The sequence below is a fragment of the Schistocerca cancellata genome, chromosome 9, assembly GCF_023864275.1.
Source record: "Schistocerca cancellata isolate TAMUIC-IGC-003103 chromosome 9, iqSchCanc2.1, whole genome shotgun sequence".
NCBI classification, from domain to species: Eukaryota; Metazoa; Arthropoda; class Insecta; order Orthoptera; family Acrididae; genus Schistocerca; species Schistocerca cancellata.
In genome coordinates this window covers 344,961,787-345,092,935 of record NC_064634.1, presented here as the reverse complement: position 1 = coordinate 345,092,935, position 131,149 = coordinate 344,961,787, and the positions used below count along the sequence as shown (strand labels likewise).

General features: G+C 40.0%; 2 protein-coding genes across 7 annotated transcripts; one reads left to right on the top strand and one right to left on the bottom strand.

Moving 5' to 3' along the window:
• Positions 1 to 32,794: 32,794 nt before the first annotated feature.
• LOC126101052 (all trans-polyprenyl-diphosphate synthase PDSS2) lies at positions 32,795 to 56,588 on the bottom strand. The gene is made up of 6 exons (XM_049911719.1): positions 56,242 to 56,588; positions 56,044 to 56,172; positions 55,567 to 55,768; positions 41,266 to 41,532; positions 35,013 to 35,171; positions 32,795 to 32,992 (listed from the first exon to the last, which is right to left on the bottom strand). Exons 1-6 carry the CDS (start codon positions 56,574 to 56,576, stop codon positions 32,837 to 32,839), a joined length of 1,248 nt encoding a protein of 415 aa, XP_049767676.1. The 5' UTR covers positions 56,577 to 56,588; the 3' UTR covers positions 32,795 to 32,836.
• Positions 56,589 to 56,960: 372 nt separating this feature from the next.
• LOC126101050 (DNA-(apurinic or apyrimidinic site) endonuclease) lies at positions 56,961 to 124,958 on the top strand. 6 transcript variants are annotated; one of them, XM_049911713.1, is made up of 8 exons: positions 57,508 to 57,619; positions 57,714 to 57,750; positions 64,320 to 64,850; positions 79,742 to 79,868; positions 94,971 to 95,114; positions 95,571 to 95,714; positions 118,481 to 118,661; positions 124,155 to 124,958. In XM_049911713.1, exons 2-8 carry the CDS (start codon positions 57,715 to 57,717, stop codon positions 124,276 to 124,278), a joined length of 1,287 nt encoding a protein of 428 aa, XP_049767670.1. In that variant the 5' UTR covers positions 57,508 to 57,619; position 57,714; the 3' UTR covers positions 124,279 to 124,958. The 6 variants fall into 6 exon arrangements, with proteins under 6 accessions (XP_049767675.1, XP_049767672.1, XP_049767670.1 ...); XM_049911718.1 differs by lacking the exons at positions 57,508 to 57,619; positions 57,714 to 57,750 and adding an exon at positions 56,961 to 57,097; XM_049911715.1 differs by lacking the exon at positions 57,714 to 57,750 and having other exon boundaries at positions 57,470 to 57,619.
• The last annotated feature ends 6,191 nt before the right edge of the window (positions 124,959 to 131,149 follow it).

Below are 131,149 nucleotides of genomic sequence, written 5' to 3'. Positions count from 1 at the left end.
ACATGGATTTCATAGTAGAGCAGCTGCTCACAAGCCACACGTCATGCTGGTAAATGCCAAATGATGTCTCGCTTGGTGTAAGGAGCATAAACATTAGATGATTGAACAGTGGAAAAACATTGTGTTGAGTGACAAATAATGGTACACAATGTGGCAATTCGATGGCAGAGTGTGGGTATGGTGAATGCCTGGTGAACGTCATCTGCCAGCATGTGTAGTGCCAGTCGTAAAATTCGGAGGCAGTGGTGTTATGGTGTGGTCATGTTTTTCATGGAGGGAGCTTGCACCCTTTGTTGTTTTGCATGGCACTATCACAGCACATGCCTACATTGATGTTTTAAGCACCTTCTTGCTTCCCACTGTTGGGAGGGCACCATGAACTTGTAAGTCATTTTCAGCCAGGTGTCCGGATATTTTTGGTCACATTCTATACCTAGAACCATCGATGCGGTCATTTTGACCACTATATGAAAATTATTATTTTCTTTCTCATTTTTTCTTTCTCATTATCATTGTTTCAAATGTGTATTTTTGGTTTATAAAGCTAAAATTAGAAGAATTATGTAATTCTTTTCAAACTTAATATTTTTTCCATTTATTACAAGCAAGAATGAATTTTTAGAAACGTTTTATCTACTTAACAAACACAGTTTTTGTTTCAAATTCTTTTAGTAAAGAAGCTGATGTATTTATTGTCTACTCATTAGTATAAAATTAATTAATGTTATATTTTATATAGTGCACTTATTGTCATGAAATCTGTTTGCCAAATTCGTGTACCACAACATATTTGTAAAACACTGCCTGACTTTTTCTTCAGTGATGTGAATTACGTATCTTTAATAGCAGGAACTACGTACCACGTCCTTAGATACGCCGTTTGAACGAGAGCCACACACTCGCTGTCTGCCCTTTTTGCAGATATAACTTGTCTTATTCCTACACTTCTTCATTTGACATTGTCTTCTCATTTTATTTCCTTCCACAGAGTTTCCAGATTCAGCTTCTGTTTCCACCAAGTTACTTTAAGAGTCCACATACCCCAAAATGAAGCTCCTGTGCTAGCTTCAGGATTTAATTTTGATGAGTGATTTTCATCCCTGTTACTGTCTTGAAAATGATCCAGGAATTGATAGCTGCCAAGTAAAGAATATTATAGACTACATGAACTGGCCATCTATGAGTAACGACTCAGAACAGTGTATTTTCTCACCATTTGATCCACCACATCAACACCATATTTTGTATTGCTGTAGAAATCTATTTTTTCCCCCTCCCCCGGACCAGTTTGAAGTTCAACTTTTGAATGCAAAGTGCTATACAAAAGCACATTCTTGTTTTGCTTGTTTCGTTTGTCTTGATATACAGTAAGGTTACCACTGGAATGTTTGAAGAGATCTGAATGATAAAGATTAGCCTTCATTGCCTTCACAGCTTTAGAGATTTCTCTTCTTGATTGTCTAATTGTTCCAACAATGCTAGTACGATTAGTTCTCAACTTCTTACCCAGTTTCACTGTTGTAAAAAAATTGTCCATAGTCATGTTTCGCCCTTTCTTTGGAAACGGCTCCATCAACTTCATTACTACACTTTCAGGAAGAGTCCGGCCACATGATCTGTGGTTGGCTTTTCCTAAGTAAGGGAACCGATTGCACAGAAACTTTTGAGTCAATGTCAACAAGAAGCCAAAATTTTATACCAAATTTATCTGGTTTGTTTGGCATATAATGTAAGAACAAACACCTTGTTTTGCTTGGAAAAAACTGCTCATCAGCTGTCAGATTTCACCTGGAACATAGATCAAACAGCAATTTTCAATGAATGTGTTCCAAACTTTTGGTACTAAAGAGAATTTATCTGTCTTCAAACGATCTGATCTTGTGTTTCTAATGTTGAAGCACAAAAATCTTAGGATTCCTCGAAAGCAATTTCTCACCATAGTATCTCTGAAGATCGATTGGCCGTGCGGTCTAACGCATGACCTTCTGGGCGGGAAGGAGCGCCTCGTCCCTGGCATGAATCTGCCTGGCGGATTTGTGTCACAGTCCGGTGAACTGGCCTGTCTGTGGATTGTTTTAGGTGGTTTTCCATCTGCCTCGGCGAATGTGGACTGGTTCCCCTTATTCCGCCTCAGTTACACTATGTCGGCGATTGCTGTGCAAACAAGTTCTCCACATGCGTACATCACCATTACTCTACCACACAAACATAGGGGTTACACTCGTCTGGTGTGAGATGTTCCCTGGGGGGTCCACCGGAGGCCAAACCGCACAATAACCCTGGGTTCGATGTGGGGCAGTGGAGGGGTGAAGTGGACTGGGATTGTGGACCACTGCAGCTGTGGCGGGGACGGAGCCTCTCCGTTGTTTCTAGGTCCCCGGTTAACATACAATACAATACAATCTCTGAAGATAGGTGGGCCCCACTTTTTAGACCACAGTTCATCAAGTTCAGTACTGTTGGCTCCAAGAACACCACAAGCATACAATCAAGCAATAAAAGCCTCCAATTTCTCCAAATTTACACTCCACAACTCATTTCCTAGAAAATGTTTTGCCTGCGTTTCCATACAGTGTTTTATGTCTTCCAGTATTGAGTCATTAATAAACAGACGCCATACACACACTACACTGATGTCAGGAATATACCACTTTGAATATGGTGTAGGTCTTGGATTTTCTCTCACGATGTTATGACTCGCCATTCTGCCAGATGTCATCTTTCCAAACTCTGCTACAGTCCACTCTGCGATACCATCTGTACCCAGCAACATACTACGTGGTCCTGAGAGGCATGTGTTGGTCTGTCCCTTCTGATATCTTCTTTTATGTGATACATTTTCTCCTGCTGTAATTGAACTACAGAAAACTTCAAATTAGAAGTGTCCGCTCAGAGTCATCATCATCTAAATCCTGAATTTTACGTGAAAATTGGTTTTTGACATGTAAATAACGCATTTCATTAGGCTATTACAAACCTGGTTGAACAACGTTGTCAACATAATGTGAGTCACTGCTTCCAGAGTGATCGTTTGGTTGACAGTGATCTTTGTCCACATCTTCTCTTAGGTCTTCTGCATCTAGGTCACATTCTGCGTCAGACTTATCATCTGGAATACCATGTAAGAGTGAACAATTCTGTGTCGGTAAGCGAAGGAGATCTTTGAGACCATGATTACTACATTGCTAAGAACTAACGAATGACAATATGACTGGTGACACAGAGACAGACAATGGACATAAGTAAATTAAAAGAGTTTCATTACTGTTTGTATTATTGCTGTTTAGAGACTGACTGTTAACAGATTTGATCTCAACCAGAGGAAGGAGGACATGTTGTAAGACATTTTATTACAATAATCAATGCAGCGGTCAAAATGACTGCTCTTGCAGTTCTAGGTGTAGTTGTTAACAGCGCCGTAACCATTTTTCAAAAAATACATATATTTATATTCTGACCTTTAACCTGGAAATGTCACTGAAGCTCACTGCAAACAAAAGGACCCGAATCAGCTCTGGGAACAGTGCTGCAAACTGTGAGATCTGCTTGCACCTATTGCATGATGCCAGCCACCTGTATGAACTGAGGCTGGCTTTAGAACCCGTGCGACAGGTGTCACTCGTGCCAATGTGAGGCACAACTTGCAAATGGCAGACAAACCAAGTGAACATTGGTTTTCTTCCAAGCCATTAGGGGCTCTCAGTAACTTGCAACCCACTGCCCATACATGCGTGCTCGGATCCTGCTGAAGTAGGTGACGCCAGATGGCCAGTCTCCACACTGGCCCTCTATCTCGAGCAACATGAACACATTACCAGGTGCCACTCAGCATGCTGTGAGGAAAGTTCCCCTGCTTCGGATGCACTAGGAGATGACTCAGCAGTAGAGCCCATAGAGGTGTCCCATGCAATACCCAAGACTATCTGCCACCGCAACACCCTGAGACAACAGCATGAAGCTGGCTGATCATAGCCAAAAATGCATTCAACTGTTGGCAAACTGCGGCCAGCCCCTCCTGCATCTGCACACATCATACCCAACCTAGCAAGACTAACTGATGAAGTAAACTGTAAAACCTAGATGAAGAACTTGTTATCCACGTGGCATATCACCTTTGGATGCTGATGTCTTAATGAGCTGTGTAGCTGGATGTTCAGAAGAAATGAAAACTGTGCTGCAGACAGCAGTATTTATACTTAACAGTTAAAAACGTGAGATGAAACCTCTTAAATAGAGAAACATGCACAAAATTTAAGAAATTTGCTGCTAAAAAACCACAGGAAAGCTAAATACGTAACTAACCACTGTGGATATGTGAACAGGTGGTAACTGAAGGCCTGACTGTAAAGCTGCAAGGTTGGCTCATGAGTCATGCTCGTGTAGTTCAGTTCCTAAAACTGACAAAGATTCATAATTCTGTCCTCGCCGTCCAAATATCACAACTGCTATTCAGTCTCTCAGTCTCTTAAGCGTTTATTAACCCATCATTGAACAGTTGTCTTGACCAGTTCTCTTAACCCTGTCTGATTTACATTGGTCACTTTGATTGCTCAGTGGATTATTACACGTATGCTTCAGGTGACTTTGCTGTGCTCTAGATGCATTCTGGTTATTCATTCACTTCATGAAATCCACTATCATTTGCCTCTGTAACAGTCTGTTTCATTCTGCCAGTCTCTCCATTGCCATCAGTGTGAGTTGTTATAAACTGTGTAGTGCCTACACAGAGTAGGAGAGAAAACTTCCATTCTATGGTGAATGGTTAGCTTACTCCGACCATTTGTATTGCAGCTAGATTGCCAGTACCTCACTCATTAGACCAACTGTGTAACGCCATAAACATGTCAGTTTTGCAATAGACAAGTTTTTGGTTTGCTATAAATCTGGAACACAATCATTACTGCCACATCAATAATATTAATACTTTCCATTTAAACACTGAAAATAATAAAAGTGTAATAAAAATGGCAGACTGTAATTAAAATGGGTTAAAATGAACTGAATTGGAAAAATAAATCCTCATTTGTAAGTAACTGACAAAAAATAATTTCACGTAATGCTCAAGAGCCTTATCAATAACATTTTTATGTAGAGTGGCGACATAGTGTAATGGGTAAAGTACATTCCTGACGTTCAGAAGGTAGAGGACTCAAATCCTGTCAAACGCTTCTGAACTTTCTATTTTTAAATCTTTATTGAAATGTAAGAAGACTGATAGGAGAGAAAAAATGAGAGCAAGTGAAAAGTTAATATGATGATTAAAATGACACAACAAAGATTTAGAAATAAAGAAGTAAATTTAAACCAATTAATTGGATAAAAATAATGATTGAAGTCATTTTTATAAAGAGTGAAAAATAAGAAATATCAAAACACCCAACAGGAATCTAACCCCCAACCTGTTGCATGTCAAGGATGTAACCACTACGCTATGCTGCTGTTCTGCATTATAGACTTGTTTTTAAGGGTCTAGAGTATCATGTGAAATTATTTTTTGTTGATTACCCACAAACAGGGGCCCACTTTGATGAATGGCTGCAGGATGTGCCTTCTGGGACCCTAACCTAAACAGCCATGTAGATAGTTTCAAAACATTGATCCCATCTCTGAGGACCTCTCCTTGCTAGTGCTGCACTCACAAACCTGCTCAGCTGCTGTACCTTCCACTTTATCAAAATGAAAAATTGTGAATTCTGACAGTACATAAATTACTTAGCCTTTTTTTTTTTTGGTGGGGGAAACAAGCAAGTAACCATGAATTCTTGTGAGACAAAATATTAGGGCACTGCTGCTATGTTGGAGAGACACTGCTCCTGACATATAGGTGAAAGGAATAATTTATCAACAATATAGGGAAAGACAGATTGCAACTTACCATAAAGGATACACATTAAGTTGCAGACAGTTACAATGAGAAGACACATACATAAAGCTTTTGGCCACAGCCTTCATCAGCAAAAGAGAAACACACACCATTCATACCCACAAGCAAGCACACTTGACCACCAACTCCAGCACTCGGGCCAACATTCTGGCCTGAGATGCTAGAGTTGGCAGTTGTGTGCATGAGGTGTGTGCTTGCTTGTGTGTATGAATGGTGTGTGTTTCTCTTTTGCTGATGAAGGCTGTGGCCAAAAGCTTTATGTATGTGTCTTTTCATTGTGCCTGTTTGCAACTTAAGGTGTCTCTTTTCTTACATTGTTGACATTCCTACCTGGAGTTTCCAGTGTTTGATTTTGCCGGAATAATTTAGCATGCTTTGTGACAGTGATGTAACCTGTCCTTTAATATCATTGCATTTCATTTTTGGAAGATCACTGGCACCTTATATGTTATGACCCATCATCTCCAAAATTGTGCATGCATTGGGTCTTTCAAGTATCACCAGGTCAGAAGTGTATCATGAGTACCTCAGTATGAGAAAGCTGCCACCAAAATAAATGCCATTAGCAACGTCTTGATGCAGGGGTGGCCATTGACTTCCCTGGACAGTAACTGTGAACAGCAGCAAATCTCTCTCCAGTTAAATGCCAGCCAGAAACTTTTATACATTCATAACATACAATGCCACCTCATTCAAAATGTAGAGCCTCTGTCTCACCTCTCTCTTTGTTTACAGCATGTCAGAAGACACAGAGATTATTGTGGTGGCAGGATCAGTGCAATTAGACACTCAAAGCATGTTAGGAATGTTATCTTGACTGACAAGTCCTGGTGCACGCTGTTGGCAGGGTATGTCTGCCAACATGTAAATTCCAGCAGATGGTGGTGGCTGATTACATGGAAACGGAACTGGCCCCTGATACATCTGCAAACAGTACCAAAATCTAAACCTACTGTACAGTCATATATGTCCATTAGTTCGTGTACTTTGCTCAAGCCATGAAATGTTCACTGTCAGAGGGGTGAGGAGCAAGGTGAGAGGAAATGGACATGCCGATACATGCAACATGAGTAACATCAGGTAACAGCTGTCTCATTTTTGGCGTTGGAAGTGGGCCGGTGTTGGTAGCTCACACTGTAGCTACAGCATAAACTGATATGCCTACAAGCTGCTGTGGCGTCTCCTTGTGTGGGATTACTACTGCAGCTCCTCACAGGAAACCTTTACCGTAAGCAAGATAGTGCACCCCTTTATTGCGCCCTAGGCTTGTTTGAGGAACAACCCATCAAAGTGAAGGTGCTTGTATGGTGTCCAATATAATGTGATATCAGTTATCATTGAGTGAGATAAACATGCTTTGGGGAAAGGTATGATGAGTTTCCATGAGTTGCAAGCACCAGTTGAGAGGTCATGAATCAGAATGCGTGGAAACACTGTCTTGTGGGATGCATGTCACGAAGAAAATCGACAGACAAGGATGAAAGGTAATGCTACACAGTAAAAGGTAAGTGTCATAAATTCAATTCTTTGTGGATAACTATTGTACTTCAGCTTTATCCCTGTACTAAATTCTGGCAAATGTGAAGAAATATCACTGCTTTGTGCTTGCAACACCCCCTTTTTTCTGTTGTAAGAGCAACTGTTTTTCAGCCTTGTCTTTCCTTTCTGTAGAGATTTTGTATTCAACACTGTCTCTCACAACAAAGCCCATTTGTGTCATCCTGAAATCTGATCTGGGAGTTCCACATGTTGTTGTTGTTGTTGTTGTCAGTGATGCAGCTCTCCATGCTATTCTGTCCAGTGTGAGCCTCTTCATCTTTGAATAACTACTGCAACCTACATCCTTCTGAATCTGCTTACTGTATTCATCTCTTGACCTCCCTCTATGGTTTTTAACCCCCTCCCCCCCTCCCCTCCCACACACACACACACACACACACACACACACACATACACACACACTCTTTCTTCCAATATTTGATAAATATCCTTGATGTCACCGAATATGTTCTATCTACCGTTCCCTTCTTTTGGACAAGTTGTCCCACAAATTTCTTTTCTTGCTGATTCTATTCAGTATCACTATGTTGGTTTCATGATCTACCCCTAGTTTTGTCTAAACAGTTTATTGTCCATATTTCACTCCCATACATGGCTACACTCCAGACAGAAACCTTCAGAGAAAACTTCCTAATACTTAAATCTATATTTGATGTTAACAAATTTCTCAGAAATGCTTTTCTTGCCATTGCCAGTCTACATTTTATATCCTCTCTATTTCGGCCATCATTAGTTATTTTGCTGCCCAAATAGCATAACTCATCTACTTCTTTCAGAGTCTCATTTCCTAATCTAATTCCCTTAGCATCATCTAATTTGACTGCATTCACACCATCACCCATTCCGTTCAACTGCTCTTCCAAGTCCTTAGCTGTCTTTGATAGAATTACAGTGTCATTGTCGAATCTTGGAGTTTTTTCCTTCTCCCTTAACTTTAATTCCTACTCCAAACTTTTTGTTTTGTTTCCTTAACTGTTTATTCAATGTGCAGATTGAATAACATTGGGGTTAGGCTACAAACCTGTCTCACTCCCTTCTCAGTCAGTGCTTCCCTTACATGCCCCATGACTCTTTATCACTGCCATCTGGTTTCTGTGCAAGCTGTAAATAGCCTTTCGCTCCCTGTATTTTTGGTTTCTGTACAAACTGTAAATAGCCTTTCGCTCCCTATATTTTACCGCTGCTACCTTCAGAATTTCAAAGAGAGTATTCCAGTCAACAATTTCAAAAGCTTACTCTAAGTCTACAAGTGCCACACACGTAGGTTTGTCTTTTCTTAACCTGTCTTCTAAGATAAGTCATTGCGTCAATATTGCCTCACGTGTTTCTATATTTATCTAGAATCTAAACTGATCTTCCTTGAGGTTGGCTTCCACCAGTTTTTTCTTTCTTTAGTAATGAATTCATGTTAGTATTTTGCGACCATGACTTTTTAAACGGTGAGTCTTTTCTTCTCATCCCATCTGGTAAATCTCTCTGACTTGTGGTTATGGATGACTCCCAAAATCCGCCCCTTTTCCTAGACCCCTTCAGTCCTTTTCCTTCACCCTTCATCCTTTCCCTTCAACACTTCTGCCTGAAGAAGGAGCCACTGACTCCAAAAGCTTGCCTAATTATGATCTTTTTATGTGTGTGTTCTGCCACTTGGTGAGTAGATTTGTTTTCTATCCCATTATTGCTCAGTAATTTTCACACCTGTCAGCAACTGCTTTCTTTGGAATTGAAATTATTACATTCTTCTTGAAGTCTGAGGGTATTTCACCTGTCTCATACATCTTGCACAGAAGATGGAAGAGTTTTGTCATGACTGGCTCTGCCAAGGCTATCAGTAGCTCTGATGGAATATCCTCTACCTCTGGGGTCTTGTTTCGACTTAGATCATTCAGAGCTCTGTCAAATTCATCTTGCAGTATGTTATCTCACACCTCATCTTCAGCTACATCCACTTCTGCTTCTATAATATTGCCTTCAAGTTCATCTCCCCTTGTATAGACCCTCTGTATACTCCTTCAATCTTTCAGCTTCCCCTTTTATCTTAGGACTGGTTTTCCATTTGAGCCCTGGATATTCATACAGCTGCTTCTCTTTTCCCCAATGGCCTCTTTAAACTTCCTGTAGGTGGTATCTATTTTTCTCTTATGAAATGTGCTTCTAAATCCTTATGTTTGTCCTTTAGCCATTCCTGCTTAGCCATTTTGCACTTTCTGTCAATCTGATTTTTTAATCGTTCATATTTCGACTGCTTCATTTGCTGCGTTTTTAAATTTTTTCCTTTCATCATTTAAATTCAATATCTCTTGTGTTATACAAGGATAAGGATTTCTAGCAGACATTGTCTTTTTACCAATTTGATCCTCTGTTGCATTCACCTCTTAAAGCTACCCGTTTGTCTTCCACTGTATTCCTTTCCCCCTATTCTCGTCAGTTGTTGCCTAATGTTCCCTCCAAAACTCTCAACAACCTATTGTTCTTTCCACTTATGAAGGTCCCATCTCCTTAATTTTCTGCCTTTTTACAATTTCTTCAGTCTTAATCTACAGTTAATAACCAATAAATTGTGGTCAGAGTCCACATCTGCTCCAGGAAATGTGTTTTTCAATGTAAAATCTGGTTCTGAAATCTCTGTCTTACTGTTATATAACCAATCTGACACCTTCCAGTGTCTCCAGGTATCTTCCACGTGTACAACCTTCCTTTATGATTCTTAAATCAAGTGTTAGATATGATTAAAATATGGTTTGTGCAAAATTCTTCCAGAAGGATTCCTCTTTCATTCCCCCAGTCCACATTTACCTGCAATTTTTACTTCACTTCCTGCTATTGAATTCCAATCCCCCTTCACAATTAAATTTTCATCTCCTTTAACTATCTGAATAATTTCTTTTATCTCATTGTACATTTCTTCAGCCTCTTCATCATCTGTAGAGCTAATTGGCATATAAACTTGTGCTTCTATGGTAGCCATGGGATTCGTGTCTGTCTTGACTATGGCAATAAATTCACTATGCTGCTCATAGTAGCTTACCCACATTCTTATTTTCATATGCATTATTAAGCGCATTCCTGCCTTACCCCTATCTGACTTCATATTTATAACCCTGTATTAACCTGATCAGAAGTCCTGTTTCTCCTGTCACCAAACTTTTCTAATTCTCACTATATCTAACTTCAACCGAACCATTTCCCTTTTTAAATTTTCTAACCTACCTGCCTGATTAAGGGGTCCCGCATTCCACGCTACAATCTGTAGAATACCAGTTTTGTTTCTCCTGATGGCGACATCCTCACGAGTAGTCCCCACCCATAAATCTGAATGGGAGACTATTTTACCTCCAGAATATTTTACCCCAGAGAATGCTGTCATATTTTAACCATACTATAGAGCTGTATGCGCTTAGGAAAAACTACGGCAGGTCGCAGTGCAGTTATTACTAAGCTTTTAGTGTACACAACATTCGGAGTTGTTAGTATTGACCAAAACAAGAAAAAAGGTCTAGTAAACATGGGCTCTAAAATGCATATGAGAGCTATAAGCATTTTTTCGTATGTGACACTGTGAAACATATCTTTTCTACAGCAAATTCTTTAGTCACCATATTTTTGGAGGAGGTAGTATGGACCAAAATTTGGAAAAAGTCTAGTAAATAGGGGCTCTAAAATGCATACCTGACCGGCTGTGGGCACTTTCTCAGTAGAGGGGATGAGTTTCACAGTAGTGAAGATGAAAAAAAAGGGCTCCTGGCTATTAGGGTATGAATTTTTTTAGTCCCTATTTACTGGATAACCCCCCACCATGAACCATGGACTTTGTTGTTGGTGTGTGAGGGGGAGGAGGGGGGGGGTTGCAGGCCTCAGCAATACAGATAGCCGTGCCATGGGTGCAACCACAATGGAGAGGTATCTGCTGAGAGGCCAGACAAATGTGTGGTACCTAAAGAGCAGCAGCAGCCATTTCAATAGTCTGGATGATTGACGGATATGGCCTTGTAACATTAACCAAAACGGCCTTGCTGTGCTGGTACTGCTAAGGCAGAAAGCAAGGGGAAACTACAGGCATAATTTCTCCCGAGGGCACGCAGCTTTACTGTACGGTTAAATGATGATGGATTCCTCTTGCGTAAAATATTCCGGAGGTAAAATAGTCCCTCGTTGGTGTCTCCTGGCAGGGACTACTCAGGAGGACATCATTGTCAGGAGAAACAATACTGGTGTTCTACGGATCAGAGCGTGGAATGTCAGATGCCTTAATCGAGCAGGTAGTTTAGAAAATTTAAAAAGGGAAATATATAGGTTAAAGTTAGATATAGTGGGAATTAGTGAACTTCAGTGGCAGGAGGAACAAGACTTCTGGTCAGGTGAATACAGGGTTATAAATACACAATCAAATAGGTGTAATGGAGCAGTAGGTTTAATAATGAATAAAAGAAATAAGAGCACGGGTAAGCTGCTATGAACAGCATAGTGAACGCATTATTGTAGCAAAGATAGACACGAAGCCCACGCCTGCCACAGTAGTACAAGTTTATATGCCAACTAGTTCCACAGATGACAAAGACATTGAAGAAATATATGGTGAGATAAAAGAAATTATTCAGATAGTGCAGGGAGATGAAAATTTAGTAGTCATGGGGCACTGGAAATTGATAGTTGGAAAAGGAAGAGAAGTACGAGCGTGGTTTGAAAATTTCTCGGAATCACCAAGAGAGGTCAGTGCTAGCGCAATGATTTGTGCACATGATATTCATTGGACTGTTGCCCGAAAACACGTGCCACGTCAAAGCTCTTCGAAGAGAGCTGTGGCGGTGACATGGCTCTGTTGTTGTTCCTGCATGGTGATGTGCGAAGATGGAAAAAATTGAGATTCGAGCAGTGATTAAGTACTTTGTAAAGAAAGGTATGAAACCAAAGGACATTCATGCCGATTTACAGGATACACTGGGTGACTCTGCTCCTTCATATTCAACTGTTGCCAAGTGGACAATGAATTTAAATTTGGACAGGAGAGCTTAGATGATGATCCGCGCAGTGGTTGGCTAAGATGTGTCACTACTCCAGAAATCATTGCAAAAGTGCTTAAAATGGTCATGTAGGATCACCGATTGAGAGTGTGTGAAATTGCTCACCCTTGTCAGATGTCATCTGAAAGGGTATATCGCATTTTAAGTGAAGAATCAGATATGAAAAAATTGCAGTCACCATGGCAAAATTACATGAACTAAGGTATGAATTGTTGCCATACCTGCCTTATTCACCTAACTTCGTTCCGTCAGACTCTACCGTATCTTTCTTCGCCGTCGGCGTTGTCGTTGTTACCATGAGACACCGTTATACCAAGAGGAAAGGCGCGTCGATCTTAGAGCATGAGATATGATGACCTTAAGCCATTGACAACACACAACGGTCACGGTAGCACCTGATTCCAGAATAGCAGCAGTAGTTAAGATCTACGAACTATCCCCTGTTGACCAGGTCCCCAAAACTTAACTCGTAACGAGATCCCTTCAAAGCAAATTGTCATAACGATCGTCTATAAAGGCTTCGTACAACGAGAAGAAATGTTACGGTTGATGGAATAATAACAGATACGACCAAACTGTCTTGTCTCTTCTGCTTTATTTAACATAACTTCGTTCACAGTTTCATTTCGCATTCACCACTCATTCACCGAAACCCTTTGATGAACAGTTTTGGTTGCTTAACACCAACAGTCAATAGAATGAGATTTTCACTCTGCAGCGGAGTGTGCGCTGATATGAAACTTCCTGGCAGATTAAAACTGTGTGCCCGACCGAGACTCGAACTCGGGACCTTTGCCTTTCGCGGGCAAGTGCTCTACCAACTGAGCTACCGAAGCACGACTCACGACCGGTACCCACAGCTTTACTTCTGCCAGTACCTCGTCTCCTACCTTCCAAACTTTACAGAAGCTCTCCTGCGAACCTTGCAGAACTAGCACTCCTGAAAGAAAGGATATTGCGGAGACATGGCTTAGCCACAGCCTGGGGGATGTTTCCAGAATGAGATTTTCACTCTGCAGCGGAGTGTGCGCTGATATGAAACTTCCTGGCAGATTAAAACTGTGTGCCCGACCGAGACTCGAACTCGGGACCTTTGCCTTTCGCAGGCAAGTGCTCTACCAACTGAGCTACCGAAGCACGACTCACGACCGGTACACACAGCTTTACTTCTGCCAGTACCTCGTCTCCTACCTTCCAAACTTTACAGAAGCTCTCCTGCGAACCTTGCAGAACTAGCACTCCTGAAAGAAAGGATATTGCGGAGACATGGCTTAGCCACAGCCTGGGGGATGTTTCCAGAATGAGATTTTCACTCTGCAGCGGAGCCATGTCTCCGCAATATCCTTTCTTTCAGGAGTGCTAGTTCTGCAAGGTTCGCAGGAGAGCTTCTGTAAAGTTTGGAAGGTAGGAGACGAGGTACTGGCAGAAGTAAAGCTGTGGGTACCGGTTGTGAGTCGTGCTTCGGTAGCTCAGTTGGTAGAGCACTTGCCCGCGAAAGGCAAAGGTCCCGAGTTTGAGTCTCGGTCGGGCACACAGTTTTAATCTGCCAGGAAGTTTCACCAACAGTCAATGATAATGATACAACTTTTCTCCTTTTTATAAATTGAAGCCCGCTCTCCGCGATATAATAAGAAAAAAACCGGTCTCAATACCGCGTCCCTCGTGAGATGCGAATAGACTTATCCCGGAATTGACCGCCCTGTAGGTGTACTCAATTTAATGACCACACTTCGCTGTCTGCTATTTCGCGTAACTGAATGTCCATTTGTTAGTCTGATTATACACTGTAGCTATTTAAAATTCGCCCCTATATTTTTCACAACGCACAATTAGCACTTCGTTACTTGTTTGTTTTTTTTTTCTAAGAGTAAACGAAAAAAAAGACCCCGTATAATAGGCTTAGTCGACATAAAGCAAAACACCTTAATATGCCCAATTTCACCTCTTCTTATAGGATCGGCTACCTTACTCATTAATTTACTACATATTGTTTCCAATAACACTAAACAGGGATCGCCGTAATATTTTAATTGTATTCAAAAGCATGTTACTACTATTATGACCAACCAAATCGTCACAAATCGCGCGGCGTACGTTTTTAATGATAACTTTACGCTATTCAATTAAATCGCGCGGCGTGCATTTTTAATGATAACTTTACGCTATTCAATTTCCGTTACAGCTATCTTGACTCGTAATGTTACAAGACTTCCATCTCTTCCCAAAACTGAAAATTTCTCTTGGTGGACAAAGCTTCATGTCAAACGAAGAATCAATAGTCGGATTTGAGAACAATTTTACAGGCCTGGAGGAAAATCATTTTCGAGATGGGATCAAGGCGTTGGAACGTCATTGGACCAAGTGCATTAATCTACAAGGAGACAATGTTGAAAAATAAAAAAAGTTTCAGTGATGATAGTACTTTTTTCCTACTCCGTTCTGAGAAATTTTTAAACCAACCTCATAATAGGTGAATATGAAATGGGCATAAAGTATGAAAGAGGAAGCTGCCTGGTAAAATTTTGTACAGAGCATAACTTAATCATAGCTAACACTTAATTTAAGAAACATGAAGGAGGATGTATATGTGGAAGAGGCCTGGAGACACTGGAAGGTTTCAGATAGATTATATAATGGTAAGACAGAGATTTAGGAAGCAGGTTTAAAATTGTAAGATATTTCCAGGGAGAGACGTAGACTCTGACCACAATCTATTGGTTATCAACTGTAGATTAAAACTGAAGAAACTGCAAAAAGGTGGGAATTTAAGGAGATGGGACCTTGACAAATTGAAAAAACCAGAGGTTGTAGAGAGTTTCAGAGAGAACATTAAGGAACGATTGGAAAGAATGGGTAGCTTTGAGAGATGAAATAGTGAAAGCAGCAGAGGACCAAGTAGGTAAAAAGACAAGGGCTAGTAGAAATCCTTGGATAACAGAAGAGATAGTGAATTTAATTGATGAAAGGAGTAAATATAAAAATGCAGTGAATGAAGCAGGCAAAAAGGAATACAAATGTATCAAAAATGAGATCAACAGGAAGTGCAAAATGGCTAAGCAGGGATGGCTAGAGGACAAATGTAAGGATGTGGAGGCGTATATCACTTGGGGTAAGATAGATGCTCCCTACAGGAAAATTAAGGAGACCTTTGGAGAAAAGAGAACCACCTGTATGAAGGAATATATAGAAGGTTTATACAAGAGCAATGTATTTGAGGGAAATATTATGGAAATGTGAGAGGACATAGATGAAGATGAAATGGGACATATGATACTGCGTGAAGAGTTTGACAGAGCACTGAAAGACCTAATTCGAAACAAGGCCCCAGGAGTACACAACATTCCATTAGAACTACTGATACCTTTGGGAGAGCCAGCTATGACAAAACCCTACCATCTGGTGAGCAACATGTATGAGAAGTGAAATTCCCTCAGGCTTCAAGAAGAATCTAATAATTCCAATCCCAAAGAAAGCAGGTGTTGATGAGTGTGAAAATACCCGACTATCAATTTAATAAGCCATGGCTGCAAAATACTAACACGAATCTTTTACAGACGAATGGAAAAACTGGTAGAAGCCGACCTCAGGAAGGTCAGTTTGGATTCTGTAGAAGTGGTGGAACACGTGAGGCAATACTGACTCTACGACTATCTTAGAAAATAGATTAAGGAAAGGCAAACCTATGTTTTTGCCATTTGTCGACTTAGATAAAGCTTTTGACAATGTTGACTGGAATATTCCCTTTCAAATTTTGAAGGTGGCAGGGGTCAAATGCAGGGAAAGGCTATTTACAATTTGTAGAGAAACCAGATGGCAGTTATAAGAGTCAAGGGGCATGTGACAGTGGTTGGGAAGGGAGTGAGACAGGGTTGTAGCCTACCCCCATGTTATTCAATCTATATATTGAACAAGCTGTAAAGGAAAGAATAGAAAAATTTGGAGTAGGAATTAAAATTCATAGAGAAGAAATGAAAACTTTGAGGTTTGCTGATGACATTGTAATTTTGTCAGAAACAGTAAAGGACCTGGAAGAGAAGTTGAATGGAATTGACAGTGTCTTGAAACGAGGTTCTAAGATGAACATCAATAAAAGCAAACAAGGGTAATTGAATGTAGCCACGCCGGCCGCGGTGGTCTAGCGGTTCTGGCGCTGCAGTCCGGAACCGCGGGACTGCTACGGTCGCAGGTTCGAATCCTGCCTCGGGCATGGGTGTGTGTGATGTCCTTAGGTTAGTTAGGTTTAAGTAGTTCTAAGTTCTAGGGGACTTATGACCCAAGATGTTGAGTCCCATAGTGCTCAGAGCCATTTGAACCATTTTTGAATGTAGCCACATTAAATCAGGTGATGCTGAGGGAATTAGATTAGGAAATGGCACACTTAAAGTAGTAGATGAGTTTTGCTATTCTGGGGCAAAGTAACTGATGATGGTCAAAATAGAGAGGATATAAAATGTAGACTGGCAGTGGCAAGGAAAGCATTTCTGAAGAAGAGAAATTTGTTGACATTAAGTATAGATATGTGTCAGGAAGTCTTTTCTGAAAGTATTTGTATGGATTGTAGCCATGTATGGAAGTGAAACTGGACAATAAACAGTTTAGGCAAGAAGAAATAGAAGCTTTCGAAATGTGGTGGTACAGAAGAATGCTGAAGATTAGATCATGTAAAATGAGGAGCTACTGAACAGACTTGGGGAGAAGAGGAATTTGTGGCACAACTGGACTAGAAGAAGGGATTGGTTAGTAGAACATGCTCTGAAGGATCAAGGGATCATTCATTTAGTAGGGCAGCGTGGAGGGTAGAATTCATAGAGGGAGACCAAGAGATGAATACACTAAGCAAATTCAGGAAGATATAGGTTGCAGTAGGTACTTGGAGATGAAGCTTGCACAGGATAGAGTAACATGGGAAGCTACATCAAACCAGTCTGTGGACTGAAGACCACAACAACAACAACATTTACTGGACCTTTTTTTTATTCTTTTGGTCCATACCACCATTTCTGAAAGTTGCCTACCTTATAGCAACAACACTGCTGATATGCATGTATTCCACTGTCAGAGGTATCAGAACAATTTTTGCCTATAACTTTCAACTCATTCACTCTGGACTAGAGTCTCTTACCTCAAATTGGTACATTTACCCTTCTCCATCATCTCTGGACGTTTGTAACATGATCACAGAATCACACTGTATGTAAATATGTGTTCATTAGGAGGGAAGCAAGATATGATTAAAACAGTGTAAAACTATGTTTAGTGGTGGCAACATGTTTTCTTATTAAAATGTCGTCACAAATATGAAGCAGTACAATAAATTGTCAATGTTGCAAAATAATGAAAAAAGCAGAACTATTTCCAGTGAAGTTGAGCTATTTGTCAAAGAAAGAAGCACTGTGAATATATTTTGTGAAGTGGACAACTTATGGTCAGTATAGATGTCTGGTTCCTGAGAGGAAACTGGCCACATAATCTGTGAATTTAATTTATGGGTGGTTTGTAGCAAACTAGTATATTAAACAAGTTTTCTAATTCCAGAAGTACTAAACCAATTTATCTTAACTAAAGAGCAGTTAAAGCAGTACTTCTGCCAAATACATACCAGTAATATAATGTGCATCAGATGAATGCTGAAAGAAGTAAGCATAAGCTTCCAGTTTTTAATACATTCATAAAATTTAATTTTTCTGTGGCATTTTCAAATTTCTGTTTACAAAACATGTAGGAGCTACTAAATTCTTAATTTAGAATGTTCATTTTCCAATCTTGCACAATATTCAAGTACTATTTTTTGGTCCATTGCCTAGGCTGATAAATTTGAGATTTAAAGTAAAATACTATAACTTAAAATGACAAGAAAGGTCTCCTGCATAAACACTATTTCAACTGGGCAGTGTAAAGTTTTATTGCATAATTCAATATATTTCACCTTGATATGTAAATGAGAAAAGTATGACATTCATCATGTTCGCTGTAAATTAGTTTTCTGAACATTCACTAAGATTGATAGATTACTTAATTATGGAAAATACATGCACACTAACATGTAATAATACATGGTTATATCAGTCATTAGTAACTGGTTAGCTTTAACACATCCCATGAATGTATGAATTTCACCACAAAGAATAAAAATGGATGCAGCTGCTGTCCTGAATAGTGATTTGTGGCATCCTTGAACAGATAGAACAGCCTCTTCTGAGACATATTTTACACTGCATCAAAGAGGGTGCAGGGTAACCAGCAGAATTGATGTTTTTGATGTGTTTACAGTGTATGGTTTGAAGGAAGTAGAGCAGCTCCAAGATGAGGTTGAGGATAAGTCTTTCGATATATTATGGCAATATTAGATTCTCCAACTATTCCTTGGCACCTTACTGCTCCCCTCAAATATTGATTTAGTATTGAAAGCATAGTAAATAATCATTTTCCTTCTTAGTTTTTTACATCATTCATTACTTCATCCAAATAGTGAAAGTGATTACACTGTTAAATTACAAATTACAAGTCCTTTCATGATAAATACATACTCACTGAGTGACCTATTTACACTTCCAGAGTGACACACACACACACACACACACACACACACACACACACACACACTCTTTACTATCGTGGAGTTCACATTGTCCATTCATTTCAGCTACATGGTTTATTAGACTGCAGCTGCAGACCATTTTTAACATCTGTTTCTCCCATTTCAATGCCTTCTGGTACACTAATTTTTTGCGTTGTGCTATTAGTCAACCAAAAATCTATAAAGTGTTGTACTCAAGATATTTTATGTTTATGCCAACACTCAAGTCTTGGAAATTAATTTATTAAAACCACCAATATCATAATTTGCAGAACAAACATTTTCACCTGTATATCCCAGTAGCCATATGCTTTTACTATAGCAGTCTTACTCATTAGTCTTATTGAAAAATGACAGTGTGGGATTTTTGGCACAATTTAAAACCAACCAACAGAATCTGGAAATAGTCTGTCAGGGAAATTATTTCTTTGAAGTGTCAGAAATGGGAAAACACTCACATGAAAGGAGCAAAGCACTCCAGATATGGTAGAGTAGTGCAGCAGATAATTAATTATTGTATAATGATTGCTTACTGGAGATCAGTTTTGATTTTGGTTCAGAAAATAAACCGAGCTCACAAACTTGCTACGTTGATAATATTAAATTTGGACTGACTGAATGAAGTTCAGTGTTGATCTAAATTAACATGAAAGATGCTTGGCAACACGTGGATAAAAGAGGAGTAGCAACTACACACAAAAATGTGAGTTTCATTGAGGTCCTGCAGCGCCATGACCAGCCCTGGGTTAATACTGCTGTGAGCCATGTTAACTCTGAGTTGAGCAGGTTACTGCTGACTAAAATGAATTCTCGTATGAGTGCAGTGCCCATTGCTACAATTGGGAGATGAGGTTATAATAGACATGGCCTGCACCTGAGTAGGAGAGGGAAAGATAGGTTGCTGAACTTCTTTCAGGAAATGTAAGGGGGGGGGGGGGGGGGGGGGGGGCACCACCACACAGTGCAAGATCCCTGTGGTTACCGGTGTCAGAGGGGCAACTTCTTTAAGTTAGAATCAAGTTTCAGGCACCCTGTTTTGATAGAAGTCACTATTATAGAAGAGCCCCACAAGAATGCCAGAAAAGTAAGGTTAGCTTATTCCACCAAAATATTAGAAGATTGAGTAATAAGGTGGAAGAGCTTCTTGCCTGCTTGCAAAATTGAGAGGAAAAGATAGACATCCTGTGCCTGTCTCAGCACCACATAATCACAGGGTTACATAAGTAACATATAAAAGATTACAGTCTAGCAGCTTACTCGTGCAGAACTAATATGGGAAGGGAACGAGTTGTTGCATTTATTAAAGACAGAACATAAGTTCAAAAGCATTGACACAAGTAGACATTGTAGTGATCAGCACATAGAAGTGTGTGCTTGTGAATTAATGCTTAAAAACAATTCATTTTTAATTGTAACAGTATATAGATCCCCACTGGGAAATTTTGAATTATTTATGGGGAACTTGGATTCCTTGTTGCGCTGTCTGTCAGACATCAGCAAGCAGTTAATAGCCTGCGGTGACTTCAATGTACAAGGCTGGTTTGAAAAGCTCTTGGAATCAACACGGGAGGTCAGAGCTAGCGCAACGAGTTGTGCATGTGATATTCATTGGACTGTTGCCTGTAAACACATGCCACATCAGTGATCTTGGAAGAGAGCTGTGGCGGTGATGTGGCTCTGTTGTTGTTCCCGAGTAGTGATTTGCGAAGATGGAAAAAATTGAGATTCGAGCATGATTAAGTACTTAGTAAAAAAAGGTATGAAAGCAAAGGATATTGATGTTGATTTCCAGAATACACTAGGGGACTCTGCTTCTTCATATTCAACTGTTGCCAAGTGGACAAATGAAGTTAAATTTGGTATGGAGAGCTTATATGATGATCCTGATCAGTGGTCGATCAAGATATGTCATTAATAAATCACTGCAAAAGTGCACAAAATGATAATGGAGGATCACCAGTTGAAAGTGTGTGAAATTGCTCACCCTTGGCAGATATCATCTGAAAGGGTATGTCACATTTTAATTGAAAAATTATCTGCAAGATGAGTGCCTCGACTCTTGATGCTGGATCAAAAATGCATGAGAATGGACTTCTTCGAACAATGTTTGGCCCGCTTTAGGAGAAACGAACAAGATTTTTTTGCACCGGTTTGTGAGCACGGGTGCAACTTGGGTACCCCAGAGACAAAACAAGTCAAAGCTGTGAAAACATGCAGAATCTAAAGAAAGCAAAGACAATTCCGTTGGTAGGAAAGGTCATGGTATTAGTGTTGTGGGATGTGAAGGGATTCTGTTTGTACATTATCTTCCCACTGGGCAAACAATTACTGGAGTATACTATGCTAACCTCCTGAACAAATGGCAACAAAAGATATGCAAAAAAGGCCAGGTTTAGCAAGGAAGAAAGTCTTCTTCCATCAAGACAGTATGTGCCCACACACGTGCTGTCGCCATAGCAAAATCACACAAACTAAGGTATGAATTGTTGCCACATCCACCTTACTCACCTGATATGGTTCTGTCAGACTTCCATCTCTTCCCAAATCTAAACATTTTTCTTTGTGGACAAAGATTCACTTCAAACAAAGAATTGATAGCCGGAGTTGACACTATTTTGCAGGCCTGGAGGAAACTCATTTTCGAGGTGGGATCAAGGCGCGGTAACATCGTTGGACCAACTGCATTAATCTACAAGGAGGCTACATTGAAAAATAAAAAAGTTTCAGTAATGTAAGTACTTTTTTTCTATTCCATCCCAAGAACTTTTCGCACCACCGTCATAGATTTTCTAAAGGATTCTGATAAAAAAAATTATCTGGAACACTTATTTGGGTCCTACAATTTGCTCTCAGGGCTGGTCCCTAGTTGATAATGTTTTCTTTGATGAGGCACAAAGCAACAAAATAACTGTTTACTACATAACAAATGCTTTCTCTGATCATGATGCACAGTTAGTCAGGATAAATGACATGGTGCCTTACAGTGGAAGTCAGTCAGAATCATTAATGACTACAGGGCAAATGTTTTGAAAGAGTAGGTTACAAGAAACAGCCTGAGATGAAATTTATAAAGAACCAAATGCCAATACAAAATTTAATCTATTCCATGATAAATTCATATCATTATTTGAAAATAGCTTTCTGCGTAAGCTAATCAGAAGGGATATTAAACAGCCATGTAAAAAACCATGGATCACTAAGGAGATTAAAGTATCTTGTGAAAGGAAAAGGGAAATGTATCTTTTGGCAAGAATAAGTAGAGACCTTGCAGTATTTGCGCACTACAAAAACTACTGAAAATGACTAAGAAATATTATTAACAAATCAAGAAACATGCACATAATGTTAGAAATCAGTACGTCTGACAACAGAGCCAAGACAATATGGAAAAGAGTGAAGCAAGAGACAGGACAACAACCAACCACAGAAGAGGATAACATTACTATTGAACTGAATGGAAGAGTTATAAATGACAAATCACAAGTAGCAAATGTATTTAATAATCTTTTCTTAAACATAGTAGAAAACATAGGGGCCAACTGTTCAAGAGAAAGATGACAGCAATATGTTGAAGAAGTAACTCTCATAAAATTACATCATATGAATGTACCACCAACTTTTGCGAAATTAAGATGGTCATACATTTTCTTAAAAATAAAAGCTCTTCTGGTTTTGATGGTGTTTCCAATAGAGCACTAAAGATTGGTCCCCACATAATAACTCCAGCATTGTCCGAAATACGCAATGCATCACTAACTCAAGGCGTTTTTCCAGAGAGACTAAAATATGTCGTCGTTAAACCCCTCTTTAAGAAATGTGATAAGAGAAATGTCAGTAACTACCGACCTGCTGACATCATTTTTCAAAATTTTTGAGAAGGTGATGTATTCTAGAACAGTATCTCTCCTTGGCAACAATAGTATTCTCAGTAAATCATAGTTTGGGTTTCAGAAGGGTTGCTCTACTGAGAATGCCATTTACATGTTCACACACCAGATAGTACAAGTATTAAATAACAAAATAGCACTGGCAGGTATTTTCTGTGCCCCATCCAAGGCATATTGAAGTTTTATGGGATTGATTCGTATAGCCATCCAATGGATCATGTCATATCTAACCCAAAGAATGCAGAAAGTTGTACTTAGTACAAATTCAACCAACAGAATCCAGGGACATAATTCTGACTGGGGAGAAATCACATATGGAGTTCCTCAAGGCTCAGTCTTAGATCCACTACTGTTTCTCATATATGTAAATTATCTACCGTCTCATGTACAACAAGGAGAATTAGTTCATTTTGCAGATGACACCAGTATTGCAATCACTTCCAGTATACACACAGAAATAAAAGAAATGGTGAACAAAGTTCTCAAAAGTATCATTGGCTGATTTTCTGCAAGTGGTCTCACCCTGAATTTCACAAAGACACATCATACTCAGTTCTGCACTTCAAGGGGTACTGAACCAGTGCTAAGTGTAACACATGGTGATAAAATAATACATAGAGTGGAAAATTCAAAATTCTTCGGTATCCATATTGATGAGAATTTAAATTGGAAAAAAAACACATTTTGGAATTCCTAAAACAACTTAGTTCAGCCAAATTTGCAATTAGAATCACATCAAATTTTGGGGAGAGAGAAATCAGAAAGTTGACATCTACGGTACATCTACATGATTACTCTGCAATTCACATTTAAGTGCTTGACAGAGGGTTCATCGAACAACAATCATACTATCTCTCTACCATTCCACTCCCGAACAGCGCGCGGGAAAAACGAACACCTAAACCTTTCTGTTTGAGCTCTGATTTCTCTTATTTTATTTTGATGATCATTCCTACCTATGTAGGTTGGGCTCAACAAAATATTTTCGCATTCGGAAGAGAAAGTTGGTGACTCAAATTTCGTAAATAGATCTTGCCGCGACGAAAAACGTCTTTGCTTTAATGACTTCCATCCCAACTCGCGTATCATATCTGCCACACTCTCTCCCCTATTCCGTGATAATACAAAACGAGCTGCCCTTTTTTGCACCCTTTCGATGTCCTCTGTCAATCCCACCAGGTAAGGATCCCACACCGCGCAGCAATATTCTAACAGAGGACGAACGAGTGTAGTATAAGCTGTCTCTTTAGTGGACTTGTTGGATCTTCTAAGTGTCCTGCCAATGAAATGCAACCTTTGGTTCGCCTTCCCCACAATATTATCTATGTGGTCTTTCCAACTGAAGATGTTTGTAATTTTAACACCCAGGTACTTAGTTGAATTGACAGCCTTGAGAATTGTACTGTTTATCGAGTAATCGAATTTCGACGGATTTCTTTTGGACCTCATGTGGATCACCTCACACTTTTCGTTATTTAGCGTCAACTGCCACCTGCCACACCATACAGCAATCTTTTCTAAATCGCTTTGCGACTGATACTGGTCTTCAGATGACCTTACTAGACGGTAAATTACAGCATTATCTGTGAACAACCTAAGAGATATACTCAGATTGTCACCCAGGTCATTTATATAGATCAGGAACAGCAGAGGTCCCAGGACGCTTCCCTGGGAAACACCTGATAGCACTTCAGTTTTACTCGATGATTTGCTGTCTATTACTACGAACTGCGACCTTCTTGACAGGAAATCACGAATCCAGTCGCACAACTGAGACGATACCCCACAGGCCCGCAGCTTGATTAGAAGTCGCTTGTGAGGAACGGTGTCAAAAGCTTTCCAGAAATCTAGAAATACGGAATCAACTTGAGATCCCCTGTCGATAGCGGCCATTACTTCATGCGAATATAGAGCTAGCTGCGTTGCACAAGAATGATGTTTTCTGAAACCATGCTGATTACGTATCAAGAGATCGTTCCCTTCGAGGTGATTCATAATGTTTGAATACAGTATATGCTCCAAAACCCTACTGCAAACCGACGTCAATGATGTAGGTCTGTAGTTTGATGGATTACTCCTACTACCGTTCTTAAATACTGGTGCGACCTGCGCAATTTTCCAATCTGTAGGTACAGATCTATCAGTGAGCGAGTGGTTGTATGTGATTGCTTAGTAGGGAGCTATTGCATCAGCGTAATCTGAAAGGAACCTAATCGGTATACAATCTGGACCTGAAGACTTGCCCGTATCAAGCGATTTGAGTTGCTTCGCAACCCCTAAGGTATCTACTTCTAAGAAACTCATGCTAGCAGCTGTTTGTGTTTCAAATTCTGGAATATTCCACTCGTCTTCCCTGGTGAAGGAATTTCGGAAAACTGCGTTCAATAACTCCGCTTAGCGGCACAGTCGTCGGTAACAGTACCATCGGCACTGTGCAGCGAAGGCATTGACTGCGTATTGCCGCTTGTGTACTTTACATACGACCAGAATTTCTTCAGATTTTCTACCAAATTTTGAGACAATGTTTCGTTGTGAAACCTATTAAAGGCATCTCGCATTGAAGTCCGTGCCAAATTTCGCGCGTCTGTAAATTTTAGCCAATCCTCTGAACTTCGCATGCTTTTTCTGTTGCCTCTGCAACAGCGTTCGGACCTGTTTGGTGTACCATGGGGGATCATTTCCATCTCTAACCAATTTATGAGGTATGAATCTCTCAATTGCTGTTGCTACTATAGCTTTGAATTTGAGCCACATCTCATCTACATTTGCATAGTCAGTTCGGAAGGAATGGAGATTGTCTCTTAGGAAGGCTTCTAGTGACACTTTATCTGCTTTTTTAAATAAAATTATTTTGCATTTGTTTCGGGTGGATTCGGAAGAAACAGTATTGAGCCTACCTACAATTACCTTGTGATCACTAATCCCTGTATCAGTCATGATGCTCTCTATTAGCTCTGGATTGTTTGTGGCTAAGAGGTCAAGTGTGTTTTCGCAACCATTTACAATTTGCGTGGGTTCGTGGACTAACTCCTCGAAATAATTTTCGGAGAAAGCATTTAGGACAATCTCGGAAGATGTTTTCTGCCTACCACCGGTTTTGAACAAATATTTTTGCCAACATATCGAGGGAAGGTTGAAGTCCCCACCAACTATAACCGTATGAGTGGGGTATTTATTTGTCACGAGACTCAAATTTTCTCTGAACTGTTCAGCAACTATATCATCGGAATCTGGGGGTCGGTAGAAAGAGCCAATTATTAATTTAGTTCAGCTGTTAGTATAACCACCACCTGTACCAATTCGCACGTCATATCTACTTCGCCTTCACTACAAGATAAACCTCTACTGACAGACACAAACACTCCACCACCAATTCTGCCTAATCTATCTATCACCGTCTGAGACTTCGTAAAAATTTCTGCAGAACTTATTTCAGGCTTTAGCCAGCTTTCTGTACCTATAATGATTTCAGCTTCAGTGCTTTCTATTAGTGCTTGAAGCTCAGGGACTTTTCCCAGCACAACTACAACAATTTACAACTACAATTCCGACTGTTCCTTGATCCAAGCACGTCCTGTATTTGCCATGCACCCTTTGAGATTGCAGCCCACCCCGTACTTTCCCAAGGCCATCCAGTCCATGCCACACAGCCTCCACTACCCATGTAGCCGCCAGCTGAGTGTAGTGAACTCCTGACCTATTCAGCGGAATTCGAAACCCCACCACCCTATGGCACAAGTCAAGGAATCTGCAGCCAACACGGTCGCAAAACCGTCTGAGCCTCTGATTCAGACCCTCCACCCGGCTCTGCACCAAAGGCCCGCAGTGGGTTCTGTCAACGATGCTGCAGATGGTGAGCTCTGCCTTCATCTCGTAAGCAAGACCGGCAGCCTTCACCAAATCAGATAGCCGCTGGAATCCAGAGAGAATTTCCTCAGATCCAAAGCGACACACGTCATTAGTGCCAACATGTGCCACCTCCTGCAGCTGGCTGCACCCTGTGCTCTTCATGGCATCTGGAAGGACCCTTTCCACATCAGGAATGACTCCACCCGGAATGCACACAGAGTGCACACTGGATTTCATCCCCTCCTTAGCTGCCATATCCCTAAGAAGTCCCATTACACGCCTCACATTGGAGCATATTTTCATTCAGTAATGTCATACGGAATAATGTTCTGGGGTAACTCATCTTTAAGAAAGAAGGTCTTCATTGCCCAAACGTGCTGTAAGAAAATATGTGGTGCTCACCTGCGATCATCATATAGACATTTGTTTAAGGAGTTGAGCATTCTGACTACTGCTTTACAGCATATTTATCCCCTCATGAAGTTTTCTTCAAAGCTAAGTTGTACAGAATACTAGTAAATAATCCTTTCTACACAGTAGACGAATTTTTTGAAACTGAAAATACTGTCTTTCAACAATGTATCTAGCGGATGGCCTTATGTAATCCAAACTAAATTGTATTTAGTAATTAACGTTAAAAATGTAATTTATCTTGATGTTGTCTATTGCTTTATGAGCTGAACGACAATAAAATTTGATTGATTGATTGATTTGTTGTAAATAATCCACTACAGTTTAAATGAACAATGAGGTACATAATTACAGCACTAGAAGAAAAAATGACATTCATTACTCAACATTAAGGTTGCCTTTAGCACAGAAAAGGGTGTACAATGCTGCAACAAAAAATTTTGACCACTTACCCAGTGATATAAAATATCTAACAGACAGCAAGGTAAAATTTGAAAATTGAAAAAGTTTTTCCTTGACAACTCCTTGTACTCCATAGAAGAATTTCTATGTTTGTAATGTATAAAAGGTGGTGGGTAGGAATTACTAACTCGATCTTTATATCTTGTTTTTATTTCGGGAAAGGGGGGGGGGGGGGGCAGTTGAATGTAAAATGACTCGTTCCACATCGTGACGATTTATCATTCAAAATGACCTATGGAACATGAAAGTAACTAGCTTACTAGCTAAATCAGGTATCACTTCGATTACAGATATCAAGTGTACAATCTGTATTACTGAAGGTTTAGTGGAGGAAAATAAGCAGAAGAAACTTCTTAAAGGAACTTCTCCACATCCAGAAAACAATGAAAGCCAGATATCCATAAATAAATGAAAATGGAAAAAAACAATATAACTCTCAGCACTTAATGCTGCTTAGTCTAGGAGCCCAAAACGTTTAGGAAAGCAGCATGTGGCATATTCATGTGGTGTGGTATTAAAACAGATTGCTGTCATAATTTTCATTATAACCATAACATAGAGAATACATCATTTGGCAGTTGATAATTCTCAGCCACCTAACTGGGATGGCTGATTTGACTGCAAACATAAACTGAGTTGAGTGTGATGAAAAGATACACAATGCAGAACATTGACCACGAGATTGGATGGTTTTCTACATGGAGGACATGGAGGAAAGTTTCAATAACTCATTGGTTTTAAGGCTATTTGCATTGCCTGCTTAGATAGTGCTGTCAACAATGTAATGATTGATTAGACTACCACAATACTGTACTGGGCGTGTTCATTTCGGAAGTGGTTGAAACTACCCCCTTTGGTATGCCTTAAATGTGCCTATGACTGCTTCCTAAGATTGGAAGGATTTATATTTAACAATACATTTGAAATGATAAAAGTCACTATCAAAATGTAGTTCATTAATTCATGGGACAAGCAAATGGCCCCTAATCCAACTCATATGCAGATTCACAGCACTCACTCCATCATCAAAATTATGTTCTGAAGAGTTACACTGACTAACTGACTGATACTTAGTCTTCCAATATCTGATAATATCAACGGTCACTTTGTTAAAAATATAAATGTGACATAAAGTCGTGCAGGAGACAGGCGACCATTATTATAATAATCAGTAGTTCTGCATTCAGGCTGACAGGGTCTTAATGGTACAAGTCAAACATCAGCCATAGAATGATTTAATCGCTCATACGATGCGTTTTGGTATTTATCCATCATCAGATATCCAGGAGCGATTTCTGCATGTAGGTTTCATGGTGTTTCAAGTTGTATGTGAAACAAACGTTCGCTACATTGTTAATGTTTGAACACTCATGTGGCCCTAACGGTGGCAACAGACGTAATATCCCGAGATCTTATTCCCGTTATAACTTCCAATTTCTTACAAATATATTGACAAAACTTTTTCCACAATTATAGAAGCACTTCCTCCATATCCCAAATTAGCATAACCATTCTGTTACTGAGGCCACACGCCAACCATCATCATTGGCTGCTCGTATCAGACTGAGCCGCTTCTTCCACTTCTGCCCAAATGCACGCCATTAATGGGGGGAACTTCCCACTTGTGAGTGTGAACCGTTCCATACAGGAACCACCCAGAAGGCCAGCAATATATCTACCACATGTAGGTGTTTGTAATCAATTAGTTGGTAAGGGTATTGGCAGAGGTACCCTTACAGAGTTTACCATTGCTTTCTTCTTACCTACAGACAGTCTTACTCAACCTGTTTAGTGTGGTCTCTGAACCATGATGCAGCTTGCCACTTGGTCCTTTCACAAACCTTGTCAGATGCAAAATAAGTGGTAAGTTATAAAAAAAAAAGTCTTGGCATCAACCTGAAATCAAATCCTGGCCGTTTGAAATGATTGTCCAGCATGTAACCGATGAGCCTTCAAGATACAATTTTAGTTAGGAAATAGCCAATAAATGTGACGCTGCTCATGAGTTGTACATGATTATTATTTCTGCTCATCAATGCATGTGCAGTTGTCATAGCAATTTGTAACACATGTTGAGCAGTTAAAAATTTAATACCAGTAGTGTAGCAACTGCTGTTGAAGTCTAAAGAGCATTTTTATCAGAGATCTTCAATTATTATTGGCTGCTGTCTAGCTCCATACTCACTGCTCACTGTAAATTGTTTGAATTTCCATTTCTTACCCTGCTGCTATGTGTGTATGAAATTTAAGGTTGGCGCATAAGTTCGTAGCATTTTTGTTTGGCATGTTGGTATTCCAGTTGCTATGGGTTTATTTATTTATTGTCATTTTTTATTTGTAGTTCAGTGTTGCTATTTGAGTTTACGAGTTTACATATTGTCATTTGGAGATAGTGAATGGAGCTGTGGACGCTAGAAATGGAGCACCAAATGGAGAAATTAGAACATTTCTGATGTATTCTTAGGGTTGAGTTCAGTAGAGGGGTGACAGTAGCAGAAACAGTCAGAAACATTTGCACTGTGTTTGGGGATAATGTCATTGAACAAAGCACAGCAAGAAAATGGTTTTCTCGTTTTAAGGACAGCATTTTGACATTAGTGACTCTCCATTTTCAGGAAGACCTTCAGGATTTGATGAAGACTGTTTAAACGTAATGATCCATGTCAAAGTACTCGAGAACTAGCAATTTGATAACATTTTATCATTCCACCATTGTGTGACGTTTGTGTACCAAGGTTCAAAAATCAGGTGTATGGGCATCGCATGCTCTAAGTCAAAATCTCAAAAATTAGCTGGTGCCCATATGGGCACCTCTCCTTGCCCATTGTCAATTTTCTCATGAACAACATTGACCATTCCTATCCTATATTGTTACTGTTGGTGTGAAATGTTGTCTTTACACTAACATAAGGAAAAGAATGGAATGGTTGAGCCCAAACAAAGCATCAACTCCCTGTAAAAAAATCTGCGTGCATTCATAAAAGATAAAATGCATCTGGTGGAACAGTGACGGCAAAGAAATTCGTACTACAACACACAGAATTGTTATCACCACTGCTGACATGTATTGTCAACAACTCAGACATCTTGCATATGCAATCCAAGAACAACATCCACCAGGAAGACTGCGTGAAGTGATACTACTCGAGAGTAATGGCTACCCACATATTGCTATACTGACAAAAAACATTAGGCCTATACAGGAGTTGGGTTGGGAAGTCATTCCACACCCACCTTATTCACCTGATCTTGCACTTCCAAATTTTCACCTTTTCTGCTCTCTATTGAACAACCTTCAAGGAACTCCCTTTCCAGATGAAAATGGACTCCAAACATGGCTCAACAAGTTCTTCACCTCAAAACCAAGTGATTTCTACAGCAACGGAATCAAAACGTTGGCAGAGTGTCATAAATAATGGAGGAGGAATGGTGATAAAGGTCTCTTTTATGAGTATCTGTTGTGTTTATTAAACTTACGAAAAAATGCTACAAACTTATGCACAAACCTAATACTTTTAAACTTTATTACATTGATTACAATTGGCCCCCATGAATTCATATAGGAGCAGTTACTGTATGCACTGGTTACTAACTGCACTAATATTCTTTCAAACTAATCTTACAAATTGAAAAAAATATACTGAACTGTTAACTACTATAGTCAAGTTGGTAAGTTGAGCCCTGACAGCCAACAATGCTGTTGCCAGCTTCCAACTACAAAGTGGCAATAGCTGCAGGTGAAAGCAATAGCAGTCTATAGTGCTCCAACAACACTGAGGCATTGCTATAGAGACGTTTACAAAATTGCGTAACATGCCTGGTTGCAGCAGACGTCCGAAGCTGCTGCGCCCAGCCCACTGCAACTGTCAAGGAACTCATTACTGCAAATTGACTATGCTTGAAGATTAACATTTACACAAGGAAAATTTCTGAGTTGATTTTCGTGCTAATCTAAGATCACTTGATGTATGCAACCAGTTCTAAGAGGACAGTGGGGATGTAGTGAGAAACATTTGAAGGCTTCATTAAGAAGCTGAGTTTAACTTACAGGATCAGTAGAAAACTGAATTAGTAGAATAATTTGTGACTTTTAAGTAATTGTTGAACAAGTGACAATGAACACTTTTCTTATCAACATAGAGGTGTTTTATAACAACAATAGTGATCCATTAGATTTTGGAGGTGCAGCCAAAAAAAAATATATTTCTGTTATTTTGACCTTTCAGCATTTTCATCTGTTCTTTTTAAATACAGGGCCTTATCAATGTGTATGTGGTCATAGATACACAGAGGGCAGAGGATGTTCAGTGGGAAAGAAATGAGTATGCAGAAGCCCTTTCCTTAGTATTCTCTCTAGTGAGAACAGTGAAGCAAGTAATACTTAACTCCAATCGCAAAGTGTTGTCAGTATCGCCAGAAGTGGAAATCTTCACTACACCCATCCAGTTGCAATACTGAAATTTCTGCCTCTCATTCCTATTCTTCTCATTTACTTAACTACTAGTAGACATGAAAGGGCACACTCATGACGACTCTTTCAGAGAAGTTCGAACACACACACACACACACACACATTACATTACATTGAAGTGCAGCTAGTCCCATCAATTCACTATGACCAATAAAGTAAAAAAATGGATAATTTTGTGGTAAGTGTATACACAAAAAGTATATATATTAAAGAAACAACTGTTTTTAATATATATATAATTTTTTTTATTGCTGTAAAACAGGTTCCTCATACTGACTCACGTAATTGAGCACTGTATGTGTAAGTCTCTTAGTATTGCAGAATTTAAGTACTTTCATCTTCAAGTTTTCACAATGGAGGTGAGCCACCAACAACTGACTGACATACTTCACATTACAGGAATTATTTTCATAATTTACACTGTCAGTTTTCAGTTACCTCTTCACTTTAAATTGAAATAATATATGTTAAAATCTGATCTATTATTATTTGTGTCTTACATATTTTATCAGGTTTTTTGCCTTATTTGCATGAAGATAGATAATACACATGTAGGGGTGCCTAACACATTTGAAAAAAAATCACAAACCGCAAGGCTCCATGAAGAAGTACTCCTCCAGGAATAACACAAGAACAGACCCAATTTTGCCTCTTAACATTAATGAGTCTCCATCCTGATTTTTCCACTGATTTACTTTTTTTCCACAGTACATACACTTACAGTTCACCCATAGCAACTATAATGTTTGACAGTGCAGTACGAGCATCACTTTCATCAAACACTTTTAGAACTTCCATTGCTTTCTGGGAGTGCTTTTTTTGAAGTTGTTTTGTACGTTTGATTCCAGGGCCTTTTTGGACAATGCTGTGTACCTGCAAGATAAAATAAACACACAAATTTAAATAAAAAAGCTTTGGAAGACCAAGAATTAATACTTGTGGAGCCTTTATAATAAACTGCTTGTTTTGGAGAGTGCAGTATGTTCAGCTGACGGATGACAAGGAGAGAGGTGAAGCTTGGTTTAATGATGGCTATCAATATCTGATTCAGGAATATAAGGAACTTAATTGAGTGATGCATGAAATGTATCTGCAATTTGTGAATATGAGTATACATCAGCTGTACCTTTTTATAGAAACACATGAAAATTTGTGCCAATTCGGGACTGAAACCTGGATTTCCTATTTATTGCGAGCAGTTGCCATAACCAGCATATCTGAGCATGCCGCCAGGACTGATCCAGACTCCCTTATGTCCTGTTGTCTCGTTCCATACTGCTTGTATATTATATGATTCCCGCATAGGGAGAAACAATGTTTTGCTCATCAGTTTGCATTTGCTTTGGCATCAAATACAGTTATTGCAGTGTCTGTACTACTTTGTGCCTGTGTAGTTTGATTCAAATGTCCTTCAGATAAGTTTGAAGGATCAGATACTGCTGCCTATTTGCAGTCATATTAAAAACATAAAATTTGCAAATACAATTATACAACAGGTGTACCATTTACTAGAAACACAATGAAACTTGTGCTGAACCGTGACTTGAACCCGGGTTTCAATATTGACAGCTGGATTATGTTCCTGACTGCAGAATTTCTAACAGTATTTGGGAAAGTCTGAGGTCCTCTGCATATTTTCATGTATCTGGTTACTCCGTAATCATCTAATATCAATATGGTTCATTAGACAAAACTTTTTTTTTGATTATCTTTCCCTTTTATAATGGCTCTTCTCAGAATGTGTACTTTAAAAGATAGCATGTAAGTTGTGATTGTGTAACTTTTTCAATGAAAAATATGAATGTTAATTTTTCATTTATGATAAAATTAATTGCACTGAGGAAAAAACATTTCAGAGGGTAATAACCTTATCTTTTTTCAAATATAATACTCCATCTCTGTATCAGGTTGTTGGGAAACCTTGTTTCCCTCAACTGCAAATATGAGTTTACAAAAGGCAGCTAGATATCTATTAGCCATACCCAGCTGGGATCAGGTCATTTTAAGAACACAAAACTTAAGTTCAAACAATGGAAATTATAGGTTAGAGTATCAACAACGTAAGGAAAAGATAGATTGCTACTTACCATGAAGATATGTTCTGTTGCAGACAGGCACCACTAAAAGACACTTACACATTAGCTTTCGACCACAGCCTTCTTCAGAAAAAGAAACCAGATGTTCATTCATACAAGCAAGCATACTTCATACACACATGACTGCCATCTTCAGCAGCTCGGACCAGAATGCAACTGTCACATAGGATGGAAGCAGCAATCTGGACGAGGCAGAGGCAGGGAAGGGGAATGTACAGGTGAATGGAGAGAAAACTGGTCAGGGACTGGATTGCCAACAGATGCAGCTTTGGGAGACTGTGGGGCAGGGAGGTGGGGTGGAGGGGAAGGGGGAGCAGGAAATGAGAAAGTAAAGGAGCAGGAAAGATTGGTGGGCGCACTGACAGAGGATGGCATACAAACAGGGTGGGAGATGAGAATGGGGAGGAGGTGATAGGACAGAGGGTGTGGTAACTGTATGTTACAGTAGGTTGAGGCTGAGAGATGAGGGTCATGTATGCGTGAGGTGCACTTGCTTGTGTGAATGAATGTATGTTTTCTGTTTCTGATGAAGGCTGTGGTCAAAAGCTATTGTTCAAGTGTCTTTTAGTTGTGCCTATCTGCAGCATAACATGTCATCTTTACAGTAAGCACAAAACTTAAGTTCAAGTCATGAATTTACAGAGCATAATCTCAAGAAATTGAAACAAAGGTGAATGGTATGTCACATAATTGTCCATCACTCATTTCCAGTATATGTACTTTTAATGTGTTGAATGTTTGGCTGTACATTTGTAATTCAGCCATACTCTAATAATTTTCTCATTCTCCAGACTTACCTTGGTGTAATCAACATTCAGCACCGATTCATGCCCTTTCTCTATTTCCTTGTAAAGTGTCGCATCATGTTCTAAATGAAACAATATAGGTGCTGATGTCAAGTTAAAGGGCGAATCTGGTGTATAATGTGATGCAAAAGGTTCAAGATCAAGGCATGCCTGCATAAAACAAAAAAATATGAATAAATTACATCAAATTGCTTCTGCAGTATTGGTTTGCAATGTACTGCACACAAGTAGAAGAAACTTTTAGTGACATTCTGCTAAATACATTAATGCTGCACCAGATTCCATTATTTCATGAGGTGATGTAAATTTAAATATCATTTTGTATCAATATGAGACTGGAAATTCCTGGGTGGAATACAAATGAGGAACGTTCTAAAAAAACTCAACAAACACCTTTTTTTTCCCCCCAGAATGCGTTTGACGGATTCTGGTTCTTTAATAAGAGCATCGCTTAATGGGTAAAAGAAAATATGACAAAACTGAATATCTGCAATTGTAAAGGGAACCTGATTATAGCAAGTTACCACAAAACTGGACATGTCCGTTTCTTAAGATTCCACAAAACTCAGCTAATCCTTCTTTTGTACTGCATGGTTCAAACTAAGAAATGAAATTTAAAAGTTAAATTTAAAAACCTTTAAACTCACGCTTACTGTCAGGCAATCGCACAATATTCTACAAGATACACCAATTCTTTGCTAAGCACTTGTTGGGCAACAAAGCAATCGATCTTTAAAGACCAGTAATTTTTACCTATTTGGCAGGAGAGTGAATTATGCACAAGTTGCAATGCCTATAACTCAGAAATGGCTACTCCAAATGAAAAGTGTCATACAAAAACTTATAGACTATAAATTTTTGTGTAAAAAGAGCTTGTACATTTTAAAATTCACTAACTCCTTTGGAAATCTGCAAATAAAAATATGAAAGAATTCATAGCACTGAAGGAGAAACACAGATGAAATTGTGGATATATTGAGTTTTGTACAAATGTGTAATTTCTAAGATTTTTTTTCTCAATAAAGGAGCTCAGTGATGAACTTCAGTTATTTCTTCATCAATTCACAGCTACATGGATGTCCAGAATTATACTTTTGAAATTTTTTGAATCAACGATATTGAGTACAACTAAAAAATACCTATCCAGTAATGTTCTGTAAATGGTATTTGTTGAGCTTTGTTAAAATGGTCCTCAAATAGTGCAAGGGTTAAAGCTAACCATTCACCACACAGCTGAGGTATTGATCATTCAACAGGTGTATAAAGTAGGTTGAAAATGTTGCTGATCTTTTGACAATGTCCTTTGAAGCTAACAGGTACGAGGATATTGCCCATAAGGGCAATATTGTTTTCAATCTTATTTCTGTTGATCACACATCATCTCACCTACATGGCTGGCTATTAAAATAGCAACTCATGAAAGCGGCATGCAGCAAAAATCAAATTGCAAGTATGCTTGGATATTCAGATGATTAGCATTTTAGTGTTAACTGCACAAATTACATAGGGATAATGCCATCTACTTTCTGTATATAAAAGAAGATTATACAGCTAGTTTCTCATTCAGAAATCACTGCTGAAATTTAGTTGTCTGTCAGATAATGTGTTATTCCTCATGTACATAGCCTATTGAGGCTGCAGTTTATCATTCTGTGATATTGCTGCTTGCTTTAATCAGGATCCCATGATTCATGAGAATATGGAATCAACGGCTTCAGGAAGGACACACACACTTTTGCTTGGCCACGCAGGATCATACATCCGTGTCGTGCATTGGATCAGAAAATGGGCTTATTTGTAGAAATACAGGTATCCACATGGACAGTGTGATGATGTTCAGAGCACCACAGACTCTCAGCATAGCAGTCATTGTGGCAGCAGTATAGAGAGGTGGACACAATAGTGGTGTACCCAATTACAAAACTGAACACAAGAATGGCACCATATCATCTTTTCAGATGAATCCCATTTCCGTGTACAGCATCACACCAGACTTATCCACGTGTGGAGGTTCCGAGGAAAATGAATGTTACCAGGTCATTTCTCTGGCAGAACCAATCTCTGTGAATTTGTCAATGGAAAAATTGACAAGTTCAGGAAAACCCTTGCAGATAGAGATTGGTTCTGCCAGAGAAATGATGGTAATCTATATGAATCAAATAATGAGACAGCCAAGATGAATTCTGAATGTTTCTTTAACACATTTCTGCAAATATTTAACGAAAGTATTCCCGTTAGGATATGTAAAGTAACAGACAGAGGTTGTAAAAAGAAGGTGTCAAAAAAGAAAAATTCTTGGTACACTGAAACGCTGTCTGATATTAAGGATCATGTAATGATGCTGTTAGATATATACAATAATACTGAGTTTGAAAATGCAAAATCTCTGTCTGTAAGATGGAGAAATGGTTATAAAAAAGCAGTTCTTGAAGCTAAAAATTGGCACAGTGTCTAGTAAATTGTGACTTCTAACAATAAATGCAGAGCTAATTGGAATCTCATAAATATTGTTGCCAAAGAATCACATAAGGTCAAAATCAATATCTCTCCACAAGCATTTAATGATTATTTTGTTAAATCTATCGAGGAAGTTAGCAATGGCATCAGTAAGCCTGATGCAAGTCCATCAGAACTCTTAGAAAAAAATCATTATGGGATGCCCTACAGTAATATTCTCACTTTCTCTGAGGTAACGCCTTGTACTGTATTAAGAATAGTAAGGAACACTAAGTCATCAGATAGTATTGATATTTATGAGATGTCTTGCAATATGCTGAAAAAAGTCATTGATTCCATTGTTTATCCATTGACTCATTGCATAAATAAATGTTTGCCAGAGAAGCTGAAATTATCTAGTGTGGATCCTGTGTATGAAAAGGGTGACAAAGACAACCATGCGAATTTTAGACCAATATCAATAGCTCCAGTTGTGACCAAATTAGTAGAATACATCATTTACCATCAGCTGCCTGCTCATTTCAAAAAACTTGGAATATTTAATGTAGCACAATATGGAATTAGAAAAAAATAAACAATAGGTGCAATAGACTCTGTAATTAAATATGTTCTTAAAGTGTTTGAGGAGAAGGGATTTGTTCATGCCACATTCTCTGACCTGAGTAAAGCATTTGACAGTGTAGGATGTGACACACAGAAGCTCCAGTTTTATGGCATCAGGGAGAACAGCCTAAAAATACTTAAGTCTCATTTCCAAACTGTAGGCAAGTTGTTGTACTGGCACAGAAACGTCTACCAAGAAACAAACTAAGGTGGGAGTTCCGCAAAGATCTGTATTGGGACCATTTTTGTTTTTGGTGTTGATCAAAGACCTACCCTGCTTTATAAGTTCCAAAATAGTGCTATTTGCAGATGACACTACCTTCCTAAAGTACAACCATGATCTAAATAAGTCAAAAGATTCTGCTGACAATACACTCGCCCAAGTGTCATACTGGTTCATGTCAAATGGGTTTATCCTGAATGAGAACAAAACACAAGAAATGGTATTTACTCTAAAGGACAAAAGTCCTTTTAGTGATCCCTGTTATATAAAATTCTTGGGGGTACACTTAGATGACAAATTGTCCTGGGAGCAACACATAAAATACATTAGTGTTAAAATATTCAGAGTAATTTACTTATTAAGATGTCTTATGAAATGTTAAAACATATTATTTTGCACTTTTTCAAAGTACTTTGTCATATAGACTTATTCTCTGGGGAAACTCAAGCCATGTTCAAAACATATTACTTCTGCACAAGAAAGCAATCAAGAGGCATTACATGTTCTCAGCATAGAGCGTATTGTTAGCTCGTATTCTCTGAATGTAAAATAGCGACTGTTACAGATCTGTATATATACCAAGTGCTAACCTGTAAAAAAAAAAAAGAATCTATATGAAGTAAAATGAAAAATAATATTCATGGTCACAACACAACAACTAATAAGTCTGTACATAAGTCATACCATAGATTATCAAAGTCAATCAATAGCTATGAGCTAGTGGGCCACAAACTATTTAATAAGCTACCACAAAGACCTTCCAGAGTGTGAATTTAGGAAAGCGTTAAATAAGTGGCTTCTTGCCAACCCCTTCTATAAATTAAAAGAATTTTTTGACTGCAACATGGAATTGTAAGATAACAACTGACATGGTCAAACAGTTTTATTTGCTAATGTAATGGTTATGTTATATGTATAAAAAAAAATTGTCTATTGCTGTAAATGACTTTAGCATAAAGTTCGAGCAGTGCGGAATGACATATCTGTCATTCAACCTCAGTTAGACTCAATGCCTAGAAAATAGAGCCACTGTCATTTGCCAGAGAGGTTCCAAGCTTCTCTTTATTTTTGTGTGGCCTTCCTCGTAAACTTTGTCAAGTGTTGTGTCAACTGACAATCATAAATGAGTGAGGACAGACCCAAAGCTCTTCACTCTTTTAGGGGATTCTCTCTCCTTAATAATATGTTGCTCACTATGACAATGAGTAAAATAGTGTAGATTTTTGGAATAATCAGTATTTCTGTAAACATGTGTCTTGCAATTTAGCTAGCAATTCAAGAAAATAACTGACTGGACTGGAAACCTTTTTAGCTGAAAAGCAAGTCTAGCAGATTGTGACTGGGACATTCAGGATGCACTGTGAATCTTACCAACTAGCCACTTCACACAGATTAGGGAAGACTGACTATGCTATTGGCCCTCATTAGCAAACAAAAGGGAGCTTGTGGAAACTCCACCAGACACATACTCTCACCTTGCTGACATACCATATTGTAAAGTGCAGCTGTATATTTGTTGTGATTCAACCCCTCCAAGCACTCATCCCTAAAGGCTTGGAAATTACAGGAGTGATCTCCGTGGTAGACCCCTGCTACTGTACAGGAAGAAGTGGTCACCCCATACCAGAGGAAAATATGTGGCTATTATGAGAAGGAAAATATGTGGCTATTGCGAGAAATGTTCACCCAAAGCTCAGAAGACTAAACACATCAGGCAGCCCATGAAAATTGCCTAATGCACTACACAATATAAATTCGTGGAAGCCACATTACTACCAGGAACTGTGTGCAGAATCTGTGATCATCGGACGGAGCAAAGAGAAATTGTAGTATGCTAGTTCATACACTTCCCCGACTTGTTTTTAAATATAAGCTGGAATGATTAAGCTGTGTTTCTTATGGGATGATTTGTAAACTGCCACACTTTCCATTACTGGATAAGAGATTCTCCATATGTAACTGATGCAGAAATGCAACATCACACCAAGATAATGATGTCGTGCTGTATAATATCGAAACAACTAGTTAGCCATTCCTTCTTTGCAACACAATGAACTCTGACCATGCTGAAAATTCACGTATGGCCATTTTGTCCACAAATGACAAAATCAAGAATCTCTTATTTATGCAAGATGGTGTTCTGCTACATTTTGCAATTAGTCTAAACACCCAGCATTTTCTCTCTAATGCACTGCAAGTGTTCCTGTTGAACTTGGTTAAGAACATTTGTAAACACTTGGAGACACTGGTAGAAAAAACTAGTGCCTATGTAGAATTCACATTATAAAAACAATCTGCAATATTCTGCTGATCTTAATAAATCTTTTTTCAATAAAGTAGAGCAGTTATTTTGGGAAATATTAGTTACATCCAGTAGGCACTTGCTTTCTGCCCACACTGCAGATGTGGCATTAAAGCAGTTGACAGGAATAGAGAGGAGCTTGAAATCATCATTAAGCTTTTCAACAATGTCTTACTTTTGAGGTAAAAATTCATGGGGAAGGATAGAGAGTGAATATGAATGAAGAGTGTAACAATAGACAGAAATGCATGAGTGTAGATTGATGGAGAGAAATGGGAGGCACTGGGTGGAGGTGGAAAGCCTTGTGTAAATTGAGGCCAGAAAGATTGAAGGATGTGTTGTAAAGACAATTACCTATTCTGTAAGTCAGTGAAGCTAGTCTTCTGTGAGGGGTTCCAGATGGCCCAGCTTATGAAGCAGCCATTGCACTGGAGCATTTTGTATTCACTGGGTGATCAGCTTTGCTCTTCAAATCCCCCTAAGGTACGCTATGCCTGTGATGAAACTGAAAGATGATGTACTGGATGGGAGTACAGGAAACGTGACCCATTTGGCAAGGGACTGCAGAAAATCCTTATGTCACACACATTTCAAACTATTACCTAATAAGTTTTAAATAACCTCCTTCAGATATTTGTGAAGTTTTCTCTATAACATACCTGCCAAGCAAGGGCAAGGTGTTTGCCAAAGAGGTACCCTTGTTGCTGCAGTTGCGGTCCATGCCCCGCAAGTTTGAGTGTTCCTTGACATGATTTGCCAAGCAAGCTACCAGCAGAAAGCACATTACGTATTGTCCAGTCTTCTTCAGCATCACGATAACCTGGAGTACCTGGAGGCCAAGGTAATGGATTGTTCTGCTTGTCTCGCCTTCCCACAAATTCAGCTTCAGCTAAATCTCTCACAGCACTGCTCATCAACTCAACCAGCTGTCAGAATAAAAGGAATCATTTGCATTACTGTGCTATAAAATGTGCATCAAGAATCCAGTACTTTTAATAATGCAGCATAGCAGACTATTATGTGTGAGTCCAGTAAAGTGACAGCTTAAACTAGAGTTGCTTTCCAGCTTAGACAAATGATGATTAAAGGGCTATTAGCAAAGTCACTTCAGTGATATGACTGAACAACTACAAAAACAACCCAAGAGTTTGTATTCAGCAAGGCTGATTTATCACTGCATAGCTTATTAATTCTGTAATTGAACAAATAAAAAAAAATAATAATAAAATAGAAAAACTGTTGCAAACTAATTAAAATGGGAAAATTTTACTGGTGTAAATTGTAAAACTGCTGTTGTGTTGCTTAACCCTAGATTACTGAACCCACATAAAATTTATGATTGCAGTAGGGTATAAAACAGAATATTTCATGCATAATTCGGTATGTAACATAACACTGGAGATCGAATAATTGTAATTAACTAATGCATAACCTATAAATTATGACTTCCTTTGAATACATCTGAAGTGGTAGAATTTATGATACTTCAATAGCAATGTATTGTTTTCAGCACTTTAGTGTTCTACAGTTAAATAAGATTGCAGACACAAATGTTTGCCTAACAAGAGGGGGAGTACTTTATGGTAAGTCAGTTACATGACACAAACAGTCTGTAGATTAACACTTATGAAAAATGCAAAGCTAAAAATACTACATGTGACAGAGATGACCTTTATTTCACAAATTAGGTACATGGCAGTCCACATATGTTTAGCATTACATAACTGTACCCGATATCTAGCTCAATGTAATTCAGAGCTGTGTGAGAACACCTTGCACCATATTCAGAGCCTCTACATACCATGGCACAACAGTCACTGCTGATGCTGCGAACTCTCATACAGACTGTACAAAAGGGGTTGTTCAGAAACATATCAATGCTCTCTTCGATTTAGCACCACTGTTTTGGAATTCCAGTTAAACTACAGTTGCTCCTATAATCAGCTGAGTGAATCAGCTCAAAGGCTGGAGGAAAACATGAGCAGACCATCTACAGTAGGACCATGGTTAGTAAAGCAGTGTGTTGTTTGACACAGCTTTACTGTAAAAAAATTTAAGAAGATGTGGATTAAAGGAAGGGCGAACATACAAAGAGCAAGCAAGGACCTCTCCTGCGCCCCCCCCCCCCCCCAGTCTCCTCCCTGCCAGCTCTAAGGGCAAGGAAAAAAATATAGTGTAGTCAGGTGTTGTTCTATCAAGAAAATGACTGAAAAGTCAGTATTATGCAGGTATTTAGCAAGGTCCAAAATGAATCTTTTTAATGGCTGCTTACAAGTCACCATTCATCTTCCAAAATATTAAAAATATTCCATGCTCTCAAGTCTTGCCCCCCACTCCTCCCCCACAAACTGTCGTATGGGAGTCCTTGTCCGGATATGTTCCTGAGCAATCTTCTTATACACCGTCTGTATGAGAGTCCAAAGAGTATCAAGAATGACTGTTGCACCATGGCACTTGGAGACACCAAATGCCACATCGTTCCGTAAGATCATACTCAAGTGTGGTTTCAGTTATCTGAGACTGCAGATGTGTGTGCAAGTTGCGTTTCCGCGCGCACGTGTGTGTGTGTGTTACTTACAAAGGACTTAATGGCCGAAAGTTATAATTGTGTGAATCTTTTTGTTGTGCCTATCGTGGCTCAGCATCTCCGCTTTTTGCTGAGTAGCAACTTTCCTTCTCTAATATTGTTACATTCCATCTTGGATTTTCCATTGTTTGATTTTTGCCTAATTTAATTCGACTCCATTCCACTGCCCTTGTTTTGATTTTCTTAATGTTCATCTTGTATCCTTCTTTCAAGACACTATCCGTTCTGTTCAACTGCACTTTCAAGACCTTTGTCTCTGACAGAAGTACAATGCCGTCAGAAAATACAATTTTTTTTTATCTCTTCTCCCTGAACTTTAATTCCTTCTTCAGATCCTTCTTTGGCTTCCTTTGCTGTTTGCTCAAAGTACAGCCCTGTGAGAGCAGCCCTGACTCTCACCCTTCTCAACCACTGCTTCCCTTCTATACCCTTTGGCTCTCATAACTGCTGTCTGGTTTCTTTATAAGTTGTATACAGGGTGTCCCAGGAGGAATGGTGGATGTTCAGGTATATGGCAGGAATGATCTTTCAAAACAATAAAGTGCAGTAAAGATGGGCTCTAAAATGCTTACCTTAATAGCTATGAGCATTTGTTCATTGTCATTAATGAGAAACATGGCTTTCCTAACTGAACACATGCTCATAGCTCATACGATATGCATTTTAGAGCCCATGTTTACAAGACTTTTGCTTCTAATGATCGTTCGTGTCATAGCCATGAATACTGACAATTCCTCCTCAGATATTCTGTATAACCTTTCAATATCTTCAGAATTTCAAAGAGTGTATTCCAGTCACTATATAAAAATATTTTAGCAAAGTCTACACAAGCTATAAATGTAGGTTTGCCGTTCTTTAAACTATCTTCTAAGTTAGGACATAAAGTCAGTATCATCTCACATGTTCCAACATTTGTCTGGGACCCAAACAGATCTTCCTCGAGGTAGGCTTCTATTAATTTTTCCACTCTTTTATAAATAATTTGTGTCAATATTTTGCAACCATGATTAGCTAAACTGATGGTTTGGTAGAATTCATATCTCTCAGTCCCTGTCTTCTTTGGGATTGAAATTATTACACTCTTGCTGCATGTCTGCAGGTATTTTGCCTGCCTCATATATCTTGCACACCAGATCGAATAACTGTCATGGCTGACTCTCCCAAGGATATCACTAATTCTGAAAGAATATCATCTATTCCATGGGCCTTGTTACAATTAGGTCTTTCAGTTCTCTGTCAAATTCCTCTTGCAGTATCATACGTCCCATCTCAGCTTCATCTACATCCTCTTCTCTTTCTGTAATATTGCCTTAAAGATAATTTTCCTTGTACAGTTCCTCTGTATAGCCCTTTCACTTTTCAACTTTCCCTTCTTTGCTTAGGACTGGTTTTCCATCTAAGCTCTTGATATTCATACAGTTGGTCCTCTTTTCTCCACAAGCCTCTTTAATTTTGCCATAGGTGATATGTACGTGGGCTGCCCATAAAGTAAAAAACATTTTGGTCTAACTAAATAAAAATGAAAGATATTAACACACAACTTTATTTACAAAGTTACAGTAACCTAATATGTTTTCCAGTGAAGTCACCATAACTATCAAGGCACTTATTATAACATGGGAACAATTTTCAATTCCCGTGTTGTACTGCTCTACCCAAAGATTTGAGCCAGGATGTGACTGCTTGTTTGAGGTCTGCATCATTTGGAAACTGTCTTCCACCAAAAAATTTCTTTAGTTTCAGTAGCAAGTGAAAATCACTTGAGCAAAGTCAGGGCTGTAAGGGGGGTGACCAAAAATTTCTTCATTCTTGAGCTATTTGTGCTGATGCATGAGGCTGCATATTGCCATAAATCAGAAACTCATTTGCCGACAGCAATCTGCATCTCATTTAGGATGGTATGCAAAAATCATCAGTGTATTTCACAATAGGCCTCTGAACTGATCGTTTCTCCTCTTGGTATGAATTCCACATGGATCAAACCCTTTAAACCCCAAAAAACTGTCATCCCTTTTCTGATGTTGAGATTTTATTTTATTTCTTTTTTTTCAGGATTTTGTGGGAGAGTTTGAGCGATGCCGCTCCATAGACTGACATTTGTTCTCTTCTGTCGTATTCAGGTAAAAATTCATGGAGTGCCCCCATCCATTTCATCTTTTGGACATCTGTAAAATTCTTAGGTACCCACTGAGTGCGCATTTTTTGTAGCCAAGATACTATATCGCTATTTCATATGGGACTGATCATGAAATTTGAGGAAAAGAGTTGTGTAACGTGCATAAAGTGAAAATTGGAGTTTTCCTGAATTTTGTCTTCAACTTTTGCCTTCAAGCCTATAATAACTGATGATCTTTGTCATGCACACTAGTTCTTCCTTGGTTAAACATAGTGCACAATTTCCTCTCTGAATACTCATTTGTTGCACTGTCACCATAAACATTCTTTATTCACCTATAAATTTCAGACCTTTTGTGCATTCAGAAACTGAATCACATTGTACACTTTGCATTTGGCAGGACTTCTGATGGGTCCCACCATTTCAAAAAGTTACATGACAAAGAGGCATTTCGTTTAGCAACAAACCTCAGCTTACACTGAGACGGGAGGGGAGGGGGCGATGCATGTCACTGGCATGCTTACAATCGTGGTGTTGCGGGATCAGCACCAAGTGTTGTACAAAAATTTTCTTTACTTTCTGGGCAACCCTCATATCTTCCTCCTAGTTATACAAATTCCATAGATTTACAATTGTTCAATAACCATTCTTGTATTGCCATATTGTCCTTTCTGTCAATCTCAGTTTTTAGACATTCTTATTCTGTTTCACCTATATTTTCTCCTTCCATCAATTAAATTCAATCTCTCGTGTGATATCTGAGGATTTCTACCTGGCCTTGTCCTTTTTGCCTATTTGATCCTCTGCTGCTGATTTCACTATTTTACCTCTCCAAGCTACCCATTCATCTTCTGCCATATTCCTCTGCCCTTTTTCACTCAATTGTTCCCTACTGCTCTTTTTGGAATCTCAACAACCCTTGGTTCTTTCAACCTATCCAGGTCCCATCTGCTTCATTTTCTACTTTTTGGAAATTTTTCAGTTTTAATCAACAGTTCATAGTCAATAAATTATGGTTATAGTCCATATCTGCCCCTGGAAATGACTTACAGTTTAAACTTGGTTCCGAAATCTATGTCTTAATAATCAATCTGAAACCTACCAGTGTCTCCTGGTGTTTTCCATGTATACGACCTTCTTAGTGGTGATTAAATGACAATGTGTGCAAAATTCTATCAAGTGTCTTCCTCTTTCATTCCTTTCCCCCAGTCCATATCATCCTATTTTTCCTTCTGTTCCTCTTCTTACTACTGAATTCCAGTCACCCATCACAATTAAATTTTCCTCTGCCTTCACTATCTGAAATAATTTCTTTTATCTTATCACACTTTCTTTCAATCTCTTCATTATCTGTGAATCTAGTTGGCATATAAACTTGTAGTACTATTGTGGGTGTTGATTTTGTGTCTATTTTGGCCCATGATAATGCATTCACTATGCTACTCATAGTAGCTTCTTATTTTATTGTTCATTATTAGATCTCTGAGTTTGTATTTATAACCCTGTGCCCATCTGGCCCTCCTGTGACCAAACGTCGCTAATTCCCCACTATATCTAACTTCAACCTATCCATTTCCCTTTTTTTAATTTGAATTAATAGCATTATTTATGAAACAAAACCACACCAATATTTACCTCATCCAAATTACTACATGTAAACACTTTTAAATTTCCACATTTAATGATTTGGTTTCCTTGTATAAATGTGCATTATATAGAATACAATGTGTAAGAATGCTAGGTTCAAAAAGAATGTCATGCAATTAAATAGTTACTAGATAAAATGACTTGCTTGAACAAAGAGATAAGAGAATATTTTTATTATAGTGCAGCCATGATCAATGTCAGGTACATACATTTCATTTTGTTGTCGTGGCCGTAAGTCCGATGCAACTCTCTCGTAAGTCCGATGCAACTCTCTCGTTTAGTCTATCCTCTGCTCCTCGATAGCTACACAATTGTTATCTTCAGGATTCGTCTATAACCTGCATTTCAAAAGCTTTTATTCTTCGTCTTGTCTGAACTCCATATTGTCCACATTTTACCTCATTACAATGCAACAGTCCAGATAAATAACTTACGACTTCCTAACATGTAAACTGATATTATATGTCAACAAATTTATCTTTTTCAGAAATGATTTTCTCGCCATTGCCAGCCTGCATTTTATACCCTCTCTACTTCGGCCAATATCAGTTATTTTACTGCCCAAATAGCAAAACTTTTCTACCACTTTTAGTGTCTTGTTTCCTAATCTAATTCCTTCAGCATCATCTAATATAATTTGACTAAATTCCCTCGCCCTTGTTTTGCTTTTATTGATGTTCATCTTATAATTCCTTTTCAAGACACTATCTATTCTGTTAAACTCTTCTTCGTAATCCTTTGCCATCTCTGACACAATTATAATGTCAATGGCAACCACAGTGTTTTTATTTCTACTGCCTGATTCTCTTTCTGAATTTCTCCTTGGTTTCCTGCACTGTTTGATGGCTTCCCTTTCATGTCCTTTGAATCTTCTAACCACTGTCTGGTTTCAGTATAAGTTAAATGTAACCACTTACTGCCTACATTTTATTGCTGCTACCTTCAGAATTTCAGCTCTATTCCAGACAGCGTTGTCAATAGCTTTCTCTAAATCTACAAATCCTATAAAGATAGCTTTCTCTTTCTGCAGCCTATCTTCTAGGATAAATGGTAGGGTCAATATTGCCTCGTCTGTCGCTACGTTTCTCCAGAACCCAAACTGACTTCCCTAAGGTCGCCTTCTGCCAAATTTTCCATTCTTCTGTAAATAATTTCTATCCACATTTTGCAACCATGATGTTGACGATGTGGCAGTATTCACACATGTCAACACCTTATTTGGAATTGAAATTATTACATACTTCCTTAAGTCTGATGGTAATTCACCTCTCTCTTATATTTTGCACTCCAGGCATATAATTTTGTCATGATTGGCTCTCTCAAGGGTCTCTGTAATTCTAAAGAAATATCATATATATATATATATATATATATATATATATATATATATATATATATATATATATATATATATATATATATATATATATATATATATATATATATATATATATATATATATATATAATAGAGGGAAACATTCCACGTGGGAAAAATATATTTAAAAAGAAAGATGATGAGACTTACCAAACAAAAGCGCTGGCAGGTCGATAGACACACAAACAAACACAAACATACACACAAAATCTAGCTTTCGCAACCAACGGTTGCCTCGTCAGGAAAGAGGGAAGGAGAAGGAAAGACAAAAGGATATGGGTTTTAAGGGAGAGGGTAAGGAGTCATTCCAATCCCGGGAGCGGAAAGACTTACCTTAGGGGGAAAAAAGGACAGGTATACACTCGCACACACACACATATCCATCCATACATACAAGACACAAGCAGACATTTGTAAAGGCAAAGAGTTTTGCCTTTACAAATGTCTGCTTGTGTCTTGTATGTATGGATGGATATGTGTGTGTGTGCGAGTGTATACCTGTCCTTTTTTCCCCCTAAGGTAAGTCTTTCCGCTCCCGGGATTGGAATGACTCCTTACCCTCTCCCTTAAAACCCATATCCTTTTGTCTTTCCTTCTCCTTCCCTCTTTCCTGACGAGGCAACCGTTGGTTGCGAAAGCTAGATTTTGTGTGTATGTTTGTGTTTGTTTGTGTGTCTATCGACCTGCCAGCGCTTTTGTTTGGTAAGTCTCATCATCTTTCTTTTTATATATATATATATATATATATATATATATATATATATATATATATCCTTGTTACAATATAGGTCTTTCAGTGCTGTGTCAAACTCCTCTCACAGTATCATATCTCCAATCTCATCTTCACCTACTTCCTCCTCTCTTTGTATAACATTGTCCTCGTTCATTTTCCTCATATAGATCCTCTGTATATCCCCCTTTTTTGCTAAGTACTCGGATGCCTTCTGAGCTCTTGATATTCATAAAGTTGCTTATTTTTTCTACAAAGGTCTCTCAATTTTCCTATAGTCAGCATCTATCTTTGCCCTAGTTGCACTGCTTTTACAGCCTTGAATTTGCCTTTTAACCATTTCCGCTTAGCTATTCTGCACTTTGTGACAATCTCATTTTTTGGACATGTGTATTCCCTCTTGTCTGCTTCATTTTTATATATTTTTTTTTTTTTTTTTTTTTTTTTTTTTTTTTTTGTCACTTAAGATCATTTTCTCCAAAGTTATCCAGGTATTTCTACTAGGTCTTGTCTTCTTACCCATGCGATCCTCCACAGCAGTATCATTGTACCTCTCAAAGCTACCCATTCATCTTCTGTTGTATTCCTTTTGCTCATTTCAGTCCAACATTTCCTAATGCTCCCTCTGCAACTTTGAACAACCTCTGTTCCTTTTGGTTTACCAGGCCCCACCTCCTTAATTTCCTACCTTTTTCCAAATGTACCGAGCGAGGTGGCTATGCCAGTCTTAAAATATTGGATTCGCATTTGGAAGGTCCATGATTTACTTCCTGTCCGCCATCCTGACTTGGGTTTTCTATAGTTTTTCCAAGTTGCTAAAGTGAATGCTGGGTTAGTTCCTTTGATTAGGCCATGGCTGTCTTCCTGCCCTATCCTATCCCACTTAATTAATGTTTTATATGTGTATATATTATTTCTGTAATGAATGTGTCATGCCCAATACTACTGTACTAAATGGTCTGTGGAAAATAAAATAAAATAAATTCTTCAGTTTTAATCTACTGTTCATATCCAATAGGAGATACAAAATTAGGCAACCACGTTAAACACTAACTGCACACTATAAAGAGGCCCTTATGTGGAGAATGCTGAGGGAGACCATTATGTGGGGAATGGAGAGGCCCTTATGTGGAGAATGCTGAGGGTAAAATATTGTAATCAGCTTGTAGTTCATCGGCTGCTGGGATAAGCCCTACCACCTCCTCCCAGGGCAGCAACCAGCTCATAGTACATAAAAGAAACCACTTAACAGGTTTACAGAAGTGGCACAAAGGTTGATGGGAGAGGCAATACAAAGCCCAGGAACAGCTCTTCGCTCATTTCCTGAATAGATTTATTGTTTATTTATTTGTCAATAGGCCATTTAGTACAATATTATTAGACGTGTCAGAAGCAACAGAAATAATATATACACATAAAACATTGGCAAAATAGGACAGGATAAGGTGAGGATGGGGCGGGCAGGAAAGAAATAGTAGTAGTAGTAGTAGTAGTAGTAGTAGTAATAATAATAATAATAATAATAACTACACGCAACACATGCGAATCAGCATCATTTTCATAATTGGTACTTTATTGCAATGGTATATAAAATTGTTATGTAGCTAAAGTTGAAAACAAGCATAACCATTCTGCAGCTGTCTGAAGGTAGTTGAATTTCACTGACAAAAGAATGTGTTATCACTCAAGCAATAATTATTACTAAGAGGACATACAGCTGTAAACACACAGAAGAGAAAGGATCAATATAAATTTGTGGTATCCAAGAATTAAGTGCTAAGAGCATAGTCATATCAATTCACGCAGGCTAGGATGTTATTGAATTTAGCATATGTTAAAATGAAGAACTAAGTAAGGAACATGTATTTTTTTGTTTTCTCCAAAATATTTTCTGCTCCAAGATACAGTCCTCCAAAGATAACACTGCGCATACCATTTCGAAGATACGAATTTTGGAAAAAATTTTAAAATGCTGTATCTCTGGAACAGTTCTAGATATTTTGCTGGGGTATTTCTTTTATTTGAAAGATAATTGTTTTATGTTTACAAAGATATCCTCTATTTGGACTTACATGTCAAAGTTCTTTTACTATAGTGTTCTGAACTTTTTTTTATAATTCATGGATTTTTTTTCCATAAAATTTTGATTTTTTTCTATTGTTTAGTACCATATAGTTCTACATTTCCTGAAAATAAGAGCTTCCACTTTTTGATTGAACATTTTTTATAAACAACTGAAATTTTTGGCATACATAAACCCGTTTTATTATCACATAACAGGCTCATAAAAATCAAAACCTAGCCTTATTTAACATAATTTTAGTTTTGAAATATGAGTAAGAGACTCATTATTCAAGCATTTTAAATGATTCCGAAATGTATGTGAAAAGTCCAAAGACTTAAAGGTTTCAATTTATACAACTTCTGCGCCCTCTGTTTTGTACTGAAATCAGGCAGTCAATGAACTACAAATGGGTTCCATTGCTTCAGTATCTTCCTTTGGTATAGAGTGATGCCTTCCTGTTGAACCAATAGGTACTGGAGCACTTAACAATCTTCAAAACATTTGAACAGGAATTCAGCAGTGATGGCACTGTTGCTGTCCTTCAGCTAGAAACCTATATCCAACACCTGGTCCATGTGGTAGCATAATGTTCACTACAGTTTTGTTGAACTCATAACTGGTGTCTATAATCCATCAGTCACAGTCATACTCACACGCCACAAACACCCTCCTTCTCAGGTTGTGAATCTGAATAATATCCTGTCGTTTCTGAGGTGTTGGCCAAATGAATGAAATTTCTTCCTTCTTGCTCTTTAAAGTGTGTGCACTATGAGTGCATCCATCACACTGAGTCCAAAAATGAGTCTTCTGAATTCCTTTCCCAGGAATAGTTTGTTTGGACCATTCTTCTTTTTTCTGGTCACGGAATTCTTCGATTTCCTCTTTGGACAAAAGAATGAGGGCTGTGGATGCACAAGATTTCATGACTTGTGAAATACTCAGCATTCTGAATCTGAATTGCAGCTGTATTTGGTATGGAGAGATTGTGTTTTGTAGCATGGTCCTTCAGCTGGCCTCTTACACCATCACAAGGCCCCTTCCCATGACCAGTAGCATCGTATACCCAGTCAGTTGGCACAAGCCTCAGTTCAAATAGCTGGTAACAATTTTTAAGGTGACTAGGAACAATGATGAGCTTTGCTGCCCCTGTTTGCAGTTGAAGTATATTGTGTGCTGCTAACAAAGTGTGCGCTGAGTCTGTCCTGTGTCATCACTTACAGCTGCAGCACTTTTGTCTTGTTTTGAAAATATGTCACTCCTGCAAAAGTTGAAACCTGGTCAATACTCCAATGATACCCTTGTACTTCTTGTGAGATAATTACACATCAGTTCTCAGCAAAACCACAGTGAAGCTCTAAACATAGTTCTTCTGTCTGTACACACCCTTTCACTTCTGCAATGTGTTGTTGCAATTTATTCAGAGCCGGCCGAAGTGGCCGTGCGGTTAAAGGCGCTGCAGTCTGGAACCGCAAGACCGCTACGGTCGCAGGTTCGAATCCTGCCTCGGGCATGGATGTTTGTGATGTCCTTAGGTTAGTTAGGTTTAACTACTTCTAAGTTCTAGGGGACTAATGACCTCAGCAGTTTGAGTCCCATAGTGCTCAGAGCCATTTGAACCATTTTTATTCAGATGCTGTTGTGTTACCGCTTTCACTAACCATTTACCAAGTTCATCAATGAAACTGTCAAGGCAACAGTTTTCTTAATTAGTCTATTTCCCTCCCATGTCGCATATGTAATTTCTGCAGAGAGGTGTCTGCTACGTCTTCCAGGCCAAGCATCTGTAAAGACAGTCTTCCCATTCCAGGGCAGTCACAACATTCTTGAAATAACAAGCCTTTCGCTTTACGCCACAGACTACTAATGACTTCACATGACTTCACCAAGGTGTCATATGTCACATACTCCAGTAGTTTCTTCAGAGTTACCACACAAAGGTCAAAATTCGCACAGTACATACATAAACAGACATCTCTAGGTGGGTGTGGAACAATCCACTTAGGTCGCAGTGCATAAAATTTTGGTCTTCCAATATATGAAGTTTTATAGTTGCTCTCATCAATTGCAAAAGTTTCTTTAATGCTGTGAGTCATGTACCTCTTCACTTTCACAACTTTTTGACCTCCAGCTGTTACAGTTATAGTGTCTTTTCTGTTGGCAGTCTGGTGAGAACAGTCCCATTTATCTTCCAGATAAAATGACTGCACTATTTGAACTTGAGCTACATCTACAGGATGACCATAATAGGGACCTGGTCTTCCAAAGACTCCTTTTACAGACCTCACATTTCTTGATTTGTCTACCACGTACTTTGATACTGATGGAACATGGTTCAAAATTGTTTTCTTTGATATGTCTTTTCACTGTAGAATGCACAATATTCAACAGCTGAATTGATATTTGTGAAAAATTCCTGGCAAGAGGTGCAAGTGTGCTTTGGTTCATTTTCTTCTGAAGATGGAGTTTCTACTTTGAAGAGTGTGGTCAGTTTTGCTGTAGTGTATTCATCCATAGCTTTAATAATTTCTCTGCACTTTCTTGATGCATAGAGCTTATAACTCGACTTCACTGACCACGGCTTCTCAACAGCACTAACACCACCTGCCTCTGTAAGTTGACTAATTCAGGGTATTTAATTCTTCCTCTATTGATGAAAAATCTGCATCGTTCAGATATTATCATTGTTGTTATATTATGTCAAAACATTTAGAACACAAAGAGTCGTCACTGGAAACATGTTCACTTTGAAACATATTATTCAAATGTGAACACTTATTCCCAACCTGGACAAAGTCTTATATATCACTCTTTTATGGGTATGCAAATAGTCAGCACACTTCACTCTCCTGTGATCCCAGTCAGAAGACGTTTCAAACATTCCTTTTCACAAAACACACTGCAACTGTGTCAATTGGCAAATTCGTCACAAAAACACAGAACCCAGTGGATGGTCTCTGATTTCTTAGAAGCCTCCTCAGTAAACAAATTAGCACTGAACAACTACAATACATAAACCTGCAATGAACAATCACGACAAAGAAACTGACAAGAAACTACAACAAAGTATAAAAAAAATGTGCAACAATGAAAGTGAAAAGAAATAACTACAACAAAGAAAGGGATAAAAAATAACTGCAATAAAGCTTAACATTTTTACAAATAAATTAGTAAGAAACAACTTCAGTGAAGACATACATTACCCCTGAAAGTTAAAATGTTTTTTTAAAATAAAACCTGTCCAACTAAAAAGTGGAAGCTCTCCTTTACAGACAATATAGTACTACATGGTACTAATCAACATAAAAAAATCTAACTTTTCTGAATACGCATTTTTGAAAAAAAAATTTTTTCTGTATAAAAAAAATTCAAAATGCGACAGTAAAAGAACTTTGAAGTTATGTCCACACAGAGGATACCATTGTAATCATAAAGCAATTATCTTTCAAATAAAAAAAAACTCTAACAAAATCTCTATAACTGTTACAGAGATACAGCATTTTAAATTTTTTTCCAAAATTCGCATCTTTAAAATGGTGTTTGCGGTGTCATCTTTGGAGGCCTGTATCGCGGGGCAGGAATTTGGGGAAAAAAAAGTGTGTTTCTTATTTACTACTGAATTTAACATATGCTAAATTTAGTAACATCTGAGGCTATGAAGGTAACACCCCCTCCCCCCTGCCTGAAGTGATACTGATTATTCCTAATATTGGTGTTCTGTTGTTGCAGAGAAAAATAGGTCTCCAAGATAGAAGAAAAGTTAGTGTATCCTTAAGCATAGGCATCTACAGAATTACCCATGACAGGGTTGGGGCGGGGGAGAGGGAGGGGCACAAGACTCACTGTGAGAACCAAAAACTGAAAGGCATCCATCAACAAAGCCACAGTATTGTCTAACTATGATCAGTCATGTAGTGCTATAATGAGCTAAATATGAGGTTTATCAGAGAATTACAGGAAATACTTCTAGGATTATATGAGAAGTGTGTAATGAATAAAAACTCTGTACTCCAAATTCCAGGAAAGAGAGAGAGAGAGAGAGAGAGAGAGAGAGAGAGAGAGAGTGAGTGAGTGTGTGTTTGTTTTCTGCACTGGAGTGTCAATAAATGAGAAAAGTCTTAGGTTGTGTTCTTGTTTTCTTCATTTTTTGGTCGTATTTTGCTAAACCATGGTTTAAGACTAACATAATATACAGTGGTCTTAAAATGATGTGAATTTCACCTATGGCTGCAGTAGAATCATTCAACAAATTCATGCAGACAAGCATCCTGGCAGAAAAGCAGTCATGACATTTCATTACTGAATCTCCTACAAGACAGAATTAGCCAAACATTAAGAAGAAACTTAGGTAAAAAGCACATAATTCATTATTTTCCCTATCCCTTTTGTTGAGCACACCACTGTAGTCATGCAAGGTTCTTTTACATCATACTACACTTACATCTTGATTTCGCAGAGATGCCAGCTCCATACAAGAATTAGCCAGCAAGTAATCACCACTTAGCAAAGCAATCTTGTTGCCAAAAGTCATATCACCCAGATCAGCAGCTTCAGGGTAAAGGCCAGGATATATATTAACCATGCCTTTATGGACCAGGTGACTTGTGCGGATCATTTCTGTAACTTCTGCTAAGGCTCGCTGACTGTAAGAGTATCATTTATCATTCTCAGGCAGCGTAAAATAAAGCTGTTCTACAAATCCCATCTATGCAGCTGAATACACATAAAGGAATATATATTGCATAACATGTATCCAAGTGTTGTTAGTAAATACAGTGACAGCTAAAGCTATGGGTAGTTACTTTGCCAAACACAAGCGAGCCAGTTTTGTAGTTTATGACATTTGCCTAAGCAAATGTCATAAACTACATGACATTTAGATAAAATCATCTATAGGAAATACAGACTCTCTCTCTACCTGTGTAGAACCCCTGCTGCTTTATCTTCCTCCATTTCTTCCACATTCAAATGTCCTGCAGCTTTGGAAATTAGCAGTACAATTAGTCCCCAGGCTTGCATGTTATTGCGACCATTGTATAACAAACCCCTGTAAACAATGCAATATGGTTACCTTCGTACTACAATAGACAATCATACACATTTAAAGATAACTCACTTAGCAGTTTTCAGCAGAGGGTGGTTTGAACCCACTAATTTCCTGAGGTGGAGAGCAACGTTCGCAATTTCGTCGCTTAAAAGCCACCGTAAACTGAGAAATGAGGTAGGGTATCCAACTATTTTTTCTGCTTCGGAGACAGCTTTGTTCCAGTCTGGTTTCTGATTGTGTGTCAGTTTAACTGCACCAAGTCGTCCACTGCTTACATGATATGTTTTATCGAACAGAAGTCTTTGTAGAACAACGGGCGCTAGCTGATCAGCTGTTCCATTCTTGTGCGTCAAGAGTACTCCACATTTCCGAAACAATCCACATTTAATCGACTGCACAAACATTTTAGACACAGCGATTCGTCTCTGTGCTTGCTGTCAACGGTGAAAGCAAGGAGAGAATCACATTACTGTTCGGTATGCCGTGTAGGAAAGGGTCTCGTGAATCTGTGTCATAACCTGTTTGTCGCAGTGAAAGCGCTTCCTACATAAACCATCTCCCTCTCTTTCTTCAGAATTTTTTTTCCATTGTGCACATATTTTTTCTGTGCCCTTTAGAATCCTTCAAAATTACTACAAAAGAAATTAAGCTGATAAATTGTTTTCGTGAAATGTTGACGCATAATTACTGGTAGCTTTGACAGTTCAGCCCTTTGCTAGATACTACTTAGTACTTAGCCTTGTATACCGTAAACTATCGTCGGTACTTATCATATGAAATCATTTTTTAATAAACGAAGGAGAGAATATGGATCTGCATAGTAGCCACTAAACGGCCGGGACACAACTAAGACTGCTTGGGTTTCGACCCTACGGCATCATACCGCAGTTGTGGTAGTACACCGGGTACCTGTCAGAGGCTGCAAGTATGGTTTAAACGTTTTTCTCATGATTTTTTAGTTTAATTTCTTCTTTGTCTAAGTCTGTTTTGTTTTCTGTACGTTGTAGGTTTCTAGCCGCGAGAACTTTGCCGCAAGTTTAAAAATGAGATGTATCTTAGTCAGTGATCATAGCGAGTGGTGTGACTAGTCACCCGTTTAAAGAAACAATACTTCACCGCTAATACGCAATACAATATTTTCTTCAATTATCCAACAATCCTATAAGTTTTTAAAACGAATATTTTGGGGCACTCTTGCAAAAATACAGACACTTGATGGTATATGATTGGATTCGCGCTACTGGTTATTACAAACATATTAATTAAATTCCACCAAAAATCTATGCGGAAAACATATATTACAGCATTGCTTGTTGCTTCCCATATATGGCGGTTGTCCGTGCTTTATTGACAAAGTTGAGCAGCAGTTGTTTGTGTTATCCGTGTTTAAGCGGCTCTTTAATTCCGTATTTTCGAAGAATATATTCCACACTTGAGGCTGCACATGGTAGATATTCTTTAGTATATTGTACGCTGAATAACTATAGTGCTTTATATTTTCCCATAAAATTTAATTTTAGTCATTTGAATTTTCTTGCGAGGATGCCGCCTAAAGCTAAGAAAACAGTGATCGCCAAGGTAAGTTGTTCACGGTCGTTTCCAGTCAACTGGAGGTACAGTTTAAAATAAGACCGGTGTTCGTTAAACTTAAAATTTAGAGTACTTATTACTACATACGTAACAAGGTTTCACTTATTTCTTAACACTTTTACTTTTAAACGCGTGATACGAAGGAAATATGGCCGGCATGCGTTATTGGCGCTAAAAATATTGTTTGAATGGAATAACGTAGATCGTGAGAAATTATATAATTTAAGTTTATTCAGATTTAAAGACTGGTATGCTCTGATAAATCCGTAATTTTGTTGTATTTTGTAAAAATATTTCGTTGTTACCATAAATTTTATTTCACTCGACGAAAAATTCATTATTTTGTACATAGTGTTTGAACTTAAGCTTGTGCGCCAAATCGTTGTCTACGTTTAATACTAGTAAGTACCGGGTAATCATAGCTTAATATATTTAGAAATTATATGAATTATTGTTATTTGAACAAATTGTGTAGTAAATAGCGTTTCACTTGCACGAGTTCCAAAATTAGATTGAAATCGCCAGAAATTTTAAAATCGTTCTTGACTCTCTTTAGTAAGCTGTCTCATGTTATTCGCGGCGACGTGTAGGTATTGCTTAGAAGTAGGTGCTAGGGGGAACAGATACATCTTTTGAGGAATGCATTTTGACACATTTTATTACATTTGTTCAGCGGAGACAATTCTGGAAACGTTGTTGGATACAAATATGTTCAGGAACACCAATCCGTAGACCCTTAAAATAACAAGTTGCTCCTACGAAGGTAGGACAACGCCAAGTCTCTAGTGTTTTTAGCTGTTTACAAAGCTATTAGTATCTAATGAACACGAACATTTTTGTGACTGCAGCGTGTAACTTTTAATTTTCTTCCTGTAAGATAAATCCTAGTTTTTTTAGTCCAAATTGGGGTGAGTGTAGCCACAAAATGTTTTATAACAAGAAAATTACGTGTTTGACAGTAATAATTTAGAAAATATAATAAAAGGTAAACAGGTATCCCACATTTTAATAAAAGATAAATGTGTGTCCCACATTTGTAGCTCATATTAATTAAAATATTGGCGAGCCAACAGGTTGCCCTGATCACCCAAATCCATGTGAGGCTCAATTTAACTGTCCACAATCTAAACGTTACTTTGGGAACCTACTGTACAGTGCTACAGATTAAGAATTCCAGTAGTAATATGTTGTTTTATCATTTTCTTATTTAGCAATTAATTTTATTATTACAGTGTTTGTGAACATGTTAGCAAGGGTCTGTATGTGACTACTAAACATGAACTGAATTTTACATTAATATCTTTTGTAAGATTTTATTGTCAAGACATAGAAAATGGTGACAACCCAAAGAATTATTATTTTTTTCTTTCCGCAAAAATTCATGTGTTGGATTGCGAGCTTCATAGTATTTGAGTTAATTATTGCAATACATACCTTCACTTCAACATCAGACATCTGTTGGATTGCAAATTAGTATTAATTTTTCTGTAATGTTCTGAACCTACTGATTGTAATGGTGGTGTAGTTGAGCACACATCACTGACAGATGATGGTTTTTGTTTCTAGATATAATGACAAGCACACTGGTTTTGTGACTTTCTAGTAACAGGAATGGCGGAATACACTTACATTCAGGTAGGCTACCTAGCTGAACAGTAACAGGATATAGGGTAGCTTATTTTTTTCATGGTATTCTTAGTGACTATTATCGCCAAAACTGGCAGAATGAAAGAATAGAGAACTTATAATAAAGTCTGTGTACTGTGTTTCCAGTAAAGTTTTTACTTTGCTAGAATATATTTCAAAGCATTGCCTCAACAGGGCTTCAGTTAGTGCTCAAAGCACTTTCTTTGTGAAGTCACAAGTGTCTTATAAAACCATATACTTATGTAATAATTCAAAGAAAATTTGGAAGTTACTTCATTGTGATGTCAGGTTTTTGTTGTTGTTGTTGTTGTCGTCTTCAGTCCAGAGACTGGTTTGATGCAGCTCTTCATGCTAATTATCCTGTGCAAGCCTCTGTGTCTCGGAGTAACTAGTGCTACCTACGACCTTCTAAAACTGCTTAGTGTATTCATCTCTGTCTCCCTCTATGACCTTTCCCCTCTGCACTTCCCTCCAATACTAAATTAGTGCTCCCTTGATGCCTCAGAATGTGTCCTACCAACCTCTCTCTTCTACTCAAGTTGTGCCACAAATTCTTGTGCGCAATTCTATTCAGTACCTACCCATCTAATCTTCAGCTTACTTCTGTAGCACCTCTCTCTTCTTACCTAAACAGTTTATTGTTCATGTTTCACTTATATACATGACTACACTCAATACAAATATTTTCAGAAAAGACTTCTCAATATTTAAATCAATATTCAATGTTAGCAATTTCCCTTCTTCAGAAAAGCTTTCCTTGCCACTGCCAGTATACCTTTTACATCCTCTCTACTTCGGCCACTTGACCGAGCGAGGTGGCGCAGTGGTTAGCACAATAGACGTGCATTCTGGAGGACGATGGTTTATCCTGATTTAGGTTTTTCGTGATTTCCCTAAATCGCTTCAGGCAAATGATGGGATGGTTCCTTTGAAAGGGCACGGCTGACTTCCTTCCCCATCCTTCCCTAATCAAATGAAACAGGTGACCTTGCAGTTTGGTCTCCACCCCCCACATCAATCCAATCCTTCGGACACCATCAGTTATTTTGCTGCCTCAGTAGCAAAACTCGTGTACTACTTTCAGAGTCTTGTTTCCTGCTCTAATTCTATCAGCATCGCCTATTTAGTTAGACTACATTACATTAAGCTTTTTTGAGTTTTATTGACATTCACCTTATATTCTCATTTCAAGACACTTAATTCCGCTCAACTGCTCCTCGAAGTCCTTTGCTGTCTCTGACAGAATGACAATGTCATCGGCGAACCTCAAAGTTTTTATTTCTTCTCCATGGATTTTAATTCCTACTCCGAATTTTCCTTTTGTTTGCTTTACTGCTTGCCCAATATACGGATTGAATAACATCGGGAATAGGCTACACCCCTTTCTCCATTCTCAACCACTGCTTCCCTTTCCTGCACCTCGACTCTTTATAATTGCCATCTTGTTTCTGTACAAATTTTAAATAGCCTTTAGCTCCCTATATTTTTCCCCTGCCACTTCCAAAATTTGAAACAAGTATTCCAGTTAGTATTCTCTAAAGCTTTCTCTAAGTAGCAAATGCTAGGAACGTAGGTTTGCCTTTCCTTAATCTATCTTCTAAGATAAGTCGTAGGGTTAGTATTGACCTGTGTGTTACAGCATTTGTATGGAATCCAAACTGATCTTCCCCCCGAGGTCAGCTTCTACCAGTTTTTTCAATTCGTCTATAAAGAAACTGTGTTAGTATTTTGCAAGTGTGACATATTAAACTGATAGTTTGGTAATTTTCACATCTGTCAACACCTGCTTTCTTTGGGATAGGAGTAATTATATTCTTCTTGAAGTCTGAGGGCTTTTTGCCTGTCTCATTCATCTTACATAATTGAAGAATTTTGTCATGGCTGGCTCACCCAAGGCTATCGGTAGTTCTAATGCAATGTTGTCTACTCCTGGGGCTTTGTTTCAAATTAGGTCTTTCAGTGCTCTGTCAGTTTTTTCACGCACTATTAAATCTCCCATTTCATCTTCATCTGTGTCCTCTTCAATTTCCGTAATATTGCACTCAAGTACAGGTGCCCTTGTATAGACCCTCTATATACTCCTTCCATCTTTCTGCTTTCCCTTCTTTGCTTAGGACTGGTTTCCCATCTGAGCTCTTGATTTTCATAAAGGTGGTTCTCTTTTCTCCGAAGGTCTCTCTAAATTTCCTGTAGGCAGTATCTATCTTACCCCTAGTGATACATGCTTCTACATGGTTACATTTGTCTTCTGGCCATCCCTGCTTAGCCTTTTTGCACTTCCTGTCGATCTCATTTTTGAGACATTTGTATTCCTTTTTGCTTGCTAAATTTTCTTTATTTTTATATTTCCTCCTTTCATCAATTAAATTCAGTATCTCTTCTGTTACCCAAGGATTTCTTCTGCCCCTCGTCTTTTTACCTATTTGATCCTCTGCTGCCTTCACTATTTCATCTCTCAAAGCTACCCATTCTTCTTCTATTGTATTTCTTTCCCTTGTTCTTGTCAATCGTTCCCTAATGCTCTCTCTGAAACTCTCTACAACCTCTTTTTCTTTCAGTTTCTTCAGTTTTAATCTGCAGTTCGTAACAAATAAATTGTAGTTGGAGTCCACATCTGCCTCTGGAAATGTTTTACAGTTTAAATCCTGGTTTCTAAATCTCTGTCTTACCATTATATAATCTATCTAAAACCTTCCAGTGTCTCCAGGCCTCTTCCACGTATACATCCTCCTTTCATGATTCTTAAACCATGTGTTAGCTATGATTAAGTTATGCTCTGTGCAAAATTCTACCAGGCAGCTTCCTCTTTCATTCCTTACCACCACCCCCAGTCCATATTCAGCTACTTCTTTTCCTTCTCCTACTATCGAATTCATCCCCCATGACTATCAAATTTTCGTCTTCCTTAACTATCTGAATAATTTCTTTTGTCACATCATACATTTCTTCAATATCTTCATGTTCTGCGGGACTAGATGGCATGGAAACATGTACTACTGTGGTAGGCATGAGCTTCATGTCTGCCTTGGCTACAATAACGTGTTTACTATGCTGTTCTTAGTAGCTTATGTGGAGTTCAAATTTTTTATTCATTACTAAACCCATTCCCTCATTACCCATATTTGATTTTGCATTTATAACCCTGTATTCACCTGACCAGAAATCTTGTTCCTCGTGCCACTGAACTTCACTAATTCCCACTATATCTAACTTTAACCTATCCATTTCCCTTTTTAAATTTTCTAACCTACCTTTCTGATTAATGGAACTGACATTCCACACTTCAATCTATAGAATTCCAGTTTTGTTTCTCCTAATAACATATTCCTGAGTAGTCCCAGCTCAGAGATCTGAATGAGCGACTATTTTACCCAAGAGGACGCTATCATCATTTAAACATGCAGTAAAGTTGCATGCCCTCAGGAAAAATTATGACTGTAGTTTCCCCTTGTTTTCAGCTATTTGCAGTACCAGCACAGCAAGGCTGTTTTGGCTTATGTTAAAAGGCCAGATCAGTCAATCATCCAGACTATTGCCCCTGCAGCTACTGGAAAGGCTGCTCCCCTTTTAAGGAGGCACACGTTTGTCTGGCCTCTCAACAGACACCACTCCCTTGTGGTTGCACCTACGGTGCGGCTATCTGTATTGCCAAGTAATGCAAGCCTTTTGTATTAGAGCCCCCCCCCCCCCCCCCCTTTCGATATTGAAATCTCGGATGTAGTGACTGACTGATCTGTAGTGCAGCCTGAGGCCTAGGTTTGGTTGGAAAGTGACAGTTTGCTTGTGAGTTGTTGAAAGCAACTAATGTTTATATCCACTCCACATTGAAAAATGCGGAGGGGCATACATAATGTTTACTCAGCAATCAGTAAAATTCACTGATACCTGTTAAAACGCGTTGATAACCACCTTGCGCCTTGATAATGAAGCAGCAGAGTCCTACATCAAAATACACATTGGCGTAGCAAATAATGTTACGGACTTAATAAATAAGTTGCCCATGAGTATCTCTGCATGGTTATTATTCTTCAGTGTTTCGTGTTAATATTGATTTTGCTCCTTTTCCCAACAGTTTTTGTTGTATATATTAACCACATATTCTAAATATTTCTGGTACTTGATTAATTGCAGTGTTACTGACATATTTTAAAAACTATGTTGCTAAGATATCTCAAATCTGTATTTAGGTAAAATAAGGGAAAGGCCACCATTTACCTGTAGAGGACTGGTGCGGTGCGCAGAAACCAGTAATAGAAAACAGTTAAAGCTGGCGTTCGGACTCTCTGTTGCTAGGAATAAAGACTGCACACACACACACACACACACACACACACACACACACACACACCTGCAGTAGCAACGAGTTTATTTGACATAATTGTATTTAGGTATCCATCCATATTGTGGACAGGAAATTCACTATTTGTCGTGCTGGTTACAGGGAGGGGTGCTAGTGTTAACAAGCACATGATTATCTTTCAGATGAATATGTGCCTATTACAAGGATACGTGATATTTCGGCAAAACGTAAGCCATTCCATTGAATTAATAGTATTTCTAAAACAAATTGCATCAAAAATGTTAGTCAGTATCATATTTGCTTCTCATTGTTTGTGTTTAACTTTATTGTGGCAATATAGTGTTAACACCATTTCGGCGATTTAACACTCGGGCTTTTTGGCAACTTTACTGTGATCGTTGCTGGTGTAGCATTGTCATCAAAGTAAAGTGTTTGTTGCAGAATTTGTTATTGTCTTATGCTACACGTAGCATAAAACAAATTGGCTTTTTATCTTGTACACTGTAAGGTAAAACTCATGGCATAGAACGAGAAATAAAGTTGGTTAAATGTGTTTTTGTCACATTTGTATACAGAGTGTTTTAAAGTTTTCTCTCTTTTTTTAACGCAGGAAGAGGAAGATAACATGTCGGAAAAGATGGAGGAAGAGGAACAAAGAAACGATCCTGATGGAGACAGTAATAAGGAGGAAGATGAAAAGCCACAGCCACGTTCTGGTGGGCGGCAGAGTATGCGAAACTTGAATAAAACTGTAAAGTACCATGAAGATGATTATGTAAGCTCAGATGAAGAGCGACGCACAAAAGCGAGGTCTAGAAAACGTAAAACTAAGTCACCAGATGATGATGATTTTGAGGAAGCTGAAGGGACCAAAAAAAAGGCAAGGGGTAGAAAGGGAGGTGGAACCAGTAGAAGGCGATCTGCAAAGGATAAAGATAAAGATGATGATGATGAAGATGAGGATGAGGATGTTGAGGAAGCTCCTGAGAAGGCAACAAAAGCAAAGAAGAGCAGGATGAATCGCATTGATAATGACTATGACTCAATTGACTTTTCAAGCGATAAGACTACGAGTGATGGGAAACCATGGAATCTAAAGATATCTTCCTGGAATGTTGGAGGCTTAAAGGCATGGCTCAAGGTAAATCTTCAGTTACGTACATCATGCCACTCTATAGAGAACTAGTTTTTGAAGACAGATGTTTGATAGAGAGCTTCCCCCCCCCTCTCCCTCCCTCCCTCCCTCCCTCCCTCCCTCCCTCCCTCCAACATAGGAGTTGAAATGTATCCTTTCTATTGTTACAGACAAAAAATTTAGTCCTTAAAACAGAATTACATTTGAATTTGAATAATCTCTGGCATTTGTAGTTCAGTTATTGTTGATCTCTCTGTAAGATCTTTATAAAGAGAAACTCCTGAGACTTTTTATACCAACTGATATTTCATTTGTCTACATACTTTTTCTCAAGTTTCACCTCAGTATAATGAAAGTTGTGTACTGAAGGGGGAGGGCGGGGGGGGGGGGGGGGGGGGGGAGGGAGAATAGAGATAGAGATAACAGGACAGCCTTAAGAGGAATTACGAAGTAGCACACGGTCACAGGAAATAGGCATAACTATTTTCTACCAGCAAATAGTTCTTTACTTTTAGTGTGATGTACTCCTTAAAATTGGCATTCTGAATTCTCTGTTAGAACACAATTATACTACTAAAAACGTCCAAGGGAATTGTCTGATTGGATATGTCAAAATTTCACCTTCCCCTCCTCCTGCCCCCCTCCTCCCTCCTGCTTTACAAATGCACCCAACTAAGTTTTTGTGAGAATTTTAATTTATGAAACACCATGTGTGCTTTCAAAATACAGCTGAAATTACTTACATTTGCTATATGCCTTACCAGTTGTAGTGTACGTGTATTAATTATATCTTGCTGTGTAGATTTACAGCTTATCATTCAAATGAACGTCAAAGAAATTAACCAGTAAGTCATGCATATTTAAGAGGGGCACTAAGATAATGTTGAGTGTCTTGTGCATGTGGTGCTTGGTAAATTGCAAAAATTGAAAATGGACATGTTTCAGCCACCACCATTATGTGTATGGCAGAAAGTTGTGTATCTTGGAGAGCATGATCTTACGTTCACTACGCGAGTAGTGAGGATGTTATAAACATCTCTATGAGGAAATCTACAACCTTTTAAGAGATTTGCATGCTGAAGGGATACATGGCTGTAACAATGAGATTGTGATTGATGGGCATAATCTGCCTGTGGGACACCTGTACTCCCCTTGTACTAGGCTTTCTCAGATATCAAGTTTACTGCTTGAATGTAGCTGCTTATGGGAATGGGATAACATTAACTAATACCGGCAGTTCTGTCCTCAGTGACCTGATTGTCTTTTAGAAATTTCTTGTACTCGATTAGTAGAAAGCTTAAGAGAGATGTGCAAAATGAATTATGGGACTTAAAACAATGTATGACAGATTCAAAATTATTGGTTTTAGGAGAAAGAAGTGTAATTTCTGTGAGTTTCACTTTTATATTTGGATTTTTAACATCTGAACATTTGAAGTAAAACCTGAAATTGATAGCCATGAAATTTTTTAGTAAATATATGTGTATATAAAAGGGATAGGCTATTGGAAAATGGATGTTGTGTATTTGCTGCAGTAGACAAGACACTCAGATCCAGTAGATAGTAATTGAAGCTGCATGCGAGATAGTTTGAGCAAGGCTCACTATCAAGAATTGGTGTAAACATGTAATTGGTTCCTTCTTCCAGCCACCAGACTCACCCCCAGATGTACCCCAAAAGATAAGAAAACCTCAGCTCGCTATTACATACGTCCCTACATCATACCATTGTCTTTGGAGGAGACTCGAAACAGCATACAGTTGAAACTTCCTGGCAGAATAAAACTGTGTGCCCGACCGAGACTCGAACTCGGGACCTTTGCCTTTCGCGGGCAAGTGCTCTACCAACTGAGCTACCAAAGCACGACTCACGCCCGGTACTCACAGCTTTACTTCTGCCAGTACTTCGTCTCCTACCTTACAAACTTTACAGAAGCTCTCCCGCGAACCTTGCAGAACAAGCACTCCTGAAAGAAAGGATATTGCGGAGACATGGCTTAGCCACAGCCTGGGGGATGTTTCCAGAATGAGATTTTCACTCTGCAGCGGAGTGTGCGCTGATATGAAACTTCCTGGCAGATTAAAACTGTGTGCCCGACCGAGACTCGAACTCGGGACCTTTGCCTTTCGCGGGCAAGTGCTCTACCAACTGAGCTACCGAAGCACGACTCACGCCCGGTACTCACAGCTTTACTTCTGCTAGTACTTCGTCTCCTACCTTACAAACTTTACAGAAGCTCTCTCGCGAACCTTGCAGAACAAGCACTCCTGAAAGAAAGGATATTGCGGAGACATGGCTTAGCCACAGCCTTGGGGATGTTTCCAGAATGAGATTTTCACTCTGCAGCGGAGTGTGCGCTGATATGAAACTTCCTGGCAGATTAAAACTGTGTACCTGACCGACACTCGAACTCGGGTTCGAGTTCGAGTCTCGGTCAGGCACACAGTTTTAATCTGCCAGGAAGTTTCATATCAGCGCACACTCCGCTGCAGAGTGAAAATCTCATTCAGCATACAGTTGTTTGTGATTATTACAGTTTTATAAGTAGTTGGTGTGACAAGACATCTTACGAAACAATACTAAATGGTTTCACTGAAAACTACCAAAAACTATCTATATGATACTAAAGTACAAAGGGGACTAAAATGAGTAGAAAGATTCACATGTTCATTAAGCTAAATAAAGAGGCAGTTGGTCATTTCTCAAAGAGGAATTCAAAACATTTATCTCTGGACATGTAATAATATATGAAAAGGAAAGTTGCTGCTCACCATATAGCGGAGACGCTGAGTCGCAGATAGGCACAACAAAAAGGCTCTTACAAATAAAACTTTTGTTCTTTGGGGTGTGCAGTGCAAAATGTCTTTTAACGACATGATAATTTATGAACAATAGCCAGCTACACTGCTATGTAAGTTGTTTATATTTTATCTCATTCACAATTAGCTTATTTCGGAAAATTGCCGTCATCAGGTGCTTTGTAAATACATAGAGAAGCGATGGTCTTAATGTAATGGTTTTGTAACTATGATCTGAAAATTTATAATATATCATTAGATATTTTACCTTACACATAACATTGTTGCTGTCATGTCCTGCCTGTTTTGGAATTATTACTTTCTCCCAGGTGTACAGTGGAGATGTATATTGGATGTTACTTGTTTTCCATGTATGCTACATTTCTGACAGTTAGATCCCTCCCGCTTTTTACCTGTTTCCAAAGTGTGAAGAACACCTCTGAGAACTCCACTTCCTCTCTGTCCATCTCCTTCTTTCCCCTCTCATATGTCCATTTCCTCACTCTCTCCTCTCTTATTGTGCAATAGGTATCCTACTTTTTCCATTGGAATTAATTTCTTTTGCAAAAATACAATTATTATTATTATTTATTATTATTATTAGACAGTCTGAATCAAAAAGTACTTTATAACTTTGAAATGATATAGAAATTTATTGAGATAACTTAACAGAATCGGTAGATTTGTCATTTTGTAGCAAACATCATCAAGTTTGATTCACTTAGTGCAGGCTGTTCCAGCTGGTCGGCTCCGGTGTGAGCCGCGGAGCGCTCCCTGCTCCAGGGAGCCGCGTCGCTCGCTGTGGCCACTCGAGTGGGCCGGCGCGTGGCACGGCTGCCTGAGGCAGGCGGCAAGGCAAGCGTTTTGATGTGCCAGCTGCGTCTTAAAAGATCGACAACCTCATACTCTTAGCTGATAAGACGTGATGACATGCTACACCAGGAAATACGATGTTCGGGAAATAAATAAGAAACAACTGTTTTATAAGAAATTGCATACTAAATTTATTGGGCCTCTGTAGCTTGATACTTTCTTTGCATTACAAGATCGGAAATATCAGGCGTCAAAGTGTTCGCAGCGTTAATGCGGAGGATGAGCTTCATTGTTACATCCTGAAGAAACAATCGTTCCTTACTATTTACTCTTTTCATTGCTGAGTAAAGCTGCTCACAACAATACGTGCCAACATGCACATGATCTGAGTGGCATTGTTGTGAAGCTTGGGAAATGTTTTTTGCTGTAATGAACGATACCATCGTGACAGATCCGACGTGTTGTAGTACCTCTCTTTCAACAAAGTTGAACTTTGCAAATCAATAATCTCTAATTGAAGTGACAATGACAAGCATCGGGGGAAACTGAAAAACGAGTGCTGAACACCTTAAGTTCCATTTCCAAACTAGTGAGGTCTCGGAATCGTGTTTCAAACGACGTGATGAGCTGCTTTAACTTTGCTTGGTAATCGCCGAAAGTAGTACCTTCAGGTATTTTTAAAGAAGCAAGACGATTGAAGAACGTCAAATGTTTATTACTCATCTGCCTCTCAAATAAACGTAACTTTTCCATGAACGCTTTGATCTCGTCGTGCATGTCAACGATTAGCTGCCCTTTGCCCTGCAATGACAGATTTAATTTATTCAGATGCATAGTTATGTCAGATAGGAACGCCAGGTCAGATATCCATTTTATATCTTTCAGACAACGCATTTCTTCCCCTTTCATTTAGAGAAAATGGGATATTTCCTCACGAATGGCAAAGAAAACATCAAGAACTTTTCCCGGACTTAGCCAACGAACTGCACTGTGGTAAGGTATATCCCCATACTCCGCTTCCATATCTTTCAGGAATCATTTGAATTGGTGATGATTCATACCGTGACGCCGCACAAAATTCACGCATTTCACGACATCTTTCATTACGCCACCTAGCTCTACTGTTGCAGCACACAGTGCCTCTTGGTGAATAAAACAATGAAGAGTCAAAATGTCTTTCGCGAATTCATCCCTGAGTTTATTTTTCAAACGAGAAGCAAATCCTTGGTGACGCCCAATCATTTGTGGTGCACCGTATGTCGCTACAGAATGGAGCTTATCCCACGGCAAATTCGTATTGTCCACTGATTCACAAACAGCTTCAAAAATGTCACGTCCTGTTGCGGTGTCATAGAGTGGTACCACATCCAAGAGTTCTTCAGTTACTTTCAGCTCCATGTCGACACCACGCACAAAGACTGCAAGCTGAGCACAGTCCGATATGTCGGTGCTTTCGTCAAGCGCTAGCGAAAATTCAACAAAGCTGTCCGCCTTTTTCCTGATCTGTGTTTCATAATCCGCTGCCATGTCCAGGATTCGACGAGACATTGTCTGCTTCGACAGGCAAACCCCATCGATTGCCCGCACCTCCCTTGGAAACAAACATTCTGCAAATGCTACCATGCACGATTTTACGAGTTGTCCCACCGAAAACGGCTTGCCGCTCGTCGCAATGATGTGAGCGACCCTGCAGCTTGCTCGAACTGCTGATTCAGTAGTGTTTTCTCCGCTCTCATTCACCTGAAAATTATACACGCATTACAGAACACGAACTATGTTGCATATTTTGATACTTTCCGTATTACGAAACCGTTTTTAAACTTACGTCTCCTGGTATGTCGTTATTAAGCCTGGCTACAAGTTCTCTGCGTGAAACACCTTCTACCTGATCGTAGTGCGCTGCGTGAAGACGCGTATAATGTCGTTGTATATTGAACCTCTTCGCAGAATTAAATACTTTATGACATACAAGACACTGCCGACGACCATCCCTCTCAATGAATAGAAAGGTATCCTCCAATAGAAGTACAGGGCTCCCGCGGCTAGTCATAGCTGTCATTGAACACGGATTATTGCGGCTGCATGCGGCCAGGGGGCAGTGAGTTCGCTTTCCCCCTCCACGCGGGCTCCGAGCTGCCGCCGTGAGCGCTCCGGCTCCCTGGAGCTCGGTTGGAACAGCCTGACTTAGTGCATCAGTACCCCATTCTGCCCCCAGAGTGCAGTGAAGTGCCTAGTTAAAATCGCTGCTTTCACTGGTACAGAGTGTGCCCACTGTGTGTTGGTTTCATGAAACGAATTGTGCAACCAAATGTTTGACATAAATTTCACACCGAATACACTAAAGAATCTCCAGGCAGGCCTACAATTTACTCCTGGCGCAAAAACATTCTTGAGATGGGTTGTTCACTGTGACATGATAAATCACCAGATCGTCTGCATGTTGATGATTATGTTGAACAGGTTAGGCAGAACTTTGCCCGCACTCCACAAAAACCAGTGTGATGTGTGTGTCACAAGACTGGCATACCATAAAAGACAGTTTAGCTATTACTACATAGACGTGTACATGGAAACCATACAGATTCACAATGGCACAGCACATTAGTGATGATGCAGATGAGGTTGCTTGTGGGGAATTCTGTGCAGAAATGTTTCATCAGATGGAGTACGACGAGATACTCCTGAACACAATAATCTTCAGTGATGAATCAGCCTTTAATATCAGTGGCATGGTGGACAACCACAACTGCAGCATATGGGACAGCAAAAATCCACATGCAATCCTGGAAAATATTCATGACAGTCCCAGAGTTACTGTGTTTTGTGCTCCTAGCAAATTGAAATTGTACAGCTCTTTCTTCTTTTTGGAGAAAACTATCACTGGTATTTATATCTGGATATGCTTGAAAACTTTTTAATTCCACAGATTGATGATAATCGAGATACCAGGGTTCATTACCAGCAAGATGGTGCACCACCTCATTTCCTCACGAAAGTCTGAGGTTTCATTGATAATCGTTTCTCAAGTCAGTGGATTGGCTGTGAAGGATCTGTTCCATGGCCATCTCTCTCCCCAGACTTGACACCACTGGATTTCTTTCCTGTGGGTTTCATTAAAGGCCGTGTGTACGTTCCTCCCCCACCAAACAGTTTGGCCGACTGAAAAATCAAACATATGCTGGTGTTGGAAATGACACTTGATACTTTTGTTTGAAACCTGAGGTTGTTTTCTACAAAATGACACATCTACCAAACCTATAAGTTATCTCAATAAATTTCTATATCATTCAAAAGTTCTAAAGTCCTTTTTGATTCATCTGCACTGTTGACCAGAATCATTCACTGAAAATGAGCTGGTTTACAAACAACAACCGGACCTGCAACGCTTCACAGTTGCTTTTTTTTTTTTTTTTTTAATTGAATGTACATCCTAAATTTCTCCTCCCCTCCTCCTTCCCCTTTCATCTCCTCCTCTCCCCCAAGCTCTGTACATCTCCTCCTCATCCTCCTTCCCCTCTTTCTTTGTCCATCTACTCCTCCTCTTGTCTTTGTCCATGTACTCGTCCTCCTCCTCCTCCTCCTCCTCCTCCTCCTCCCTCCCCTCCCTCTTCTCTCCTATAGCGTAATCGCCCTATCTCTCCACTTTCCATTTCTCTGTCCATATCCTCTATTTTCTGCTCCATGTCCATTTCCTGTCTTTCCCCTTTCCCCCCACTTTCTGGCATTGAGCCTTGTTTATCATTCTTACGAACGAAACCTCGATTGAGAATTGAAACTGCTTCAAATCAATAGGTAAATCAGTTGGAATCATTGGTATATGGGGTATGAGAGATCTCTTGTAGCAGGATCTGTGAGGATAGTAACTCCAATGGCAGTATTTTGTTTAGTTTTAATCTGCAAATGGGTAATTTCTACCACAGATTTTTGTGTTGCCGTAACAGAAATCTTGTTTTGTGTACCTGCTTCAATTCTTGTAGAGAAATAGCAGCTTTATAGCTCAACAGATTAAGAGGTAATCAGCAGGTTTAATTTAAAGTTCACTGCCTTCTAATACATTGCACTAGCCAATATGCAGATCCACTGTGAATGCTGTTTGTTCTCAAATGCAGGATGAGTTGGTTGACATTTCTGAGCTGCTGGAAATCGCCCTGACTATAGTCACATGATTGGCAGCTGCTGCAAATTGATGTGTTGGAAGAGCTACCAAGAGTCGTGTACCTGTGAAAATGGTACCAGAGGTACCATCATAGTACTATCCTCTCCTATGGATTCTGTCTCCTCTGCAGAAAGTACAGGATCTGTAATTATCCATCCACTTGACTGTGAGTGGGACATCAGTGTTAGACATAGGCGTCCTGTACAGGGTTGACAGGGACCATGGAGGTTTAGATGTTGTACCGATCCTGCTAACGCAACAAGTCTGAGGTACTGTCTTTAAATGACACTGAGCCAGTGGGACTCACTTCACTTGTTTTGGAGAAACCTGTTTTGTCTGGTGTCAGGCGGAAGTAAACACAAAAGGGTAGGCATCTATTAATTGTCAGCAGTTCAAACGTACGGCAAATGATGGTATCCCGTAGGGAAATGGCAGCAAGGGACAGGAAAGTACACCAGGCACACCCAGTGTGTATGCCCGGGGGCCTCATTCAACGTGTTGAAGAGGCTATTCTGGCTGCAGAGGTAACAGGGTGCAACCAACTGGCACACATTGGAACAGGGATACCCATTGTCTGCGCTCTGAAGTCATTCTTGGGTCATTCCAGCGACTGGCAGAGAAGGTTGAGAAGATTGGCCTTGTGCAGGGAGTTTCAACGAAGTTCACAATTTGGAGCATTGTCCCCAGATTTGATCCTGGCCCATTGGTTCTGAGCTGAGTGGAAGGACTGAACCAGAAACTTCAAAAGTTCTGTGACAAGCTAGGCTGCAACTTGTGCCACGGGGTTGAGAACTGCAGGGTCCCCCTAAATAGGTCAGATGTGCGCTAAACATCAGAATCTGCTACTCAGGTAGCTGACTGTGTGGGGTGCACACAAGGTTTTTTAGATTGGGCGACTTCCATCTAATCCAGAAAACAAAAGCTGTAGGTAACCCAGCAGTATCAGTGTAAGGTCAAAAGAAATGCCTTCCACAGGTGTGAGTATTAAAATCCTAATGATAAACTGCCGAATCATACGCAATGAAGTGAGAGAGCTTGAAGCACTCGTGAAAAGCAGTCAAGCTCACATAATACTAGGTACAGAAAGCTGGTTGAAACCTGAGATTTTTGAGGAAAATTTAAGTGTATATAGAAAGGATAGGCAAATGTATTTGATATGGTAGACAAGAAACTCAAATCCACCAAGATAGAAATTGAAGCTCCATGTGAGATTGTTCGGGCAAGTCTTGGTATCAGAGGTTGTCATAAAATAATTGGATCCTTCTATCGCCCACCAGACTCATCTCCTGATGTAACTGAAAAGCTTAGAGAAAACCTCAGTTCATTTTGCGTGGAAGTTCCACAATTATATTGTAATATTTGGTGAAGACTTTTATCATCAACAATTTATTTGAAAAATTACAGTTTTGTTAGTGGTAGCCATGATAACGTGAAAGTTTACTAAATGTCTTCTCTAAAAACTAACTAGAACAGATAGTTTGGAACCTCAGTCATGATGGAAATATATTGGATCTAATGGCAACAAATAGACCTGATGTTTTTGTGAATTTCCACATCAAAATTGATATCAGTGCCGTGTGCGGTTGTGGCAGCAATGATTACCAGAGTACAAAGGACAACTAAAACAAGCAGAAAAATATATATGTTCAGTAAACTAGATTAAAAAAATCAGTAGTGTCTTGTCTCAGTGAGAAACTTGAAACTTTCAGCACAGGGCAGGAGCAGGTAGAGGAACTCGGCTCAAGTTTAAAAGAATAGTTGACCACGCACTAGATAGATGTATGTCCAGTAGAGCAGCTCGTAATGGGAGGGAACCTCAGTGGTATACAGTCACTGTATAGAAACTTCTAAAGTAAAATAAAGCATAAGGCTATGGACAGAGAGATGATGCTAACCGAAAAACATTTGGCTGTCGAGAGAGCAATGTGAGATGCCTTCAGTGGGTGCTGTAGCATGATATTGTCAAGTGATCATTCGCAGAACCCAAGGAAAATATCGTTGTATGTAAAGGCTGTTAGTGGTACCAAATTTAGTGTCCAGTCCCTAGCGAATATGACAGGAAGCGAAGCAAAAGCTGAAATGCTTAATTCTGTTTTCAAATGTTCCTTTTTAATGGAAAACCCAGAAGAATTGCCCCTACACTGAAATCATTATAATTGAAGCTCCAGAGTGCTATAGAATCCCTGTCAGATTCGCTACTGAATTTGCGGCTGAGGTCTGTCTGCAAGAAGGGTAGTTGGAGTATCCGCAAAATTGCTGTCCAATATCCTTGACATCGATTTGTTGTAGAGTCTTGGAACATATTCTGAACTCCAGTGTAATGAGGTATCTTGACCAGAACGGCCTCCTCAATGCCAACCAGCATGGATATTGAAAACATTGGTCAAGTGAAACCCAACTCGCACTTTTCTCATGGGACACTGAAAGCTTTGGATCAAGGCAACCAGGTAGATGCAGTTTTTCCTGGTTTCCAAAAAGCATTCAACTCAGAACACCATGTAAGCTCATTGTCAAAAGTACGACCATTTGGGGTATCAAGTGAAATTAGCAACTGGATTGAGGACTTTTTGGTAGGGAGGACATAGCATGTTACCTTGGATGGAGAGTCATCATCAAATGTAGAAGTAACTTCAGGTGTGCCGCAGGGAAATGTGTTGGGATCCTTGCTGTTCATATTGTATATTAATGATCTTGCAGACAGTATTAATGGCTACTACTGGCTTTTAGACAATGCCGTTTATCAATAATGGTGGACTATCTTTGGGAAGCTGCATAAATATTCAGTCGGATCTTATAAGATTTCAATGTGGGTAGACTGGCATCTTGCTATACATGTTAGAAATGTAAAATTTTGCACTTCACAAAACGAAGAAAGTAGTATCCATTGACTAGAATATCAGTGAGTCACTGTTGGAATTGGCCAACTCATATGAAAACCTGATGTTACACTTTGTAGGGTTGAAAAATGGAACGATCACAGAGGTTCAGTTGTGTGTAAAACAGGTGGTAGACTGGTTTATCGGTAGGATACTGGGAAAGTGCAATCAGTCTACAAAAGAGATTGCTTACAAATCACTCATGCGTCTGGCTCTAGAATATTGCTCAAGGGTATGGGACCCATACCATATAGGCCTAACAGAGAATTTTGAATGTATTCAGAGAAGGGCAGCACGAATGGTCACAGGTTTGTTTCATTCGTGGGAGAGCATTACAGAGATACTGAAGGAACTGCACTGGCAGACTGTTGAAGGCAAATGTAAGCTACCCCGAGAAAGTCTATTAACAAAGTTTCAAGAACCAGCTTTAAGTGATTACTCCAGGGATATACTACAACCCCTACGCGTCACTCACTTAGGGATCATGAGGATAAGATTAGAATAATCACTTCACGCACAGAGGCATTCGAACAATCATTCTTCCCATGCTCCATACATGAATGGAACAGATAGAAAGCGTAATAACTGGTACAATGGGACGTACACTCTGACATGCATCTCACGGGGGTTTGCAGAATGTAGGTGTACATGTAGAATTGTGAGCTGGTCTGAGATTGCAGCTCACTCTGAAAATACCGCATTATGCACCAAATCGCTGGAGTGTTACATAGAAATATAGCAGTAACATGAGCTGCAACATTGTTTTTCACAAAGCTTCTTTCACTGGCATGTCAGATTACTATGAAATGTATCAGAACTTTGTCATCTTACATACACTACTGTATTTGGTATGAGAATTATGCTCCACATGCGGGCAGGTGCTTGTTTGCAATCTCTATTTCCTTGTTAGGTATTGTGTTTCCTTTTTAGTGTCCTCGGGGTTGCCACAGATTTTGGAAATCAGGGAATTTCAAATGTGTAAGGGAAATTTGGAGGAAAAAAGAAATACCGGAAAAATCTTGTTTGTATCTCAATAGATGAAATGGTTTGTTTTCTGAGATGTCACGCAGCATCACTGGTTGGGTGCAGCTAAAAATGTGCACTGCTTTCCTATTCCCTCATTACTACTGCTTCTCCCCTATCTAGCACTCCCTCAGCTTGTAGTCAGTACTGCCACCACTTGTCACCACTAGCCTGGCAGCTCCAGACGAGAGGCAGGGATGCATGAGGAATGGTTTGTTTGGATCTGATTCTCAGAGACTGTAGGCGCAGTGGGTGGAGACAGCAGTCATGCATGCATGAGTCGTGTCTGAGTGATTGAGTGAATGTGTGCGTATTCTTGTTTTGTGACGAGGGATATGTCCGAAAATTTAGTTTTGAGAGTGTGATTGTCTTTTCTATGTGTGTGTCTGTGACTCAGCGATCACCTTTGCGGTGAGTTGCTACCTACCCTTGTTATTATTGATTCTCAGAATATTTGCACAAGTTATCTAAGGGGAGAGGAGAGGGGAAAGGACTGTGCAGGTGCACTGGTGTGTGTTTGTGGGTGGGGGGATAGAAGGTGCGTGTACATTGTGGCTGGAATGGGAGCAGGGACAAGAATAGGTAGATGGACAAGGACTAACAAAGATGGAGGTCAGGGGAAATTACAGCAACAAAAGATACGTTGCAGACGGTTCCCACCTGTTCAATTCACGAAATCTGGTGTTGGAAGAATCCAGATGACACAGGCTGTGAACAGTTATTGAAGTCTAGCAAATCATGTTGGACAGCATGCTCAGTAACTGGGCAGTCCAGCTGTATCTTAGCAGCAGTTTGGTGGTGACTGCTCATGTGAACAGAGAGCTTGTTGTCATAGTCATGCCCTTGTAGAATGCCACACAGTGGTTGCAGCTAAGTTGGTAGATCACATAGCTGCTTTCACAAGTGTTCGTTCTTTTCATGGGGTAAGAAATGCCTTGCAACAAGAGCAAGTAATCTATGACATTGACCAATTACTTAACTTGCATTTATCATGAATCTCCAAACGACTAGAATAAAGGGCAGGTGACTCCTGTATTTAAGGAAGGTAAAAGAGCAGACCCAAAAAATTACAGGCTAATTTCCTTGATGTCAGTTTGGAGAAGAATTTTTGAACATAACAGAGTTTGAATAAAAGATTTTCTTGAGACAGAAAAGCTGCTTCCACTAATCAGCACAAATTCACGAAGCATCGCTCATGAAACTCAGCTTACTCTTGATATCCGTGGATGAAGGGCAACAGACAGATTGCTTATTCCTAGATTTCCAGAAAGCATTTGACACAGTGTCGCACAGGAGACTTAACAAAGTTCCAAGCATGCAGTGTAGCCTCTTGATGCTGTATCCAGCAGCCCAGTATCCTGTCTCCACCACATCCCTTCCCACTCTCAAAGGCAGCAGTAGCATCTCCCCTCTCTCCTATCCTGCTGTGCCCCCACATCTTTTCTGTACGACCATTTCCCATACCAGCAAAGATCATTGCTCACCTTAGATGCAGCCGCAATCGAGCCGCGTGCTCAGAAAGGATAGTGACCATGTCTGCAGGTGTGTGTGTGTGTGTGTCGGGGGGGGGGGGGGGGTTGTTGTTGTTGTTGTTGTTTTATATGTACATTTGACAAAGGACGTTAATAGCTAAATAATGGCTTGCAGTTGTTTTTCAATGTGCCTGTCTGTCACTCGATGACTCCTGTGAATTTTTGTAGTGTTGCAAGTATTTTACCCCTCTACTTGAACGTTTCTTGTCTAAGATCTTGTTAATCTTCCAGTCTTTGATAAACACTGTGGTCCTTGGAGGCATTTCTACTCAAGACAGAATACAATAAAAATCTTATATCAGTATGGTAAGAGAAAATACGTATCGAAGTTAAGGACTTCAGACTGTCTCAAACCAGTTCAGCTGGCCCGAAAACTGTGTGTTCAACAGTGTCCATTGCTTCACTACTCCCCTACCCCAAGAACGAGTGGTAAAATGTCAGTGGGACTGTTACCAAACAACCTAACTACCCCAAAAAATTTCACAGTAATACTGGTTTTAAAGTTATTTTTATGTGTCATCTTCTTGTCACCCCAACCCCATCCTTCAAGGGTACTAAAGGTTCTTTATCATCAGACGGTTGTTTCCCATTTATTAAATCATATGTATGAAGTTTGGCCAAAATAGCTCCAGGTCTTCCACAATTCCAATACAAGCTTTTATTTATCTGTGCTCTGGAGTTAATATTTGTGTTATAATGCACCCTAAATCACCAGAATGATGATTTTGTTTGTGTTCCATGTTTTTCATATTTAATCCTTGAGAGGTACTCACTACATCTGTAGTGGTACAACTTTCAAAACCTGTGTACATGCAGTGAATATCTCTTTGGTTTAAGTTCACAATTAACATCTTTCCCAAAATAAAATTGTGTGTACTCTTTATGTTCTCTGCTGAATCACTTGTAACATCAGATGATGTCATAAAACTAATAACAGAAAAACTAATTTGCAATTTTCAGATTATGTTGATGAATTTCTGAAGAATTCTCTCTGTATTGATGCAGTATTGGCCGAAGCTGTGCTGTAGTTGGGTTGAGCATGTTTGGCTATGCTATTGTGCTGGGTATACATATTGTTCGGCAGTCTTTGTATGATATTGCCTATTTTCAGCATTAAAAAGAGCAGATCACTTTATCAACTGACATTTTAGAATTTATTTTAATTGGTGTCTCTTGAACCTTGCAATAATTTATGGGAAAATTAGACCATTGTGTTGTGAGAAAAATTGGCTGGGCTTCCTTTCCAGAGAGTCCAACAGTGATCTGTATGCACAGAGGTCTTTCCTGTTTTAAATTGTTCTAAACATGCATGGACAGAGTGCATATCTTGATATCTTCATTGTTGTGGTTATTCATATGACAACTCTTGCGTCTGCAAAACTCTTTTAGTGTGGCGTCATTCATGTTCCAGCTGCTAATGAATTAGATCTGGAAAGCCAGCACTGGTAACACAATGTATCCCTTGTCGTGCCCAGTAATTATTTTTCTTCTTAATTTGAATGTAGAAAATGTGCTTGGTTGTTTTGTGAACATTATATTTACCATTTTCTTGTCCCTTTATTTGAGATAGTCGACTTAGATGTTAATGTAATTTTCATTACCGTATCACATATAGTTATACCTTGTTCTTAATGGGAAAAAGGAAAATGAATTTCCTATGTGTAATTCAATCCTCATATGTTTTCATTTTATGTTTCAGAAAAATGGCTTGGAATACATAAAACGTGAAAAGCCAGACATAATATGCTTGCAAGAAGTTAGATGTTCAGAAGCCAACATTCCACCAGAAGCAAAAGTAGAGGGATATCACACATACTGGGTATCAGGTGAGTGTTTCTCCCCCCTTTTATACTGTGAAAAATTATGAAAGGCTACAAACCAGTCAGCCAGCAATCATACTCTTATCAAAAAATCTAATTCAAATAATGCTTTTAACCTGCATCAGAGTACTCTTCAATGTCTAGTTCAGGCAGTTCATCATGCATAGTTGCAGTGTCTGTCATAATATTTATGATTATCCCTTGGAATCATCTGTTGTCACACACTGTCTGCAGAAGTTCTACTGCAATCAGAAGTATGCCTTGTAAGCAGAAAGATGCACCAAAAGTTGTTTCTTTCTTTTCCTGGTTACTTTGTCGAGTTCTGTTTTATAAAATACTGAGAGACGTTCGTGTCTTTCATAGTGAAGTACACAAGCATCATGCATTAGAAGTTTGTGAATATTCTTCCGATCACTTTTAAAGTTGATCTAATGGAATTACATTTTCCTGGACACACATGCATCTCAACTTTATCTTTGGTAAGAATAGAATTTGAAGTAATGAATTAAAATCTGTGCCGGGAATTGAACCTGAGGCTCCTGCTTACTAGATGAGATATACTGACTACTACACCAGCATACCATTGGGGCTAAGACAGTTACATGGACTACCGTAGTCCAGTGCTCTCCGTAACACAGACCTCAGTTCACACCCTCAACCAATTTTCCCCTTGTTAAATTGTCAGTATTGCCAATGTTACTGCAGTGGTACGGTAATGTAGTGGTTAGCCCATCTGCATACCAAGCAGGAGACCTGTGTTAAAGTCCATTACTTCAGCTTCTATCCTTACCAGAGATAAAAGTTAAGATGCATATGTCTCCAGGAAAATATAATTCTAGGAGGTCAGTAGATCACCTGAACCTGAGGTACGGGTAGGATTTCCTCTTTACGTACAAAGCTGGGGTGCTACAACAACACGTAAAGTGCCCTCCGCCACACACCGTTGGGTGGCTTGCGGAGTATAAATGTAGATGTAGAACATCAGAGAGCCTCGGCAATACTGATGATTTAAGAATGGGAAGATTAGCTGAAGATGTGAACTGGGTTTTGTGTTAGGGAGGGAGTTGGACTAGCGTAGTCCGTGTAGCTGTGGTAGCCACAGTAGTATGGTGGTGTATTTGTTCGCGCTTGTGCCTAGTAAGCAGGAGACCCAGGTTCAAATCCCAGCCATGGCACAAATTAATTCTTTACTTCAGCTTCTATCTGTATTGAAGATAAACTTTTAAAGTTGAGAACACTTACGTACAGCAAAGTGCGAATGAGAACTGATCTTGTAACTTTGAATGATTTATTTTCATCCATCAGAGTGGTACACTGGCACATGCTCTTCCACTCTGTCTTGGAATGGAGTCATATCCACTTCTGTGCTAATTCAAAAGAATGTGTAACCAGTAGACTGTAAGTTCGGATGGCTCTTCACAGTCGTTTAGTGAACAAAGTAAGAGCATATGGACTATCAGACCAATTGTGTGATTGGATTGAAGAGTTCCTAGATAACAGAACGCAGCATGTCATTCTCAATGGAGAGAAGTCTTCTGAAGTAAGAGTGATTTCAGGTGTGCCGCAGGGGAGTGTCGTAGGACCGTTGCTATTCACAATATACGAGGGCAGTTCAATAAGTAATGCAACACATTTTTTTTCTCGGCCAATTTTGGTTGAAAAAACCGGAAATTTCTTGTGGAATATTTTCAAACATTCCCACTTCGTCTCGTATAGTTTCATTGACTTCAGACAGGTGGCAGCGCTGTACGGAGCTGTTAAAATGGCGTCTGTAACGGATGTGCGTTGCAAACAATGGGCAGTGATCGAGTTTCTTTTGCGGAAAACCAGGGCATCTCAGATATTCATAGGCGCTTGCAGAATGTCTACGGTGATCTGGCAGTGGACAAAAGCACGGTGAGTCGTTGGGCAAAGCGTGTGTCATCATCGCCGCAAGGTCAAGCAAGACTGTCTGATCTCCCGCGTGCGGGCCAGCCGTGCACAGCTGTGACTCCTGCAATGGTGGAGCGTGCGAACACACTCGTTCGAGATGATCGACGGATCACCATCAAACAACTCAGTGCTCAACTTGACATCTCTGTTGGTAGTGCTGTCACAATTGTTCACCAGTTGGGATATTCAAAGGTTTGTTCCGGCTGGGTCCCTCGTTGTCTAACCGAACACCATAAAGAGCAAAGGAGAACCATCTGTGCGGAATTGCTTGCTCGTCATGTGGCTGAGGGTGACAATTTCTTGTCAAAGATTGTTACAGGCGATGAAACATGGGTTCATCACTTCGAACCTGAAACAAAATGGCAATCAATGGAGTGGCGCCACACCCACTCCCCTACCAAGAAAAAGTTTAAAGCCATACCCTCAGCCGGTAAAGTCATGGTTACAGTCTTCTGGGACGCTGAAGGGGTTATTCTGTTCGATGTCCTTCCCCATGGTCAAACGATCAACTCTGAAGTGTATTGTGCTACTCTTCAGAAATTGAAGAAACGACTTCAGCATGTTCGTAGGCACAAAAATCTGAATGAACTTCTCCTTCTTCATGACAACGCAAGACCTCACACAAGTCTTCGCACCCGAGAGGAGCTCACAAAACTTCAGTGGACTGTTCGTCCTCATGCACCCTACAGCCCCGATCTCACACCGTCGGATTTCCATATGTTTGGCCCAATGAAGGACACAATCCGTGGGAGGCACTACGCGGATGATGAAGAAGTTATTGATGCAGTACGACGTTGGCTCCGACATCGACCAGTGGAATGGTACCGTGCAGGCATACAGGCCCTCATTTCAAGGTGGCGTAAGGCCGTAGCATTGAATGGAGATTACGTTGAAAAATAGTGTTGTGTAGCTAAAAGATTGGGGAATAACCTGGTGTATTTCAATGCTGAATAAAACAACCCCTGTTTCAGAAAAAAAATGTGTTGCATTACTTATTGAACTGCCCTGGTACATAAATGACCTTGTGGATGACATTGGAAGTTCACTGAGGCTTTTTGCAGATGATGCTGTGGTGTATCGAGAGGTTGTAACAATGGAAAATTGTACTGAAATGCAGGAGGGATGTGCAGCGAATTGACGCATGGTGCAGGGAATGGCAATTGAATCTCAATGTAGACAAGTGTAATGTGCTGCGAATACATAGAAAGATAGATCCCTTATCATTTAGCTACAAAATAGCAGGTCAGCAACTGGAAGCAGTTGATTCCGTAAATTATCTGGGAGTACGCATTAGGAGTGATTTAAAATGGAATGATCATATAAAGTTGATCGTTGGTAAAGCAGATGCCAGACTGAGATTCATTGGAAGAATCCTAAGGAAATGCAATCCAAAAACAAAGGAAGTAGGTTACAGTACACTTGTTCGCCCACTGCTTGAATACTGCTCAACAGTGAGGGATCCGTACCAAATAGGGTCGATAGAAGAGATAGAGAAGATCCAACGGAGAGCAGCACGCTTCGTTACAGGATCATTTAGTAATCGCGAAAGCATTACGGAGATGATAGATAAACTCCAATGGAAGACTCTGCAGGAGAGTCGCTCAGTAGCTCGGTACTACAGGCTTTTGTTAAAGTTTCGAGAACATATCTTCACCGAAGAGTCAAGCAGTATATTGCTCCCTCCTACGTATATCTCGCGAAGAGACCATGAGGATAAAATCAGAGAGATTAGAGCCCACACAGAAGCATACTGACAATCCTTCTTTCCACAAACAATACGAGACTGGAATAGAAGGGAGAACCAATAGAGGTACTCAAGGCACCCTCCGCCACACACCGTCAGGTGGCTTGCGGAGTATGGAAGTAGATGTAGATGTAGATGAATAGGGTGATATACATTCATAGACACAAAAGTAGAGATCTGCCAGACATTTTCCTTCATTCCACAACTGGTTTTGGCGTTTTAGGCCCCTATCTAGTGATTAACTATACTTCGTACGTCAAGAGAAGAGCTCTGACAGCTGGCAGCGCAGTTGCCAGTGTTCGACATGGATGGGCAGCGAGCCAGCAGCGGTTGCCCAGCACTATGACAACACTGGATTGTCAATTAATCAAATATGCACACTTGAATCAAGATGTCTTCTTGATGATTTCTATCTACACCAGTGAGATTTGACAAAGGGATAACTCTAAATGTTCTGCCTTATAGAGTCATCATCACTTTCTGACAGCGTGTAGTGTGGCCGCTGTCTGCAAATTTGTGTTACTTAACAAAACACATCATTTAGAAAGAGTACTTCTGACCATATCTACTGTCACATTTAAGCTGGGGGGAGAGAAAAACTTATGGCAAATATTTCTCTGCTTTCAAGTGAATAGACGTAAGTGAAATGCCTGAGACTGTCTTTTGTATTCATTGTTTTTCATCCCTTTTGTCTTCTTCTGGATATGATTTCCAATAAACTGGACTAGTTGATCTAAACTTCAAGTGTTCATGAGACCACTTATATCTCAATACAGAAGTCTGCGTCAACTGAAATAAAACATTTCTATCGACTGTTATTTAGGTATACAGCAACCAGCAGGAGCTACCCCAGTCACTGTGTTCCTCTGGATCCAGTGAGGGTTATGCTTTGAGCCTCTTTTGTTTCTTCAAATTTTCTGTCCTTGTGTTTCTGTCTAATGATCTGAACACTAAATGAACAGCTGAAGTGTTCTCAGTAGGGTTGTTGCACATGAAGAGACATAAATAATAAGAAAGTAAATTATGGTAATTGCTTGTACGGAAACTCGGCAGGGCATTTTAGCTTTACACGTCACAAGTCAACAGCATGCCAAAATTGTAAATGTATTACATTTGTCATTGCTTAGCAAAGTATGCTTTTTTTAAATTCTCTGGTCCTGCATTTTCACGTATGCTAACACATCCAAAGTTTTGCAATAATAAAGATAATAAAAATGAAACGAGCTTATTCACTTAGAGCAAGATCACAAATTTTACACGTCTGCTGTTTCTGCATGAGAAGGGTGATAACACTAGTGCCATGCTCTTGCATTGTCCATCGTGGGATTTGTGAAGAGGCAGAAGCAGGTATCATTGCTCAGGTATCTACTGATGTGATGGACATTACCGTATTTACTCGAATCTAAGCCGCACTTTTTTTCCGGTTTTTGTAATCCAAAAAACCGCCTGCGGCTTAGAATCGAGTGCAAAGCAAGCGGAAGTTCTGAAAAATGTTGATAGGTGCCGCCACAACTAACTACTGCCGTCGAATATATGTAGTGCTACACAGGCATCCCTTGTAGGCACAAAGATAAATACTGGCGCCAAAACCTCTGCGTCAGTAAATAAAATTAAAAAAAAAAAAAATAAAAATAAAAAAAATTGGAAGACGAGCATTTTTCTCCGCCCGAGTTTCGACCACTACATTTTCATACATTATCCAACGAAGTAAATACAAATTCCGTATTGTTCATCTTCGAATTTCATTGTACTACAAAAATCTGACTGGTAATACTGGGATGTTTGTCATTATGGCCAACTCTACGTTCTGAATTTTTTCCTACCTGTGAGAAGAGATGGTTGCTAATAAGAACCTGATGAAATGTGAATCACATGCAGTATTCTCTTCACCACAAGAATAATACAAATATAAACATTTTGCCATGTATTCTTTCGTGTTTGCTTCTATCTCATTTAAATCCTGTCTGCCAAATAAACTACGAAACTAGAGTGAGACAACAGCAAACGCGGAAGAATATACGTATCGTGTCATGTTTATATTCGTATTACTCTTATGCCTAATAGTGATACAGTCAGAAATGAAGCACGGCAACTGACTAGATTTTTAAATCTAAGATGACTAATTTCTGTGCAGAATTTGGTGTACTAAAGAAGCGGCCGCAAAGATTTTCAAACGGAGAAAAATTTTCGCCAAACTCTCGTTCAGAACATGTTCTATCATACGCAGTCTATTATTTGGTTCTTGTTGATCATTATCAAAGAAAGCAGCAGTGTAAGTAACAACAAATAGCAGTCTCTTGCCATTGTTTCGCTAATGCGACGATTCCTCTCTTTTTTTTAATTGTAGGCGGCGGTAGCGTGCACAAAAGCAAGCCATGCCGCGAGCAGCGACAGGCCGTAAACACGCACTATCAGAATGCGACAAACAATGCATGACACAGTATAGTAATGCATTTTCAGCTTAGAGTGACTGACGTAAACACCTATAACAAAGAAAACGGCACTTATCGGATCAAAGCAAAATAAGCAATCGATTCAAACCAGACGAAGCACGTGAAAAAGGAAGGGTATCTGTATAAATACGGACGGAGTGCCTGACGCACAGCAATGGCTACCTGGTAAAGCTTAACTGCTAAGCTTTCGACTCGAACCAAACTACTGTAGCTGTATCGTCATTCATTCGACCTAAATTGTGTCTCATATTACAATGGACCAACTTTGTTTCGATTTGGAGGTGCGGCCTAAAACTTTTCTCTCCCCTTGAATTTCGAGTCTCAAATTTCAGGTGCGGCTTAGATTTGGGATTTTTTTTTTTTCGAGTCTCATATTTCAGGTGCGGCTTAGATTCGAGTAAATATGGTAAGTGAGGCACTATAAGGAATGATAGTGACAGAAACATGAGCCCTCTATCCCCAGGATATCTGCTAGGAATTATTCCTGCAGTTTTCAATTAAAATTGACCTCTAGGGGAGGTTTTCAAATCAACAAATGAATGGATAGTTGCGTGCATTCGTTTTCCCACCCCTCCCCTGCCCCCCTTCTACACTGTTATCAGTTTTTACTGACTACCAAAGCTCCAGAAATCACAGTTTCTTGCCGAAGGCATAATTTTGAAATATTAGTGATTGGTTTATATTTAAAGACGGTGGTTTATGAACACACCATGCTCAACTCCTGGCTCACTTCCAGCAGGAGCAAGGAATCGTGCCAGCACCGGGTTTCACTCTCTCCCTTGTCTTAAAATCATCATCATCATCCAACACACACACACACACACACACACACACACACACACACACACACACACACTCTCTCTGTGTGTGTGCGCGCGTGTACACTATTGAAAGTTATTTGCTCTGACTCGATCATTTGCTCATTCATAAGTATTGAAATTAACTGTCTTTCACCGTGCAGGAAATTAAATCAAAACTGTTACTCAAAAACCACTACCAAAATCAAACTGTACACTGTCCAAAAAAATTGAAACACTGAAGGTATGTAGCAACACTGTGATACACACACTGTTCACTGGCGCGTTAAAAATCTCAATTACAAAGAAAATGCTTAGAATTTGAGTGCTTGAGATGTGAAGTGAGAAATGGAAGAACCAACAAATACGAACATAATCTCACATGAAAAATAGTAGCATAATTAGCAGCAACAGGATAGCACGAAGAAATTGCGCCAGTTAAAATATGCTAAACCAAAAATAAACCACTGGGAGAAAAATTTAACATTATCAGTATGTGCCAGCAAAAATTATTACCTTAAAAATGTACTCATGTGCAAATCCATTCTCTCTGTTCCATATATGTTGTGTCTGTAAGTCCTCCCATCAGTTTAACAATTTTCTTTAGCAAAATCCTCCTCCAGTATGCACTGTGCTAAAAGTTCTGCCATGTTCAACATTCGACCACTACAAAGACACACAAGTTCAGAGATATTACTGTCAGTGCTGTAAGTCGACATACCACAGATGACACACACAAATGCTTTGCTCTCGTAATGTGAAATTACCACTCATTCTGAAACTGTCTGCAAATAAATGTCCAGTCCACCTGTATATGCCCACCTTTCAGTATTACAAATACTCTAATGGAGCATGTTGCAAATAAATAAGCAAAAACAAAAGAGAAAAAAAAAGGACGTGTGGCTGTATACTGGAGGGTGCCCAATTGAACATTTTTTGGACCAGTTCAGTCTTGAAGTGTGTCATTGCACAAACCCTGCTCGCAAGTGAGGTTTCCTCTGAAAGGCCACTGTAGGCATGTATGACAGGCTCTAACAGTAACGTCCATCTTATAGGCAGCATGTTAAGGGTGAGCCAAGCATTTTATGATGTATTAATGGAAGAACACAGTATTTAATGTTGCCCGACAACTCATTTAGATTTCACAGTACAAAGGTGTGTACTTTCAGGCAGACTTTTCTTTTGGGTTACCCTTTTGTTTCATGTTTCATAGTTAAGATGTGTGTGTGTTTTGTTTTTCTTCATAAGGCCTATTGTTGCATTTCCAGCTCCGCTTAACCTTGTGTCACCCACACATTCAGAGATATGTAGGTGGTGTAAAAATTTTGTGGGATTTATCCACACACTTTGATTTTTATATATGTATAATATTGTTCTTCTATCTTCCCAGTTTACGTGGATATCTTTCAATACATGATGTGTCATAAGATTTTACACAAAGATTTAGAGAAATGGAAACAAAATGCAAAGCTCGTCCCACACACACACTAACAGATGAACAGAAAGAGGAAAGACAAAGAATTTCTGCTGAACCACGGGGTAGTGCAAGGCGTGATCCTACATTTCTGTCAAAGATTATTGCTTGAGATGAAAGTTGGTACTTCCAGTATAACCCTCACACTAAGCTTCAAAGTGCTGTGTGGTGGAGTCCTGAACCACTAGCCTTAAAAAAAGTCAGACAACAACCATCAAGGACAAAGATAATATTGATCATATTCGTTGATAGTAAAGGATTAGTTCACCATGAGTACATTCCTTCAGTTCAAACAATGAACCAAACCCTTCTTTCATTTAAGTCTTCAAACATTTGCGACAAGCGATTCAACATTGCCGCCCTGATTTGGGATAGTCTCACGACTGGTTCTTATTGCATGACATTCAAGATGTCATAATGCTTTATCTGTTACCAAGTACCTGGTCAAACATAGTGTTATTGCCATCCCACTTTGCCATAGTCGCCCATACTCTCACCTTATGTTATTTTTACTTGTTTCTGTGATTGAAAAGATGACTGAAAGGAAAGCTTCATAAGGATATTGCAGACATCCAACGGGCTGTGACAAATAAGGTTATAAGCATCACAATTGAAAATTTCCCTGCTTGCTTTCAAGACCTCAATAAATGTTGGCAACTGTGTATAGGTAGCCAAGGGGTCTACTTTGATAGGATCATTACTTGGCAAGTGCAATTTTCTGTTTTTTAAAAAACTTTTCCTGGAGCTGGTCTGATGAAGGAAGTATTATTGTTATTATGGATTTGAGTATTTTTACCTCTTGCAAAATTAGAGTTAGCTTTCTGTAATTGGAGCAGTCTATTGCATCCTCTTTTTATGAATGACTGTTGTGCACTGCCTACAAAAACATTTGGAAGAGAATGGTAGTTATAAGATAATTTATAGTTTTCCAGACTTCATCTTTTCTCCACAATTCTCCCAGAACTAAATTGGTAGGTCATCTGGACCGGGATCTGTGATCTCAGTTCTGTCAACACTATTTTAAATTCAGTTTTCATATTTGGAAAACGTATTTCGTCTACTAGCACTACTTCTTCTTCTTCTTCAGTGCATTCCTCTGTCATGATATAGTCTTCTTTTCCACCATAGAGTTCTTTGTAATATGCTTTCCATCTTTCGGCTACTTCATCTGTATTCAGTAATGTTTCTTTGTTCATCCTTACCAAGATAGTATGACATTATAATGCGACGTTGTTGGCAATTTTTCAAATGCGCCAAGCTACAGAGCAGTCTGTCACTTCCTCCAGGTTTTTTTAGTATCAGATTTGTTTGTTTCACCAACTCTCAACCAAACTTATCTTCCAACCTAACCAATACCTGGGTCTAAGTTGCAGATCAATCTGTTGCCACAGCCAGCTTCCCCCCTCCCCCATGTGCGACATTCAATGGCTTCTTTGCCAGCTGAAAACAAAACTGAGTATATGCACCGATAGGTGACATGACAGCAGTCGTTAACATTGCATCAATGGTCAAAACGTATGACTCGTGTCTAACATTCCTCTTGACTCTAATGCCTTAATTACCCATTGTGCTTTATCTCTCATTCCATTTTTGTCTGTTTCTGTATTCCTGCGTATAGTATTCACCTATTCCTTTATGCCTGGTAATGTTTGTTAATGTTGAAAATCCTGAGTTGCACCACAGTCTGGAATCTGTGTTAAACTGTAGCAGCAGCAGCAGCACCCCCCACCCCCACCCCCACCCCACCACCACCCACCGCCTCAAAAAAGGGGGGCTGCATAATTTATTTCGAAAGTTGTTGGAGGAGTGCAGTGGCATACCACCTCAAATAGGACCAAGAATTTCTTTCCTGAATAAAATCATGTCATCTGTTCGTTTCCATCTGTTGGTTTTTTCCCCCCACCAACACTTCATTGGTGTTTTTGTTACCACGGTATTAATTACACTAGTTAACAAATTTAAATGTTTTTTCTGCATCTGGTTTGTAAATGGGTGGATTTACCAAATTTTGTGGCGCTGAAAACACTGGGAAAGTCAGTTCTTTTCTATGATGTCACATTTCCTAGATACACAGCAGAATAAAAAATGGTAATAGTGAAAATTGACATAATTAAGTCAAAACAAAAGTACTCATTCAGAACGTTTGAAATCGGTACTATTTTGTATGTATATATGGGCATGGTGCCAATAATAGGTCCAAATTTGTTCAGAAGATATTTTCACCTCTAATTGTCTTTGGTTTTTGAAAAATGCGGCGACGGAGCTCATCTTTTGTTTTCTGTTTCATCGCTCTCCCTAACAAGACCCCCAGCAGTAATTGCCCACCATTGAAGGGTTCCACTGGACTTGGTAACGGTGTTCCATGGTAAGAATGTCTTTGTGAAAGCGTTCATCATGCTCATTGCTTACGGCTCCCAAATTTTCTGGGAAGAAATCAAGGTGAGAAAGTAAAAAGTGTTTATTGAGGGACATTCTACACCCCATGTTCTTGTAGTTGTCCAACAGATCATTCACAATGGTAACATAGGTTTCGTGTTTTCACTTTTCTATTACTCAAAAAGCCCTTCAAAATTGCTTTAAAAGAAGACCAAGCAGCTAATTGGATATCTGTGAGTTTGGCATCAAAGGTTGGATCTTACAGCAATTCTCTTATTTATGTTCCAACAAATATACCCTCTTTCAGCTTTGCTTCACTTAACTTGGGAAACTTTTCTTTTAAGTGATTGAAGGCCTCACCTTCGTTATCCAGAGCTTTTACAGAGTTCTTGATAAGGCCCAACTTGATATGAAGAGGAGACAAAATTACTTTATCGGTCTCAACAAATGGTGTATTGTTCACATTTACATTTCCAGGAACATATGACTTCCTTATAGGCCATTCCTTGACTGTATAGTGGTTCTTGGTGTCACTACTGTCCCAAAGGCACAAAAAACAGCAGTATTTCATGAATTCAGCCTGTAAACCTGTAAGGAATGCAACAACTTTTAAATCACGGCAAAGCTGCCATTCACGATTCTTATATTTGATTACCTCTAGCAGCAAAGCCATGGTTTCGTAAGTTTCTTTCATGTCTACTGTGTAAACCAAAGGCACCAATGGAAATGCTTTGCCATTATGCAGTAGTACTGCTTTCAAGCTGGTTTTGCTGGAGTCAATAAACAGTTGCCCGCCACTCCTGTGGATTATGTTGTACACCTAGCTACATCATCAGACCGTTGACATCTGTAGATACACACATTGAATTCTGCGAGTTGGTATATTGAGCAAAGGAAGCACCTCTTGATCTGAAACAAAAATTTTTGTCCCTGGAGTTAGAAGGTTCTGTTGTTGCAGTTTCGACCCCAAGAGCTCAGCTTGCTGTTTCAAAAGTTTTAGATTGCGAACCAAATCGTTCAATTCCATTTGATGAAAGAGCTGAGGCGAAGTGTCATGATATTGAGGGCAGTACTCTTCTATATGTTCAATACTTTCTGATTCACGTGACATGGTGTCTGGTTCCGTGGCTTTCAAGTTACAGACAGGAACGGGCAACCCCTCATCATTGGGACACAGGCAAATGCACTGAAGATACATTTGGATACTTTATTTTATGTCTAGTTTTGCTTGAATGTCCCGAAATATTTTTAAGACAGAAGTAACAGTGGTCATTAGGCTCACACCACACCATCGGAACAGCAAATTGCTTGGCTCGGCATTTTCCTTTCAGTTATGCAGGCAATGTGAGGTGCAAAATTTTCATCTTTATCACCAACAGGACAATCAAAATACATTTTATATGCCTTCTTAACCAAATCAGTGATTGGTTTCTTTGGGCTTTTGGAGTGAATTTCCCACATACATAACAAAAGTTGTTGTGTGGTTTAGACAGCAACGAGATTTACTAGTTGCCATTTTTATTATTTGAGTTTGCACTATCTTTCACAGGAAACACTCACTGGGCATCTCTTTCACACCACTGGATTACCACACCAACCATTTACTGACAATTTGTAGATCTTTTAGCTCTTCTCTGCAAATCAAAAACAAACAATTAAACATCAGAACAGAAAAACAGTAAAAAGCAAAATACTGAATATGAAAAAGAAAAACCTTTTAAAAACTCAAAAATAGTATGTGCTAGAACATTTTGAAAGGTATATTCTGATTCTACATACCAATATACATACTAGTTGATGTATCACATCCCAGATGCAAAATGGCTGTTGACTAGTGTTATTACTCTTATTGGTAATGTTGGATGTCCTTATAGCATATTCCCTTCTTATTGTCAGTTCTATGAATTTTTCAGTATTCCACAATTTTGCTTTACTCTTCTGATTTCTCTTAAACCTTAAAATATAGGTCACTAAAACTGACACATTATTGCTGTCTGTGTCTAATGAATCCAACAGTATCATTAAAAAAATAGATTGCTCTTCACCATGTAGATGAGATGCTGAGTTGCAGATAGGCACAATAAAAAGAGTGCTATATATCTTACCTTTCAGGCAAAAGGCCTTCTTCTCATGCCTATGCTCGCAGCAGCCACAGACAATGGTTGTGTGTGTGTGTTGTGATTATGCGAATGAGTGCATTTGTTTTCTATGTCAAAAGAGGACTTTTTGGCAGAAATCTAAAGTTTATAGCAGTGTTCCGTTATGCTTGTCCGCAACTCAGTATCTCCTGTATATGGTGAGTAGTAATCTATCCTTTTCATAATATTGTTGTTATTCCGTCCTGAACATCCCACAGTTTACTCTACTGTAGCTAAAACTAGACTACTTGATATCTGTTGTTATTGAGGGGTAGGAAGGATCTTGGGTAACATGTTCAATATTTCAGGGTAGGATGAAAGATAATCAAGCCCTGGCAAAGGCACTTGTTTCAGTCCAGGATGCTGTTTGTGGTCTAGGTTTGGAGAGTGTTGCCAGTCTTTGAGACTTTCAGGATACTGGGCAAGGAAGCTCTCGTCACTGCAGTGGTCAAAATATGGGTACTGTTTGTGGTTAATGGAGCCATCGGAAAGGTGGAGGCAACACCCAGGAATCTGGCACGTTGGGTAGAGGAGGACCAGGTGAAGCAGTTGGGAGAAAAGTTGTTGAAGTTGTAAAGGAATGTGGATAGGGTGCCATAGCCCTGAGTCCAGATCATGAAGAGATAATCGGTGAAATCGAACTAGACTAGAGGTTGGGGTTTTGAGTGGCTAGGAAGATTTCCTCTAGCTGACCCATAAATTGTATTACGGACACACAACACCGTGATTCCAATACAACATTAATTTTATTTCTCTCCAAGGAACGTACATCATGGAATATAAAACATTAATTCAAGGATAATCAATATTTCCAGAGTGTCTATAATTACAAATATCAACCCGCAACAAACTGGTTGGCATAGGAGTGTGCCATGCGGATGCTCATGGCTGTGTCATGGGTTTGTAAATCTTCCCTTCAGAGGAAAAGTAGTTTGGAGTCATGATAAAGTTGATAAGGTGTGTAAGAAATGAGGTTGTGGGTTTGGAGTTTGATGGATGTTGGGAGAGGTAGTGTTTGATAGCGAAGGCAACATCTACTAAATCAGATTCCAACAACTTGTTGTTGTGATCGGACTTCAGTACATGTTGATTACGCACCAGATGAGAGAGTTATCGTTAACATATGGTTTATGTTAGACCGTCATCCAATTCAGACTTTCCACGCATCAATTGAAACAAAATGCTACTGCAAAAAGGTTCAGTATCTGTTGACATAACTGCTGTATATTATGTTGGAGTTGTTGATATTCCTCGGAGCCACATATGGTGTACCAATCTCTTTGCCGCACTTCTGATTACGTCAAGTGAAGCTTTACTGTTCTAGTCACTGCACAAAGCCAGCAGGGAATTCTTCATGCAAATAAATAGAATAACCACAGTGGAATGTGCTCCGTAATAAAGCTTTGTGCTTAATAAAGGTAGTTCTAATCCCCGAAATCACCTACGACCTTTCTACTCAACCCCCCCCTGTAGGAAAAAATAGTGTACCAGAAGTACCTTTCATAAGATGGATTTTGGAGATACGTATAGATGTACAATCCTTACACACTAAAACTGTAGAGTTTTCATAGGAAAAGCATAATGGAGATGGTTGTCATTGTCTTCAGTCAGCAGTTTGATACCGCCCTCCACACTACTACTTTCTGTGGAAGCCTCTTCATCTCATAATTAATGCAACCTACATCCATTTGAACTTGCTTATTGTATTCATCTCTTGGTCTCGCTCTACAGTTGACACACACACACACACACACACACACACACACACACACACACACACACACACACTGGCCCCCCCCCCTTCAACACTATTTCTACGATTCATCAAACTCTCCGATTATGCCCTATCAAGATGGTGAAAAGTTGGGTGCATATTTATAGTCCATACAACTGAATGATATTTATTCTACGTGTTTTGATAAATGTAAATACACTATACAAAACTAATTGGCCTTATTTACTACCCAATTCTGAGATTTTTTAACAAAGAAATTGTTTTTGTTGTTTCTCGTTTTTTAAATAAAACTAAAATCTGATTTTCTGCATACTGTAACATATTGATCTAGTAGTTTTCGTAATGATGTGCTACAGACATAAAAGAAGTTTACCTTGAGGGAAATGTGCCTTCATTTTATGTTCATCCCTTGTAATAGTTACCTTGTTTGTTAACTATTTTTGTATGTACTTCCAACAGGAGAGAAAGAAGGGTATGCTGGAGTTGCTTTGTTAACAAAAGTGAAACCACTTGATGTGAAGTACGGCATTGGTAAAGACGAACATGACTCAGAAGGTCGACTAATCACAGCAGAGTATGAGAAGTTTTTTGTTGTTGGTGCATGTAAGTTCTGTTGATTGTTTCAAACTTTCTGTGTTCACTAGCATTTGTTACTCCTTATTCATAAATTGAACTTGGAGTTATTGGTACAAATAATGCTAGTATCACACTTTTCTTATTTATATTTTCCAAAGCATTACATTGTTACTTTATTAAGTGTTCACATTCGCTTGTTTTGGAATGGGTTTGTAATTTTGAATAAAAGTTATATCTATTTTTCACCCCTTTACGCTCTCTTCTGTTCTCCTCGTTTCTCTCTACTCTTTCCATCACATTATTTGGTATATCATATGCTGAAATTGTTTCATATAGGAACTGGTCTGCAATGTGTCCAACATATAGTCATTCATAAAATTAGTTTGTTTTCCTATAGTGGTCGCATTCCTAGCTTTTGAGTACTGCTATACTCTGAATTTCATTGTGAAAGTATAAGGATGAATTCCTTTGTTAATTTTTCAGATGTGCCCAATGCTGGTCGTGGTCTTGTGACTTTGCCAAAACGTATGAAATGGGATCCAGATCTTCGTGCATACTTGAAAGAGCTTGATGCTAAGAAACCAGTTATTTTATGTGGTGACATGAATGTATCTCACGAAGCAATTGGTATGTATGCAGCATTCCAGCTAATCTTAAAATTGAATGTGCATATACTTCAAAGTTCTCATTGACATTTCATATGTTTGAAAGGTATACGGTAAAAAAGGCACTAAAGAAAAATTCAAGCACTCACTGTTAGATAAATGAGTCGGGAATGGGAGGTTGCAGAGGAGAGTGTTGACTGTGAAAAAGTGTGAAGTGTGCGTGAGTCCTCTTCTATTCTAAAAGTAAATCCTGACATTGTGAATGAAGCTACTACAGAACAAGTAATAAAACGTTGAAAGGCTGAAATAAAGTCTCAAAAGAGTATAACTATAAGTGGAAAGTATATCTCTTTATTAATCCGTCATTTTTGAAAGGACCTTACTCCAAAATCTTTTCTGGAGCTAAGGGAAACATTTCATGAGTGAGTACATGGAATGTAACAGGATGGGCTTCCAGTGTTTAAAGGACAAAATGAAATGGCTATTTTGCAGTTACTGTAGTTGCATATTTTGCGATCTCTTTGAAAAAAATAAGTCCAAAATTTTGGAATAAGGTCCTTTTCTTGAGGAAGTAAGTAACTTGCATAGTCAATGTATGTTTTTAGTGATGTTTTAAGCTGTTTCTTATTTTTGCTCACACATTTTCCAGAGTTGTTTTCATCGTGCTTATCAAGTCTTTCTTAATCAGTTTTAAATTTGAGAAGCTTCTCTCGGGTGATGATGCCCTGTCCGGAACTGTGAGCATGATTCTTATTGTTATGCAAACATTTGGATATGCTTCTTCCAAATTAGTTTCCAAAATGCACTGAATAAGTTCTTTTGCATCTCAGAGTCCAGCGGATGGGATTTTAAAAGTTTGACATCCTCGTGAAGTTCGAAAGGCCGTATGTCACTATTTTTGCCTTCTCGAAGTATTGTACTTTGTTTGTTTGTTTGTTTTTTACAACTGAGACTCAATTTCACACCTACTTTTTCCTGCAAACAGTTGAACTTCTGCAACGTTTGTTTCAAATCTTGTGTTATGGAATTCTTGAATCCAGTCACAAAGTGAATGGAAAATGTCAATAGTAATAGTTCACTTAACATTGTTCACATGTAGTAAACTCTCTTATCACACGTTCACTGCCCACCCTAAGGGGGCTCGCCACTCTCTGGCTTGTTCATGCTTAGCTACCACAGGCCCCCAGCCTTTGCAGCATATTTTCCCTTCCGTGCCGCATATCTATCCTCTTGCTGTTTTTTCTCCGCTCCCTTGGGAAATACGTCGGGGCTGATTTTGAAAACGTATTCTGCATTTTCAGTAGTCAATATCAGAATACTCTCCACTGTTCCTTCTTTCTTTCTTTGTTCACCTTCTCCTGCCCTTCCTCTGCTCCAGCGTTTGAGATTCCTCCTTTTCTGATTCCTTCCTGTGCACTTCTGAAGGCTGCCCCAAGTGACTGATGCATAACAGGTGAGTGGGGAACACGTAATTCTCAGCCCCGGGTCAACATCTAGGGTTTGCACGTTTCCTGGTACAGGCCAGGCCCAGGGAGAGGTGATTGCCTGAGCTGCTACCTTCACAAATTGCCAATTGGTCCTTTTGTCATGTGTTCAGGAGGTGTGAACAATCACCTAAGGTGGGTGCACCACCCCTCTGAAGGCGCCCCTCCCCCCACGGATGGAAGGAGATCGCCATCAGAGATGCTGGCGGACGGGGGGGATTTTCTCGCGATGAAGCAATCTTCTTCACAGTCAACAGCTACAAAATGTAAACAGAATGAGACTAACGATTCAAAGACCCTTCGAGCTGTGCCAAAGTTTCTCGTGGTTTCATGTACTGAAGACATTCAGTCCTTCTGTATGATAAATCCATTTATTATTTAGAAAGGTGTTGATGCAATTGCTGGCCCTATGAAATCCTGCTCTCATTTATGCAATGGCATTTTGCTTTTGGAGATTACTTCTGATTCTCAAGCACAACTACTGCTTGCAGCTTCGCTTGTCCATGGCTATACTGTTAATGTCGAGGCCCATCAAATGCTGAATTCTTCCCGTGGTGTTATTTACACTAGGCTTCTCGATGGTCTGACCGAGGTAGAAATCGAAATGTACCTCTCTGATCAGGATGTCATTGCCAGTCATCGGGTGATGAAAAATGTAGATGGCTCCTTAGTGCCCACACGCACAACCTTTTTCACCTTTGATAGAGTAGTTCTTCTGGCAAAGATCAGGGCAGGTTATGAAGTTACCACAGTCAGACCGTATATTCCAATCTGATTTTGCTGCTACCAGTGTTATTGTTACAACCACACCGTGTATTCAGAACCCAATGTTCTGCTACCAATGTAATTGTTACAACTATACTTGAGCGAGTCCTGTCGACAGACAGCCAAATGCATAACCTGTGATAGTGTGCTCACGAGGGCGGCTGTCCGACTCCTTCTCCCCGCTGCATCAACTGTGGTGGTGATTGTGCTGCCTCCTCCCAGGATTGTCCCGTGTATCTCGATGAGCAGGCTGTCTAATGGATCTGGGTGAAGGAAAAGTGCCATACCCGGTTACTCGCAAGTTGTTGCCTACTCAGAAACCATGCATTCTACCGTCTGGCACCTACAGTACTGTTCTTGCTACATCTTGCCACACAAAGAACATGGCCACGCAGACATGCAACCTCGAATTTAGCATCACGGTTGTCATTGCGTCCCCGCCTCCTCCCCCAGCTGTGCAGCACGCCACCAAACACTCGCCTCATGGGGCGAAGTCACCAGCTACACAACCGGCAGGCTGGAAAGGACAGAAGGAATGCTCCTGTGAAGACTTCCTATGTCCCTCCAGCTAACCAACACCTGAGTCTTCCTCTGTTAACCGAAGGGCTTGAAGACGTCAAACAAAGGCAAACAGTCTTCTCCTTTGCCAACTCGATGATCCTCTTTGACGGTGTCTCCATGTGATACCCTCGCCCGGCCACCCTCCATGATGCCGGTGTGCACCACCAACCGTTTTTCCGACCCGGACTCTGCAGGCCGACAACAGAAGAATGCAGACACTCCTTCTGCCTCTGTCCTGTAGCATCGAGTGTTCTAAGGCTGGCACTCAGCAGCTGCCGAAGTGACACCCCTTCATTTTTCCTTGTCATGACTCTTCTTCAATGGAACATTTGTGGTATTCAATCCAACAAAAAGGATTTACGGCTGCTCTTAGATTCACAGTGTCCACTTGTTCTCTGCCTTCAGTAAACAAAATTGCGTCCTCACAACCGCTTTTGGCTCTCACCTTTCTTCCCGGTCCATTTTGAATTTCCCCTCGAGGTTGGCATTCCATCTTATAGGGGAGTCATGGGTCTCATACGGGATGACGTTCATATTCCCCCCTTCTCCCTAATTACCTGCCTTCAAGCTGTTGCAGTTTGCCTTTTCTTTCCTCTCTTAACCTTTTCCCTTTGTACCGTTTACATCCCTCCATCGTATGTCACAAGGGCAAATTTCCTCCAGCTTCATGGGCAGCTACCTCACCCCTTTCTACTGCTCAGTGACTTTAATGTGCACCATCTCCTTTGGGGTTCTTCCAGAACCTGTCCAAGAAGTGCCCTCCTGGTTGACCTCCTCAGTCATCTTAACGTTTTCTGTCTTAACACAGGAGCACCCACATTGCTTTCAGACTCCTCGTGCACCTGTTCCCATTTGGACCTATCCTTCTGCATTGTCCAGCTTGCCCATCATCTCGAGTGGTCCGTTCTCTCTGACACATCCTCGAGTGACAATTTCCCATGTGCTGTCCATTTGCTGACTCCTACTCCACCTCTGTGCACATCAAAATGGCAGCTTACTAAGGCAGACCGGAGGCTTGACTCATCCTTGGCAACCTTCGACGAGCAACATTTCCCCGGTTGTGATGCCTAGCTAGAATATCATAAAAACATTGTCCTCAGTGTCGCAGAATGTTCCATTCCCTGCACTTCCTCTTTACCATGCCATGTCCCGGTCCCTTGGTGGACTGATGTGTTCCACAACACAATTTGTGTGCGGAGACATGCTCTCCATGCTTTCAACCATAATCCTATGATGGCAAACTGCATTCATTATAAACAGATGCATGTGCAGTGTTGCTGCGTTCTTTGTGATAGCAAAAAATCTAGCTGATTTTTATTTACTAGTTCTTTTAACAGTTCCTCTCTCTCATCTGTCATGTGGGCCAACCTCTGATGGCTCCCTGGGACCAAGATCCGTTCCCCAGTTTCCAGTCATACAGAAGTAGACTATGTCACTGTGAACCGTAGTGCTATCTGCAACACCTTGGACCACCATTTTGCAGAGATTTTAAGGTCCTCCCAATATCACCATGCTTTCCTCCAGTGGAAACAAGTGGAGGAGGTTCGGACGATACCTATCTCTTCTCCAAATAGTGAGTGCTACTACGCCGCCTTCATTGTGAGGGAGCTAGTTTGTGCCCTCACTTCATCCCGATCCTCCACCCCAGGGCCAGATGCTGTTAACATTCAGACGTTGCAGTATCCTTCTCTTATGGGAAAGAACTTGCTGCTTCATACATACAACCACATCTGGGCAGAGGGTACATTTCTCAGATGCTGGCGTGAAGCCGCTGTAATACCATGCGAAAGCCCGGTAAAGACAAACTCCTTCCTTCTCTCACTCGACTTTTCTCACCAGCTGTGTTTGCACGGCGATAGAATGCATGATTCATTGCCGGCTGGTATGGTGGCTTGAGTCTCGCAATTCACTAACCACTGAACAGTGTGGATTTCGAGTGCGGCATTCTACAGTTGATCATCTCATCACTTTGTGCACCCATTTCATGTCTGTTTTTCTGCGGAAATCCCAGACTGTGGCCACGTTTTTCGATTTGGACAAAGTCTACGATACCTGCTGAAGGACTGGTATCCTCCGTACTCTCTACACGTGGGGCTTCTGTGATCACCTGCCCTGTTTCCTTCAGGAATTTTAAAAGATGAGGTTTTCAAGGGACATGTGGGTTGTGCCTTGTGGGACACCTTTATCCAGGAAAACTGTGTACCTCAGGGTTTCATCCTTAGCATCATCCTCTTTGCTATCGACATTAACCCTATAATGGGCTGTCTCCTTCCGGGCATCTCTGATTCCCTTTTAGTTGCCGATTTTGCCATCTATTGCTGTTCTCCACGGGCTTGTCTCATAAAGCTGCATCTTTAGCGATGTCTCGATCGTCTTTACTCATCGTACATCAACAATGGCTTTCGTTTTTCCACTTACAAAACCGTTTATTTGAATTTCTGGGGGCGTAATTGATTTTTTCCACAAGCTTTAGATCTTGGACCTGTTGCTCTTCTGTTCGTTAAAACCATGAAATTCCTGGGGCTCAAGCTCAATAAGAAACTTTCTTGTTCCTCCCACATGTGTTACCTAGCAGCCTGCTGTATACGGTCCCTCAGTATCTTACATGTTCTCAATGGTACTTCCTGTGGTGCAGATCGAACCACCCTCCTCTGTTTGTACCAGTCCCTTGTCCGTTCAAAATTAGGCTATGGGTGTTTCATTTAAGCATCAGCATGTCTGTCTCTCATACGTCATCTCAGTGCTATTCACCATGGGCCATGCATTTGGCCACTGACGCCTTTTACACTAGCCCGGTTGATAGTCTGTATGCAGAAGCTGCCGAACTACCTCTGTCCTACCGCTGTGACTTTTTCCTCACCAGATATGCATTCAGTTTGTCTGCCATGTGTGGCCTTCCATCCTATACCTCCTCCTTCAGCGATTTCTTTGATTGCCAATATGGGGTGTGTCCCTCTTCTCTGTTACCTCCTGGAGTTTGCTTTGGGCTCTTACTCCAACAGCAGCTTAACTTCGTGCTACCTGCAACTTTCCGAGTGGGTATGAACCCTTCACCACCTTGGCTTTGTGCGGCAGCCCTTCTTCGTCTTGGCCTTTATTCATTTCCTAAGGATACTACTTCTGCCCAGCTGTATTGCATTCAGTTTCATGACCTTTGCACAGAACTTCACGATAGTACCTTTTTTTTACACTGATGGCTCTCGGACTGACCGTGATGTCGTGTGTGCCTTCGTGATTGGCACCAATGTTTTTCGGTATTGGCTTCTGGAACATTGCTCAGTATTTATAGCAGAGCTCTTCATCCTGTGTCAGGCCACACAGTACATTCGACAACACAGGCTTTTCAGGTGCGTCATCTGCTTCTTCGAAGCCTCTTTGTGCAGCACCCCATCCATCCCTTAGTGCAACGGGATCAGGAAGGCTGTCACCTTCTCACTCTCATTGGAACTACTGTGATGTTTATGAGGGTTCCTGGCCATGTCGATCTGACAGGAAACGAGGCCGCTGATGCTGCTGCCATGGCTGTAGTCCTTGTACTTCAGCCTGCTAGTACTTATATTCCCTCTGTTGATCTCTGTTTTGCTGTCCACCAGCAGGTGGTGTCACTTTGGCACCACCACTGGTCCTCCATTCATGGGAACAAGCTCCGGGTTATTAAGCCTGTCCAAGTGGCTTGGGTGGCCCCCTCTTGGTCCTCTCGCCACAAGGTCATTATTTTGAGTAGGTTGCGTATTGGGCACTATCTCTTTAGCCATCATTTGTTAAGTGGCGCTCCCCCACCACTTGGTGCAGATAATGCCTAACTTTTGACTGGCACTTCGTGATGGAATGCCCCTCCCCCTTTTTTTTAAAAAAAAAGCTGCTTATGTTCCCGTTGGTGTTTGCCATCTTGAGTTATCGGCTGTTTTAGCAAACGACATGTGGGCTATCGACTTTGTTTTACTTGTGGCAAAGACCAATTAATTTTTAGTTCTGGACCTCCATTTCACTATGTTATATTTTATACACCTTTCTCATGTCCCTGTTTTCACCTTTCTTCTCTTCCGTCAATTTTGATTGACATGTAGTAGTTTTTAACTCCTCTCTTTGTCTTCGTGTTCTACTGTTTTGACCTGGACACATATGACCTTAAAACAAAACAAAAAACAGACAAATGTGCATTGCAACGATAACCTCAAAATTAACATTTCGTTCAAGATTGCTTCACACTCGTTAAGAGTTAGGAGTATCAGTTTTATTTTTCTGGTAATTCACCCTTTCGATTACATCATCAAACTGAAAAATCACTTTTACTTCTCCGATTTCATTTTCCCACATGTTTCAGACACAGATTTTAATGTCAATTTTAATTTAGTTTTTATAAGATCCCAACACTTGCTTGACTTTGTCAAGATCACATAAACTTTATTGATGAACCTGAAAAATGTTTTAACTGTTGTATGAGTGTTAGCTGTATCTATTGAAAGCAAATTCCAAAGTGGCATCTGCACAGTGACAAGAGTGTTCAGGGATTAATATTGAATATTGTTGTTCTGAATTCCTTATTAATGCCAACCATATTTGTGCCATTATCATATCCCTGCCATTGAGAGTTTTTGGATATCAGGGCCATTAATTTGTAGTTCCTTGAAAACAGCATTTTTTAAAAACTGTCCTGTTGTTACTGCGACAGCTATAAAACCAAAGGTAGTTTCACAGCTTGATAGACCACAAGTGTCCCGTATCAAACTGTTAGTCTCAACTTGCTACCTCAAATTGGCCTACAAATACTACGTAAGCTACAGCGCATGCACATTGAGTTTTTCAACATTCTCATGCTCTCTTCGCACAAACCATTAGTTATAGAGAAAAAAATGAATAGGACCTTACTTGTAGGAAATTTAATATAGTTTAATTTTGTACTGTGCCATGTTTTCACTGAAGGGTGTGATTTTCAAGTTATTCAAGAAAAATGTGCAAAAGTGGTATTAAATGTGTTCTATTTCTGAAACCATTCGGAATAGGGCATACATCCATATGAAATTTTTTTGTTCAGAATCACTGATAATATCACTCTTGAAATCATGTACCTTTCCTCCTGACTTACCCTGTATATTGACGCTTAAATATATAGCTGGAGATATATATATATATATATATATATATTTGTGTGTATTAGCAAGTTATATCGGGAATATTTATTATTACCATCCGGATATTGTGGCAGTTTACAAAAGGACATAAAATATCTTGATTAGTTGTTTTTGTCGATGCTGTAGTGTTGACTGGAGATGAACTTTGTTACTTTGCAAGTCTTTTTGGTGATAAATATTTCCATATTAATTGTTCAACAACAGTTAATCTTACAACTGCATAAAATTCTTTTGACTTTTCATCTATCATTTAAAGCTTTAAAAAATATGCACTGTTCTAAAACAATCAGACCTTATTTTTTAAACTAACTGTGGTGGGGGGGCACTAAGTTTGTAGACGTACATAGTGCGCACTTGCTAGCTGCTGACAAGTTAACACGTGTGTCAGTTGTTGGATTTTGTGTTGTGGGTAAAAGACAGAAAAAGTGGATCATCATATATTTCATCAGATTTTGGTTTAAGTTTGGCGATTCTCAAGTTGAAACAATCCGCATGATTTGACAAGTGTTTGGAGATGAAGCAATGGGCACCACACAGGGAAATGAGTGATACAACTGCCTCAAACATGGCTGCTCATCAGTGAAGAGTGGAGCACATGTAGGTAGGCCCTCATCATCCGTAGGCGAAGTTTTTATTGATCACATAAGGACACTGGTGGTGCAGAAAAAAGGAATCACAGTCAGAGAACTTGTAGATGAGGTTAAAATTAGTACTGGGGCCATTCATTCAATGTTAACAGAACGTTTAGACTTGGGAGGATCTCAGCAAAATTTATGCCATAGTTGCCAACAACGGAGCTGAAGAAAGCTTGTTCAGAGATTTCCTTAACACAGTGATCACTGTTGATGAGTCCTGGGTATAAGGGTACGGCTGAGAAACACAGTTCAGTCATCCCAATGGAACCGTCCATCATATCCGAAACCCAAAAAAAAGTAGAGCTTGGTTTGCAGCAGTGTGAAGGTCATGCTGACCATCTTTTTCGACTTCATTTGCATGGTCCATCACGAGTATATGACCCAGAAGGTACTGATGTCAATAAGTAGTAGTACCAAGAGGTTCTTCACCACCTTCGTGAAGCAGTGAGACCCAAACGGCTGGACTTGTGTGCAGCAGACAGTTGGTACTTTCATTGCACTAACACACCCTCTCATCATTTTCAATTAATTGAGAGTTTTTTTTGCCAAACACAATACAGCTATGGTTTGGCAGCCTCCACATTCCCATAACCTAGCACCAAGTGTTTTCTGGCTTTTCCCTAAATTGAAAAAGACTCTGAAAGGGACCACATTTCAGAACAGGGAGACATTATGCAGAGTTCAACATAGCAGCTGCACACCGTACCAAGAGAGGCTTTCCAGCGATGCTTCCAGCAAAGGCAGCAGCGTGGGGAGAGGTGTGTAGAAGCTTAGGGGGACTACTTTGGGAGGTGACTATAGTTGAGTGAGCATAAGTTGATTCCTGACAGTTGCAGTGGGCTGTGCGCAGCAGCTTCACACTCCAACCTCAACTGATAATATAATGCAATTTAGTAAATGTCTGTGGCAGTGTCTCAGTATTGTGTCTGCTCTACAGAGAGCTATTTTTAATGTTTGAAGCCTTTTGCACTTCACAGTTGGAAGTTTGCAACAGTGGTGTGAGCTGTCGGAGTTCTTCATACGCTGCGTGGACTGTAGTGGCAAACAGTTGTATCTGAATAAAGATTGGTTTTATAAAGGGAAGTCTGATACTTTTTGAACAGCCCTCATATGTGGTTTGCAGAGTATAGATGTAGATATGTTGGAAAAATGTAAACTTTTTCAGGCAGAGTAGTTTGTTGCAGGTTTACAAAAGCATCCCACCATCCACACACACACACACACACACACACACACACACACACACACACACACACATGAGCATAGACACAAATTCACAAAAGCATGCATACCTCAAGCACACATGTCCATCATTTCCCACAGTTTAGACCAGAAAGCAACTATCACGTGGAATGGGCTCAGCAATCTGGAGGGGGCAGAGAGGGGAAAGGATAGCAGTTTACGGATGTTGGGCCTGTTGGCAGTCGTAGTCCATGCACACTCTGCCAGACAGTGCTCTTCTCTCATCCCACCTGTACACTGCTATCCCTTCCCCTCCCCACCCCTTCCAGGTTACTGTTTCCATTCCACACGATAGTTGCATTCTGGTCTGAGATGCCGGAGAGTACAGTTACGTGTGCATAAGTGTGCTTGCTTGTGTGAATGAATGTGTGTGTGTTTCTATCTTTTTCAGATGAAGGCTGTGGCTGAAAGCTAATCTGTAAATGTCTTTTAATTATGCATGTGTGCAACTTAATGAGTCATATTTACAGTAAGTAGCAGTCTATCTTCTCCTTACATTATTTATATTTCAACGTGGAGTTTACATTGTTTGTTACAATATATATCTGGCATTACAGGATGTGAATACAGACCAAAGGTTTGTATCACAGCTGACATAGTGCACACCAGACAATTTTTAACATAGTGTATTGCATGTACAAAGGCCTATACACTGTTGTGACATGTATGCATCACATCCATACATCAGCTAACCATAATGTCCGCAGCTTGTGATCTAGTGACTAGTGTTGTTGCCTCTGGATCACGGGGTCCCAGATTCGATTCCCAGCCGGGTCGGGGATTTTCTTCGCCCAAGGGCTGGGTATTTGTGTTGTCCACATCATATCATTATCATTCAGTAAGTGCCGAGACTGAACTATAAAGATTTGGAACTGGTACGGGCACTGATGTCCTCGATGTTGAGTGCCCCACAAACCATCATCATCATCATCATCATCATCATCATCATCAGCTAACCATAAAATTTGTCAAAACAACTTCAAAAGTTCACTTCAAAGTGAGCCACACAATATTTGGATCTTAAAAGGCATCAACAGGAAAGAGAAAGTTATTTATTCAGCATAGTGCTTAATATACTCTTACATACATACATAAATACATACATACATACGTACATACGTACATACTCTTTAACAGCCTCATGGACAAACACAGTGTAGTATGTTGTTCTCAAAGTGTAAATATAACCATTTTAAGATAGCCAATAAAACAGTCTCAAAAGTACGCACACAAATGCAGTAATATAAAATCGTGATTTACTCGACTTGACTGACTTGGCTGGTGCTCAGTGCGATGAAGTCACAGCAAGAGAACGTGTGTGCGGGAGATACAGGTTCAGCTCCACAAGCCAGTTGAGTGCTCGTGTTGAGACTACCTAGGCAAACAAGTGTGCTGCTGACTGCACACGTGGCTTCTGCCACACATGAAGAGGCGTCAGCCAGTCACAGCTGTTTGTCTCACTAAGACAATCTTTGTGACAAATAAATACTATGAAGTACACATCTCTATGGATTCGGCATATGTTAACACTGATGACGGACTTTCTATGCTAGTGGAATTGACTCCTGCTTCCTCTGCCTCTTACGTGGAAGCAGAGAAAATATAACTCGAACATCAGGCAGAAATGGCATGAAGAGGACCAACACAACAACAATAAATTGGCTGCCGGCTCTAGCAGCAAGGGTGCTTCTCTTCACTTAAACAAAAATTGATACAAGCAAGGCATAAGGTCTACTCATCCATCAACTGACAATGGAAGTTCTGAGCAACCACGCAGAACAGCTTGTGCTGCTAAGCTCACAGAGCAGCAGAACTTGCACCACTGGAAGACGTTGCTAACAGCAATGAACTGGAAAATAAAATTATCAGTTCACTGAAGAATAGTAGTATTCCTAATAAGTAGAAGGAAGTAAAATCAAAGTGTAAGGTTGCAATCTGAATTCCTTAGAATATCTGAGGGACAAGATGCTGAGAACTAGCTTCTTTTTTTTTTTTAAGGGTATGGCTGCAAAGGTTGAGATGTTTCAGACTAAATTTCAGTCAGATAGCCCCTTAGCTCCTTTCCTCTTTACTTCCTCCTGTATGTGATAGAGAATTAATGAGAATATTGATTGAATCAGAAGTTGAGATACGTTGCCCCTAGCATATTCCTTTATGTTTATGCCCAGAAGTGGCAATTAACACTGACCTTACAAAGAGATGGCTAGGCACAGCTATGTCATGTTTCACTACCTTAAGTCACTTTTGTGGTCATGAGGCTGATGCCAGTGCCTGTTGTGTGTTCCAAAATACACTGAAATGCCAAAGAAACTCGTATAGGCATGCATATTCAAATAGAGATTTGTAAACAGGCAGCATACGACTCTGTGGTCAGCAACACCTATATAAGACAAGAAGTGACTGGCGCAGTTGTTAGATCGGTTACTGCTGCTACAATGGCAGGTTATCAAGATTTGAGTGAGTTTTAACGTGAATATCAGGAATCCGGTAAAACATCAAATCTCTGACACCGCTGCAGCCGGAAAAAGATTTTGCGAGAAAGGGACCAACAACAACTGAAGAGAAACGTTCACCGTGACAGAAGTGCAGCCCTTCCATAAATTGCAGCAATTTTCAATGCTGGGCCATCAGCAAGTGTTAGCGTGCAAACCATTCAGTGAAACATCACCGATATGGGCTTTCGGAGCCGAAGACCCACTCATGTGTACCCTTGATGACTGTACGATACATAGTTTTGCTCCTTTCCTGCACTTGTCAACACTGACATTGGACTGTTGATGACTGGACATATGTTGCCCAGTCGGATGAGTCTCATTTCAAATTGTATCGAGCAGATAGACATGTACGGGTATGGAGACAACCTCATGATTCCTTGGACCCTGCATGTCGTCAGGAGACTGTTGAAGCTGGAGGAGGCTCTGCAGTGGTGTAGTGTGTGTGTGCAGTTGGAGTGATGTCGGACCCCTGATATGTCTAGATACGACTCTGATAGGTGACATGTGCGTAAGCATCCTGTCTGATCACCTGCATCCATTCATGTTCATTGTGCATTCCGACAGACTTGGACAATTTCAGAATTGCTACAGAGTGGCTCCAGAAACACTCTCCTGAGTTCAAACACTTCCACTGGCCACCAAACTCCCTAGACGTGAACATTATTGAGTATATCTGGGATGCCTTGCAACATGCTGTTCAGAAGAGGTCTCCACCCCCTCATACTCTTACAGATGTTATGGACAGTTCTGCAGGATTCATGGTGTCAGTTCCCTCCAGCACTACTTCAGACATTAGTAGAGTCCATGCTATGTGAGGTTGCGGCACTTTTGCGTGCTCAAAGGGCCTCTACACTATATTGGGTACATGTACCAGTTTCTTTAACTCTTCAGTATACTTTATGGGCAGGTCAGTAACATAAATTCTCAATGAATTTGGTGGGGATTGTGATCGCATTGATTAATTTTGGATGTTGGTCAGTGAGATAAGAGGGAACTTGAATATTCAAACACATTTATCATGCTTGCTTACGTTCTCTTTCATGGCAATGCCTGCATTGAAAGAGATTTGTAAGTTGTACTGTAATTTTATTCTTAATTCTCTTTGTAAAAAGTGTGATTTTTATTAGTGAATTCTGCTCACACAGTTTTATTTTGCTTCTCTGTCAGCTGACTTCGTATGCTCTGGAATGTTGATGCTCTTTGCCACCCGTAACTATGTAACAATATTATGCATTGCAGTATTAAGTAGCCGTTCTGAATATAGTGTTGACCTGTGTTGTGCATAGTGATTGCTAATATTATTTACAGAAATGAGTGAAGCGGGTGTAACTGGTTCTTCTAGTGATGCCCCATCAACTTTTGTCTCACTTCTGTGATGCATTAATCCGTTACACATGCATCTTCATGTTTTCGTTGGGCAGTGACTGCTCCATTACATTTTGGGTGTGCAGTCGCAAATTCAGCTGTTTCTTGTAATAACTTGGTTGTGTATTGCTCAGCATCTTCATAGTGTGCTGAAAGACTCTTCAGTACTCGCTCCATCATTTTAAACTTGCACCCCATGCTACTGCACATGTGGCCACAGATACACAAGTGCCAGAGACACTGCTGGGCAACAAAGAAGTACGATGTGCAAGAATTATATCTGTGGCTGCGCAGTCAATCCACACTGGGATGTCAGTGTACCATTTGGAGCAGCACTGTTGTGATGTATTTGTGAGTTTATTACGGAAAGCATCAGATTCCATGAATAACCCCTGGTGAAGCCACTATCTCTATTAATTAACATGGTGTATATACCCTGGGACATCCAGGTAAAACTTGGAAATTTTTTCATCCCGGAGAAAACCGGGAAAAACCCAGGAATTTTTCATCGTTTTAATTTTCAATTACATTATTGTAGTTTTGGCTGATAAGAACTGATACTCGAACAGAGAATTTTAACTTAACCCCCAACTGCAGACTAATACTGCAGCAATAAAACACAAACGAGAGACAAACGCCATAATGAAACTTAAGTTGCAAACAAAATGTACCATTAACAACAAAACACAGCGCAAACACAAGCATCTGCCGACAGTAAAATGTGTCAAAGGCCTTAGAACAAAAGTTATGCTATACTTCATACCAGCAAACTGCTTTCAATGAGCATTGATTTCACAGCTGCTTAAGCTGTAGCAGCAAGTAGCTGGATGCTAGCTGGAAAATTTTTCTAGCATGCCCAAGCTGCCAGATTCGCACTTGTGCAGAGCAGTCTGAGTTGAAAGTTGTTTTTGTGATTTTGCTGTTTTCTCATTATTTACAGTTCCCATGTCACATTTCTGTTGCTGGGAGCTATCAAACATATTAAAATACATCCACATAATTATGGAAGATTAAGATTTGTTATTGACAATCAAGCATTGTCTTGTAGAACAATGAAGTTACCGTATTTACTCGAATCTAAGCCGCACTTTTTTTCCTGTTTTTGTAATCCAAAAAACCGCCTGCGGCTTAGAATCGAGTGCAAAGCAAGCGGAAGTTCTGAGAAATGTTAGTACGTGCCGCCACAACTAACTTCTGCCGTCGAATATATGTAGCGCTACACAGGCATGATTTGTAGACACAAAGATAAATACTGGCGCCAAAACCTCTGCGTCAATAAATAAATTTTAAAAAAAGGTGGAAGACGAGCTTTTTTTCTCCGTCCCGAGTTTCGACCATTTTCATACATTATCCAACGAAGTAAATACAAATTCCGTATTGTTCATCTTCGAATGTAGCAGAATTTTAATGTACTACGAAAATACGACTGGCAAGACTGTTTGGGATGTTTGTCATTATGGCCAACTCTACGTTCTGAATTTTTTCCTACCTGTGAGAAGAGATGGTTGCTAATAGGAACCTGATGAAATGTGAATCACATGCACTATTCTCTTCACCATAAGAATAATACGAATATAAACATTTTGCCATGTATTCTTTCGTGTTTGCTGCTATCTCATTTAAATCCTGTCTGCCTAATAAACTGCGAAACTAGAGCGAGACAACAGCAAACGCGGAAGAATATACGTATCGTGTCATGTTTATATTCGTATTATTTTTATGCCTAATGGTGATGATCTTGTTGATCATTATCAAAGAAAGCAGCAGTGTAAGTAACAACAATAGCCATTGTTTCGCTAATGAGACGATTCCTCTCTTCTTTTTTTTTAAATTGTAAGTGGCGGTAGCGCGCACAAAAGCAAGCCATGCCACGAGCGGCGACAGGCCGTAAACACGCACTATCAGAATGCGACAAACAGTGCATGACACAGTACAGTAATGCATTTTCAGCTTAGAGTGGCGTAAACACCTATAACAAAGAAAACGGCACTTATCAGATCAAAGCAAAATAAGCAATCGATTCAAACCAGACGAAGCACGTGAAAAAGGAAGGGTACCCGTATAAATACTGACGGAGTGCCGGACGCACAACAATGGCTACCTGCTAAAGCTTAACTGCTAAGCTTACGACTACTGGAGCTGTATCGTCATTCATTCAACCTAAATTGTGTCTCATATTACAATGGACCAACTTTGTTTCGATTTGGAGGTGCGGCCTAAAACTTTTCTCTTCCCTTGAATTTCGAGTCTCAAATTTCAGGTGCGGCTTAGATTCGGGAAATTTTTTTTTTCTTTTATATCGAGTCTCATTTTTCAGGTGCGGCTTAGATTCAAGTGCGGCTTAGATTTGAGTAAATACGGTATTTTTGTCAGTTTGCTAAAGAAATTTGGCTTTTATTAATTTTTTCCACAGAGGCAGACAATTTATTTGAAACGAAGTTTTTGCTTCCACACTACAGGCTAGTTTCCAATGTTTTCTGAATTTTGAGTGCAATTTTTCATCTTTTGGCATGTATGGCATAATGCCATAATGAGAATCAAACCTGAGATAATACAATACTGGTAGTCCAAAAAATTGGCATCCATAAACCACACTGAAAAACTTAATACCAGGTAGGTCCCTAATTCATTGTGAATCTAGATATACAAATGGGCACTTTAAGCTTAATTGTGCATCTTAGCATGGTTTACGAAATCGCAGTGCTCTTGGAGTATTCGAATGTCCTGTTTCTTTTACGAAATAATGCAATACCTCTTAATGCTATATGCATATGAACATACGTAAATGTTCACTTGAGACTGACAAAGTGGGTAAATTTGGCAGTAGTATTGAATAAAATGTTTTATTTAAAATATATTGACAGTTTTAGCAGAGTTTTACAAACCTGCAAAAAATAATTACCCACAAGGCCTTATATCTACTCCTCGAGTAGAATATAAACTGCCTTGTTAATTTTTTATACTGTTTGAAAAAGATATTGTCCATAGTTCTGGTGTTGCAAGAAATTTGTATTCCTTTTTACTAGGTTTTTGCTATCCTGTGTGAATGTAAATGTGATATTAAATGCTGCACAATTGTATTGTAGAGTATGAATAAACAAAATTGACATTGAAATCACCGCTCAGCAAAATATTAGTGTTCTTTGAGTCACAGAATCTAGTTCTGAAATTAATATTATGCTAAGGGCAGCTATCTTATTTTGCATTCCTCATTTGGATAGTATATCTACATCCATACTCCGCAAGCCACCTGACGGTGTGTGGCGGAGGGTACATTGAGTACCTCTATCGGTTCTCCCTTCTATTCCAGTCTCTTATTGTTTGTGGAAAGAAGGATTGTCGGTATGCTTCTGTGTGGGCTCTAATCTCTCTGATTTTATCCTCATGGTCTCTTCGCGGTATATATGTAGGAGGGAGCAATATACTGCTTGACCCTTCGGTGAAGATATGTTCTTGAAACTTCAACAAAAGCCCGTACCGAGCTGCTGAGCATCTCTCCTGCAGTCTTCCACTCCAGTTTATCTATCATCTCTATAACTCTTTCGCGATTACTAAATGATTCTGTAACAAAGCGTGCTGCTCTCCATTGGATCTTCTCTATCTCTTCTATCAACCCTATCTGGTATGGATCCCACACTGCTGAGCAGTATTTAAGCAGTGGGCGAACAAGCGTATTGTAACCTACTTCCTTTGTTTTCGGTTTGCATTTCCTTAGGATTCTTCCAATGAATCTCAGTCTGGCATCTGCTTTACCAACGATCAACTTTATATGATCATTCCATTTTAAATCACTCCTAATGCGTACTCCCAGATAATTTATGGAATTAACTGCTTCCAGTTGCTGACCTGCTATTTTGTAGCTAAATGATAAGGTATCTATCTTTCTATGTATTCGCAGCACATTACACTTGCCTACATTGAGATTCAATTGCCATTCCCTGCACCATGCGTCAATTCACTGCAGATCCTCCTGCATTTCAGTACAATTTTCCATTGTTACAACCTCTCGATATACCACAGCATCATCCGCAAAAAGCCTCAGTGAACTTCCGATGTCATCCACAAGGTCATTTATGTATATTGTGAATAGCAACGGTCCTACGACACTCCCCTGCGGCACACCTGAAATCACTCTTACTTCGGAAGACTTCTCTCCATTGAGAATGACATGCTGCGTTCTGTTATCTAGAAACTCTTCAATCCAATCACACAATTGGTCTGATAGTCCATATGCTCTTACTTTGTTCATTAAACGACTGTGGGGAACTGTATCGAACACCTTGCGGAAGTCAAGAAACACGGCATCTACCTGTGAACCCGTGTCTATGGCCCTCTGAGTGTCATGGACAAATAGCACGATCTGGGTTTCACATGAACGTCTGTTTCAAAACCCATGCTGATTCCTACAGAGTAGATTTCTAGTCTTCAGAAAAGTCATTATACTCTAACATAATACGTGCTCCAAAATTCTACAACTGATCGACGTTAGAGATATAGGTCTATAGTTCTGCACATCTGTTAGACATCCCTTCTTGAAAATGGGGATGACCTGTGCCCTTTTCCAATCCTTTGGAACGCTACGCTCTTCTAGAGACCTACGGTACACCGCTGCAAGAAGGGGGGCAAGTTCCTTCGCGTACTCTGTGTAAAATCGAACTGGTATCCCAACAGGTCCAGCGGCCTTTCGTCTTTTGAGCCATTTTAATTGTTTCTCTATCCCTCTGTCGTCTATTTCGATATCTACCATTTTGTCATCTGTGCCACAATCTAGAGAAGGAACTACAGTGCAGTCTTCCTCTGTGAAACAGCTTTGGAAAAAGACATTTAGTATTTCAGCCTTTAGTCTGTCATCCTCTGTTTCAGTACCATTTTGGTCACAGAGTGTCTGGACATTTTGTTTTCATCCACCTACCGCTTTGACATAAGACCATAATTTCTTAGGATTTTCTGCCAAGTCAGTACATAGAACTTTACTTTCGAATCCATTGAACGCCTCTCGCATAGCCCTCCTCACACTACATTCCGCTTCGCGTAATTTTTGTTTGTCTGCAAGGCTTTGGCTATGTTTATGTTTGCTGTGAAGTTCCCTTTGCTTCCACAGCAGTTTTCTAACTCGGTTGTTGTACCACGGTGGCTCTTTTCCATCTCTTACGATCTTGCTTGGCACATACTCATCTAATGCATATTGTACGATGGTTTTGAACTTTGTCCACCGATTCTCAATACTATCTGTACTTGAGACAAAACTTTTGTGTTGAGCCGTCAGGTACTCTGAAATCTGCTTTTTGTCACTTTTGCTAAACAGAAAAATCTTCCTACCTTTTTTAATATTTCTATTTACGGCTGAAATCATCGATGCCGTAACCGCTTTATGATGACTGATTCCCTGTTCTGCATTAACTGTTTCAAATAGTTTGGGTCTGTTTGTCACCAGAAGGTCTAATATGTTATCGCCACGAGTCGGTTCTCTGTTTAACTGCTCAAGGTAGTTTTCAGATAATGCACTTAAAAAATTTCACTGGATTCTTTGTCCCTGCCACCCGTTATGAACGTTTGAGTCTCCCAGTCTATATCCGGCAAATTAAAATCTCACCCAGAACTATAACATGGTGGGGAAATCTACTCGAAATATTTTCCAAATTATTCTTCAGGTGCTCAGCCACAACAGCTGCTGAGCGAGGGGGCCTATAGAGACACCCAATTACCATGTCTGAGCCTACTTTAACCGTGACCTTCACCCAAATTATTTCACATTTCGGATCTCCGTCAATTTCCTTCGATACTATTGCACTTCTTATCGCTATAAACACGACTCCCCCTTCACTGCCCAGCCTGTCTCTGCGGTATACATTCTAATCTGAGTTTAGGATTTCATTACTGTTTACATCTGGTTTCAGCCAACTTTCTGTCCCTAGTACTATATGGGCATTGTGACCGTTTATTAATGAGAGCAGTTCTGGGACCTTTATATAGACACTCCTGCAGTTTACTATTAGCACTTTAATATTGTTATTCCCTGTTGCATTTTGCCTACTCCTACCTTGCCGCGTCTCAGGAGGCGTCTTGTCGGGCCTAGGGAGGAAATTCTCTAACCTAAAAAACCCACATGTGCACTCCACACGTACTCCGCTACCCTTGTAGCCGCTTCCGGCGTGTAGTGCACACCTGACCTATTCAGGGGGACCCTACATTTCTCCACCCGATAGCGGAGGTCGAGAAATTTGCACCCCAGATCTCCGCAGAATCGTCTGAGCCTCTGGTTTAAGCCTTCTACTTGGCTCCAAACCAGAGGACCGCGATCGGTTCTGGGAACGATACTACAAATAGTTAGCTCAGATTCCACCCCACGAGCGAGGCTTTCCGCCTTTACCAATTCCGCCAACTGCCTGTATGAACTGAGGATGACCTCTGAACCCAGACGGCAGGAGTCATTGGTGCCGACATGAGCAACAATTTGCAGTTGGGTGCACCCAGTGCTCTCTATCGCCGCCGGCAGGGCCTCCTCCACATCTTGGATGAGACCCCCGGCAAGCAGACAGAGTGAACACTGGCCTTCTTCCCCGACCTTTCCGCTATTTTCCTAAGGGGGCTCCATCACCCACCTAACGTTGGAACTCCCAATAACTAATAAACCCCTCCCCCTGTGTGCCTGTTTGGACCTTGCTGAAGGAGGGGCCACATGTCCACTCACAGGCAGAGCGGGCAATGCCACACGGCCAGCTTCCACATTGACCCTCCGCCTCGTGCGCCACAAACGTCGCTGAACCCACCACTCCCCTTGGGGAGAGGGGCCGGGTGGCCCAACTGCGCCCGGTACCCACGAAGATGTCTCGACAGCAGGGACAGTGGGTGAAGCATGTAACACCTGGGGTGTACCATGCGACGCACCAGACTCCCCACTGCCACTACACTCCGAGGCAGCAACCTGAAGACGGCTGACCGCGGCCATCAACACGTTCAGCTGTTCGCGAACAGTGGCCAGCTCCTCCTGCGTCCGTACACATCCTATCCATCCTATGAAATCAATTTACTGTAGAGAGTTAATTAACTTTTAACTAGACTGCTAATTCACTAAAGGCGGCTGATAGTTGACTAAACTGTGGTTGCTAGACACTTCTTGTAGAAAACAATGAAAATAGCACTACCTGTCTCTGGACTGTGTTGAAAACAAACACTAGCACTACTGGCACTATGGTTGACTAAAGGGACTCTCTCTGACTGTATTCAAAACAAACACGAAATCTATGGAACACTATTACTAGCACTCAACAATTAAAGCTTCCTAAAAGCAAAAACACACGGAAGAAGAAGTGACAAGTAAGAAAAATACAGTTAATACTTAAATTAACATAGCTCGCTGCACAGCAGACTTGAAGCAGACGGCAGTTACGACGACATAACAAAACAGTTACCCTGAGTACAATAATGCCTTATATCCCCTCAGAACAGCATGCTGCAGTGCTGCACATGGTCACGTGATGGCCACAGTACCCATGAAATTCCAAACAGAAATGCAATGAAAGGTGTGTGAATAGAGGAAACATCAAGCATGGACTTCCTGTCATCCTAGCTGCATGTGTGCAGTATAGCCTGTTTTTGGCACTCCATTGCAACTGTTCAAATGAACTTATTCCTAATAAGTTGTGAGAAAATTTTGTGAATGGTGGTTTGAGAAGTGTTACTTTCAAAGTAAATTTCCTTTTATGCAAGATGAATTATGTTACGCATGAGAATGTGTGATGAGTTTTTTAAATCACAGTGCTTAATTCTCATTCAGAATTTAATGTTTTTAGGATTAGTCACTTAGAAAATTTTCAGGCCCAGAAGACCAGCCATTTGTAAGGATTTAAAATTTTGCATTTATACTTAATATATCTGGAAGGGTAGCACATGCAAAAAAGAACCGATATTATAAGTGAAAACTTAGCTTTGCTTGTAGCTATACTATATGTATATTAATTTGAACCACAAACTTTTCCTATTTGTATGTTAGTGCTACTTAACAGTGACGATAGTATTGGCTGTTGACATCACATGTCCTGTGCTCTGAATATCTGCTGTCATTGGCTGGCGAGATCATGTGACTTGGGCTATAATTGGCTGACAAAAGCGCATCACAGTCTCGATTTCAGTGCTTTGGAAGCTAATTTGCTGTATTTGGTGGAATTTGTTTTGCTGTGTATCAAAGATCTTACCAAAACACATTGTGTTTTGGCTGTTTCATTTCATAAAGTGCAGGGAAAATCTACACCGATGTATAAAACCTTTATTATTTAAAGGATTGGTAAGTTTTACAGCTGCGAGGGAAAGTATACTGTCACGTAACATGGAAAAAAGTGTGTTTTTAACTGGGAAATCTGGGAATTTGTTTTTCTTGCCCATGTATAGGCCCTGATTAAATTCCTTGCCAAGTGAATGTCAGTTGCCTGTTTCACTGTCAGCTCTCAGAAAGATGATGTGAACAGTAAAATTTTGATGGTTTCGTACAATGGAGAGTGACCAGTATCAATGGTGTTGTGCCCCAGCCCATTTATTTCGCTCTAAGAAGTAGGTGTACCTACAGTGTTTTGTACATCTTTCAGGGACTGTAAGAGCCATCCGGTCCAATGTATGAGGGGACCACATTCTCAATAGATCTTGCACATTGCACTTCGTCACCTACCAACGTTCGTGGTGCCTGTGTATCTGTGCTACGTGCACAGTGGCATGGTCTGCGAGTTCAAAAAGACAAAGTGCTGGAGCATCAGTCTTTTAGCTCACTCTGAAGACATCTGTACTATATAAAATTCAGATTATATCTCTATACATACCAGCAAAATTTTTAAATTTAGTCATAAAATCTATGAAAATTGGGTAGGGAGTACGCACAATATGACCCTAGAAAAATGCAACAATTGATAAAACTCTGGAATCGCTGGATACCCTGTTCAGTTTCTGATTCGGAGTTCATATTTCAGCCACATGTTAAGTGGTACATGCATTTTGTGCATAATTTACTTTGTGTACTTCCTAGTGGTTTTGGATGTTAGAATATAAATTAGAATGGAATGTGTTCCACTGTAATCCTAACAGCTTCAACTCCGACTTAACATCTGACTACTTTGTGTAGATTTGGCGAACCCCAAGACCAACACAAAGAATGCTGGCTTTACTCAAGAGGAGCGTGATGGCATGACTGCCCTTCTCAAGGAAGGATTCATTGATTCATTCAGACAGTTGTATCCTGATAAAACTGGAGCATATACTTTTTGGACATACATGGGAAATGCTCGGTCTAGGAATGTTGGCTGGTGAGTAACTTTCCACTGAATGTTCACACATTTAATTTCATATTTTGTGACTATAATTTTTCGTTTTTAATGTTGTGCTTTGATATGTGAATACTTGATAATTAGTATATTGTCTGAAACCAATCCGTTGGAAACATCTTGGTGAAAGATTCATAAGTTCTTGTGTCTAAAAGCTGTGACATCTCAATCTGTAAATTAGTAGAATAAATGTGTCAACACGAAAAAAATACCTACTCTCGTTGAACAGTTATGAAATAAATTATTAATTATTAGTGATGCGTAGTAAGGGTATATCGAGGCTTTTATGTTAGTTAGCATTTTTCCAGCCACTGAATATATTGTGCCCCATAAACTGGATGTAGATACGGATAGTGAGAAATAGTGCAACAGATGGAGTATAGGGATAAAGGTGAAACCTCAAGGAGTAGGGCCTATAGTGAAAGATGAAAACAAACTAAAATAGACATCAAAACACAATGAAATCAAAGAGAAAAATAAATAAAAGGATGGTATTAGTGGAATGCTGGTCAGCAGGTGGACACGTGTGAAGAGAGGAGGCAGGAGATGTAACTAAATTTACATCTGGTATAGGATGGTGCAGAAAAACAAATGAAAATACATAATGTTGAAAGAGGAAGTGAGATCTGTTTGAAGGGCCAGGAATAATTACATTGGCAGGCAGAACATTAACTGATAAAGTATAGGGGATAAGGTGGAACCTGAAAGAGCAGGGAATATAGTGAAACTCTGTTTTCATTGCACCTATTGAAGACTCAGCACCTCCTCTATGAGGTCATTAGCAATCTGTCCTTCCCATGTTGTTGTTGTTATTCTATCCAGGACTTTCCATTGGGATAGTGGTCTCAGGCTAGCATTTAAGAGTATCTGTGTTCAAATCCTAGTATGGGTATCCAGATTAAGGTTTTTGTGGTCATTCTAATTTGATTAAGGCAGATATTAGGATGTTTCCTTTGAAAGGGCATAGCAATGAGCAGATAGAGAACCAACTTGAGAGGATAACATCGTAAACCTTCTGGCAATAAATGGACCTGAACTTACCGAATCAGTTAACATAGAGGAAGGTATCAGTGATCATAGGGCTGTGACAGCAACTATGACGACGGGTCCTCCAAGGAATGTCATAAAAGGCAGGAAGATGTATTTGCTCAGCAAGGGTCACAGGATACAAATTTCAGGATACCTTAGCAGTCAGCATCAATATATTTAAAGGCCTTTAAATATGTCTGCTTGTGTCTGTATATGTGTGGATGGACATGTGTGTGTGTGCGCGAGTGTATACCTGTCCTTTTTTCCCCCTAAGGTAAGTCTTTCTGCTCCCGGGATTGGAATGACTCCGTACCCTCTCCCTTAAAACCCCATCCTTTCATCTTTCCCTCTCCTTCCCTCTTTCCTGATGAAGCAACCGGGGGTTGCGAAAGCTCGAAATTTTGTGTGTGTGTTTGTGTGTTCTTTATTGTGCCTATCTACCAGCGCTTTCCCATTTGGTAAGTCATGGAATCTTTGTTTTTAATATATTTTTCCCATATGGAATGTTTCTTTCTATTTTATTTATAATCTAATAGAAAGCATCAGATGCTCTTTAAGGCTATGCGCAGGTGGTGCAGTTGTCTATACCGAAGAAGCAACACCAGAAGATAGTAAAAATTTGCAGAATGACCTGCAGAGAATTGATGAATGGTGCAGGCTCTTGCAGTTGACCCTGAACATAAATAAATGTTACATATTGCGCATACATAGGAAAAGAAATCCACGAGTGTACAGGTACACTATGGGTGACAAACAGCTGGAGACAGCATCTGCCATAAAATATCTAGGCGTAACTATCCAGAGCGACCTTACATTGAATGACCATATAAAACAGATAGTGGGAAAAGCAGACAACAGACTGAAATTCATCAGAAGAATCGTAAGGAAATGTTACTCATCCATGAAAAAGGTGGCTTAAAAGATGCTTGTTCGCCCGATTCTTGAGTATTGTTCATCCATCTGGGAACCCTATGAGGTAGGACTGGTAGAGGAGATAGAGAAGATCCAAAGACTGGTGCATTTTGCAACGGGATTGTTTAGCTGGCAAGAGAGTGTTATGGAGAGACTAAACAAACTCCACTGGCAGACGTTACAAGAGACGTTACAAGAGAGGGGTTGTGCATCATGGGGAGAATTACTATTGAAATTTCGGGATAGCACTTTTCAGTAGGAGTTGGAGAACGTATTACTTCCCCCCACATACATCTTGCATATTGACCATGAGAGGAAAATTCAAGAAATTAGAGCTAATACAGAGGCTTACCGACAGTCGTTCTTCCCACACACTGTTTGCAAGTAGAACAGGGTTGGAGGGATCAGATAGTGGTACCGAAAGTACCTTCCGCCACACACCATTAGGTGGCTTGCGGAGTATGGTGTATATGTAGATGAAATTTCCTACCCTATTTTTGTCCCATCTGAGTGTGTGCAAAGTTTTTAGTGTAGTGCTATGATGTAAAATCCAGTGTGTAATCATAAATGAGGATAGAGCAGGCAGATGAAAAGGATGAAAAATTGCTTAGCTGTTGAGCAAAATTCCTTCCCAGAACATGCATGTGTAATATTGACTGGGTTTGGTCATTGAGGAAGTTCATACCTCATCTTTTCGGCTTGGATAGTGAAGCATGTTACCAATGTTACCACACGACTACTGGGACACAGACAGTTGAGCTGGCCAGTCTGGCTGTGGTTTCTAGGCAGTTTCCCACATCCCACTAAGAAAATAATGGGTGGGTACCCACATCCCAACTCACATACATGCTCATAAACATTAGGAAATGTTACCACACTTGCACATTAGATTACTCTAAACAGATGGGGTCTCCAGATTTCATTTTGGGGGGGGGGGGGGGTGGGGGGGTGAATAAGAGACTGGTGGTCATAGCTATTTAGTCTCTTTAAACTCACAATTATCATCAAAATCATCCCTCACCTTGGTCACACACATTCCATTTGCTCACTACCCTGACTCAAGTGGGAGCATGAACTGATGCCTGTGCTTTTTTTTTTTTTTTGTCTCTGTGTGTGTGTGTGTGTGTGTGTGTGTGTGTGTGTGTGTGTGTGTGTGAGGGGGGGGGGGGGACATTATTGATCGAATGTATGTACAAACGTTTAAGGAAACTACTTCTGCTTAGAATGCCTTTTGGCATCATTGAATTTTTTTGTGAGAAGGTCTGAAAGTAATTTACGAGGGTTTACTGAAAAGTAATGCCTCCACCTTCGTAACTCTTCAACAGTTGGCAGCATTGGTATGCGGCAGATACTGACGTGTTCCGTACCCTCTTCTCTACAGTTCCAGCAGTTCCAGTTAGCAGGAAGCCTTAGCATTGAACGGTCATCTTGTTACGGTGTAAAGTATGGAACCATGCACAGATGGTCGGTGGTCAGTTAGTGTGATTTAAGCAATGTGCAGTCATTGAATTCCTGACAGCAGAAGGTGTCACCCCTAAGGAGATTCATCAGAGAATGAAAGTAGTTTATGGTGATTGTGTTGATGTGAGTACTGTGCGTCTTTGAGCGATTGAGCGAGTAAGTTTAAAGATATTGAGGCAGGAACATCTGACCTGCGTGACAGAGTTAGACGTCCTGTGACAGCAACCACCAAGTTTCACAAGCAAAATGTTGACGTATTGATTCAGGATGATCGCCATATCACTCAGAGAAATTGTAAGCACAATCGGCATTTCACAAGAACGTTGCTCGTCTATTGGAAGATCTATGCATGATGGGTACCCCAGATGTTGACTCCCAAAATGAAAGTGCACAGACTTCATTGATCTGTGGTAAAAAAAAAATTGTTGGAACATATCCAGGTACACTACCCCGCTAATGTCTCTCTCAAGGGGGGGGAAAAAGGGGGGGGGCGTACAATTGGTTCTTGCTCAATGCACAAAAAACGTTCAGTCTAGGACTGTCGCAAACATGTTGCAATGTTTGATATGGATTCTCACTGCCACAAATTGTACAGTTGTGTGTGTTAACCTTGTCACTTAAGTGAAAAGTCAACTCGTCAGCAAAGAAGATTTTGTCCAAGAAATGTTCATCCTCATTAAATGAGTTTAACATATTCGCACATTTGCGAGCAATTTTCTCAGTCTTATTGCTTGTACGATTGTCAGTCTGTACAGTTTCAAATGCAATGGGTTTCTCAACACACTCCAAATAGTTGTATGTGGGATTTAATGTTCGTGAGGAGCATGCCAGGTCGATTTCATAGGGCTGTTGACAAAATGTTGTCTCCCTTGTTCAACAAATTCATCAGATGTGCTTGGACGACCTGATGATTTCCCATGTCTTAGTGAGCACCCTATTTTGACAAAACATTTATGCTGCTCAAAAATTGTAGGCCTGCTAGGAGGATCTTTAGCATACTTGGTAAGGAAATTACATTGAACTGTTGTCGCCAACTGCGATTCTTCAAACCAAAACACACAGGTAGCACGCTTGGGTGCAATGAAAGCAGCAATCTTTTATGCAACTGCCACTATTACTCTTTACAGTGTGATTCTGCGCTGACGAACTACACGAAATGGAACTTGATATATTTCCCTACGGACTGACACTAACAATGACAGCTTTAGGTACTATGAATTACTGTATATGAATTTTCAAATTTGTAAAGTCATTTTTGAAACACAGTGTGTGTGTGTGTGTGTGTGTGTGTGTGTGTGTGTGTGTGTCCAGGTTTGTTTTAGGTAACCATTGTTGCCACAATTGCGTCGTTTCTATGTGGACATCCTCAAGAGATCAGGTCTGTTTGGTGCCATTAGATCCAATATGTTTCCATCATGAGTGAGGTGCCTAACTATTTGTTCTTTGTAGCTTTCAGAGAAAGCATATAGTACTGTTTCGCAGGATATCTTATTGAGCCCATCACTAACAAAACTGTAATTTTCTTGAACTATAATTATTTCCAATGTGACATGGTAAGTGTAGTGTAGTGTAGTGTGTTGTTGTTTAGCGATGGATTGTTATTGCGATGAGAGAGGATGGAAAGACTGAAATATGATGCCAGCACATGGTCTACTCTCAAATAGTGCACAGGGAGCTTCTAAGCCTAAAATCCCCATCTGACATGCTGATCAGTCTCCCAAGCCATTACTCCAGATGACATTGTGGAGAGTATTGAAATGTAACTCTGTGTATTGTCTCATAGTTTGCTGACTAGAAATTTTATTACAACACTGTAATAGAAATTCCTTTTCCCATCTGAATTTGAACAACATAACTTCAAATGAGGAGCCACCCACAAAAGTCCATAACTAATCGAGTCAGGTTAACTCACTGTGAAATTCATTTAGATCCTTTGCCCCCTCCCCTTTTTTGGGGGGGGGGGGGGGTAAATAATTCAACCCATTGGAATGACACAGTTGACAAAGTATTTATTGTTTATCATCTACATATGTACCTTTTTATCATAAACTAATAATTTTTGTTTATTTACAGGAGATTAGACTACTTCATCCTGTCAGAGCAGCTCAAATCAAATGTTTGTGACAGTATAATACGCAGTGAGGTGTATGGCAGTGATCATTGCCCCATAACATTGCTGCTTCATGTGGAGCAGTAGAACTCATACATAAGACTGAAGCAGGCATGCCATCCAAGCCACGTCATCAGTTTCACATTATCATAAAGGATAGTTGTTTTACATTTGTAATGAGAAAAACTATGCTACAATGCAAAGGTGATACGGTACAAGTGCCCTACATGTTTTTCCCCCTTGTGTAATGTGTAATTTTAAGATGGGTTTGAACCTGGCAAATAATAATAATTTGACAGTAGTAGTGCAGTGTTACACATTGACAAATGTGCTGATAATTGGGAGTCTCACCAAGTGGTTTATCAGCCAAGCTATTTTGTGTTATTACTGAACCTGAGTATATGTGACTGATTATTAAAATCATACAATAATATTGCAATATGTAATTGTACTGCCGTTACTCTAGTTGCACTGATTTTGAGGCTACAGATCTTGGCATTTGTTTAAAGTGTTATTAATGCAAGCCATATATTTTATATACTTGATCCCAGAGATGTTTGATCAAACTAAAATTTGGGCATTAATGTTTTCAAATTGTCATATTGTTTCGAACTTTCCAGCAGATGGTTGCATTTTGTGCTGCCTGTTTATACAGGTACAAGAAAGAACACCGCTGCCAGTTTTAGTCTCCAGCATGTTTGATGATACTTTAATTTAGAACTTGTCATAAGGCTTAGAAGAATTACAAATAAAATTTTTATATAAAACTTATTGTTTGCATGTACTGGAAATAAATGTGTCCAGTTTAGTCATTATCGTAACTTAAATCTTGTCAAAAACAAAGTGAAGAAAACAGAGGATACGGATTTGGCTCCAAAGCCTATATAAATTTATTACTGATGACTCAAAGTGAACATGACTCGTGTAAAACTTGTATTTCTTCAAACTGGAGGCTGTTACTTCTTATCATAACCGTTGGATTCCAGCATATGTAAGAAGAGATGATGCGATAAGTGTTTCATTGATCTATTTGTTAAATTGCTTAAACACCTGTAAGATTAGTATAAGATTCTAAAGTAAAAGGGAAGTCAGAGGATTTGGGGAGGGGTGTTACGTCATTGCTGTGAGGATAGTTTTAACAGGACAGTAAGTGGTATTATCTTTACGAAAGCTCATCGTACAAAAATTGATATTGGTTACTGTAAAGGGGTGGGGGGACAGACTAGAACATTCAAAAGTAGACTAAGCTATTAGACTGTATCGTCCTTCTAAAACATAACACACACAACTCTGATGGCCCAGGGAAAGAGGTGCGTGCATGAACGCCATCTTGTGTATTTGGCTAAGGACTTTGTTCAGTAGCTTAGTAATATCCAAAACAGTCAACTTCTAAATGTATTCTGTTGTTTAATACCTCCAAGTGGTGATCAGCAGTATATCCTAATAAATATTGTTATTCTTTTCCTGGGTTAAACTAATTAATGTGGTGCGCATGCGCGCGCGCACACACACACACACACACACACACACACACACACACACACACACACACAAAGGCTGACCGATCCATCATCATTCTTCCGGCGGACAAGGGTTCAACGACCGTGGTACTTGATCGTCGGAAGCATGTGGCTGAGGGACTGCGTAAGCTTTCAGACAACACTACATACAAAGTTTGCCAAGGTAATCCCATTCCTGATGTCCAGGCTGAGCTTCAAGGAATCCTCAGAACCTTAGGCCTCCTACAAAACCTTTCACCTGACTCCATCAACCTCCTGACCACACCGACACCCCCCACCCGTACCTTCTACCTTCTTCCTAAAATTCATAAACCCAATCATCCCGGCCACCCCATTGTAGCTGGTTACCAAGCCCCCACAGAACGCATCTCTGCCTACGTAGATCAACACCTTCAACCCATTACATGCAGTCTCCCATCCTTCATCAAAGAAACCAACCACTTTCTCAAACGCCTGGAATCCTTACCCAATCTGTTACCCCAGGAAACCATCCTTGTAACCATTGATGCCACTTCCTTATACACAAATATTCCGCACCTCCAGGGCCTCACTGCGATAGAGCACTTCCTTCCACGCCGATCACCTGCCACCCTACCTAAAACCTCTTTCCTCATTACCTTAGCCAGCTTCATCCTGACCCACAACTTCTTCACTTTCGAAGGCCAGAAATATCAACAATTAAAGGGCACAGTCATGGGTACCAGGATGGCCCCCTCGTACGCCAACCTATTTATGGGTCGCTTAGAGGAAGCCTTCTTGGTTACCCAGGCCTGCCAACCCAAAGTTTGGTACATATTCATGATCTGAACTCACAGTGAAGAACAACTCCAGAATTTCCTCTCCAACCTCAACTCCTTTGGTTCCATCAGATTCATCTGGTCCTACTCCAAATCCCATGCCACTCCATCTGTCCAATGGCCAGCTTCACACATCCGTCCACATCAAACCCACCAACAAGCAACAGTACCTCCATTATGACAGCTGCCACCCATTCCACATCAAACGGTCCCTTCCCTACAGCCTAGGTCTTCGTGGCAAACGAATCTGCTCCAGTCCGGAATTCTTGAACCATTACACCAACAACCTGAAAACAGCTTTCGCATCCTGCAACTACCCTCCCGACCTGGTACAGAAGCAAATAACCAGAGCCACTTCCTCATCTCCCCAAACCCAGAAACTCCCACAGAAGAACCCCAAAAGTGCCCCACTTGTGACAGGAACTTTCCGGGACTGGATCAGACTCTGAATGTGGCTCTCCAGCATGGATACAACTTCCTCAAATCCTGGCCTGAAATGAGATCCATCCTTCATGAAATCCTCCCCACTCCACCAAGAGTGTCTTTCCGCCGTCCACCTAACCTTCGTAACCTCTTAGTTCATCCCTATGAAATCCCCAAACCACCTTCCCTACCCTCTGGCTCCTACCCTTGAACCGCCCCCGGTGTAAAACCTGTCCCATGCACCCTCCCACCACCACCTACTGCAGTCCTGTAACGTGGAAGGTGTACACAATCAAAGGCAGAGCCACGTATGAAAGCACCCATGTGATTTACCAACTGACCTGCCTACACTGTGAAGCTTTCTGTGTGGGAACGACCAGCAACAAACTGTCCATTCGCATGAATGGACACAGGCAGACAGTGTTTGTTGGTAATGAGGATTACCCTGTGGCTAAACATGCTTTGGTGCACGGCCAGCACATCTTGACACAGTGTTACACTGTCTGGGTTATCTGGATACTTCCCACTAACACCAACCTGTCAGAACTCCAGAGATGGGAACTTGCCCTTCATTATATCCTCTCTTCTCGTTACCCGCCAGGCCTCAACCTCCGCTAATTTCAAGTTGCCGCCACTCATACCTCACCTGTCATTCAACAACATCTTTGCCTCTGTACTTCCGCTCGACTGACATCTCTGCCCAAACTCTTTGCCTTTACAAATGTCTGCTTGTGTCTGTGTATATGTGGATGGATATGTGTGTGTGTGTGTGTGTGTGTGTGTGTGTGTGTGTGTGTGGGAGTGTATACCTGTCCTTTTTTCCCCCTAAGGTAAGTCTTTCCGCTCCCGGAATTGGAATGACTCCTTACCCTCTCCCTGAAAACCCACATCCTTTCGTCTTTCCTTCTCATTCCCTCTTTCCTGATGAAGCAACCGTTGGTTGCGAAAGCTTGAATGTTGTGTGTTTACCACATGGTTGATTCAACAACCATGGAAATTGTGAAAGAGTCTTGCCTGTAGCACGTCTGTGTTAAAAGTTACTAAAGATTAAAGATCTTTTTCCAACTCAACTGTTATTCCCCCCCCTTCCTGGTCACTACAATAGTCAAAGTTATAAAACAGCACGGAATAACACAGAAGATCCTTGGGGCTGCCGTGTTCTTTCATTACAACTTCCTTGGCACGACCGACAAGTACTTGTCAGTGCCGTTCGACCGCCGTGTCTACAGTCTTCTCATTACACACTTCGGACCTGCACACACAGACAGGTGACACGCAGTAGAGAGGCTCTCTCACACTTATATTCAAAATATCATGCGTTCAAGACTGTAGAAGGCCAAGTGGTTCTAGAATTTGTGTGGAAATTCTCGAAACGCTACATACACCCCTCCTCAGATCGAACACGTGATATTTTATGCATAATCACTATGTACAATAATTAGTAATGTCAAACAATAACAATTCTCATTTTAACAGTATACATTTATTATGTAGGTTTATATATACCTTTTTCACATCAGCAACACACTCTCTCTCTCTCTCTCTCTCTCTCTCTCTCTCTCTCTCTCTCTCTCTCCTCTCCATCTCCTCCCCCTACACCTTTTTTTAAATCCCCCCCCTTCCATGGCACACGAGTGTTCTTATTTTCTGTTCCCAATTCTTGTATTACCTTTTCCAAGTATGTACTCATTCATTATCTGTTGTAGTTTGGAGAAACTCTAGGGAACATGAAAGTGTTCCTTTTGACGCCCGTAAACTTACATAAAACGTAAAAATGCTTGTTGTGCATAGAATTCAAACTTACCAGAATAATCCCTATAAAATGTGTGACTGCTGTCACGATACTGTCCCCTTCTCCTAGGACCAGTACCTATACTTTACATATAGGTTGACCTTTGAGAGCACTTCCTGTTTCCGTTCTGATAGGTACATTCCTATTTCTCAGGCCACAGGTCGTCCTATTTCCACGTAGGTATGCCTGCCCTTTGTTGTTGTTGTGGTCTTCAGTCCTGAGACTGGTTTGATGCAGTTCTCCAAGCTACTCTATCCTGTGCAAGCTTTTTCATCTCCCAGTACCTACTGGAGCCTACATCCTTCTGAATCTGCTTAGTGTATTCATCTCTTGGTCTCCCTCTACGATTTTTACCCTCCACGCTGCCCTCCAATACTAAATTGGTGATCCCTTGATGCCTCAGAACATGTCCTACCAACCGATCCCTTCTTCTAGTCAAGTTGTGCCACAAACTCGTCCCCAATCCTATTCAATACCTCCTCATTAGTTATGTGATCTACCCATCTAATCTTCAGCATTCTTCTGTAGCACCACACTTCGAAAAAGCTTCTATTCTCTTCTTGTCCAAATTATTTATCGTCCATGTTTCACTTCCATACATGGCTACACTCCATACAAATACTTTCAGAAACGACTTCCTGACACTTAAATCAATACTCGATGTTAACAAATTTTTCTTCTTCAGAAATGCTTTCCTTGCCATTGACAGTCTACATTTTATATCCTCTCTACTTCGACCATCATCAGTTATTCTGCTCCCCAAATAGCAAAACTCCTTTCCTACTTTAAGCATCTCATTTCCTAATCTAATTCCCTCAGCATCACCCGACTTAATTCGACTACATTCCATTATCCTCGTTTTGCTTTTGTTGGTCTTCATCTTATATCCTCCTTTCAAGACACTCTCCATTCCGTTCAACTGCTCTTCCAAGTCCTTTGCTGTCTCTGACAGAATTACAATGTCATCGGCAAAACTCAAAGTTTTTATTTCTTCTCCCTGGATTTTAATACATACTCCGAATTTTTCTTTTGTTTCCTTCACTGCTTGCTCAATATACAGATTGAATAACATAGGGGAGAGGCTACAACCCTGTCTTACTCCCTTCCAAACTGCTGCTTCCCTTTCATGCCCCTCGACTCTTATAACTGCCATCTGGTTTCTGTACAAATTGTAAATAGCCTTTCGCTCCCTGTATTTTACCCCTGCCATCTTCAGAATTTGAAAGAGAGTATTCCGGTCAACATTGTCAAAAGCTTCCTCCAAGTCTACAAATGCTAGAAATGTATGTTTGCCTTTACTTAATCTAGCTTCAAAGATAAGTCGTAGGGTCAGTATTGCATCACGTGTTCCCATATTTTTACAGAATCCAAACTGATCTTCCCCGATGTTGGCTTCCACCAGTTTTTCCATTCGTCTGTAAAGAATTCGTGTTAGTATTTTGCAGCCGTGACTTATTAAACTGATAGTTCGGTAATTTTCACATCTGTCAACGCCTGCTTTTCTTGGGATTGGAATTATATTCTTCTTGAAGTCTGAGGATATTTCATCTGTCTCATACATTTTGCTCACCAGATGGTAGAGTTTTGTCAGGACTGGCTGTTCCAAGGCCGTCAGTGGTTCTAATGGAATGCTGTCTACTCCCGGGGCCTTGTTTCGACTTAAGTCTTTCAGTGCTCTATCAAACTCTTCACGCAGTATCATATCTCCCATTTCATCCTCATCTACATCCTCTTCCCTTTCTACAACATTGCCCTCAAGTACAGTGCCCTTTTGTAGACCCTGTATATACTCTTTCCACCTTTCTGCTTTCCCTTCTTTGTCTGCTTGTGTCTGTATATGTGTGGATGGATATGTGTGTGTGTGCGAGTGTATACCCGTCCCTTTTTCCCCCTAAGGTAAGTCTTTCCGCTCCCGGGATTGGAATGACTCCTTACCCTCTCCCTTAAAACCCAAATCCTTTCGTCTTTCCCTCTCCTTCCCTCTTTCCTCATGAAGCAACCGTTGGTTGCGAAAGCTAGAATTTTGTGTGTATGTGTGTCTATCGATGTGCCAGCACTTTCGTTTGGTAAGTCACATCATCTTTGTTTTTAGATATATTTTTCCCACGTGGAATGTTTCCCTCTATTAAATTAAATAATGTGCTAGATATGAGTGATACTTCACTCTTTGAGTCTACAAATATGTTAACTCCAGAAGTTTCCACAGTCCCTGCTATAATAGGTTGTGGATTGTTTATAACTAGGTTAGGTTCTTCTAGCAGTAACCAATGTTTTGTAGATATTCTGTGCGTGAATTTAACATACTTATCATTAACCAGGCCTCCTAGTGTATCTCTACGACCTGGGCTCTAGCCCTGGATCCAGATTGCACTAGATTTTCCTCATTAGTAATCACAGGATGGTTACCGAATCGAGGTACTATGTTA

Bases quoted from the DNA above. Each gene is read 5' to 3' on its own strand.
- LOC126101052 (XM_049911719.1), bottom strand. From the start codon at position 56,576: ATGTTTGTGCAGTCGATTAAATGTGGATTGTTTCGGAAATGTGGAGTA. The intron at 56,173-56,241 runs GTGAGTTATCTT...CATTGTTTACAG, and splicing joins CCTCTGCTGAAAACTGCTAA to GGGTTTGTTATACAATGGTC. The intron at 32,993-35,012 runs GTAAGTCTGGAG...TTTATCTTGCAG, and splicing joins TGAATGTTGATTACACCAAG to GTACACAGCATTGTCCAAAA.
- LOC126101050 (XM_049911713.1), top strand. From the start codon at position 57,715: ATGCCGCCTAAAGCTAAGAAAACAGTGATCGCCAAG. The intron at 95,115-95,570 runs GTAAGTTCTGTT...TTAATTTTTCAG, and splicing joins GTTTTTTGTTGTTGGTGCAT to ATGTGCCCAATGCTGGTCGT. The intron at 95,715-118,480 runs GTATGTATGCAG...TACTTTGTGTAG, and splicing joins TGTATCTCACGAAGCAATTG to ATTTGGCGAACCCCAAGACC.